Raw genomic sequence first — 144,179 nt, forward strand, 5'->3', positions numbered from 1 at the left:
CACAAATCCAATGGATTTATATAATAATCTGTCAAATATTATTAGATTGTTAAAATCTAAGATTTTGATTTGTGCAATGCATGGATGTAGCTTACAAAAAGTTTGATTCATTTAGATTTGAAAACTGATTCAATGAAAAGAGCTGGTTCAAAAGAAATTTTTGTTCAAGAAATATTTCTAAGGCCATCTTGCATTGTAATTCGCATAGTGCTTTTCTCTCCGACTAAGAATTGGTCATATCCAAGTGCCATTCGGCGTTGTATTGGACTTAGGTACACTCACAGATAAAAGGCTAAAAAAATTGGACCTTTGCTTGTCATTGGGCTATACCCTCATCCCCAAGGTGAAAGCAACATTAATGTACCAAGAATGGTACAGAAATGTTCCTCCGAGTCCATTTCTGTACCTTAAAAGGTACAGTTACCTACAGCAAAGGGTACAATTGGCAGATCCTTGAGGGTACAGCCCCAGTGACAAGCGAAGGTACAAAGTTTTACCTTATTTTCTGTGTGTTCAGTCACATTAGAACAGATTTGCGCTGTGATTCCAATGTTGTGGCAGGACTGACTGTATATACCTTATAGAGAATCCATCCCCTTACGCTTCCGCCTGGATGAAAACTTATAAAAGTAAAGACAGCTATTCATGTTCAACACATGTATTCATAATTAATTAATTAATTAGTTAGACAGTTAACTTGTTAACTTATTATTCATTATATGCATTAATGAATATCTTATTGCTTGCCTCTCTGTATTTCTGCATTGCGAAATTCGATGGATATCCGATATACTTTTCTCTATTATGCTGATGCAGGTGTTAAGTTTAACCTATGAGTTTTGCATCTTCCATGCTTATTCAACTGGTCCCAGTTCCTGTTGTGCAGTGGGAAAGCGAGGCACGAAAGTACAGAGGGGCTACTAAAGTTCCCGGTCGACACCGCCCAAGGAACTCCGAGCCACAAACGAGGTTCCTGTGGGGTGTCGCATAAACGGGATTTCTCAGTTAGCTGGGTTAACTTAGGCTAGAAACATGGTTCCAATTACGAGCGAGCTAATGGGAGCTCCGCTGCCCAGAAAAGGACATGCGCTTCCTTAAAATCTCAATAGGGGGAGCTCTAATAAAATCATCTGCTTTTGTGTTACAGGTTATATTTCACCTTCTGTATGTTACGGTTCAAGAAATTTAAAATATAGTATAAATGTCAATGTTATGTGTTTTTTAATTCAATTTCTTGCCTGATTCTTATGTTGTTGTTACTGTGCCTATATGAAATGGATTGTTACTGACGTTATTAACTGCAATAGTAATAGTAGAATCTTTTTGCAGTAACTCTTTTACTTATATGTATGCGCGTGCATGTGACTTGGGAATTCGTGGTACACTACAGGAAATAGCCCGCCCCCGAAAGGCATTGTGTAATTCGGACCCTGGGTAGAAATCATGATCGTCCAATAAGAGTTTAGGCAAGGAGCCTTCCCATTGGACAATCATGACTTCTAGCTTAAGTTAACCCATCTAACTGAGAAATCCTGCTTCGTGGAACACCCCCTGAACTTCGACGTCAAAGCGCCCTTTAATGGTTGTGCCATTCTTTCGTTCCCTCTCCAGGGACGGAGGCACGTCAAACAGCAGGAATCCACAATCTCCTCCTCCCTGGGTTTTCATTCTAGGGTGGGATTAGGTCATAGCACGTTTGTCTCCTGACGGTTAGTGCATCCAACTATGCAGAATTTTGGATAAAGGAACGTGGTAAAGAAAATAAGAGGCGGGCAGCGGAGTAAAAGCCTTGTTTTGCCCTCCGGGTGAGCGGTCCTATAAGGATGTGACGTCACGTGAAAACATGAATGAATTGCCCAGGCAAATCTTCCTAGCAAAACACAACCCCCTACTTTCATCATGCTTACCATGAATTCACAAGACTTCTTTCATTAGATTGTAGCCGAATAATTTAAATTTATTTAAACATAGCTTTGCATAAATAACCAAGTAGCCTACCTTTCCGCCTCTTGCCAATACTAATTAGATTAATTATGTTCATATCGGTGAGATATATAATAAAATATAAGGATGTCATGTGTATGTGTCTTGCTGTCATGTTTTGTGGCACGTATTTTGAAAACGAATCACAACTGACGATCCGCTGTGATTTTGATTCCGTACCAAATAAAGTCAGAAAAGGAAGCATTTTTAAATCTGAAACGTTCAGCATTGCATTTTGTTGAAGGAATCACTATTGCACGAAGACAGAAGGTGAAGGATTGGTTAATGCACGACTGTGCGTTGCGGCTTCTTAAACAGCCGGCTCTGGTTGCATCAGGAGCGCCGATCCGTCCCGATGCTTCAGTTATTTCTCCTAAAGACGGACGCCGCGGTGCGGGTCACTTGTCAGCATTCACATCTACAGCCGAATAAACGTGGGAAAAAGCTGCCACACGCTCAGGCGCCCAGGTCTTGTTTTTCTGACAGTTTTGCCTCCTTCAACATTCAATTAAGAGTCGAAGAGAGTCGAAACAGTACGAAAAGATGCGCTCCGCTACCTCACACTGTTTACCCTTGTTTGAAATTATATTTCCCATTTTAAACGGCAAAACGTTTTAAATATACCCCGTTAATACTGAATGTGTGACTAAAATTTAATTAATTTCACAGAGAAAAAGAACGAAAGACGGTACATTAAAAGGCTGTGTAATCCTCTCATGTACTACAGCAACGGGAAAGAATTAACCATACATTTGAGCATGGTAATTACCACAGCATAGCAATTCAGTGACCTAGATTCACTGTATTCTCTGACAGATTTCACTTTTCTCTCATTAGGCAGATAATCGTAAGCAGCTAGAAGTTATAAAATGAATGCTTGTTAAATTGCTTGGACACAAAATTAGCATCATCCTAGGATGCAAACATAAAAAAAACAACAACGCGGAAATTCATTCAAAAAATCACATTTGTGCGGAATTTTATACGCATTTCCCTTTAATTTTATATGGAGAAAAGAATTTTACAGCATCAGCTGTCCCACGGAGTCATATTCAGAGCCACCTGAGATGTAATGGGGGCGATTGCATAACATTTGAATGTTTCCTAAAGGATTCTGGGAAATTCAAATGAAGACAAGAACATATTTCCTCCGAAACCCTTTTATCCAAGCTGACAATGTCTACATATTGCTTGCCTACTAAAGGTTTAAGTCAACTACCATTTGGGGTACCATTGTCCTAAGAGATCAAATGCAGCAGTGGAATAAAGTTTAGAAACTATAGAATGAAACAAAGTGACTTGTGGCTCAGTGGGTTTGGACGCTGCACTTGTAAACAGAAGGTTCTGGTCCAAAATGGGCTGAATGACTTGACCACTGGGTCCTTAAGCAAGGCTCCTCCCAGGCTCCCCCGTACCAGTACTCATAGCACTGCTTAGTGACATTTCTGGGACTAGGGTTCGAGTCTCTGATCTAGCACCATGTGCGTGTTCTCCCTGTGCTGCCGTGGGTTTTTCTCTGGGTACTCCAGCAAGTCCAAAAACACACTGAGGTTAGCTGGAGTTGCCAAAATGCTTTTGTGGCTGAATGGTGTGTGACTGTGCCCTGCGATGGGTTGGCACGCCATCCTGGGTTGTTCCCTGCCTTGTGCCTATAGCCTCCAGGATAGGCTCTGGACCCCCCCCCCCCTGCAACCATGAATACGACAAGCGGGTACAGGAAATGGATGGATGGATGGATGGATGGATGGATGGATGGATATATGAACAATTACTACAGGCAGCAGCAAGTGGTGCTCATACCTACAGCAAATAAGTAAATTTAATCGGGCCCTTGTTTATTCCTACCCCTGTTACTTGCATAGTAACATAAGATTCGCTGGGTCACACATTAAAAGAAAACCGCGATGCCACACGTGCCGCCCAGTCCCTAGAAAGTTCGCACCTCCTTCGCAAGTCAAGAAGAAGTACGCATCTCTGACACAAAGCCATGTAACGGCGCTGCTAATTCCTCACAGCCACACACTCACTGCAAAACACATTTATGGGCATCTCTGAATGTGACTGTTCAGGATACGGTGGCAAGGGACCAAAGCGCATTCGCTTGGCAAGGCAAATGAAGAGAGTGTTTTTATTTTTTTGCATTCCTTATTACTTTAAATCTCTTTGCTGCATCTTCCTACCTGCTACCTTCAAGAAGAATCACACTAGACTCTACGCTGTACTTAAAAGTCTTTATGTCCTGATATGTTTTATTGAACTTTTCCTTTGCCAATGAAGAGTCATTAGCTTAGCATGGCTTATTTCAATGCAGACGTTTTTCCTTTCGAAAGCCAGTCCTATGGAACGTAGTTGTCCCACGAGTTCTCTATCACACACTCTTATTGCTTTGGTCTATAGACGCCAATTGATCTGATACACTCTGACAAAAGGAAGCATTGTTACTTGCTACAGCTCCCAGAGATTCGCCTTTGCCGGCGTCATAATACACCACGGTAAAAGATAGCCCTTATAAGTGGCCTGCCTTTCCATCTGACCTTAGGGGATTGAGTCCCAATTGGTTATTTTTTTCCACAGGAACCTAAAACCTGCATAAAAGTCAACTCCAAACTGAGGATTCAGCAGATGAGTCAAATTTAGCTCCTGCAAATTTTGTCATTGCCTGCGGTTCATTTATTACACGATGACCAATCTAAAAAAAAAAATTGGACAGGTATTAAATTATGACCAAAATGGGACTTACAGGACACGGACTGGCATTCCATCCACGGTGTCCCCTGCCGTGTCCCCTATGCATTCTGGGATAGCTGCCAGACACCCCATAACCCTGCACTGAATAAGCTGGTTGAAGATGGATGGATGGTGAGCTGGCATAGAAAAAAAAAAACAAGTATGATTTTTTTTTTTTATGGAATCTGCAGTGATTATATCCTTTAAAAAGATGAAGTCTAACATTTAAAGCTGGGCTTAGTTTGGAAAGGAGCTTGCAAAAATCATTTCTCACATTAATATGTATCTTAAGCCATAAACAAATTTTAAAATATCTTAAATATCTACAGGCTATCTCTAATCTACCTACCAGTTTTTATCTAACTGCAATGATGTTTACTTTGTTTAAATGATGTTGACTTATTTTAAATGTATAACATATGATGATGATTTAATTGCCGTTTGTTTTACTTAATAGCTTATAAACTGCTCATTTTCTGGAAGTACTTTTAGCTGTGAACTTTGATCAGCAACCTCGACCAAGCGATTATAAATGACAGCCTTCTGCCTTCTTCAGGGCGAAGTTCCTCAGGATAACATGGTTTTGTATGAAGGAACCATAGAGAATTCATAAGGGTCATGGATGAACCTATTATCGTGAAGCAGATCAAGAGTCAATGTAACATCTGACACAAGAATCGAACTGAATTGAATTTTCTGCAGCTACCATTCTAAATTACATTTTTCATGCAATGCAATACTAAATTTCAACTCAAGGGGACGCCATGTTTATTGCTGCAACAGTAGCATGACCCATGTGACCCGGAAAAGGTACTTTTCATTTCTCAATTGAAGCGCATTACTAGGGATTACAGAAGTAGTAGCATTGGTGGTACTTTAGATGATGTTCAGTTGTAGTACAGACAAAAAAACATGTAAAATCGGTCCGTAAAACTACAGGTATTTGAATTTTGTCGGTGTAGAGTTAACTTCACACATTCAGCAGTGACGGCTGTGTTATAGCTGGAGACCAATCCAGTGCGGGGAACGAGGTTTTGGTTAAATCGGGATTCAGATTCTGTATATATGTATATATGTACAAGGAAATAAATCTCGTTCACAGGATTTGCTGTGAAATTTCCATTACATTTATAAATTCTGTCACATAACAAATTTCAGCTACATATAAATCTAGTCGTTTAATGAATGTAAATGAAATAATAATTTGCAGTATGATAATCCTGACTGGAGTGTGCAGTAGGGCGCGAATCAATTTCTTTCGATGCGCTAAAACTAATAAAACGTGTAATTCCCAGACTGTCTTGAATTAAACTCGAGGATTATAGCCTCTTAGATGCATTTAATGTGTTGAAGCACTTTGCTAGTCAATGATCTTGAAAATGCCGTTAGATTTCCTGCGCTTTCGTTCTTCAGGCTAATATGAAAATGATAATGGGGAGAAATTAACTCATGTCTTTCATAGCGTTATACCGACGCTCTGTGTCTTGTAAATTTTGCGTGTCTTCTGCAGCCGCAGCGCAGAAACACCATTTAAGCGTATTTCATTTAGGCTATTTTCTTCCAGATATAGGAAAGTCCCGGGTGACTGAAGACAGAAAACTCAAGCACCACGTTGAAGCATATTTATTCAACCAAAAATAGTTGGTGTTGCTTGTTTACTTGAGCACCGATGCATTGAGCTGAATTGTCTGGATGTATTGGATTGTTTTTTGTATGTGTGTAAGCCATTTGGATTAAAAAAAAGCAAAGAAATAAAGTAATCCTGTTTGTTATAAATGAATACGAAAAGGTATAGCTCGATCCACATTCTTTTCTTGTATTGAAACCGAAGAAATCAAAAAGATATATGAAACTGCATTAGCACTATGAAAAAATGTTAAGTATTATAAGAATTTTACCTCTATTCTTGCATGTGTATATACGGAATGTTTGCATAATTTGTTTTTATTGTTTTTTTGTTTTTTTTTACCGTAACCGCAAGTGATAATTTTATTGCACTATACATATATCACAGTAAATCGTTAAAACTTGGTGTCTCAGTTACACGCCTTGGTGTCCTTCCATGACACTCCAGCAGCTACACAGTAAAGGTCATTCTGCCACCGCAATGCCCTTGCGGAGGGCGCCCCCTGCTGCCAGGTTAGGTTAGTCGCATGGGGGTCATCGCGCCACGTGCAGAGCAGAAACACGCGAGCTTTGCGAAATCCTAAACGAGTCGTTTTAATTTAATGACGTATACCGTATGGCTTTATGGAAATCTGGGCAGAGTCAGTTACCAGGTGCGGCATGCATTATTTAAAGTTATTATACGTAGCTATTAAAATTAAATGTTTTCTCCTTAAACTTATACGACCGCCATCATTTTGTGAAAACAAAACCGAATACCTTAAGCATTTTACCTTAAAACGAAAAAAGACATACGTGAATAAATGTGAATACTCGATTTGTCATTTTAATATTTCAGCCCCTTCAGTGCAGTCTGCCGTGATCAGTCATGAGTATTTCCTGAAAGGTCTGTCATAATTGTTCCTTGGCAGAGCCGGGACTGCACTTTGGTGGTAATGGGGGGGGGGGACGGTGCTGCACCCCACCGAGGCAGCAGATGGCAGCCTGACAAGCGAGACTGACCTGGCCGGAGCACTGGGTCCCCGCGTGACCTTCAGAGCCACCCCACTGATGGCCAGCGCTGTACTGATAACCGCACCTATTGAAAGCGATCCAAAGAGGAAGCAGATAGTCCGTTTGAATAAAATGGTGACGTTTGCGCAGGATGGTTTGTGGTTCTGTGGGTCCGGCTACACTTCCTGTGATCAGGAGGTTGTTGGTTCAAATCCCACGGTTGGCAGAGTGGTTTTGCAGTTGCTCTAGGGACCGTGTGACCCTGCTTTCTCAGATGTACATCACTTTGGATAAAAGCGTGTGCTAAATAAATGTATTTTGGCTGTTACTTTAGCTTAAATCAAAGGGTAGGAGATGTAAGAGATGGAATGGAACAAAGTGGCAGAGCTGCTCTTTGTTTCGCATTTTGCTTTGTCGTGCCTGTACTCCTTTTTATCTTAATGCGAGACTTCCTGCGTTCATCTCCCTGCGCTCCTCTTACTGTTACTGCCGGCTTCCCCCCGCTCTCTGCTTCCGCAGCATGCACCAGAGCCTCTCGCGGTTCCCTGATGGGTAGGGCGCCGCCCGGCTGCACGCCTCCCGCTGAAACCCGTGACCGTGACTGCGTGCGGCCACCACGCTGGCAGATCCCGCGCCTCGAACCACCCCACCCCCCCGATCCTCCCGTCTGCCTCTGCTGTGCGGCCATCCCCCCGTAACAAACGCCCGGGGCTGTGAATGTTGTCATTTAGCCGTAAGACAGCAGGCTGTCTAGTTAAACCGCACCTGTCACAGAAAAACAGACAGACAGGCGGGCTGGCTGCCTTTCAGAGAAAGCGGCTTTGATCTGAAATGTCACAGTTGCACTGATACAACACTGGTGGTACTAGCTTAGCAAAAATGGTTTTTAGACAGTTTTAATTACTGACCATTGGTTAGTTAACAAATCAGTCTGCGTCAATATAATACTAAAGTAAATAGACTGAAGTAGAGCAAATATAATACCGAAGGTATATCTTTCAAAAAACAATAATGTAAATGGAAGAAAACACAGTATGAATGAGCGTTTCCTGCTCCACAGAGACCTTGTATTTACTCATAATAAGGATGCCTTGTTTGCCATTTGCACGAGTACAGTGGAATGATTCTTTTTACGTATCCCATCATGCACCTCTTTGAGACCTCCAAGCATACACGATATATACAACTGAGATCAAAGCTTGTTGTCCAAGCACGGGATCAGGCAATTTATCTTGGATCCCTGGAGGGGGCACTTCAGGGCCTTATTCAAGCCAACTAAAATATGACTAAGGACAGGATTCAAACCAGCGACCTTTTGATCACAGGCCTTGTGAGCCACACCCTGCCCTCCTTATACAGGGAACACTTTCCTCTGTTTACCCTGATATGTTTTCTGACCAGAATGCCATTGGCGTGCAGGCAGCGAAAACAAAAAAAAAGATACTTAAATGATGCCTTTTTGGAGGCCTCATTTCCACCCCCCCACCCCAGTACCTCCCCACTATGGATTCTGAGCCCCCAGAGTCCTGGTGGGGCTTTTGATACCTCTCCTACGTTGTGCATAGGGCCGGCCTAGCTAACGTCGTAGGGTGCCGGTGGGACAGTTCCATTCCGCTTCCTGGTGTCTCATTCTGTCGGTACGGTGGGTTCAGCACGACTACGAGAAGAACCAAGCTTAGCACACTGTCTCTAGAATCTTGGTGCCCTCCACGGAAACCTTCCCATTCTCCACTTTCTGGGTCTCCACATCGTCCTGGATACTTTTTAGCTGTAATTATTCTTCATGATTTTTCTTCGTTGAAGATGAGTCAGTGTCGACTTTGGAAAACTTATCTGTAAGCGGAGCTACCTGGGAAAGTGGTGTATTTTTGACACAGACCCATAGGGAAGTAGGGGCTGATTCAGTAAACTGTTGATGTGGGAGGATGAGAGATACCTGTCTATCTGTTCAGTCTATTTTAAGCTCTGACTCATGCACAATGATATGAAATCATTTTGCTATCTGGAATCCAGGAACATTTTAACTCAATGTGCACCTTTATTCTGTCTCTTTTTGGTAGATGTTCTATTTTATTTGCTCCTTTACGAGCTCAGTGGTGATCTGCAGCCTGTGCTTATCAAGATGTAACCCATGCGGTGACGGTCATGTGACACAGTTGTTACGTCATCGCCGGTCCAAAGCATTTGTGTGCTGGTGACTCGTGTCAATAGGGCATTCATATTATTCTGATAAATTCTTTCGGGCTTTAAATGCTGTTTTTAATTTTTCTTGTTTCTAATTTCTTGATATTCTAAAGACGTTCTCCTGGTAACCTGACATCCTATGTTGCCTATATAATAATAATAATAATAATAATAATAATAATAATAACAATAATAAGAATAAGAAGACGAATAACGTTGACGATGATGATGACACTAACATTATAAGTTTAAAGTACATTAAGACAATGTTTTTTATAAAATATTTGACTATTGACTATTTTACAAAAGTAATACGAAGGTCTTTTTCTGTTATTAATATTTAGAGGCTTTCAGGGTCTTTGTGCCTTATAGCTTCCGCAGGGATTTGCAGCCACAAGACTGGCAGAGAGGACGCCGTTTTCATTTTGTCATTAACGTTTCCGTGTCATTGCTGGTGTCCATTTACTAGTGTGAATTCGAGCTCATTGAGACGTCTGAGTGCCGCGCGCTGGAAGCTGGCTGTGAAGACACCTTCAGGAAGAACCCGCTGGATCTTTTTCCTCTTCGATGGGAGATTTTTTTTTTTATCCCAAAGCATCACGGCAAAATCCTGTGCAAGCAGTTAGAGATAGAGAACAACAATAAGCATTTTAGTGGACCCACACAATTAATGTTCGCAGAGATCCGGTTTAATCCCTGTTATTCACGGTTACATCGCGATGCAGCAGTCATATTATAATGAATGTAATTACTTTTACGTAATATGTAATATGACCACTACCAGTAAACAACAATGTTTCATTTATATAGTTCAGTTTAACACAGTTTAGTTGTTCGATGATGACCAATTTGGTAATAAATTATCCGCCCTTTAGGGGGCAGTGTTGAGTCGAGTACGACCTGTCTACTCGAGCCGACAGATATTGGTAAACTTACTGTTTGATATCACCTTTAAATAATATAAAAATTTATCAGGAATGCGGCGCTATAATATCTATTAATTACTTTCTGGCACGGAAAACAGATTACCTCTATTTAAAACTCAACTGTTTTTTTCATTTGGTTAGGCGGTTACCTGTACAGTTTAAATAGCACTCATCATTTGGTATTCCCAGTAAACCCAGTGACTTGGTAAGAGACCACGGGAGAAATAATATTGTCTGTTCTTGACAGCTCGGGAGATCACAGACATCATAAAGATTTGCATCATTAGCTAATTTTCTACGTATACAGTAGGACATATCCAGTTGTGCCGTCACTGCCTTCTCTTATTTCGGACATTTATGTTTGAACTCTGACAAGCATTTTTAAGGGCACGCCAGGATGTAACAGTTTCTTGGTTAATTTGCAGATATAAATAGCATTACTTGAGTGTTTTTTCTGTGGTACTTCTTATTACACCGCTTTACAAGGCTGTCAGGTCCTGTATGGTGGTCTTTCGGTTGCATAAGACCGCAAGACGTGAGAACTGATTTTTCTGTCTGCTGCATGTTCTCCCCCCAAGGCCCTGGCTGTGGTACTCAGCCCCCCCGGAGCAGTCTTGGTGGGGGGTGTGCACACACACCCACGATCCTGCCTAGTTGCTGTGTCTCCCTTTTTTCGATGCTCTCATTGCATGGTAGCGCGATACCTTAGTGATTCCGCCTCTGCGGCCGCCCCGGTGTCCCGCCGGTCGGAAACCCAGAGTTTCACCGAGAATACAGGGTGGAGGTGGTGGGGGGGGGGGGGGGTTAGAGTTCAAAGCAAAAGAAAAAAAAAAAACACGATTTCTTGTTCAAAGCGCGAATGGCGCTCTATATAGAATGCCTTTCCTCTATTGGTGTGACCGACTTTCTTCCACTGTGGGATTTCCATTGTAGGGAGGTTATCAGGGAGCGACGCTCATTTGCATAACGCGTACTGTCTGCCGCTAACAGTGTATGGGGTATTTCACTGTTTGCATGGTGACTCACCGCAAATCAGCATCCCGGTCTGGGGCCGCCAGGTTTGGGTGCCGTCTCCATTTGCCTTTAAGACCTTTACTGTTGCTGTGTTGTTTGTGTGGGGAAGGTAAATTTGTAGACGGAAATGTGTGAACATACGGGGGATAAACAAAGCTGGCGGTACAGTCATATTTACAAACATGTATTCCTGCTGTAGTAGCTGGTGCTATTAGCACGTGCTAATGGCGCCTGGTGCTGGTTTTGCACGCTGACGTTCACGCTATGCCCCGATAATTGAGGGGAGAGCTGTCATTCTTGGGATATCTGCAAATTTTCTATCCCGTTGTTGTCATTGAGCTAAATTTCTATCCCGTTGTTGTCATTCATCACCGTGTTACACTACGTAAAATTCAACCAGTGGAGGGATGCAGAGGCGAGTCTTGTTGACAGTGGTGTTCAGGTGCCCGCGTTCTTAATGTTGACAGTGGTGTTCAGGTGCCCGCGTTCTTAATGTTGACAGTGGTGTTCAGGTGCCCGCGTTATTAATGTTGTCAGTGGTGTTCAGGTGCCCGCGTTATTAATGTTGACAGTGGTGTTCAAGTGCCCGCGTTCTTAATGTTGACAGTGGTGTTCAGGTGCCCGCGTTCTTAATGTTGACAGTGGTGTTCAGGTGCCCGCGTTATTAATGTTGACAGTGGTGTTCAGGTGCCCGCGTTCTTAATGTTGACAGTGGTGTTCAGGTGCCCGCGTTATTAATGTTGTCAGTGGTGTTCAGGTGCCCGCGTTCTTAATGTTGACAGTGGTGTTCAGGTGCCCGCGTTATTAATGTTGTCAGTGGTGTTCAGGTGCCCGCGTTCTTAATGTTGACAGTGGTGTTCAGGTGCCCGCGTTCTTAATGTTGACAGTGGTGTTCAGGTGCCCGCTTTCTTAATGTTGACAGTGGTGTTCAGGTGCCCGCGTTCTTAATGTTGACAGTGGTGTTCAGGTGCCCGCGTTCTTAATGTTGACAGTGGTGTTCAGGTGCCCGCGTTCTTAATGTTGTCCACCTGAGATGACAGTTGGTTTTCTTCATATTGTCTTCTGCTGTTCCTCTAGTGTTTCCTGTTCCTCAGCTTCAGTGCTCTGTGACTCGTTTCAGACCCCTGGGATGGGAAACACCTGCTTTTAGGGACAGCTGGGTCAATTTATGCTTGCTGTGACATGTGAAACTTTAGCTAAACTTTAGCTAGTTTTTGCCATTATAAGAGGTATTCCAGGTTTGAACCTGTTTCCAAGCAGACCAACCCCTGCTGTCACCTTGGTGGGAATGCAGCCATGTCCATCGATGACTGGTACAAGTGTGTGATATTTTTGACGATGCATCACAGCGACTTTCATCTCTAATATACCGTAATGAGTTCTGCGGGGGAGCTAATTGTGCAGTGGCTTTGCATGCCGTATCGGACAACTTGTACAGCCAACATTCTATTAGCATTTTGCTTATTTTGCTGATAATTGACTGCCAGGAGACTAATGAATCGGTAACGTCTGGGGCCCCTTGGGAAGCTTTCGGAGAATACAAACCCCGGACTATCAAAGCAAATGGGCTTCACTTTGGGAGGAGTGGCATTGCTTGGCAGTTTTATGCTAATTTATGGAGATCGTGAGCATCTTTCCAAACTGACTCCAAGGCAATGATTGAGAGGCATATGAAAAGATGGACAGGCGCAAGGTTTGCACATTGCCCTTCAGTGGCCCACTGCTATAACCTGGGAAGTGGGGATTTGACCTAATTTGCTGGGTTTGTCGCCCCCTGCTGGTTGCTGTAGTGCTGCTCAGCATGTCGTACTGTGGTTTTCTCCTGTGCTCATGTGTTGATATCACTGAGCATGACCTTGAAGGAGAGTCACACCTCCCCCAGACATCACACAGAAAGTAGCGCTTTATAAGATACAGCGGCAGAGCGATAAGAGAGAACAAAAAAAACTTTATAGGGGCCTTCACAGCTGGTTTAACAACATGCTCCAAGAATTAATCAACAGGAAAACAAGAGTAGCAGACTAACCCAAAAGGAGATATAGTCCGGGGGGGAATCCTAGTGTTTCTGGAATGCTTGTGGATGCCCATTGTAGTGTGCTGGACAGGTACCACCCCGCTTTATTATGTCTTTGGTTGAATCCAAAGTTGCCACTATAGTAAGACTCATTTCATGGCCCAACTGCGAGACCCGTCGCTCGAAGGCCTTGGGAAAGATGACCGGTTTTCCAGCTCCCCACTACTTCCCTAAAAAGGCACTACTCAGATGCAGAGATGGAACGTTCAGGTTCAGAGCATACAAATCCAGACCAAGATTTTGTTTCAACCAACCATTTCAGTTCTCTGTGACTGTGACTCTTTATACTCAACTGGTTGGTTGAACCAAAATCTTGGTCTGGATTTGTAACTTTCTGAACTTGACCTTTCCACACCTGCTCAGATGAGTAGACATACCTTCATTAAGGTCCAGAAGGCTTCTGGACATAAGGAAATTCTCGCAGTTGGAAACATCAGCACTCAGCTCCACACCTCCGCCGTTCTGTCCAATCACTAATCTTCTGTGTTACTGTGGTGCGATGGAGGGTTCTGGAATTCTTGCTCTACTTGGCTACTTCACCAAGCGAGGCATTGGCCACTTCCACACTCAAAAGGAAGTGACATCATCATTTTCTCCAGGGTGACCTGGCTTACTGTGGATGGAACATCACTATTAAGGTTTCCTTTTTGCTAATTAATAATAATTTAATGTAGATAATTTCTGGGGGGGGGGCATTGTATTTCTGCAGTTCCCAATGTGACCTCTAAGTGCAGACTCACACGGCTCGTTATCTATTCAAACAGCAACAAAAAGGTATGTTTTGAATGTTCCTGGGCTGAAAATCCCCGTTTGCTCTAATACTCAACTCTAATTTGAGCCTAAGGTAAAGAAGGTCAACTATGTAAGCGATGACGTTACCCTCCCCAGCTCGTCTGAAAGCCCCAACACTTTCTTCCTTGTAATCCGCACCGAGCCTTAATGTAATGTAATGAAAAGTCTGCCAGACAGGGAATTTTAATTAGGACAGCGCTCGAATCCTACATTATATTCCGGTGGCCAGTTCTGCCGTGCTGCTTTCCGTAATCCTCCCTTCATCTGGCCCATTAGCCTGCTGTAAGGGGACGGGATGATTTTCAAGAAGTCTTTGGCAACCCGCTCACAGCATTCCGTCAGTCTGAATATGACATTGTTTCGTTCTACTCTATTTTTTACATCAATATATGCCTGGAATGTTTAAGGCTGTCACATTGAATGCCATCTCCATGTATATTTGACAGTTTAGTGGTTTTTAGTTGCCAGTGCTTATAATTATGTTTCAAAGACATGTTGATTTTTGCATTTAGATATAGATCTGTTTTCGATACGTGCTTGGCAATGGGTGTGCCTTGTAATAAGTCTGGCAAGAACAAGGAAATTGCCTTTGAATGAATTCTTTCAGAACTTGTTTGAGCTGCCACATGACATATCCTCATAACCTTTCATTGTCTTTATAGATAACACCATCTACAGTCTTCAGTGACTGAGATGTGGGTTATTGTGTGCTACCAATAATGGGCTGAATTTACATTTAAGGATGTTTACATGCCCGCTACCCAGACCAGGTTAAGCAGTTGATGTATGGATGGATGGATGGATGTTTATGTATTGGGCTCTGCATGGCCTCCTCTTTCTCCGTCTCCCAGCACTGCATTTATTTGCACCACTTTGATCTCTCTCCCAGCCTTCTGCAGAAATCCGCCATTGGTTTACTTTGCACACTGCTTGCAGTTTAGGACATAATCAGTGTGACAGATTTTTTTTCTTCAGGAACCATCCACACCTGGGGACCTTTTTCAGCCTCGCCAGGTCTCCCAGGGTACAAACTCGAATCCTTGGCCAACTTTTACCTTTGGGCTCTAGCTTTGCCTGCATTCTTGTGCATGGGGAAGTGGTTGGACCATCATGTCAGGGAAGACGACGAATGTGAAATGAAACAACGCTTTATTCGCCATTTACCCAAGCATCATTGCAGGCACACTGCAGTCCTTTAGTTTTCACATCTTGCTCTTTGAGACATTCACATATATGTATGTAAGAACAAAGCTGGGGGTCAGGTCATGTATCCGGGGCCCCTGGAACTAAGGGCCAGGCTGGGGGTCAGGTCATGTATCCGGGGCCCCTGGAACTAAGGGCCAGGCTAGGGGGTCAGGTCATGTATCCGGGGCCCCTGGAACTAAGGGCCAGGCTAGGGGGTCAGGTCATGTATCCGGGGCCCCTGGAACTAAGGGCCAGGCTCCAGTGCCCATTGGACACGTGACCATTCTGCCAATGCCAGGGTTCGACCTGGCAAACTTCCAATCACAGTCACTAATCCACTGAGCTACACTGGCACTTAAAACTTGCCTCACAGACATTCAGGTTATTTGAAAAGTGATCCGTTATACAATCAGTGAAAGAAGAGCAGGAAGGTGCAGGGTATTAAATATTACCGCCGTGTGATAGTGTGATAGGATGTGTAGATGCCTGCACGGTTCTTTGAAACCAGAAAAGTACGTGATCCTCTTTCTTACACTGGTACAAAGCATGCGTGTATTTATAACATACTGATTAGCATTAAATTGTTGTGTTATGCATTTAAAGCACAATTAATTAAAAACTGTTTAAACCATTGAATGCAGCCATTTCTACAACTAGAGCTGAAGGTCATTTCTTTCACAGCATATGGTTAGTGCTGGGAAGCTGTGAATTAAAAAGAAAAAAGTCATTAAAGAGCTAAAAATGAAGAAACTGCGTTGAACATCCTAGTGAAATGCACTGATTGATGTTGCATTTGGTCATGATTACGTGACTTAAATACATATTTAACTGTTGAACGAGACTCACTTAGTGTCAGATTCACTAGATTCACTTAGTATCCTTTTGCTTTTCATGGGCGATGACTAAATAAAGAAGAACCAAAGGCCCTGGTGTAGTTAACTCTATCCATCCATTTTCTGTACCCGTTTGTCCTATTCGGGGTCATTGGGGGAACGGAGCCTATGGGCACAAAGCAGGGAACAACCCAGGATGGGGCACCAACCCATCACAGGGCACAAAGCAGGGAACAACCCAGGATGGGGCACCAACCCATCACAGGGCATAAAGCAGGGAACAACCCAGGATGGGGCACCAACCCATCACAGGGCACAAAGCAGGGAACAACCCAGGATGGGGCACCAACCCATCACAGGGCACAAAGCAGGGAACAACCCAGGATGGGGCACCAACCCATCACAGGGCACACTTACACATGCACACCTATGAGCAATTTGGTAACTCCAGTTAACCTCAGTATGTTTCTGAACTGTGGGGGGGGGGGCGAAGTACCTGGAGGGAGCCTCATGATGGGACAACTCCACACACATGGAACCAGAGCAGAGACTTGAACCCTCATCCCAGAGGTGCAAGGCAATAGTGCCAAGCACTGCACCACTCCATGCATCATACAGTAAAAATATGATACATTAAAAAAACAGTGTTGGAGATTGTATTTCAAATCAGTATAATCCTTTCATCAGCCTCCTCCTCTCCTTATCCAGTCACGATGAGCCAGAACACCCCCATCAGGAAGATTTCACTACATCCGGGATCACAGAACCTGAAAAGCGGGAATGCAATATGAAATGAAGAAGCACATAGCAACAAACTTAGAGGTTCAAAACAGCAACTATCAGGGCAAAACTTCATTAAGCGCAAGCAGTCAAATGAGTTCATGAACTGAGTGGCTCCATGGCTGTCATGGATGCTGGGATCGTGACCCCTCACTAATTTAAGAAGCACCCTGTATGGTTTTTATACAATATTTTTTAATACTTTTTAATACGTTTTTTTGCACGTTTTTTTTTTTTTTTTTTTTATACTTTTTTGCTATAATTGTACGTTTTTTGTTGTATGATTTTTTTTTTTTGTTGTGGACATTGGGGGTTGACGATTTGTTTCGTAATGGATCCCTTACAAACAGCCAGCGGTTTCCGCGCCTCGATTCCGGCTCACGTGGGTGAGAATACGATGACTGGTGGCGTAGATAAACAACCCCTGTGCTTCTTACCAACCCTTCAATGGAAATTACAGAGGGTGAAATGGAGGCTCGCCGTCTTGCCGAAATGCCACGTCGGTGTTGGGAGCCCGTGGGGTGCAGAGAGGGACGAGGAGAGATGGGGGTTCATGCCCAGCTATCAGGAGGATGTAGGTGGTGATACAGCATCATGTGCCCAACCCTTGTGTCCCAATTACACTCGAGAAGGTGGGCAGTCAGATTAGTCAGACTTACTGTTATGATTTTAATGTCAACAGTGCCCTTTTCTACCTCTGCATTACTGAATTGTGGAGTTACTGGGGGTTTTTTTTAGATGGCCTTGCCTGAGTTTAAGAATTTCGGTATTTATTGTGATTTTCTGATTTTCTTCATATCTCCTCGGCTCCGCGCAGGTGGTATCCACTTTGTGAGAGCTTGTCTGCCAACAAGCCCAGGGAGGACAACGTTTTCTTGCCAACCTTGACTCAACCTACCTCCTACAATATCTCCTACAAAATCTATGCATTGCAGTTGTGCTGTGAGATTAATATCATCTCTGTATCCTGACAAAAAAAACAACAGTGGCTGAAAGAGCTTTCTAAGCCATATGTACTGCAGGCATGGATGGAGAGCCTTTATGTGCCTTATACTATATATTGTAGGCATGGATAAATTTGCATCCTTTAGTTAGAAATCATCATTGGAAGACCTCGTGGTAACTGTCATGTCTGGACATGAAGGAATGATAATCCACTAGGCAGCTTTAGACAGCACGACAACAAGCGGGTTGTATTATAAAAAGAGACCAAAAAGATGAGGGACTACTAGGGGTCAAACAAAGGCAGGTAAATAACTGAGACTAATAAAGACTAGAACTGACAAGGGCCAGAATTTGACACAAGCGAGAACTGCCTTCCCAGTCACACACTCAACAGCTATCAAACACTGACACCTACAATGACCGATATACACACAAACACACACACACACACAAGTAATGAGGGGGCAGGGAACAGGTGCAAGTCAATGACAACCAAACAATTACAAGGAACAGGTGAGGGTCATTAATGATCACTAAAGACTGAAACACTAGGAACGGGATGGCCAGCAACACCTGCTGGCCAAACAAGGAAGCGACAGACAGGGCAGGACAGGGACCGATCCTGACGGTAACATTTATTCAAAAGATCTGAATGCTCTTCATATATAGAGCATTCTATCTAGAGATGGAGTGCTCTCCAGTGGAACGCAGGCTCTAACAACAGACAAAAAAGGCATAAAATCAACGATCTAAGTCCCATTTTCCTAACCAGTTAACGCAGTCTGACATACTGTATGTTCTATTACTCTTGAGCAGCTGCAGAAATTCACGCAGTACTTGTACCGCCGAGGATGTAACGAGAATAGACACGGACCGCTTTGTTTTGGTAGGTGCAACATATCCTGGACAATTAATGGCTTCTGTTGCAGTTGCTTCCTTCCTGGGGACTGATGCATGATTCACTCTTCAAACATCACATGGTAAACAAGGGACTGTTTACAGCTGGCATTGTTAGAGACTGGCCTGAGATCTGATCATTTCATATCCAACTCTTAATAATGTTACATCCTGACACACACTCTGCTGTTCTTTAACGCCAGCACCCCCTAATTCCACCAAATAATTAATCGCCTCTCAGAGGCCGTGTTTTAATGATGTGGATTCAATGCGCCGTCTAACCTCATTTGGCGCTCGCGTTAGTATTTGGGGAGACTGCGGCCGACTTCTCGTAGCGAGTAGTCGGCGAGTTCGCTCGTTAAATGAGGGAAAATTGTTGATTTGAATACCGTGCTGACCCAGCTGTGCCAATTGGAAGATTAATACAAACACGGTAGTCAATGCATCTTAATTTGTAATTAAACCGACTTCATTTAATATTCCCCGATATCCACATCAAATTGCTTCAACAAATAAACAAGTGCCCAGAAAGAGAGCCGGTTATGAGTTCTTTTGCAATAGTAAACTCTTACTTTTGGTCTCAGTGAAAACTAAATATAGAATTTGTTGTAATGGAGATCCCTAGGTCGTTCCTATTCACCTACGATGAATGTCAGAGACATAACCATCGAATCAATTCTTGTTCTTCTGGATCTGAAGATCAAGTCATACCTGCTGTGCTTCAAAGTCCTTTCCATTGACACTCATCCTGAGGTCTTTGCAAACCGAAATGATGGTTGCCGGCAGACACACCCTTGTCCCACACTGATGGGTAACTTTGTGATTCTTAGCCTAAGAATATAAAAAAAAAAAAAAACAGACTTACACGCTGATCGATAAAAGCCAAAACTCTGGAATGTTAAAGAGGTACGATCCGCCACTTGGCGCATAGCTGTCTGCCACGCCTGGATTACTGTTTCATGCTGCAGCTCATGGTGTCGACCCGGGGCATGTAAGGATACGTCCCTCACCGCTGAAGCCTGGCTGATAAAGCGGGCCTTTCAGGCCCAATTGCATATCTGGCCTCAATTGATGTGTCGGCTTCAACCTCCTTCCAACCTCATATTAATCATGAGCTGCTTATTAAATTATTAATATGACAGAAGACTGATTTGGTTGCATAGCAATTAGCTTGATTGTGGATGTGGTCAAAGCTAATGAGTTAGCTGGAAAAAGGTAGCGTAGCATCTCTGTGCAATATATAGTGAAGTGCCCCTCCTTGACAGATACAAGTTTAGCACTGCTGGGAAGAGGAATTGAAAGATATGAATAAATTCTTCCAGCCCTGCAGTGCTGTGTGATAATAGTGCGTGCAGTGCTGCAGTGGATTTTATCTTTACCTTTTAGCTTTACTACACAAACTATTAATACCAGTGACCGGAAGGTTGCCGGTTTGAATCCCATCCTCAGCAGAACAGTCACATTTCCCTTGGGCCCTTCAGCAAGGCCCTTAAACCCCCCCCCCCCCCCCCCGAAATGGTCCAGGGGTGCCAGGACGATGTGATTAGACCACAAGCATTGCAGTGACCTGTATGTTTGCATATGTATCGAAGGAGAGCATGATGGGATACGTGAAAGCAAACGTACTCAATGTCCTGATATTTGTGCAAATGGCAAATTAAGCATGACTCCGTTTAAGATTTCTCTGGCAGGGGCATAAAAAGGATGCATGAATCCTTAAAAGTTATAGCACACCGGCTACCTGAACTGGTTATTCTAGCAAGGTAAAGTAAGCTACTGTAATAATTAATTTTTAATGTTCCTGCACAATGTGCTTGGTTTTAAGAACAAGGTATTCTCCCTCCTGTGTCTGGGAGCGGTCGTTACTTCAGATCCCCGTCACCCACATGTGAACTCCGATGGTCCATGACAGCTGACGTGTGACATCGTATTGAAAGCCGCATTAACCATTTATCCAACCGAATACCCATCCATCCATCCATCCATCCATCTTCTTCAACCGCTCATCCAGGACACAGTCACAGTGAGCTGGGAGCCTGGAGCACGGGGCAGGGGACGCCCTGGATGGGATCCCAGTCCATCACGGGGGAACGCACTCGCGACGGGAGATTCAGAGCTTGCCAGTTTACCAAGCCGCAAACTGCTGGAGTACGGCAAGAGACGGGAGTGCCCTGAAGGAAAATAGATCACAGAGACAGATGGAGGTGCCGGTGGAAACGGAACCTCCCAACACTGAGGTGTGAGGCTACAGTGCTAAAGGGACCTTGTCATTTTCAATAACTCCCTTATTAGCCTCTTGCTAACGCTTCATGCTACAATGCTAACTGGCTACGAGTCATTCGTTGGAAGCTTAGCATAGCTGCACTTGTGCCTAGTTGACTCCTTGACAGCTGTGTGCTTGTAATGTACTATCTGCCTGGTACGTACGTCGCTTTGGACACAACATTCCATCAATTAATATATGTAAATGTCAATAAATAACTGACTGTGGAAATTAGCTTGCGACCCAAGGCACAAAGTATACACACGGGCTTTTTTGTTTTTTACATTCATCTTATCCTTATGTTCTGGGAAATGTGGAAATGCTCTGATGCCATAGTCCTTCAAGTCATGTCCTGTTTGTGTTTTGAGTTAACTGGGCCAGATGCAAATCTTTTGATTTTGCTAATTGTCTGCGCAGTCCTGGGCATTTCTGTTACGAATCTACAGCTTTGAGACCTTTTGAAAAACAGTAACATTGTGCGATGTTAATTTACATCGATGGGCCAAAGGGGGACCGTTTTACGGGACATGCCAAAATGGGAGTCAGTCCATAGTTATGGTAGATTTTAATAAAAAAAAAACTAAACTGAACTAATATAAAATGTTTGTCTCAAAGCCAAAGCCTTTACACCTCTGTAATACTGGTGACATTGTATGACATTGATTCATACTGATTGACCAAAGGGGAAATTTTTACAGGACACATCAAAATGGTAAAGTTTTAGGCCCATAGTTAATGTTAAGCTTTTAGTCATAGTTTTGTTTTTTTGTTTTTGACCTTTTAACTGTATTATCTCTCGGTTAGTGTAATCTTCATCTGTTCTCAGAAACCAGGCTAGCCTTCTCACTGGTGTACTCCATTGAACTCCACCACTATGTAATATATTTACCCATAATTCCTTGGTGCCATGAACTGGGAAAGTGAGCAGTGCCACGTTTACACCATACAAGAAATACTGGACGTTTCCATGGTAGAAACATACCGTGAAATAAACTTTAGAGAAGACCCCTGTTTAGCATAGTATGAGTGTGCAACAAATGTCTGGCTACTTGAATCCACATCTGCCTCTAAGTGATTTATAAGTAAGTAAGTAAGTAAGATTTATTTGATTTTCACCAGCCTGGTTGACTCTCTCACACATCTATTTCTGGTTATTGTTTTTCTGAAATAGCTCAAACTTCTGCCTTGTGCAGCCAGGCTCTTGGTGCCATGCTAGCAGACTATTCATAGCAACACGCTGCAAAAAAATTCACACTGGAAAGGTCATCCCAGTATTTATATCTGTCTGCCGGGGAGAGAAGCGGTTCAGATGCTGCTTGTTTTTTTCATATTTGAGCCCAATTGAAATCCTTTCCTGCTAATAAATTGGTCTTCCTCTAGAATATATAAATTAATGCAAGCATCACCTGATTTTGTCTTCTTTTCCACAAAGCCATTACTGGCAATTCTTTAATTGGGAAAATATGTCAGCAGTTCACCCTCTCAGTGGATAGCATCTAGTATTGTGGGCTCAGTTCCTGCCCTGGACTGCGTGTGTATGGAGTTTGCATGTTCAAACGTGATCAAACGTGCTCTACCAATGTTTACATGTTTTTCCCCCAACGATCCAATAGTATGTGGTTTAGATGAACCGGTCCCGTGAATGTTTGTGCCGTGCTCTTTGACAGGATAGGTATTCTACCTCATGCACTGTGCATCCTGGGATAGACTCCAGACTCTCTGTAACCCAACACTGGATAAACAGATACGGAAAACGGACGGATGAACAGATGGAGTGATATAAATTATTTGGTCGAATACTATCTGGCGCTGCAATATCTCAGAACTGTAATTGTCAGGCAGCACAGACAGAGACGTGCAGCGAGATGCAGGGAGAAGTTGCTTGCCAAAAGAAGCATAATTGCTTAATGGAGTCTTCCGTTCGCCACCGAGGGTAAACAAGGGCCATTGAACACTGAAGTAATACATCATTTCTCTGACAGCTGTGTGGCAGCCACGCAAATAACTCGTCCCCATCCGATGCCATCCGCGGTAACTCCGCTGCATCTCCTGCAGCAACATCTTCATCCGACACAGAATAATAAACAGACGATAAACAACAAAGGCAGAAATGCACTTGGATAGAGACTGGTTATGGGCCAAGGACCCCAGACTGCACTAAGGAGAGGCTCATGGGAGTTTTACTTACACAAAAACATTCTGAGGGCAGAACAAAAAAAATGATGGTTCATAGAGATAACCAATCAGATTGTAGAGTCGGGACCAACCAATGAGATGTCTTGGTCCCGCCTCCTTTACAATCTGATTGGTTATCTCTCTGAACCAATCTTTTTTTTTTTTTGTTCTGCCCGCAGAACATTTTTGAGCAAGTAAAACTCCCATGAGCTATTGAGAGTGCCAAGGAAAACACACTCTTTCAGTACACAGTTCTGTGAGACTAGTTTCTGAATTATTGAGCACTTACATACATCCTTTGTGACTATGCTCCCATTAGCAGGATGGGCAGCTGGAAGATGGCTGGATGGATGTTGCCATGCTGACAGAAATATATGGCTTGATCTATTGTCTTTGCAGTTTTGAGTCTCATGCTGAATAACAGACAATGCAGGATCTCACTGGCCCTAATCAGCTCAGTAAATCTTAAAAAACCTTGCTCAAGGGCCCGACAGTGACCACGGGATTCAAACCGATAGCCTTCCGGTCACGTGGCCATCCACTGAGCCACACAAACTAACTGTGACGGAGTTTGGCCTTTTTTGATGCTGCAGGAGGAATCCATCTGACCCTAACCTCAAGCATGGTAGAAGATTCATATAAAAATACATCTGGTCAAATTTGCTTAGTATCAGACGTGGGGCAGATGCCATATTACTAGTTGATGCAGATGCCAGATAATGACTAGTTTTCCAGAGGCTAAAGAGACACATTAAATATGTATGAGTGTAACAAATGTGATCTTTGAAGTGTCAGGCTAAAAAAACAGCAGTAACAGCGCTAACGGATCTAGGGATTGTTGCCGCGCCAACCCATTCTGAGATAAGCAATGCGCTGTGGTGCATGGTGGCCGGCTGCTGGAAAATCCCACCGAACAACAATTAGCTGTCCTTTGCCTGACGTCACATTCTACAGGAAATGCTACAAAGCAGATTTTTGACAAAATCTCCAAACACCGGTCGTTGATTTTTTTTAAAAGACTTCATTGGTTACCACACATGTACGCAGTGCCAGTCAACCCATTGAGTTAGGGGTTCCCAATCATTTTATGTCTGGGGACCAGTTCACGTCTTACAAAAATTTCACGGAAGGTTGGGGTGGTGGTGCGGGGGGGGGGGGGTTATGTAACTTTAATTGTCTCCATTTTTTTTCCAGATGCAAACAAAACATACGAGGGGGGCTCTTATCACTACCTAGGTGCTTCCATATATCTATCCAATAATGGGTACTCTATAGAAATGCCTATTTCACTTTTTACTGTATTACCATAGATATATAACCACCGTCACATGACTGAAGCCGTCGCGGTGGATCATGTGATACGAGAAACCCTGTAAAACTGGCTGCAGCATGACCGCCAAACCGAGAACGACATCAACTCAAGGTCAGCAACAGCCTCTTGGAGTGTTACTGATTTATTGCTGAAGTCACGCTTTTTCTCCACATGTTTTTGTCTCCATTTTGCCTGAATTAAATTACGAGATGGACATAAAATTACCAAGTGAGGCGTAAATTAACAGAAAGCATCAGGCTCCAAATCAATTTTCTACTGAAACAGCTAATACAATGGTGACTTTCAGGACTTAAGGAGACCCTATTCCAAAAGACTGGCTTGTATGTCATTTTAATTTTATCACTTCATATCAGTTTAGTCATGGTGGCTTGAAGGACATAACTGGCACAAGCACTGAAATGGAAAACAAAAGTGTATATTCCTTGTTCATGTCCTTAAACTAGTTTCATCTGTAGTGAAAAGTCTGGACAATCATACCTTTAAGCCGACAGATCTCTCCAAAGAAAATACAGAATAATACTCCTTTCTTTACTCCGCCCTCCGTGAAGGACATTCCTCTTACTACATTCCTTGGATTTTCCTAATTTTTCCATGACCCGTAGATGGCGCTCTCAGTGCGGCGTCCATTACCAGAACTCAAGGTTGGGGTCACTTAAGGTGACGAGGGGAAGTGCCAAGCCGCCCGATGCAAAGCAGGTTCTGCTGCCCTTTGGGATATCGGCGTAAATCTGGGTTCACGCCTTAGCTTCTTGGATTGACAGGAATGAGATGGCATCATCACCTGGGGCCAGGTCAGTCTCGAGCAGATGAAGATCCTCAGTCTCTCCCTGGAGCATTCTTCTGCTGTAGGCTACTTCAGAATTAGGCTACCTCCCTCCACCTCACATTCCAGGACTTTTTAACAGCAGTGAGAGATGCAGAACAGAGCCAATTTTACTTTAAAGATTTCCTGAATTAGATTCCATTAGTCGTTTCCAGGTCATGATTATTCATTGTAGTGAATTTATTTATTTGTCATTTATGCAACTTACGTCGTAACAAGATTATCGATATTACTGTTTTTGTTGGACATGTACTATTTTAAGTCCAAGTTATTTTTTTATTTTTTTTGCATGCATTTCCCTGTGTTTGTAAGCCACTGCATGAAATACACAGGAAACCCATTACAGCATAAATATACAGCGCAAATTACATAAACAGAAAAGTCCATTTATGCAAAACAGTAAATCATCTAACATATGATATACATTTATTGAACTGTTTGCACCAGTAGTAAACTTGGGACGGTCTGTATAATTTGTGCGCTCTCAAAATTGCAGTTTGATAATCACAGTTTATATATATAAACATATATATATAAATATAAATATAAATATAAATATATATATTTCTAAATTCCCTCCAAAATGTTATTCAAGTACAGTGTAATCAATAAATATCTACTCCATTAAAGTAGCAATGGAATCTCTGAATGAGGCAATGAGAGAGCAAAAAATAGGCATTAATTTTTGCGTGTTTTATCCTGCTGAGGTAACCTACCACAGCTCAAAACATCGCAAATGAAACAAATATATTAAAACAATCAGCTGGGAGTATTTTTTAGTACTAGGACCCTGGCACGGTCAGAGTGAGCCGCACTCATAAAGAATACTTTCTCCGTGAGTCACCATCGCTGGGGAGGGTTAGGGCTGTTGTCTCCCGCTTGTTGATTGCAGTTCAGAGTGGCTGGAGTTCAGTTAGGTCTCTCTACCTTTTTTCCCCTGATGTCTAATTACACCCAAACTGCCGGCCGCGTCTGAGATTGCAAACACTGCTTTCAAAGGCAGCTATAGATTCCTTTGTAAGAGAGTATCAACTTAAGTATTTTTTTCTACAATTCCGCCTGCAATAGTGAGATATCTCCTTGGGTTTGTTTTTTTTTTTCTGTACAGGGATTGTAGCTTCTCTCCCATAGCACGTATTTCGAAATTGTTCTCCTGTTGTACAGCCAACCGCCTCCCTAGTTCCAAGAGTAACTCCCCCATATCTGCATTCGTATCACCAGCGGACAGCAGGAACTATTCGATGCACTTTCCATGCCGTGTCCTGCATCTGTGTCCTGCTCTAGCCAGTGACCATATTACCCGCAGTTCAGACCAGGTAATCCATCCAAGGTCCTGACTCCCTCAGGTCATAAAAGATCCTTGGGCGTCCATCAAAAGAGTAGGGGTGGTACCCTGATGTCCTGGCTAAATTTGTCCACTGGGAGCCAATCAAATCTGGCCCCCTAATCATCCCCTGTATCTAACTGGTGAATTCTCTCCTGCCCCTTCACCACCTTAGCTACTGTGTGGTAAGTGTACTGGTGCAGAATGGCTGCCTCTTTCGCATCATCCAGGTGGGGGCTACAAAATTGGTTCTGTAGAGCACTATGGGTGTCTTGAAAAGTGCTATATACATGTAACATTAATCTATTCATCCTCTGAATGCATTTGTCCATCTGAGTGGGCATGATTAACCTGGGTGTCAACTGGGCAATCAAAAGCTAGCTTCTGTAGCCCAGGTATGCAGTAAAGGCAGCCTCAGTTCTAGAGGCCATGATGAAGGACCTCCAAAGATTCCGTAACCTAGGCGATGATGAGAAAGTCCTAATGAACAGGATGGTACCCTGAGAGCTGTTAGCCTGGATGCATTGGGGACACCATGATGTATTACGGCACTGCGGCAGTCAACTTGACCACACAGTAGATGCCCCCTGTGGGGACGGGAGGAGGGGGGGGGGGGGGGCACATGGCCAAAGGACACGAGTGAGCTGACTCGGCTCATTTCCAGTGCGGCTGCGAGGACTACGTCACCTCCAAAGCTTTGAACCTGACGCGTTAGTTTTGTGAGCCCATGAAGCCTTGGATGAGTAAGGAGACATATCAGCGTTTCGTACTTTATTCCACTCAAACCTGTTAAAGGAAGTGGATGAGGATGAGGGGTCTTAGTATGCACCTCATTCACTGCATCTTATAACGCAATATCAGCACGGAAGAGCAAATAGGATGAAGTCTCCGTGGGACAACAAAATTATTTGATAGCAGATGTGTGATCGAGGAGTAAAACACACAATGTTCTGTGTTCTGCTGGGCAGTGATTGCCACACCTTTAAAACATGTCATGTAGAAGTAATGGTCAGCTTATTAAAAACAGATGCTAAGCATTAAACACACAGAATCACAGACACAAACTGCCGATGCAAATTTTTGCCTGTGTGCCAAATGAAGTTGAATTTAGCCTCTGTTTCTACTTGGTGGGGGACTACGACGAGAAAAAAATTGGCACATTTTTTAATATCCATAGTAAGGTGTCTTTTTCACCCAAGATTATTTAATATAGTTTGGTGTGTATAGTGCATTTTCACGACGTTAAAGCCCCCTCAGAGTGAGCCAGAGGCGACGATGGCAAGGAAAAACTCCCATGGTCCGGGGGCTGGCAGAGGAAGTCCGATTAACAAAATGAACTACATCTTAATTTATACAGTCCCAACGTTTACATTTGAGTGTGAAGTCGAAGGGCTGGCAGGTGACGGTGCTGCTCCCAGTGACAGGATGATCGGCGGCGGAGCAGCAGGGCAGGCAGGAGAGACGTCACCTCCTTTGGTCATGACAGACCTGATTATTAAAGGAATAGCAATTACATAACACTGTGTAAAAATCAATAGGGTGCTAATCTTCAAGCTATAGCTCATAACATGGGCTTACAGGATTTATCATGAGAAATCTTACAATATATAAAGACACACATGATATATGTACACGTATATATATATATATGTGTGTGTATGTGCATCTGTGTATTGCAAGGTCGTACAATACAATACACATATATGAGCAGTACATAGTATATATATATATATATATATATATACGCATGCATGTGTATGATTATATACTGTAATACTTCTCACGATTACACACACACATATATATATGCCAGTTCATTTGAAATATTGAGCACCAATTACAGAAACATTTGCTCTTTAATGCATTAAAAAATATGCTGCAACTGATTTGACAATGAACTGAAAATAATTTCTCATATATATACAGTCTCTGTAGTATTTCCACTTGAATATTACAGTGTTAATCAGCATATTCTCTAACCAAAGACAGTGTTATTATGGTTATGGAGCATATTTTAATATATGCCGTACATTCACAACACTGTGTAAAATGCCAGCAGAAGTCCCACTCATTTGCCTGCTCAGACACTGCCATTGCGGCCCCCTCTTTCAGAAAAGAAAAGAAAAAAACACGGAAACCTTGGAATTTGGGGGCATGGCACTCCTACGATTTAATGTGGCAGAAATACTTCAGCTTGTGTCTTATTGCACTAAAAATGATACTTTTATAGTTCCTTTGACAGCATATATTCCCAAAGACCATTTCCACCTTTCTGTATGACCAGTCGGCATCCTTGTTACTGTTCCATGCAGCAAGCCAGAGCGAAAAGCAACGTATTGCGTTTTTTTTTTTTTTTTTTTTTACACAAAAAAAGGTTGAGCTTCTCGTCGAGCTGATCCGTCAGGTGTCGGCTTGTTCTGCGGCTATGAAAAAAAAAGCAGAAGTGTGGGCTGAGCTGACGACACAGCCCGTGTGTTGCCCCGGGCAACAAGGAAATGACACTATTAAGACTGAATGACTCTTTTTAGGGCTTATGAAAGGATGGAATGAGCTGAAACAAATGCATAGGACAGGAATGTCTTTTTTCCCCCCCCAAAAAAATAGAATGCATCCTTGATGACATATATTAGGTATCCAAGTTAGATGCTAACATTATGGCTCTAATTATATTTGTTTATAAGCAGCACACTATTCACAAATGGTGAGGGCATCTCTGTTGTAAAAGGTGTTATATAAAAATAAACTTAATTGAATACTGCTTACGTTTATTTATCAGAAATTACTGTCAGGTGATGTGTACCATGCAAGGTGAGCCCAGTGAAGCTTTCTGTCATGAATATATCAGTTAAGGTAGTGGCCATCCAATCATATTACCTTAATTTGCCTCACTAAAAGGAAAGATTGATGATGTTTTTCATTTAGCAAAGTAGCACCCCGTATCGAGGGCCCGAAAAGCTTGTCGCCCAAAGCAGAATGTTCTGTCTGGTATGCTTTTTTTTTTTCTTTTTAGCCCTCTGGGATGCAGTCACACTCCTGTTTCTCTCCAGTCGCTCTCGTTCTTAAGCAGACACCCACATGACCGCGGTAGAGCCGTTGTGGCCTAATGAGCACGTTTGCATGGAAGTCAACGTCCTCCTCGTCTCCGCTCCCCTTGAGATGTCGCTTCGCGCGCCGCCGCCGCCTCGACCCATTACCACTGTGGCACAATCCCTGCATACGACTTCCCTGCTTTCTCCGTTATTTAGTATTTGTATGTACAATTCATATTCCAACATGCAGCCATTATGGTATGGTTTAGCTAAGGTCATTTCCTTGGGTATTTACCAGTTTAATCTATCGATCGTTCCATAACTCCTTATCCAATAATGGGTTGACATGATCCAGAGGCCTTGCTGACAGCCTTGCATCAGGGACAATGATTGGTTCAGAGAGCTAGCCAATCAGATCATGGAGGAGGTGGGTCCGAGCAACTAGAGGAGGCATGACTAAGACATCTGATTGGTTGGTCACGCCTCCTCTAGATGCTTGGGCCCACTTTCTCTCCAATCTGATTGGCTATCTCCCTGAACCAATCATTTTTCCTTCCGCCCTCAGAACATTTTTGTGTAAATAAAACTCCCATGAGCTTCCTGCTCGTGGAGCGGAAGCTAAAACCGTGGGTCCTTTTAAATAAGAGCTAGATAAGATTTTAACAACTTTAAGCTATTGAGCCCAAATGAGCTTGATGGGCCAAAATGGTCATCTCTCGTAAATTTCTTATCTTCTAACACCAGCCCACCTCTTTCAGTTTTCCATAAATTGGATTATTCGGTCCACACCAGCTGTTCTGGTCGTGTCTTGCAAACAGTGGTTCGTTTCGCTTCAAATCCATAAGTCTGTGGTCTTCAGGCTACTCCCAATATAATCCCCTGAATTCTTGCCTGTTCAATTGGGATTCAACTACTCAATCAAATATAAAGCTCCCCGCTTACATCACCTGACAGGAGAATCTGGGCGTAAATCTCACTTACATCTTTAACATGATTAAATGACAGGGAGAGAGTGAAACTATGAATCATAAAGAAATTCTCACCGGCCTGTCATGGAAATACTGGTTGAGAATTTCACCCTTAACCACTGCATTTGTGTGTTTTGGAAAATTACTAATGGCATAGCCGACGGTGTTTAAGCAGTCAGTAACTTCCATAGCTTGCAGTGGTCCGGCTGTCCCTTCCCACAGGATATAGAACAGTTGCCTTTTACTTGTCAATCTCAGGCCTCCAAAGAGCAGGATTGACCAGCTTTACAAAGTATCTTCCTGTCAAAGGAGGATAGCTGGGACTTCAGTTGACCTGAGGAAGGGACAGCAAAGCAATCTCACTAGACCGGTGTGAACTAATAACAAACATCTTTGAGCCTTGGCAAACAAAATACGTAATCGATTTACTTGTTTACTAGATGCAAAGAAAAATTACTGTATAGCCTATTTTTTTTAGCAACGCGACACAAATAATGCAACGTCAGCGAGTTTGTCTTCGTGCATTTAGGATGAAAAAATATGCTCAGTAGCAATTAACATTATTATTATTATTATTATTAATAATAATAATAATAATAATGACTTCAGTGGCACACTGAATGATTGCATGCCTAACTTAACCTTCCCATACCAGCGCGCAGGAATTAGCGAAGCACCCTTTGGCAAGCAGGGCATCGCCGTTTGAAGGTGATTTTTGTTTTTTACTTTCATAATTGTAAATGTAAACCTTTGAAGAAACACGGCAGCAGGCAGACGGCGTGCTGTAAATGTGCAGAGGCGCGGGGACGCGGGGGGCTCTGTTTATTTACAGCGCTGTCGGCTGTAGTGCGTCACTCAGGTCCTCGCGCTCTCTCTCTCTCTCGCTCACCCACTCTCTCTCTCTTTTCCTTCTTCGCAGTCCGTGTAAAAACTTTTCTCCCCTTAATTTTCATAACGACCGCAGCAGTCCGCCGATTCATCTCCGCTGGGTGATTTCACCGCCCCCCCGTCTCGGTGGTCCGGCACGTTTGTTAAAGTTTATTTTTCCGTCTCTCCTGATGGTCGTTTATTACGTACATTAATTTATATCGAACTCCTCGTCGCGAGACCGGAGCCGCGTCTTCTGCAGCTTTCGTTTCGAAGCGGACCGACTTTGCCCCGCGCGACCGACGGCCAGGCTCGCGCAGGCAGAGGCGCCAAACCCGCTGCTCCTCTTCGGCTCGCCGTTACCGACAGCTCCGGTAACGCGGAAGATGATCGGTGTAACCGAGCTAACTAGCCAGTTAATACGCAGCTTAAGTGCCGCTCGCTGCGCCACAGACCTCCCGTGTGTTTTGTTGCTCCAAGTCGATAAGTTTTGTTTGTCGTAATGGGGCGTGTGCCGTGCGGTAAACAGCCGAAGCGGCTATGCTAGCAGGCTGCGCGGCTAACTCCTCTCTCGGATCCCCGCTTTAAGCCCGGTCTGCTCGCCGGGAACCCGGGCTATTCGTTGAGGTTGTTTTAGCCAGCAAACGGCGACTTCTCACGTATTTATTTTGGCGACTAATCAGCAAAGTTGGCGTGGTTGGTGCCACTGTTTTGCGTACATGACAGCTGCAGTCGCTGTCCTTTAGCCTGTGTTACTAGCGCGATCACTGGTGATACTTGCACTTTTATTTTTATTTTTTATGAAATAAACATCGGCGTCTGAAATTGCTGGTGAGCTGGACACTGACAGTTTTCTCCTTTTCTCCCGTCGATTTGACCTGCAGACCGACCGTATGCCGCTGACTCTGGGGTTGTGTTACGGGTGACGGTCACGGACTGACTCTGGAAATGACCCAGCTTTTCCCTCTTTAAATAGGTACGTCTCGCCGTCCACTTTATTTCATTTTAAATAAAACACATACACAATATTAGGCTATTTCCTGAGTATTGGTTTAGAACTTTACTCTTGACGTCGTGCCAGCTGGAATTTCCATATTTGTTTGAAACACCCACAACGTCTTTTAAAATATTAATATTTGGGGAAACAACACTTTAATAACTAGTTGAAGGGTACACCACAGGCCAAGAGATTTCTTTATATAAGAAAAATAAAACTGCCAATGAAGAAGTTAGTCGTCCGACCTGCCACGAAAGCGGACATTTGGGTAACCTAGTTTGCGAGGAGTTGGTCGGCTTAATCTCTGGCAAGTCGGCTTGTTTTTTTCGTCTATCAGTCCTGGAAAAAAAAGAGCGCAAGTCTGTGCTACGTTTCACGGAAAAAACACGCCGTGTCCAGTTCCTGGGGAGTTAATTTTAATGACCCCCATGTCCTTCCTTTAACTGCGACCCGAATGGCGTAATAAAGCGCCTGATGTGAAAATTACAAACGTGCCGAAGTTGCAGGCGTGCATGTCGGGTTTTGTAGTAGCTGATCGCAGCCAACAGGTTGCACCACCGGCGTCTAATACGTCGCTTTTTTGCCCAGAAGGCGGATGAGCTGGTTAAAAATCACTAATGTAACTTAATCCTTCATTTTGTGCAGGTGTGAGGAATTAACACGGGGGCTCTGTGAAGTAGATTACCCCCCTTCGTAATTTGATGTATATCTACTTGACGCTCTGTGGTGTGTAAGGTTGCAGAAGATTGTGTTAATGTAAGGTATTTTTTTACAATTAAAAAAGTTTAAAGTTGGAGTCACCGAGCTTATAAATGATGTAGGTAGATTCTCACCTTCACCGCACTGGCAACTCATCTAAAAAACTACGAGGACAGTAATGCCTATGGCTGTTGTTAATGTGTGGACATAAGTATGTAGATATTTAGCATTAAATTGGTAATAAAGATATTTTAGAGGAACACTCAGTGGTGTCAGTGTTGCTGCTTTTTTTAATTTCTTGTTGTCTTCTTATTTGTGATTCATCCATTCTTCATGAATTAATCACGGTTGATGCATAGGCGAAGGGCTTTATAGAGACGGTTCAGGTGCACAAACATGGATCCTGGTATTGGGTTTGCATAGTTTATCTTACCGATCAGAGTTTCTCTTGCGGGCTTTCCTTTCTGTTTGTGTTAAGTGCGCAAGTTATGTGGCGTGTTCAGAATTGCCTCTGGAGTTTTTCTGCATGAGAGGAGCTGTCTAATTCCTAACTTTTAGTACACAAAGAGTAGGAGGCGGTACCAACAAAATATGAGTGGCTGAAAAGGTTTTGTCTGCCACCGACGTTGAATTACATTATAAAACTTTAGAGCTGTTTTGAGTCCAGAAGCTCATGGCTGCATGTGTATTGTAATACACAGAAAGGGCAGGGAGTTTGAAATGCAGCCTGTGATTGACCTTGTAACATCAGAATTGGGAAATAACTTTCATTAATAAATAAATGTTCTTGGTAAACCCAGAATACAGCCTTATGGGTGCATGGGTGTTGTGAATGTCTTGTGTTATATTCTAGATTATTAAAGAATGAACAATCTAAGCAATTTATATGAAGTCATTTCCAACTGATATTTTTAGTCTACAAACTTATTTGTTGTATTGCAGCTTGGGGAATAATCAGCATACAGAAATGTCCTTTTAAAAACTAAAACCAACATTTTAAAAATAAATATTTTAAACACATTGTCTGCAGAATAGTTAAGTTGTTGAAGTAAAAAGTCTTGGTTTAAATGATAATGAAAATGGCCAACTTCAGGCCAAGAGTATTATTAAAGGTTCATTTTGATCCCTTACTCTAAAACCTGCTGCTGGCAAGTGTCATACTACTATGGCAGCTTCTGAATACAAAATATTTTCATTCTCTCTAGCTCAGGGGTCTCCAACTCCGGTCCTGGAGAGCTACTATCCAGTCGGTTTTCAATCCTACCTGGCTTCTGATGAGCCACACCTGTTCTCAGATAAATAACAGGAACAGCTGTGGCTCATCAGAAGCCAGGTAGGATAGAAAACCTACTGGATGGTAGCTCTCCAGGACCGGAGTTGGAGACCCCTGCTCTAGCTTATTCTTAGCACACATAATACTACCCTAAATATCAATTCTCAAAAATGAAGAAAGTTATTTTTCACAATTTTACATTGTTAAAATATATTGCTCGACTTTAAATTGATTATGCCAGGAACCAGCTTGTTAAAGGTGAGCTATCTTTTGATCTTTTTCTTGCTTGAAAACAATTCCGAATAAATGCCACATACTCTGTAATCTCCTCTCTTTGGTGTACATCAGGGACAGGAAATGGACAAAGGTGGACTCGAACACAGCAATAACTGGAATGAGAGTTTGAATTTGGATCAAGGGGAAACTGGAGCCCAAGCGTCCTTGCAGGATAAAGCACATGGCACTATGTCTGCTGCTTCAGCCCAGAGTCAAAACTACCTGCCCCTGAAGATGAACACAGACTTAACCTGCTCTTCTATGCCCATGGACTCGTCTGTCACTGGAATGGATCCCATCTCCTTCTCTCTGAAAACTGAGGATTACTTAATGCTGGATAAGCCCAGGTTGGATGTGCCGCAGAATTCATTCATTCAGGAGGGAAAGGACCCTGATGTGTGCCATGGGCTCTTTGGTGAGAACACGATGGACATCCTGCAAGATTTTGATTTACCAGGCTCTCTATCAGAGCTGAATGACTTCTACGTGGCAGACGACGCCGCTCTGCTGTCCTCCCTCGGTGTGGAAGACTCTCTTTTGGGGGATGTTGGCGCACAGAAGGAAGCCAAGACCAGCAGCCATGGGTGCGGCACAAGCATGAACGGGGAACCACACCCAGATCCAGGGGTTTCCACGCTCACCGTCAAAACAGAGAGTGACGGCTGCCTTATCCTGAGCACCCCCGGGGTGATCAAGCAGGAGGCCGACGCCGAGAGTTTCTGTCAGGTGGCCGGGTCAGAAGTTCTTGGCTCATTCGGCTCCCTCCTTTCCGCGAGCGTCGCCGGTGCCACGGCTGCACCGTCCCACGGCTTTGCCACTGGCATGCCAAGCACAGTTAGCTTGCAGCAGCCGGACCAGAAGCCTGTCTTTAACCTGTATCCCCCTCTGGCTGCCATTGGCAATGGCTGGAACCGGGACATCGTCGAGGGCCGGGGTGGCAGCGAGGCCGGTTCTGCAGCGACGGCTTTCCACATGGGCAGTGTCAGGTAAGGGAACAAGAAGGAGTTCGGTGTTCAGTATGTTCATCGGCACATGTATAATAGTGTTGTGTTATGCTGTATCTAATGTAGTGGTCATGGGTGTTTAAACTGTGCTGTAGTGTTGGGGCTGTAACTGTCATGCAGTGTGGGTTATTACAGTGTAGCTGATATAACAACCTTTGGCAAATTTTTACTTGTATATGTGTGTGTATGTGTGTGTGTATATATATATATATATATATATATATATATATATCTCAAAACAGAGAGTTTTCGAAAATTCGACCTCGTGAAATTTCTCATAAAAACCGGGATGTCAGTCTATATATATAGTCAAACCTCGGATTGCGAGTAACTTGGTTTGCAAGTGTTTTGCAAGATGAGCAAAATTTTAAAATAAATTTTAACTTGATAAACGAGCGAGGTCTTGCAATATGAGTATTACATATATGCTTTGTCTTCCTAGCGTCACGTAATCGCAACTTAGCAATAGTTCTTCTCTCTCTCTCTCGCTGTGGGATTGTGGGTAATCGTTTCCCATGCTTGGTCTCTGTTGGCATGTCTCACTCGTATAGTCAAAATTTAGTAGAAAAGCACCACCTGAATAAGGCCGTAGCAGTGCGAGCGATGAATCTGTTTAACGACAAATTGAACCGCAAAATCGAAAAGGAGGCAAAAGCGGCTGTCGTTGGATAGGTTCCTTGTTAAAGTCGCACAAAAAGAAAAAGATTCCAGTGAGCTAACAGATAGCAGTGATTCCGTTAGTTATAGTGAAAGTCGTCCTACAAAATAACCCTCCTCTTCTCCTCTCTCTCGTCTCCCTCACACCATCCATGATTCTTTTCAAAGATAAAGTGCAGGTTAATTCATCTTATGTATTTTTGCTTTATATTTTTTATTAATCATTTTTATATGAATTTTTTTGGGTTGTGGAACAAATCATTTCCATTATTTCTATTGGTTTCACGGTATACAACAGAACTTTTTTATTTTTAGAGTATGACTGGGCGTTTACCACCTTTTACAGGATTTTACTGGACAGATTTTTGTTTTACATTTTTGCATTGTTCCCACATTAACTATATTATTTTATTATTAGCCAGTGTGCCTATCTGCTACCTTAATGATAACATAAGGCTAACATGTTTGTTGGCTAACTGCTTATAGATAAACGGCTAATGTTAAGGTATGTGCTGGCCAAGTTAACATTTTTGATAAGTGTTTAATAGTTCAGTGTTGCTGGAACGCGACCTCGTGAAATTTCTCGTAAAGACCGGGATGTAAGTCTTTAAGATGCTTTGCCAAGTTTGATGTGCTACTTGACTTCGTCGTCACAACTTTGTTGCACTGTTTGCATAGAGGCTTATCGACATCCTTAGCCTTTCCATACTCATCTGCAAAATACTTCCAAAAGGCACTTTTGTGTGTTTTTTTTTTTTTTACTAAAGCAGCTTGCGAAGTGCCTTCAACTGCAGCATATGCCATACTCGGCCAACTCGGTATGTGTGTGTTAACCAGGGTGAATTCGTTCAGCGGTTATTGAGAGGAGGGGAGGGGCTGCGCGAGTGTGTGCGTGTGCATGTGTGCTGTGTGAAGTGTGGCAAATGAGGTGAAAACGCACTGGTGGTATCAATAATGGTGAAAATGAGTATCTAATCAGATACTAATTTTTAATATCGATTAGTATCTGAGAATCGATTTTGACAACCTCAGTGTCTCATTATTTTCATCTCCAGCGTCAGCTATATCTTCTGTTTCTGAATTTTCGCGGTACATTTTTAGCGGTGTAACAGTAAAAAAGGTCGCCCTTTAAACAGTTTAGAGCTGCGCCACTTTCCGAACATTGTGTAGGGTATTTAAACCGATATTGCGGTATAAGAAAAATTCAGATTAAAACAATATTGCCTCAAAAATGTAAAATGTATTGGTATGAACCGGTATACCGCCCAACACACACACACACATACACACACACACACACACACACACACACACACACACACACACACATATATATATATATATGAAACTTATAATGTTACTTTTCCCCTTGTAATTTTAGTGGTTATTCTAAACCTCGTGCTGAAGTGGATGGAGTATGCACTCAATAAATTATTTAATAATTTAATATGAAATATCAATATAGCTGCAGATATTTCAAGTCTAGGCTAAACTTTTAACATAAGCTTTGAATGGGAAATTAGCCTAATTATGTTGTATAGTATTTGACTGATTAAGTACATTTATTTATTGTAAATAATGTAAGTGTTCGGTGGCAGCTTGTACATGTATATCCTATCTGCCTGTTTTTCTTGGTCAGTTTCACACACGGCAGTTGTAATTTCCACTTAGAGTTAATGCTTAAAATTGTTTCCCAAGTCTTCTCAGCCTGGTTGCATTGGCTACATCAGGAAGAAATTGGGTCCTTGTAGCTAATCATCTCAGAATGGTTTCAGTTCACTGATTGAATTTTCCACTGATATTCAAAAACCTTGTAAATTATAGAGGGAATGTATGCTTTTTATAAAACTGTAGTGTTGCAAAATACTCTTTGGCTTTCGTACCATTTTCAAGAGAACTTAAAAGCAATGTTGTTTGTCATGAAGTAGGGCGAAGTGTCCTAATTGTATATTTCAAGATATTTCTTTGACATCTGTATGAATGGGTGCTCTTATTCAGCAGTACTACATTGCTCTCAGATCCTCGAAAACATCCACTAAATGAGCTTAGCAGAATTGTCGAGTTTGTCTCCTGGATGTAGGTGTAGTAGCTGCCAAAATCTGTATGCTCTGGTATATTGACTTGCAGTGTTACTTGTTTTATACCTGTAAAGATACACAGAATTGTGGTCTAACTTCATTACTCAATTTACTGCTTGTGGTTCTGCTACCAGAATCAAAGAGGCCTCTGAAGGTACCCTTCATGTAAAAGGATAATGGAATTACCCAGCTAAATACACTTTAATTTTCATAAATGTCATGTTTCACTAAGCAAACTAAACTAAACTAGTCAGTAAGAGAACTGATGCTGCAAATCTGGAATGCTCCGTTGCACTGGTGACCAGTTGTGCTATATGAGAGTGTCCCAGCACACAATAGAATATTTAATAACAATAATCTTGAAAGGAAAAGCGTAATGCTTGCGGCTTGCAGGTGTTAATGGTTTGCTAATCGGGCCAGTTAGCAGCTGATATTTACTTGCAAGATATAGGTAATGTTACCTTTCCTTTTCAAATAGTCACTTGAATTATTGAAAAACCTGCAGCTATAGGTCATGCAATATTCACTGTCACAGAAGCATGCACTGCTTTCCATGTCAGTGCTGCTTTCAAATGTAGACAGGGCAGAGAAATTATTTGAACTTTTTGTTTTGGTTGCCGTGTGGAGGCAGAACTAACTGTTCCATTATATTAATCATTCTAACGCACCATGACCTGGATGGTCAGACATCACTGTGGCCTGTAGATAAGATTCCACGTGTATGATTAGAGAGCATTTTTGATTTTATTCCCATATTCAAAATTAGAAATTTAAATAAGATGATATTTTTGACAAACCTCAAATTTGCACGTCTTAGTGAATGAACTAGTAAATGAATTGGTGCAATTTGGCATATTTGTGTATTTTAGAACTGCATGTCCAGTACAGGGTCGCACTGAACCTGCAGCCTCTCCTGGGACACCATGGATGGGTTACTGATTCGTCGCATTGTGCCTTTTTAATGTTTAATCTATTCCATTTTACCTCAGCTACCAATGAATGCATTGTTACTAATGAGACACACCTGAGCCTGTCTGGCTCAAAGGGCTGCAGCTACATACCAGTGAATGTAGCATGCCCGCCACAGTTAAATTTAGCCACAGAGCAGATGACTTAATCCAAAGTGACCTATCTTTTTTCATATTCATATTCATAGTATTATTATTATTCTTAATTACTATTTATTATTATTATTATTATTATGATAAAAATCATTATTATTATTATTATTATTATAACGTCATACATTTGGAGTTGTTTAAGCATCTTGCTTAGGTGTTTAATAGTATGGCTCCACCCAGGATCTTGGTGGACTAATCAGATTCCTGATGCCAATGGGGAAACACTGGTTTAAAGCACACTTCAGTAAAGCTGAGCTCTTTAGGTGAGTCAAAGGGGTAATTGCACTACTGATTTATTTCAGTTGACAGTGTTAGTAATAGAGATGGGCCGATCCACATTTTTTTCAGTTCAGATGCGATCCTGCCGCCGATACAGAACCAGATTCCGATTCAGGAGCTCTTTCTACTTTTATTTATAACCTTATCTGCTGTTTTCACACTTCCCCTGCTACGAAGGGTATGCACATGACATCACTGCAGGTGGAAGCCACTGCGCTCACACCCACTGAGTGGCAAAAAAACTGAGTGGCACCGTTTGCGTTCGGCTTGAATGCTGCAAACACACATCTAAAATAGGATCCTGTTTTTATTAGTCTGATTTACTAGCCAAATGCCAGATAAGGTTACTCACCGTCCAAATGACTTCAAAACAATTGAGAATGTGGAGTGAAGGCCAGCATGATGCATGGCCCTCGAAGGCTACTGTGCCATGGTACTGTTTTCAAGGTGTCAGGCTTTAACCGGACACTTTTTAAGACATACCTCAATTGTCAGGCAGAGTTTATAGAAAGAAACTGGGAACAGATGGGGAAACGCAAGATATTGTTCTTCTGCTGTCCACACATGGCTTCCATTGTGGTGCCTTTTGGATTTTGGCAGCGAGGCCGTGAATGTGCTTGTTTGTTTGTGTACAGCTTGTCTGGTGAAGATGACTTTAGATAAGAGTTTGAGGCCCATGCAAAGTATTATGCTGACAACTTTTCTGGCTTTTCAAATATCCTTCTGATCATGTTTAGCTATGATTTCTTTTCCCCCAATTTCACCTCATGTAGATTTATCTACCTGATTTAGAATTATTAAAAGGGTACTTGGCGTGTGGACTTTTTAACCTTGAACTCCCCTGGCCAATGAGTATAAATCCATATTTAATGAGTCAATATTGGACAAATCCTTCATGGTGATGTTTCAAAATTTTCTGCTAGCATCAGCACATCTGAATGCTGTAAAGCTATTTTATACATCTGGATTCAGTCTTGTTTTATATATCTGTAGTTACATTCTGTTCTCCAGAGCCAATACCTGTTGTTCTTGGGGAATAATTAAAATGTTTTGCTGCTTTTTTTTTCTCTCTCACTCATTGTTTAAGATTAAATTGAGGTGGAGAATATGCTGCCTTAACAAGCAAGAACACACATCTACAGGCTAAGAAATGGAGCTGAATTCAAACATGCTGTGTGTTTCACCTGCCTGATGTTTAATCTGTAAGATCATCACCAACCGGACGTCCACTGACAATTAGACTGTTAAATTGCTAAAAATAGATATTCTCAATGGCTTTACATACTGTTCCGCAGTAACTGTTTTAATTACATGATGAATGCATGAAAATGTGAGCTATAATGATTAAAAAAAAAAATCATTGCCTGGTTATTTTGGTTGTTCTTGACAACTTTAATTCTACCATTATGTAAAAAAAACTAACCTTTGTTGAAAACGCTGAAGTGAAATGCAGTAACCTTAGAAGATGGTGTAACTTGTGGCTGAGTGGCCATATTTGTTTTGTTCTGAGTTCCAGTTCTGCATAATTCTTCCAATTCTGCAACCTCATGAATCTTGTGAATCGCAGAGCTTTTTTAAAAATTTATTTTTAATAATTGTTTTGTTTTTGCCTATTAAGTTCATGCAGCATTTTTTTGGCTCACACTTCTGAGGAAGGAGAGCTGCCCAGCTGTGTGTGTGTGTGTGTGTGTGTTTGTGTTGTAAATATAGACAGACTGTCATATGTTTGTCCCATACTGTGAGATGCACTCTGTGGACTGGTGACTAGACCTAACAGACTTCTTGGCAGCGATAATGGTTTCCTTTGACAATATAAAGCTCCTCTAGAATCAGTAAATTTTATTTTGCTACGTAGCCTGTTTTTCAGGTTCTGTATTTTAAACTTAGAACGGCTAAATAATATTTTCTCCTCCAAAGATGAGTAGAACCACATTTAAATGGAGTTTATTTTTTTATTAAACTCCATGCTGGCTGTCTTCTCCCCGCTTTCTGTATGCCTTTCTGGCTCACAGCGCATTGTATTGGCACCTCAGGGAATAACCCCTCTATTGGTGCCAGCATTTCAGACCAGCTTTTAAGCGATTCATTAAATCGAGCCTAATTATGAACTTGGCTGGCCCCAAACTTAGCATGAGGACTGAAGTTTACCTGCTGTTCTGCTTAATGTAGTGTTAGTCTTACCACTAGCACTATTCGATAAACTCATTCATTCAGCACGATACAGTGTTTAGGACTGAGCGTGTAGCTGGGAAGATAATGTCAAAATTAGCATTAAAGGTGAAGGGTGTCATTGTATAAAGGCTATGTTGCAAGTTTAAAGCAGGTTAATGTGTGACCGATATGTTCCTCCACAAGTCCTTGTATAACTTGTTTCAGAGACTAGGCCATGATAGACCTTGAAACTGAAAAAACATACATTTATCATGAACCAATTTAATCACTGAACTGTATATTAAATTTTTGTCTCTCTGAGTTGACTGCAGAACCAGCTTCAGAAGTCTGATATATTACCAGCTTCTACAGCATTAATTATAATTCTATGTTTTTTTTCTGCAAACAGCAGAATTGATTCTGTCTTTTTCAGCCATGTCATTATTCTCCCCATAGTAGCTGTGTAGTTATTTAGGGAAATAAAGCAGTTTCTGTACTGGGGGACTTTATCTTTTATCCGAATTATCTGATTTATAGCACTAGTTTGTATATAAATTTGTAGTATTAATATTTCCATATGAATTGCAAAAGGCATGCTTGGAAGCTCCAGCATTAATCATTATAAAAATAAACGCTCAGAGATAATGCGTGGCCAGAATGCGCTCAGTGCTGCAGATTGGGTGACTCGTTTTCCTGGCAGCACAGCACTGCCTCCCTCCCCCCCCCCCCCCCCCTCACCCATCCCTCAATCGCCTTTTGACAAAGCTGGCGTGAGCACTTCACTGTAAGCGGGCCGGTAGCCAGCTGGAGCAGTGCACCAGCCCCCACCTCCAAGGTTACAGAATTCTTTCCCTTTGCTCTGCAGTTTGCATTTTGTATTGCTTTGCTCTTATTTGGGTTATGCTTAATCTCAAAGCTAAAGTGTTTGCATGCATATGTGTGATTGGCCGCACCTTAATACAACCCAAGATGACTTCCAAATGTCAAAAAAAATTTGAACTTCTTAATATTTGAACTCGTTGCTGCTTCTTACCTTGGCTTTGAGGCCGCTATTAGAGGTGAAGTTGGGTGGTGTGATGAAGAATTTTCAGATTTATTATACTCTGCAAAACTGACAGCATCTGAAAAAAATACTGCCAAGCTGTTTGTGAGGAAAGAGCTTGCGAAAGTGGAAACTGGTAACTGAATGAAAACTGACTCGACTAGCATTCTGACCCCAAGATTTGTTCTCAACTGTATATGTCTGAAATGAGAGTAAGATGGGAAAACTAAAGAATTCTAATGTACATGAAATGATACTTGTGCAAATGGCAAATAAACTGTCATTTCATCTGTGTTCTTTTTTACTTAACTGAAACTGTGAAGCTAGTGCTTGTACATCAATGATTGCTGTAATATGTTTTTATTTGTGATTCAAGGAATTTAGGGCTCCTTGTCCTTGCAGCGATCCTGCATTAGTCTTCATTCAACTAACTTCACATAAACCTAATTTCTTTTTGATGTGATGACTGCTAATACAATATGCTTCAACAATGTTTTCCTCCATATACATGTGTTTTCTACAAATCTTGTGTTTAACCAGGAAAGGTCAACAGCAGTTAATAGTCCTGGAGAGGACAAACAGGACAAACGTGTTATTTCTTGAATTCTCTTCCTGCTCCATCTGTACCTTCCTGTCTAGGACTGCTTGGTGTTGGTGGTGCCAATCAATGCCATAATACGCACCTCTTAAATTACGGCCCAGCTGTTTCTGTGGTGGTAGTGACGCTCGAGGATGGACCTTCTCCATTGACTTCCATGCTAGGGTTATTCTCGGAGTTACTCTGGAGTCTGTTGCTATGATGAGCCACCTCCATTTTTTTGATGTCATATGGCTTCCTTTCAGAATTACTACAAGTTAATTGCTAAAGCAGTTTATGAACTGATTTTGTCACAGGTATTTCATATCACTGATTCTTTTTCTGCATTTACCTTTGTTACTGGTTATTTTTTTCCTGTGGCAGTTGAGTAACCAACTATGGTAACTTTTTTTTCCAGTACTTTTTGTTAAGATAATATCTTACCTCAAATTTTTCTACAAGCTGTACACATTACAAGCTCAGTTATGATATCCTGTGTTCAGTGACTCCCTTTTTAACAGCCTTATCTTTGGACCTAACGTATCACTGAACTTTGATTCAGCTATCGTTGGACCTCAGCTATGCTAATGCAGCAGTGCTGGGAGGCTTTGTATAGTTGCCAGTACTTTCTAACCCTTGCTGTTCATAAACCTGAAAGAGAAATTTTTAATGAAAGCAAGCTTGTTCGGCCCTTAATGCAGAATTGCAGTGTTTGTGATGCTGTAGCAGGTATTTGGCTCGGCCTGCCGTTATCCGTTTCACTGGGCTGTGACCGTTGGTTTCTGCCTGCTCTTAGCACATGTGCTTCTGTGGCGGCTGGCTGGGTAGCACTTCTGATCTGTGTTCCACAAAAAAAAGAAAAGAAAAGTAAAACAAACCCGTGTCTCATCCAGCAACACATGGGGATTCATGTTATTAGGAGATAAAAAATAAAAAAAAATGTTTCCATTTATACTATGCAGCTTCAATATTAATTTGACCATAGAAATAGTAATAGTATAGAAATAGAATTAGTATATCTTTTAAATTGCTTGTTCTTTTGAGTCCTGGTCTTCAGTGACAATGGAATTGATGACGCACAGTGTAATTTGCAACAAACTAAAAGATGAATATTTCTTTATGGCAGCAAAGCATCTTCAGGCTTTCATTGGTTTTAAATAATTATCTTGATTGTAGATAAAATTAGGAGTGTTGTGTTTGAGTAGCTGTGTTAAAATATTTTTTAATAGTAGAAGCTTAGTAAGTTCTTGAAACATACTGTTTTTTAAATTTGTTCTTTGGTGTCTTATTTGGTGATTTTCTCTCAAGCAAAACTTAAACTGTCCTCCTTTTTGCATCGTTATGTCATGTCCTGAGAAGTGACAGCTCTTTCTAAACGTCTGGTGGGGGATGAGATAGAGTTGTGAAATGACGAATGCGAAGACTGTAGTTGGCTGCACTTCAGTTGAAAGGTTAGATATTTCACGCTCAGCAACTGAGTTTATTACCTCTCAGAACCAATGGAAATAATATTCCAGAAACGAAGAAGGCCATCTGAACAACAGATCTACAGTTTCACTTTGGAACTGAGTTTCTGTTTAAAAACGGCTGGATTGTGTACTCTTTAACTCCCCCAAAAAAGAACATCTTAATGATACTTGAGTTTGATTTTGGTGTCAGAATCATTTTGTAAGAGGTTTAGTGAAACAGACACAGCTGTTTGCAGCTGTATCACACTGTTGCATGAGCTGGGGGTGGTGTTTGGCTCTGTGGGTTAGGGTGCTATTCCTGTGATCAGAAGGTTGCTGGTTCAAATCCTAGGCTCAGCATAGTGATGTCACTATTGGGCCTTTGAGCAAGGCCCTTAACCCGCAGTTGCTCCAGGGACAGTCTGACCTTGTTTGGTCAATTGTACGTCACTTTGGATAAAAGCATCTGATGTTAAAAACAAAGAAAGAAAGAAATGTCGAATAAATTTTGCCATTTGTAGTTTTATATTATAGAGTGAGTTGGCTGTAGGACTATTTTGAGGCTGCTGTGTCCCTATCACACACACTGCCGAGGTGAGCAAAGGTGCTCGCTGCTCTCGTACAGAATGTTACACGGTCATCTCATCTGCTCAGATTGTGGTAGAAACAACCTGAGCCCTGAGGCACAGTGTGCAAGGAATCGTGGGATTGCGTGTCATAGAGAGGACAGACCAGAATGCCTGGTATCTACTACTTATTTAGAGGAGTTTTGCAGATTAAAGGGGCTTTTTAGGCTTTTATTGAATTGTGTGCTGCTAACTTCAAACGAAGCCTTTTGCTTGCATTCGTTGCATCGTGACCATGGGAGGCTTGAAGTGGTACAAGCACTGAATCCATTAGTCAAAATATGTGTAGGGGGTTGAAAATGGAGAGATGGCATTCAGACAACACTGACACACAGCCAGGAGACAAGATGTCATACAGACAAACATTTATTACAGGAACAATCTGAGCTGGTGTAGGATTGGATAAAACGCTCTGAATCAGTGAAATATGTTGATTTGGTTTTGTACAGTAGATGGAATCATTCACAGTGTCAAATTTAATTGCCCTTTATGGCTTTTAAAATGTGCAGTTGTGGTCCTGAATACTCTTTATCTGTTAGGTTATCCTGCAGGAATTTTATTTCCACTTGTTGCAAATCACTGGCTTTTATCTAAGGAAAACAAGGCATGTGCAGTATTCACTGTTTCTAGAAGAGGAGGGATTTCTTGTCTGATTAAAAGAACAAGACCACCTTCTGGAACTTGAACCGACAACCTTTTAAGTTATCCATCTACCTACACACTACACAGACTGGTACTTTACTCTCCACTGTTTTTATGCCTCAAGGAAAGGATGAAAGGACTTAAAATAAATATAAATTTAAGTAACAGGCGCTTTTGTCCAAAGTGACATACAAGTAAGGTTAAATAGAACATTACAAACAAGACTGTCAATGAGGCGACTGGGTATAAGTGCAGGTAAGCATTACTGGAGCAAGAACTACACAGAATCTTCAAAACAAACCAAGAACCTCATTTAAATTATCTTTAATTGTTTTTCTTTTTCTCACCATTTACGCCTGCAGGGGAAAAATTCAAAAGATCAGTTTTTTTTTTTGTACAATTCATTCTTCTGGGAAATCATCTTTGCAGGGCAGATATCTCCATCCTTAATGCTGCATTTCATCTGTTTACACCTGGCTGTTGTTACAGCTTTTAAGCAGTAGCCTCTCACTGTCATATCAGTCTTGACTAATTATATATCTGTTTGGTTTTGAAAACCCCACTGATTTTAATTCCTTGCTTCCAGTGACTTTGCACAAATCAAACTGCTAACCCAAATTTTATATCAGCCTGTATTAAATTACAGTAAATTAGTGGCTTTCCTACATTTTGGCAGTTTGGTCTGTAATGGTAATGACAACTGTATTATGTATCATCTCTTTGACTAATGTTGTTTTTTAATATATAAAGCCTGCTGGTATTAAACTTAAAGCTTCATTGAAATTTATATTTCTTTGTGGAACCTTTTCCTGCTTTGCACTCATGTCCTCAGATGCTCTCCGAATCTGACTGGATAAACCACCTTTCAAATAAATAATACTTTCAGGCTCAGCACTGTTTAGAGAGAGACTCTCATAAGCCAGTGGCTTGACAGTACTTTGTTACACTGTGCTTCTGAAGGGGTAGTTATGGTTTAAAAAGAACCATGTTATTTATTTTAGGTTAGCGTGGAGATAGTTGCTCTGCGTTGTTTCCATAACAGATGTGCAGACCTTTGTGTATGTCCCAGCCTTCATTGTGGTTAAGAACCTGTTTCACTTCACAGCTTGAATGTGGACATGATACTAAACACTACAGTGACTCTTGTTATGATAATAGATTCTGACTCAGGGCTTTTTTAGTGGGATTCTCCAGCTCCTCTTTGTGATCTGAACCTCATTACAACCCTTTTCTTTTACAGCCACAGGTGCGAGGCTTGGTCATATAGCAGAAGTTTCGCCAAAGTGCTTAGTGTGGTTCTATTGTGTGAAGTAGCTGAAGAGGTTGAAGGTTTTGAGACAATATTGGTGGGGCCTCTTATGTACAGTCAGACCCATTCAGAGCCACGTTGCGTGTTGCTGGTGGTGACTTCAGTGAATCTGTTTATCGTCAACTCCCAAATGCATAATTTACTTTGCGATGCCCTGGGTGTTAACTGCTACCATGAAAGTTCAACTTATTATTGTTTACTTATCTATTGTTAGTATTTATCTACTATATTTATTCTACCCTGCTGTGCTACTGCCGTCATGCACTTTGTACTATGTACATAAAACCCCTATGTCCAGCTCCCTTTTTTTGCACTGTCCTTTATTTTGTACTTTATTGTGAAAACCCTCCCCCATGATTGTTTCATGTCACACAGTCATCCTGGGGGAGGATGCTATTTTGTGCCACTGTATACCTGTATTTGGATGGTATGACAATAAAGCGCACTTTACTTGACAATGAAAACTGGCAGTTCGAGTGGTGACGTTACTGTAAGCCTGTAAGCTAACCAGTGACTGAATGTTGTCTAACTGGCTTTCCAAAGCCCATGGGATTAATGAACTGCAATGGGTGGCCAGTGACGGTAGCGTGTGGAGTATATCGCCTTTGTCATGGTTAAAATAGTCACACTGCCCTACATAGCAGAATGGGGCCTCGCATCGACAAATATAGAAATGCCGTTCGGTGTTTCTGCAATCAAAATCTTCCCTCTTATTCAAGGTTAAAATGAAAATGACCTATATTCACCTTGCATATTTGAATAATGCAATGGCCTGCTTAAGAGACGTGTGCTAGACCGCGTGTCTCTGGAATGGTTTTGCATATGATTTAGTCATTTCCTTCATTCTCTTTTGATCATTGTATTTGAATGCTTCATGAAAACGTTTTGTCCTTGGCCCTGTGGCAGTGTGCCAACCCTAAACTTGTCCAGTAATTTCTTAACAATCTCCCACCATTTTAGAAATCCGTCTGTAGCTGAGAGCCGTTGTACTACATCATGATCCAATGTTTTCAGCAAAGGAACTTTGGAAGTTTAGCAAAATCTGCATCTCAAAAAACATGAAATGAGGCCAAGTAGAATAACTGATATGGTTTTATAGAATTTGATCCCGTTGACCTTAGAAACAAATGGGTGGTTTGATGTCCGATTTAACTGCAGCTATAAATAACTGGCAAAGGTACCAACATGAATCACAGCTACCTTTGTACAACCATTTCCAAAAAGTTGGGACATTGTGTAAAATGTAAATAAAAACAGAATGCAATGATTTACAAATGATATACACCCATATTTAATTGAAAATGGAACAAAGACATGTCAGATGTTGAAAGTGACAAATGTTATTGTTTCATGACATGTATGTTCAATTTGAAGCTAGCCATATGTTTCAGAAAAGTTGGGATGGGGCATGTTTACCACTGTGTTGTCCCCTCTTCTTTTAACAGTACGCTGTAAGTGTTTGGGAATTGAGGGAACCAGTAACTCGAGTTCTGAAATTGAACTGTCCCATTCTTGCTTGATGTAGGATTTCAACTGCTCAACAGTTCGGGGTCTCTCTTGTATTTTTCAAACATTTTCAGTGGGTAATAGTTCTGGACTGCAGGCAGGCCAATCTAGCACCTGGACTCTTCTACTAGAGAGCCATGCTGTTGTAATACGTGCAGATTGTGAGAGAGTAGTTTGTCTTTGTCTTGCTGAAATACACAAGGTCTTCTTCTGAAAAAGGCGTTCTCTGAATGGTTGCATATGTTGCTCCAAAACCTGCATGTATTGATCAGCATTAATGGTTCCTTCCCAGATGTGCAAGGTACCCAAGCCATGGGTACTAGTGCACCATCATACCATCACAGATGCTGACTTTTGAACTGCTAAACTGGATGGTCCCTCTCCTCTAGCCTAGAGAACGTGGTGTCCATGTTTTCCAAAAATAATTTGAAATTTTCGTTTAGGGCTGCCTCGATTTAGTCAACATAATCGATGGTGTCAACGCTTAAAATGTGTTTACATCAATATTTTAAATCACCGCATATTTTGTAAAATTATTTTATTGAAGTGACCTTTTTGATTTCTTCAGTATCACTACGTAATTATAGGAGTAGTTCAAATTATCACAGAACAAAGTTTGTACACTTGTGCAAGGTTTCAGTGGCATAACACCACAGCACCAGCACTATGCATGAGCACCTGAAGAGAAAACTCACAGGTGCTATTCTAGACCACCAGAATAGGCAAAACCACCCTAAGTGTTGTCTATTCATGTTTATTAAATTACCATTAGTATGGAGAGCTTTTTCATTTCTTATGTCCTTCCAGCTGCTAAATGCCCTCATTATTAAAGCCATGATCTTGTCTGCCTGCTTCCTTTGAATTTCCATTGAATAAGTGTTTGAGAAAATGTTTAGGCTAGAATCTGGGCTTATTCTATGTTGATTAGCAGTGCCAGTGTTGGGCTTGTTTGGACCAGTGATCATGTAAACTGAAACAGAAAGGAAAATGGTCACTAAATAAAAAAATAATAATAATTCATGAACTGAAATGAAAATGAAAACTATATGTACAAAAAAAGTGTTGGACTTTAAACTGTAAAAAGTATCACCACACCACCAACGTCTTTTTACTGTGTTTAACCACAATATCTCGAGCTGTCCCTTTCTTCACTGTGACATCAGTGCTTATCTCTTCCATGATATAACATAACAGTTGCAAGAATATGCCAAATTTATACAGATGACTAACTTTTGTGCATTACAATACACCTCTCATTAATATGCTAAACTTACTACTATTCTGCTTATCGAATTGTGGGCATACTGTAAGTAACATCAGTATAGTACTGGAAAGCCAGTGTCCATTATCTAAAGCCCTGCAATGACAGGTTTTATTTATTTATTTATGCGTTTGTTTTTAAATCTAATACTGTTTACTGTTGTCACAATAAAAATGAAATTAATCTATAAAAAACAGCAGTCATTAGTGGCAGCCCTACTTTGATTCTTCAGACCACAGGACAGTTTTCCATTTTGCCACAGTCCATCTAAAATGAGCTCAGTCCCAGAGAAGTCGGCGGCGTTTCTGGTTCATGTTTAGATATGGTTTCTCTGCATTTGTGGATGCAGCGATGAACTGTTCACAAACGGTGGTTTTCGGAAGTTTTCCTGAGCCCATGCAGTATTTTTCCCACTGCAGAATCGTGCTGTTTTTAACGCAGTGCCACCTGAGAACCCAAAGAGCACAGGTATCGTAGATGATGAAATTCCCAAATTCTTTGCGATATTATGCTGAGGAACATTATTTTTAGATTGTTGCACTATTTGTCCACACAGCCTTTCACAGAGTGCTGAACCTCTCCCCATCTTCATTGCCTCTCTGGGAGGCTCTTTTTATACTCAATCATCTTACTGACCTGTCGCCAATTAATCTAATTAGTTGTGAGATATTCATCCAGGTGTTTTCTTTTAGCATTGCACAACTTTTCCAGTCTTTTGTTGCCGCAGTCTAAACTTTTTTTAAAATGTGTTGCTGGCATCAAATTCAAAATCAGCATATAATTGTCACAAAACATCTTCCTGGTTTCAGCATTTTGATATATTGTCAGTTAAATATGGTTTACATGATTTGCAAATCATTGTATTCTGTTTTTATTTGCATTTTACACGGCCTCCCAATTTTTTTGGAAACGGGGTTGTAAAACAGTTATTTCCTCATAATGTTTTCGCAGTTTCTCATGCAGACCGTAAAACGTGCTTGGATTCTTTCACAAAGTTTAATATTATTATTTATTGTCGTGTCTTTTTGTTAGTTACCTGCTACCTGAAGGCATTTCACTGGGTAGATATGCTTTGTATAACTGTGCATGTGATAAATCAAACTTGAAAGTAAAACATTAACATCTGTGTCCAGGACATACTGAGCTCTGTGGCTTCGGGGACTCCATAACACTTAAAATGGACTTCCCCAAGATTAAGCGTCATCTTCCCCATCTTTGCATTTTTCTGTGGCCATGTGGTTCTTAATATAACAATGTCGTAGCTGGTTAACTACATATTTTTTTATTTGTTTGTTTATTTGGTGTCTGTGTGTGCCCTCCCCAAATTGCGGCAAATATTGTAAATTTTTTGGATACACCAAATACCAGGACTAATGTACTTGTGCATTTTTTTTTTAATGGAAAATGCATTTCACCACATTGTGTAATGCTTGGCCGCTCGCCCTTCGCAACGTTTAGCGCTGATGTTTGTTTCCTATTCCTGCAAATAATTTTATTCCCTGCTTTTCAAATTCTACAAAACCATATCAGTCGTTCTACTTGGCCTCATTTCATGTTTTTGAGATTCAGATTTTGCTGAACTTCCAACTTTTACTTTTAAATGTTTAATTTGGAAAGAGAATAAAATGGTTATTAAATGCTTAGAAGTGTCACCTGTGTCACAATATTCTTGCATGTAAGTCTGTGTGTCATCTGCAGTTGGAAGATGTTTTGTTTTGTTTATTTTAAAGAAATATATATATTTTTAATAATAATAAACAAAAACAGAGACAGGAAGAAGTCCAAACTGTGCAGTGGGTGAGCTGTCCCTGCCATAGTCATCCTTAAATGTTAGCCTGCCTTTTTAGCCTCCCGCTGAGGCCGGCGACAGGGGCTGGGTCGTGCTGCTTTTGGGCCTTGCTCTACTCCCCATCGCATGTCCTTCAGTAAACCGTGGCGCTGATCCAAGAATTTGTAAATTACAGCCCTTTCCGTTCAGGCATGTAATTGTTGCTAAGGTTTTTCAATTCTCTGGTCTCCTAGACAGTCAGTGCGTAAGATATGTGGGGTCTGTGTCTATTGCTGTATTACTCTTACTCTTCTGCACTCCTGTTTCAATTCACCGTCTCACGCTTCACACTCCCAGTACTGGAGTGGAGAAATGCATGGTGAAACATTTAATTTTGAGAACAAGTCAAAGGAAAGCATTTGTTTATTTTTCGAAATGTTTTTAAGGTCATTGGCACACATTTAAGTATAGGCCTGTGTTAGGTTGCTAATAGTATGAAGTGAAATATTCCGTTTTTTATCATGCTGCTTCGTTCATAGTGCATTTGGTGTAAATCGTGCAGAGCTAGAGAATCTAGACCGTCACTTTTAGCGTGATACTTTGTCAATAGCTTCACGTTCTGTTGCAGTGAGGTGGCTATGATTATGTGTGGAAACAGCTTGAGTATAAAGTAGCTTTATTGCTCTGTGCAGTTACCAGCTTGGTTAGCTAATGTTGGGAGTTTACTTTTTGCATGAATAAAATAATCAGGCGTATAAATAATTTTTTATTTTTATTTTTAAAAGAATGTGATCAGTTCATTTTGTGGGTTTGCTTAGTTCGTACAGTGACCTCAGTTAAATTTATAACCCTAAATTTTTTAAAACTCTTTCCTCGGCTTGGTAACTAGTCAGAGATAATGTATCAATAATTATAACTTTTAATGTAGCACGTTTTAATGGCGGTATGTGAGAGCAGATATGCTACATTAATAGTAATCAGATAACAGAAATGGGGCAATTAACTAATGTCCTGATGTACCTGTTGTTTGTCTATTAACATTTAAGCGTCAGAAACACGCATACTTAATCTGGAAGTAAGTCACGTTAATGGCTCTCTTAAATCCATGAATGTGTGACCACAGGTCATGTTGCTATATCTGTCTCTGTTATGCTTCATCTTATGTTGTCTGATAATTACAGATATGTGTAATTATGTGTATGTACTAGGCAATTATCTGGGTTGAAATACAGGTTATTTCCCTGGGAATTTTGGCCAGATTTAATATTTACAGCAGAATAATCTTTCTGGAGGTCTTTTGAAGAACACTATTCCCCAGAACAGTTTGAGATGGCGTCATAAACTTTAACCTAAATATTTCTGAACGTAACACAGTTTAATTTCTCCTGTTACACGGCTGTACTAAGGTTTTGAAAAGAAGCGTGATTTGGCATAAGATAAATATCATTGAGCTTCACGGCATTTTCGTCAGTCGGTTTTCAGCAGTGTGAGTGTCAGATGAGATCCCAGTATGGAGTCCCCCTTGAGCTTGAAACCAGTTCATCAGAGGATCTGCACACACTTTCGGGATGGGTTAGAGTTGATTTGATGGCCTTTGGATTGCGGGAGGAAGTCAGAGTATTTGAAGATAACCCACACATACCCTGGGGAGACATTTATTCAGGCTGGGCTTGGACCCAACCCTATTCCTCTGAGGCCGTGACACCACAATGGTCAGCCCTTAACCACTGCGCTGCCACTCGCAGAACATATTGATAAAATGATCTGCTAGATAAGTGCGATGAACAGAGCTGAATGAATTGCAAAATATATATATGATTCAGTATCATGGGGGTACCAGTAATTTCATCCAATGAGATGGAAAGTTAATTCATTTTATTGATAGTTTGCTGCCAAACTGGATAACTGCTGAAATAAAGCCATTATGTAACATAGCTGAATACACTTTTGAGTAGTGTTCTTTATAAAATAGTTTTAGGCTGATACATTAAGAAAAAAAATATTGTTCTGGCTATCAAAATGACATCAGAATCAAGTTTTACGTATTGAACGTTAAGACATAAGCTGATTTACTGGCTGCAGAAATATTTCATATACCTCGTACTACAAAGTATTGTATTTTTAAAGCATTGTTTTATGCCAAGAGAGTGCATTGCTTTTACTGTGTTACAGTATATTATAGTGCGTTTTATAGAGGGCAGCTTTTTGGCTGCTTCCCATGCTGAAGTAATCATTACAATGCCCTTCGTTCTGCAGAGTCAATGTGGATCATATGAGGATTCATTTCATAGGATGAGAAAAATGGTCCTGATCAGCTAACCATTCTCCGTCGAAAAAGTGTTTGTAGTCAATTACATCTATATCTGGCTCCATGCTATCAGCCATTGGCTTTTCTCTTCTTTAGCTTATCAGTCGTTCATCGTGACAAGATCTCTTTGGTGACTGTTGTCTTCTTAACTTCCCACCTCTATGTCCCTTCCGTGGCCCCCTCTTCTTTTGGCATCCGCTGACCGGAAAGCTGCTTAGCATGACCAACAGTCCACACGTTCCTTTTCCGAGCTTTTGAAGTAGCATGGTTCTTGTAAGAACTATTTTTTTTTATTGTTAAAATTGTTTTTTTTTTGCTAGGCACCTGACCACCCTTTGTTGATATCAAATAACTACACAGAAATGAGCTTTACCCAAGAATCTGTCACACTGATAGTTCTCGTGGAATGGGTGTAGAGAGAAGAGCTGTCGTTCTGGCCTTGCTTCTGCAGTTTTTTCTTAATATACCAGTAGTGTGGGCATTTTGAAGCTTCACCAGCATGCACTGGCTTGACCGGCATGCCTTTACATGCCTAGACTGTAATCGCCCACCACTGGCTGTTAATCCAAGGGCAGTTTCCTAACTGAGTTTCCCCGCGTGACAGACAGGCCCTGACACAGATGTGTGCCACGCAAACCACGGCCGCGATTGCAGCTTTTTTGGCAAAGCGATTTCTCAGCTTTACGACTTCCTCCCCAGCTGCTCTGCAGAAACTCACTTTTTTTTTGTGTGTGTGTGTGTTGTCCTGAATAGTTGCTGTTTTCCCAGTGGAATGGAATAGAGTGCGTTCGCTCAGAGAAATGTTTTGTACATCTCGGGAAGCCTTAGGATCCAGACGAAAGACATGGCATCCTATAGGAATCCCAGGTACATGGTGGTCAAGAGTCAACACTGACTGAATAGCACCGAATAACAAAAATAAAGATAAAAGTTTTTAAAATGTGACCAGGGAATGTGGAAACTTTCCTAGATGTCAGAGATGTCAAGGATACTGACCGTGAGGAAGTGGCCTCCTTTGGTTATTACTATTACAACTTAGTTTTTAATGCCTGTGTAACATGCTGGTATAAATTTTGCAAATGAATATGAAAACAACTTTAAATTGATCTGTTCTTAGATGGTAGTAAAACAATATTTACAGTGCTTACTGTAACATGTATTAGATGTTAATTTGTTGCTTTGAGAAGTGACTGACTGTCACTGGGAATGTCGAATTAGGTCTTTCACAAATAGACGTCATAAAAACGTGGTGGTGAATAGATTCATGAAACGGGTGACAGGGAAAGGCACCTGAGAGCAGACGCACAGCCAGAGCCATTTAAGCCACTCCAGCGATAGCAATGCTGAGTCTCCTGAGGCTTCCCTGTCTTCATGTTGCTTCCTGAGGAAGATCATTAGTGTGGGTGCTGCACAGTTTGGATACAAAGCAGAGTGCTATTCAGCCGCTGTTATGTCATGTGACATTGTCATGTGACTATAGTAGCTGTTCATGCTGCTTCTAATTTAAAAAATTTGTTGTGGGAGTAATGTTGTCTGATATTTTCCCACCTGTAAGTGTTTCTCCTTTTTGCCTTCTCTCGTTTCTTTTATTCCCTCGCTGCTTTTCTTTCTTGGCCACCGACTGTGCTTGCGGTTCTGCCCCTATCGACGCTACAGCATGATTAACTTTCTCAGCGAAGAGGAGGTTACCTTGGCAGCTGGGGAAAAGGAAGTGGTTTGGGAATTAGCTAGACTGGCAAGCTGGATTTGCTTCAAGATCCGAGGTGTTCCATTCTGTTGTTAAAAAGAAAATGCACACGCAATGTAATAAAACGCTTTGTTTTGAACTGGGATGTAATTATTTGAAGGGAGACATAGATATACTTTAATTATGTCAGGTAAACTTTCTGAGAGAGCCAGACTCCCACTGAGGATTTGTCCACAGAGAGCAAATTTCTACAAAAACAATATCCTTCGCTGCACTATTGTGTAGGTGAGCCTGCGAGTCAGAGCTGTGAAAGTCACTTCTCACAACTCGGGTAACCAAGTCACTTCCTACTGAGACATTTCAAGCCACAGATTTGCAAGCCTCGTGACTAATGGTATTTTACATTCAATCTGTTGCATTAAACAGAAAAGGCTGCATAGTTTTGGTGGGTCGTTGACTGGAAGAGTTGTTGGGTTGGCAAATAATGCTGGCTGAGGGGTTTGTTTAAAAAAAATAAAATAAAAATTATGACCTATATGGGCCTATATTGAATTTTTACATTATATCGATATATTTTCAAAATGAGATATAGGCAGACAAAATGCCTTTTATATTGATATGATATTTTCTGTTAAAATTAGCGCTTTACTAGAATTCCAGAATTCACAGCCGGTTCATTTCATTTTGAAACATTGTATATAATATTGTAATTTGCAACATTTATTTAATTTTTTTTAAGATGTATGTTTATTTGAGTGCCTGCGACTTGAACTTGATCCGGCCTCAGCCTGATAGTTAGTCAAGGGAGACGAGGGGAGAATGAATGAGGAAATGTTTAGGCAGGTCCAGTACAAGCCTTTGGTTGCTCCAGTGACGTCTCCATGTGAGAACGAGCAAGTTCGTCCTGGGTATAAAGGGCATTGCAAAACAGCAAAATAATAATCGATGTATTTTATGTATGGATAGCTCTCTCCAGCGTGCTTGCTTGCATCACGAGTTTGAAAACAAGGGCTGCTTTCTCAATGCACCCCCCCCCCCCCATGTCCACCAAAGGACAGAAGGGGAGAGAGGAAGGGAAAAAAAAGGCAAGCTAAAGCCCCACATCTGTGTGTCTGGCGGATAGATGCATCAGAGAGTCCCGTGATTTGGTCGACACCCTTCGTGTTGTATGTTTTTGCAGTGACCTGAAGCAGTGGCGGGTTGTGGTAATATAAAGACCATTTATCAATTTCAAACTCCAACACAGCATTAATCTGTATGACATCTGTATATTCATCACTCAGTGTTTTTTGAATAATTTTTTAATATCTGTTACACTTCGGAGTATCTATGGTGGAATGCTAGCATTTTGTGTTTATGCTTGTCAGCATTAAATTCCCCCATAAGAAGTGTCCTTACGCAGTTCTGTCTTTGAAGCTAGCTTTACGGATAACTCAACCCACCACAAGTAACGACTTTTCAACCAGACCGTTATTTGCATCAGGGTCTGGTAATGAATGAATAAATAGATGAAGATGCTGTTTCCGTGGCTGGTGCCGACAGTGTGTAGGTGGTGTGATCGCCGTACCAGTTCCTAGCACATGGGCTGAAAGTGTGGGCTGCAGAAGGGAGAGTACAAGGCTTTGGAAGGCAAACACCGCCCAGTTGGTATTTCCCGTATTCCAGGAGCGCTTCTTTTAGCCTTCTGCTCTACAGATATTTGCTGAAGCTTCATACTGAGAATCTCCCTGCAGTCAGTTTTGTAGAAAAGCAAATAAACATTTAAATCTGCTGGTTTCACTCCATCACGTTAATTTTTTTCCTGTATTTAGTAGACTCTTTAACCATGTCTAAAGAAACATATAGGAGAGAAAGCAGGGGACAGTGGGCAGGGTTAGACGGTAATATCCCTAATCTAGGCTTGGGGTTTGAACCCACAACCCTCTGGACTGAGGCACAGACCTCTACCCCCACCTCGCTGGGTGCTTTCAGTGTAAAAGGGCAGACTTCACAAGGAAAGCTTATCAATATTATTGGTAAAACATTGCAAGAGGATAAAAAAGGATGATTTAGGATTTAAATATTATTTTTTTAATGTTCTTCCCAACCTACTAGATTCTTCATTATAATAATGTTTTTTTGGCAAAAGACTGATGAAGACAGTTTATCACTTCACAAAAATTTGATGATGTTGAACTTTCCAGAATTTGTATTGCTTGGTTTAAAGAAGGCTTTGACTTTTCAATCTGGATTTCTTTTGCTGTGGTTTGAATTGGTACCATCTGTGGTTAAAATGCTTGTGTTGTGTTGACTGCAGCATGATGGCTATCTGCTACCTTTTCTGATAAGTTTGATAAACTTGAGTTGATCTTTGTTACTCTGCTACAGTTCATATACCATGTGTATGTCTGTAAGGCTAATAAAAATGGGGGAGTCGCCGGACACATTTTTGATTGCTGTCTTAATCGTTTTCATGTAGTTCTTCAGGAAGACCTGAAGCCGGCAATTCAGCACCAGTCACCCCCGCAAAGGCCAGTGGTTCCACCCACAAAACCTGCTTGGTATGTTCTGATGAAGCCTCGGGATGCCACTATGGTGTCTTGACATGTGGCAGCTGCAAGGTTTTCTTCAAAAGAGCTGTTGAAGGTGAGTGTAATCTTGAAATGTTTGCTGATGATTTCCCACTGTGACCATATATAAGTAACACATCAACAGAGTAACAGTGTGTTCTTCCTCAATGCGAATCACAAGTAACCACTAATCTTGACATCGATTGACATTTAATTGCAGATTAACATTTGTTTCGTAATCATTTGCACCTGTTTAAAATTTAACTGTAATCAGAAATGGCGGGAACCAAGCTTTTTTCCATTCGCTTGCGAGGTTTTCAGTGGATCTGATTTATAAGCTAATTCAACAAACAATTGCCAAATAATTTATCATTGTGCTTTAATTAGAATGCCTGTATTCAAAATGTGAAAAGACGTTTTCTACAGTGTTTTGCTTTTAATTATCGATGACCGTAAAAGCTGGTATTTTAAATTTGCAAATACTTTGTTTTGCGGTATATAGACAAAATGTATTGTTGGATTTTTCTTTTCGCATTTTTGTATCAGTCCATCCATATGGTCCCACAAGCATAAATTTAGTGTGATGGATTTTGTCATATGTAATTTGTCATGGAAGATTGGTAATCATGATCGCTCTTTTGGTGGTGCGGTCAAGTGGTCTTTCTTGGTGCAGTGCCATCTACAGGCAGAAATGTTATAGTACTTTTGTTGTAAAGCTTTCAGGCAGTGAAACAGGGAATCATGGCATTAAAAAATGGAGACTTCACAGGCTGAATCCCCTTGACCTATAAGCCCTTAGATTTTTAATAGGATGTAGCTGAGTTATGGTTGATAGCAGGGATGCCCGCTGCTTTTGGGGGGCTTAGAGTCATGTCAGTGAGGTCAGCGTAGTGGGGAGGGTGGGGGCATATCCTCTGACTGTTGTTTGAAACTGAAGGCCCATTGAATGGGGGTCAGATGAAGTGTGACTGATCCATCAATTTCTCAGTCAGTTTAATTTTAAGAGCATTACATTCATTCATTTCACGAGCTACATTGTTTCAACTTATTTTGAACTGTAATGAAATTTACCATCAAATTTATTTTCTCAGTGTAAACAGTGATAATTTAAATGTGACTTTTTTTAAACCGTCACCTGCAAACGCCAAACTGTATATGTTGGGGGTAAACTAGCATGCACTGCAAACTAATCGTTTGGCTGAACCATCACACATAGCCAGTGCCACTAATGACCTGTATATTAGGCTGTTGTTCGTTTCTAAAAATAGCTAAGGATGCCGGCCTGATTTTAACGTGGCATGAAACTATGTTGAATTTACCGTATTGGTCGGCGATGGCTGATATCTGATGGGCTTCCGCCAAGCAGCCTTGGAGAGGAGGAAAAAAAAAAGACCTTGAGATTTGTCAGTTTTTCTGTTTGTGTTAAACCTATGCCTATTTAAATAATGCTATTCTGACAGTTTGCAAAGAAAGCAAATGATTGCAAATTACACGAGCTGATACCGAAGATATGTATTGAGTAATGTGTCGATAATTAAAAGGCTATTTTCATTTTAAAGCTCTATAAAAGCTGTTAAACTGAGCAATGTTAGCACTAAAATATTATATGTCATTCTTGTTTTTCTTCCTCATCCTCCGGGTGTTCTCGCTTTGATGAAGGATGGAGAGCACGACAAAACACTGATGGTAAATATTTTACTATAATATACCTTTATTAGATAATTCTACAGATTGATTTGTGCATCGCAGTTATTATTCACATGAACTAATGAAACTGATAACGCAGCCTTCGCTGTGGTTTATAACTCTTTGCACAAAAGTACATGCTAATGTTCTGTTTATTGACCGTGTATTTTGGTGTTCGTTTTTTGTGTGTTGGAGCTAGATCAAATGCTGGTGTATACAGAATTATGCTCTAACCAGGCAGTCAGATTAACATATGAACCAATGATTTGTGTGCAAAAGGACACCCTTCAAAGTTGGATCTAATCATTGAGTCAGTACAGAAAGTAGAAATCTTAGAGAATTGCTCCCTAAAAATCTGCAGGACTATTTTATCTGAAATCAGCTGCTGGGTTCTGCAAAGTGCTGGCTGTTCGATCACCAGAAATGATGGATTTTAATCATAAAAATACTTGGTTAGGTGTAGTTGAGCACACTGGTATCCATAGCGATATCTTTTCGGGTTCTGCTCTCGTTTGTTCGTTTGTTCGTAAGCACAGTTAGCGCATGATGTCCACGCACTCCAGCTCCCGAACAAAGGCAGATGTGGTCCGTCTTGAGCCGTACATTAAAAGCGCCGGGATAACATGCTGCTTCAGCTTGGGTGTTCAGCCTGATTTTGACCCTCCCTGACCGAAGACAGATGCACTTTCTGTAGCTAATCCTAATAAGCATCGCACAGATAGCTGCAGGCCTGCTTTGGTAAAAGCATTCGTTCGATTTTGGCATGAGTAAAACTGATAACCCTGGTAGTTATATAGGGTGGCCGCTGTTGCCTCTCATCACCATGGCCAGAGAAAGTGATTGGAAGAAGAATGGATGGATGGATGGGTGAATGATAACTGAGAAATGACTGGCTGAGGAATGATAGTTAGAGAAATGTCCTAAATCCTAAAACACTAAAAAGGTTCACATCTTGCCTTTCCTGTCTTTGAATCATTCACTGAAGTTTTCCTCACTTTTTGGGTGGTTCTGGGTCTCTGGCTGTTCGCTCCTTCCCTGGCTTGACTGAGCGATTGTGCATGTGCCCTCTGTAAGGTATATGGGGCTATCCTTCATCCTGGGATTGCTCAGGCTGGCTAGGCGTAAAATATCGAGCCTTCACGGTCTGTTCAAATTAGCCAGCTGTGCATAGTTCCAAGATCCTGGCTCTCAGGTAATCACAGTTGCATGCTGCAGTTGGTTTTTTTAAAACAATAATTTGTTTTTGTAATATGCGTTACAGCAGCTGAAGCGTTAATTATATGACAGATAACGTACTAGATGACGGCAGTATGTGATCTTGTCATTTCCTCCTGTTGAACTTTATGGCTGTGAAACAAATATGAGTCTAAAGGATAATTCATATTGTGGTGCTATAAAGGGAACTAGATATCTGTTGTAATATATTGGGGGGGGGCAGTTTTGTGCAGTTTTAAAGGCTTATTGCTTTTATGTATCATTCTGCATGAACATAAACCTGCTTTGAATACTCTGGTCCGTTTAACGTCTTTGATTGGATTATTTTTGTACACATGCAGTAACCAGGAACGCAGCGAAACGAAACATCACCGTGGTTAAACGTTAAGTGTGGCCAAAGCATGTTATAATGTTACAGAGATGTCAACCAGCCTGTTTTGTTACTCTGGAGCCACATCACTGGTTGTTTACTTAATTGCACCCTAAATGATCCTCTGGTCGGAAATAGAAAATGTGGCGGAAATGTGTGTCCCTCCCTGCTGGAGGACAGAGCGTGTGCCGCGCTCGTGACAATAAGGCGCTGAGAGGGAGCTCTTTGGGGAGCATTCGCAGGTATCGATCGCTGCCTGTCGAGGTTCTGTACCTGCAAGGAGCCGGCACTGTACCCCACGGTCACTGCAGAAAGACATGCAGTGGCGGAAGGATGCAGAAGTTGCTGGAGAATTAGTGTCCCCCGGGAGCCTTCGATTATCAGGCAGTGGCAGGTGCCAAGGGTATAATTGTGAGAGGGTCCTGGCTACTATTTTGACACACTCTCTGCCTGGAAGCTGTTTCTTTTATATGTTCTTTTTGTGTTCTGGGAATGGTGGGATTGTTAGTCACGGTGAAGGTATTCGCTCAGATTCGATTCCAGAAGCGGTGATGCGTAGGGTGGTTTTCGCCGCTCTGGGGGAGTGAGCTGGGACCAGTGGGAGAGTGGTTTGTCTGGAACTGGCAGTTACTTCATGGAGGGGTTTATGTACCAAATGGCGGCAGTGAGTGTATTTCTTAAAGTGTATTCCAGTGAGTGTTTTTCTTAAGGTGTATTACAGTGAGTGTTTTTCTTAAGGTGTATTCCAGTGATTCCTTTGTTTTCATGAACTGAACTTAAAAATCTGAATTTACAAATCTGAATTTACAAATCTGAATTTACAAATCTGAATTTACAAATCTGAATTAAGACTGAATTAATCTGAATTAGATTGGTGCTGGTGTATTGTTCGCAGCCGTTTTCACTCTGTTCACTTTTTTTTCACGTTTGTTATCGGCGGTCATCACTTCTCGCGTGAACATGAGCGTTGCATGACTCACATTCACCTGCCTCTGTGCCAGGAGAAATATGTTTACTTTGAATGAGCTCTCTGACCTTGGACTCGAGAGTTTTCCTTTTCACCCTTTACTGTGAAGATGAGAACAATGGTATGAGGTGTCAGGACCCCCCCCCCCCCCCCCTGCGGGAGAGCCCCCCTCCCTGAGCCATGATATCTCTGCCTGCTTCTTCCCAGGGCAACACAATTATCTGTGCGCGGGGAGGAACGACTGCATCATCGACAAGATCCGCAGGAAGAACTGTCCGGCGTGCCGCTTCCGGAAATGTCTGCAGGCCGGCATGAACCTAGAAGGTAAACCCATCATCCTCTCCCTGCAGGGCCTCCTCCTGTCCACGTTCATGCTCATGCTCTTCGTTTTTATCTATATTCTGTGTATTTTTATATAGCTCCTTTCACAAGACAGTCACCCCAAGGCATTTAACTGGAGTGTGTGGCAGTACATTATTAGGTCATAGATACGAGATGGTGAATGATGGGAGGGAATTCCAGAAGATGATGGAGAGGAACCAAAAATTTCATATGGAGATCAAAGGCTGACTGGCTGTGTCCCCCCCCCCCCCCCCCCCCCAGTTGTCCAGTTGGTCCGTGCAGCATTTGTCGTCATTGACCGTTTAAATCTGACCCCCATTTGGTCGTTAGCGAAACAACAGTAAAGGTATAATATATTATGTCATTACATCATCTGTCTAGCAGAGGTAACTACAGTCACTACAGGAAGCCATTCTGGATTGGCCATCGAGTCTTACGGTGGCTTGTACAGGCCCTTGAATAAATCTGTAAAATAATTAACAGACATGGTTGATGGTAAGCGGCAAGAATCTATGCCTTTGATCGGAACATCGAGCCCCAGCCTTGAAAAAACAGTAACATGTCATTGGCCCTACAGCAAGGCCCTTAACCCCGAGCTCCAGAGCCCCCACATGTGTTGGCTGATGCTTTGTTGTGACCCCCAAGAATTCCAAGGAACCTGTAGTCGCACTTGTGCAAATGGCAGATAGATAAACAATAAATCCTTTATCATTTATTGTTACACGTGATGTCTGTGGGTTCATCTTGTGCCTGGGAGGAGAGACGGAGAGATGGTATCTAGCATCCCACACCCATATCTCTCTCCCAGTAACTTCTGCACGCTCTGAGGTCTTCAGTCCTGGCTCCCCGTCCTCGCTGAGGAAAACGCCAGCTCAACAGAGCATGTCAGGCGAGCGGGGGAGCCGGCTGAAGGCCTGGGCGCTCAAGGCAGAGCGGGGAGGTGCAAGTTCCGCTTCGTCCATCACGTTAGCTCAGAGGCACCCCCGTGTTTCTGGGACAGTGGCGTTGAGTCCGGAATGACCTGCCTTCTATTACACCGGAGAGTGACAGGGAAGTGACAGGCTGCTGAAGAAGTGCGAATGTTTCTGTGAGTTGGCAGATCTGCTGTATGTTAGGCCCTCAGAGCAGCATGAGCTCCGGGAGGGAATCTGGTTTTATTCAGTTGTGTTGTAATGATTCTTGATGCGTTACAGTGATTATGTCTGAATTTTTCAGGGTTAGCGTTATGGTTATGGTTCAGATCCCATGGAAGGAGGAAGAGTCATATCTCTGCTGGTCCCTTGACCCAGCTCTCTGATCCCCACTTACATGGTGCTTTTGGATAAAAGCGTTTTGCTAAATAACGGAAATGTCTGCTGCTCCCTTCTCGTGTCCGTAGAAATGCACGGTGGCCGTTGATGGTGAAGAGGCTGAAAGACGGATGTCTTCCTGCTCGCCGATGCTCAGGGCAAAAAAAAACGTAGAGAACTGATTAGCGGATAATTTTCAAAATCAATCTCACCACCATTTTGGAATCGGGACCCAAGAGTGTTTTTAGGTTTATCCTGTCCAATCACTGGGACAATTTAATGTAGCTGCACATGTGAAGGTTAATAGGTTTAACTGACAGGTGTTCATAATTTGTGCCTGCTCAGTAAAATTGACCTAATGTGCTGCTGTGTGATTAGTACCAGCCAAAAGCTTTTCGAATTCTATTAGCACAGACTAGAGAGAACAGAAAAACACTCAATCAATAAAGACGAATCAACATTGAACTCAACCAGGAAGACTAAGTTGCCATAGAAACCTGTCTGGAAGAGGGGGAAAAAATGAAAGCAAGGAGACTGTGGTGTTTACATCTTGTCCTTGCTGTATTGCAGATAGAAAAACGTGATGCTTTTACGATTTTTTACGCTTTTGACTTGCAACCAGATGTATTTTATAGAATACATTTTAATGCTTAAAAGGATACCAAACTTTTAACAGTCAAAAGACGAGCCAATCAAGCAATATCACATTCAATCAGAATCATTTCTGTCACGCATGACATGGATTAGCATTGAATAGATGTACTATTGCATCTAAAATCAAATTTTCCCGCATGGTTTTGACAATGGAAACTGCTTTTATCACCCATTAAAGATCTTGTGACTCGAGTCTTGGCCCTTAAGATGGATTCGGCAGCGGGATAAACGCCTGGGCCTTAATTTTCCGTTTCCGGCTGGTGTCGTGCCTTTTCAGATTCTCCTGACAGCCAGGCCTCATAGTGAAAGTGGGAACCTGTTTAAGCCCCCACCCCCCGCGCTGAGGAGGGGAGCTCGAGCTGAATGAAAACTAGCAAATCTCTAGCGGCTGGCAGTCAGCATCTTGCAGCTGCCTGACACACCTGTAGGCGGTGAGATGCCTTGTTGGCCCATGTAATCACACCTGCGTGAGAATGCGGGAATAAACCAGAGCTGCCTCATTATGGACCAAAGAGCCCTGTGTGTTAGAGGGGTATGTTTATGGTCTAGGGTCGTAATAAGCACTAAAACCCACCACCTCTGCATGCATTTATGAGCTTGCAAAGTGTTTATGGGTCTTTGAGGCTGTGGAATGCAGTAAATGTCGTGAATTAGGTCTGAGCAGGATTTTTTTTAAGTGGGACTAGACGAGCATCGAGCACAGTCATGGTACTAGCGGTTGAGTCTTTCGCTGGCTTGTGGCAGCTGTGGAACGAGCCCGTTTTGGAAAATGTCTTGTTAAATCTGTGGATTCATTGTCTATGTAGATACAAGACACTTTTTGTGCATTTGTGCTGTTGTATGAATATGTTAAGTGCTTTGGGGCAACTGTGTTGGGAATTGTGCTTTTTAAAAACTGAACCGAACAAAGACACATCTGTAGAGCATTAATCTTTACGTCACTCTGAGCCGCGCCAAAAATGTAACTCTCCCATCTCAGCGAGGAAGACCAAGAAGCTGATCAGACTCAAAGGGCAGCGCCCCCCAGTGGAGGCCGCCCCGCCGGTGCCGGAAGAATGGACTCAGGCCCTGGTGCCCAAGTCCATGCCTCAGTTGGCTCCCACCATGCTGTCCCTGCTGCGGGCCATCGAACCCGAGACCATCTACTCCGGCTACGACAGCACCATCCCCGACACGTCCACACGGCTGATGACCACCCTCAACCGGCTGGGCGGCCGGCAGGTGGTCTCGGCCGTCAAGTGGGCCAAAGCCCTTCCAGGTGAGTGCGGCCTCCGCTGCCTCCGGGCCAGAGAGATCAGCCGTGAAGGTCCTGAGCAGAAAGGCAGAGACGGACATAGCTGAACGGAGCAGTTTGGGGGGGACCGAGGGCCCCACTTCTCGCAGCAGGACACCGATACAGTGGGAGCTTTTAAACAGTTGAAAGCCAACCGGTGATGATGATTCAAGGGCGTTTGGCGCTTCTTCACAGCTGTACGTCTACAACAAACCGAAATCATTAAAAGGGGCTGACAGAAAAATTGCTGTCACAGTTGGCTGCAACACCTGCTCACCAGTGGCGCCCCCCCATGCAGAGCCCTAGTGCATGTCTTTGGACTGCCGCTGCTTTTTGTCAGTTTTTGTGATGCTATTTGTTTTAGACAGGGATGCACATAACTGGTACGCAAGTGTGCATTCGCACGTATCACTTTTAAAGGTGAATGTGTGCTTGCATACCAGTTACGTGCATGCCTGGTTATAAACTTTGGATTTCATGCCGTATAAATGTATTCAGGCTGTTCCACTGCCGTCTGCTTTTATCAGTCCGCAAAATGAGCGTGTATTTTTTAAATGTAAACTCCGATGGACTTTTCTGGAAGAATCTGGATTTCCGTTTCTGCATCTTTGTGAATTAACTTGAAAAGGAAAAATCTTTCCAGTAAAAACTGTATCGACTGTATATGACAATTTAGACCCCACAACCAGGGGCGTAGATAGAAATTCTGGGCACCCTGACAAATTATCACCTTGGGACCCCCCCCCAGTTATTTTAAAATTTTATTCAAGGGCCCGTGTAAGTGTTGGGCCCCCTGAATCTGCCTGGGTATCCATGCCCCTCTGCAGCCCAACCCACAGCTTACTGCTGATACGGGCCTGCAGGTTATGGTGCTTAGTGTTCGCTTGCTGACGGCTGCACAGGATGTCAGTCTCCGTCTTCAGTCGGGTTTCACGCTCTCACTCATGCCCACTGCTCCCAGGCTTTCGGAACCTCCACCTGGACGACCAGATGACCCTGCTGCAGTACTCCTGGCTGTTCCTCATGTCCTTCGGCCTAGGATGGAGGTCCTATGAGCAGGCCAATGGCAGCATGCTCTGCTTTGCGCCCGACCTCGTCATCAGCCAGTGAGTCGCAGCGCCGTAGGCTTCCGACTCGTCCCAAGCCTGACATCCCTTCCTGGGCTGTTTTCAGTTAATGTAAAATGTTAAAATCTGTGCTCTACAATGGTAGCTGTAATGAATACAGTGTTACTGATTTATTGTGTGTGTTATGGAGGCTGGTCTGCAGCAGGCGGCAGGTTAATGAGTAAAATGTAAATGTCTTTACAGCTGATAGTTCGGCGCGCTGTATTTGTGTCGGCTCTTTCTCTTACCTCTCCTCAGGGAACGCATGAAGCTTCCTTACATGACGGACCAGTGTGAGCAGATGCTTAAGATCTCCAACGAGTTTGTGCGCCTTCAGGTGTCCTATGACGAGTACCTGTGCATGAAGGTTCTTCTCCTGCTCAGCACAGGTGAGCCCACACGCGGCGATACGAGCATGTCGTGTTCAGCAGGAACGAATCCTGGGCAGATAATGGGAAGAGATGGGCAGAAGGGCCTGGAGCCTATACTAGGCGGCATGGGGCATACCCTGGGCAGAAGGGCCTGGATCCTATCCTAGGCGGCATGGGGCATACCCTGGGCAGAAGGGCCTGGAACCTATCCTAGGCGCGTTGGGGCATACCCTGGGCAGAAGGGCCTGGAACCTATCCTAGGCGGCATGGGGCACACCTGGCCAGAAGGGCCTGGAACCTATCCTAGGCGGCATGGGGCACACCTGGGCAGAAGGGCCTGGATCCTATCCTAGGCGACATGGGGCACACCTGGGCAGAAGGGCCTGGAACCTATCCTAGGCGGCATGGGGCACACCTGGCCAGAAGGGCCTTGAACCTATCCTAGGTGACATGGGGCACACCTGGGCAGAAGGGCCTGGAGCCTATCCTAAGCGGCATGGGGCACACCCTGGCCAGGATGCCAGTCTAACTGCATATCTGTAGACCAGGGGAGGAAGCACTGGTGACATGTGAAGAGCTTCAGAGCGGGCGTGGGATTCGAACCCACAACCCTGAAGGTGTGAGGTGACTGTTACCCACTGAGCCATGCAGTGCCACTCATATTCAGGATTAATTCAGATGGATGGTATGACTCACAGGGGAGCGTTCAAGGGCGACGCTCTCTACATCCCTCCACATTCTGCTTTTGCTGGTATAAAACTTTATTTATCTGCTACTGAAACGGGAAGAGAAACCACAGGAAAGTGTAGTGTAGCGAAAAGTGGTATCTGCTCATTCTGCTGCGGATGGCAGCCTCATGCCTTTATTAGTGGTGTGGAGGCGTAACGCTTAGGGAAGCGTGCGTGTGATCAAAAGGTTGCTGATTCAAATCCCAAACCACTGAGGTACCCTGAGCAATGGGTTAAATGAAGAAGAATTGTAGAAGGCACTGTATGCTGTGGTGTGTCGACAGTCACTTTTTTTAATGCTTAAGTAATAGTATTCGGTTCTACATATAGTGGTTAGGGTGCTTTTACTGGAAGTTAAGTAGGAGTGTTTAGTAAATCTTTTACTATTTGATGTTAAGACTATAGGAATATATAGATGAGCCTGGCTTCAGTTTTCAGCCACTGTGTCTTGTTGTCTGACACTTAACGCTGAACTAATCCTGGCATCTGGGGGGGGGGGCTGCCATTTAACGCATAGGAGTACAGCGCCGTTATTCAGCTTGCTTCACTACAATCATTTTTAGTTTGAGCGCCAGAGTGCCAGAGCTGGTATCCAAGTGCAACACACTTCAAACAAAGCTGAAGGGATAAAAATTCTTCCTGGAATGTATTAACATAACCTGTGGTTTTTGCTTTGGTTGCTGCGGTAAATCTTTTCAGAAAGGAAGGTGTGTCTGTGTGCATTTGGGGATTTGGAGGCGTGGAGGTCGGAAGCACTACAGTACATTTACCACATAGCACAGCTTCGGCAAACCTGGCAACCGTCAAAGGATCATCAGGATGTGATTTTTTTTATAGGATTTCTAACTATTTATTGGAAAGCTTAGCAACTTAGTCATTTATCTGGTGAGGTAAACTGTCTGCTGCTCTCGCTCTGGTTTTGTAATTTTTAACCCACTCCCCAAAAACAAACCAACCAACCCAGTGTAATTATTACAAAAGTAATTAAAGCACAAGTAAAGCAACACTGCACTTTTGTTTTGTACGCGATTGAGTTCCTTTGGTATACTCTGACGTTTGTAAGTGCTGTGCTGCAGTGCCGTGGAGTATTTAAACAAGCATCTCCAGCTGTGTGTTAATGGTACGTGAGCTTGGAGTATTTGTAATGCATAGCTTACCGACGTTTCCCTCTCTTTTTAATGCACAGTACCGAAGGATGGACTGAAAAGCCAGGCCGTGTTCGACGAGATCCGAATGTCCTACATCAAGGAGCTCGGTAAGGCCATCGTTAAACGCGAGGAGAGCTCCACCCAGAACTGGCAGAGGTTCTACCAGCTCACCAAGCTTTTGGACTCCATGCAGGAGGTGAGCTTCAGCGATCCATGATTCGCTGTTACCGTCTTCCCATTCAGTACACCCAGCATCCATTATTACACAAGCACTATCGATCCAATGTTGTACTGGATAGCCTTTGGTGACCAGGTGCTCGTCGGCTCCGTGATACATAAGTAACTCTAGGAGTCTGAATGGCAGCTCTGTGCCTTCTTGCAGATGGTGGGAGGGCTGCTCAACTTCTGCTTCTACACCTTTGTGAACAAGTCCCTCAGCGTGGAGTTCCCCGAGATGCTGGCCGAGATTATCAGCAATCAACTGCCCAAGTTCAAAGCCGGCAGCGTGAAGCCGCTACTCTTCCACAAGCAGTGAGGGGCCCGGGGGGGGTGGAGCTGTGGCAAAGGCGCTCACGCGAGTTCAGGACGGGGAAAACGTGTCCGTAAACAACACACACAACTTCATTTTATTATTTTATTTTTTTTGCTTGCCAGTTTCTTGCACATAAACATAGAGGTTAATTAAAAATCCAATTTTACTTTAATCAAAGAGAGGAATGTTGTATATTGTTCAAAAGCTGATGTGCATGCAGACCACCGAGATGTTTACAGACCTATATGAGAAAAGGGGAATGTGCCTTTTTTTTTTCTAAAATGTAGACAACAAAGCTTTTTTTTCCACTGTCTCTCCTCTGGAAGTATTTTTCCTACATGGTTGAACTTCATACCTTCTGTGGTTTTTTATATTGCACTGGCAGTTTCTTACTACTTAAATTTACCATCTTTGTTTCCCCACAGTGGGAAGCTCAGTGAATTTTATGAATGGTGCACAAGAGACTTCTGGGTAAATGCTGTACAGGGCCTGTAGGAAGGATCCCCCCCCCCACCCTGACAATTTGATGGGTTTAAATGTTTTTGCGCTTTTGGATTGAAGCAGATTTTTCAGTGGTGGATGGTGTGTGTGGAAAACGAGAGAGAAAGTACTTAATTGGAAGAGTGAATTGATGTAGCTTGGTTAGATAAGATAGTTTCTTTTTCACAGGCTTGGTAGAGATACCTGTGGCTGTGCAGGGCCAGCTGTGAGTCGTGCCGATGGTCTACACGAGCTGCTGCTTTTCCAGATTGTGCGGTACTTGCCTGTTTTCCCTGCCTGCTGGTTGAATGGGTGTGGATGGTGACATTGCGGTTTCTTGGTCGCCGTACGCCGTTCTTGTGTTTTTTAAGCTGCTTCAGTGTCACATTTGGCTTCTGGTATGTTTCCATTGCAGATCATCGGATCATTTTTAACTAAAACGGGCCTTTTGATCTCCTGGTAACAATAATAGTTCCAAATCAGCCATAATCACCACCGTGATTCCCAGTAAGGGATGGTGTTGACTGGTTTATGGGCTCCATGATACTGGCCTTCCGAAAATCACAAAATTTGTGATTTTTTAATTCACTGACAGAAAAAACATACTCCCATTTTCTTTAAAGTAGTTTTTGTTATGAAACGACTTTGAGGTTGACTATGTAACAGGAGGGGGGAAAAAAAAACATTTAAATGCACCAAATGCACCCAGTTGTAAAACTATAAAATGTGAAAGAGGGCTGTGAATATTTTCTAAAGGCACTAAACGTATAAATGTTATTAAAATGCACCCCCGTCCATGTCTGATCCTGTCTGTTTCATTTTACGAGTCGAGGTACGGAAGTGGTGGGTCAGGTTGTATGTAATCTAATTATCCCAGTTAGCCACACGTTCTGATCATTTCCCAGTCTTGCTGCCTCTGATTTTCTGGCTGTGATACATTATGTGTTATTGGTGAAGTGCAGTGCTGGTTTAGCACAGGAATTAAAGCGTTGAGTATAACTTGGGAGGAGAGGTGGACTTGCAGATTAACGTAACAGACAGTGAAGAGGGCGACGTGGGAGGTCTGGAATGCCCTGACCTTGTCAGATCTGCTAATAATGTACATATCCATGATTCTGAGTGTGTGCACGTTTGTGTCTGCGTGCTTTGGGGAGGGGGGGGGCGGATGACAATCAGTGTGGGGGTGCTGCAGCTCGACGTGCAGCTTTAAGCTAATGCACTTATTCGCAGAGTGTGAGTTGAGTGGATGTTTCTCTGCCCCTAGTGTGAGGTGAAGCCTTGTGCATTTGGACTTCACATCATAAGTAAGGAAATGTCTTTTTTGTAATGGAAAGTGATTTTTTTTTTTGGGGGGGGGGGGGTATTTTTTGTGCCATACTGTTTTGTTACTACTATATAAAATGTAGATAAATGGCTGAATATAAATTATTTTTTAAAAGAAGGTAAAATGGTGTATAATCGGAGCCCTTGAGTTTGCGACTGGAATAAATATTTAGTAAGGCGACCTTCATCAATGAACTGATCATTACCCCCGGTTAACTTGATAATAACTTGTAGTTAAATACTACATACATAGCCGGCCTTCAGCCACCCTGTGCTAATCAGGAAACGTGGGTGGCTCAGTGGCACTAACCAGGGTACCCAGCCGACAGTAGAGGCTCCCTCTCCCGCCCAGTTTTATCCCAGTGGGACCACATGGTTAAATACAGGGAAACTAACCATGTCTGGTGGAGATCACTGTGTAAAAGATATGCTTTTTTGGGAAATTGGGATTTTTTTTTCCGTGACGCTGGAATGTACCCAGCAAGCACGCAGAAAATGGAAGCAGTATTTCTGCCCCGGTCGCTCCGACGCTTTAACTAACTTCTGCTTCACTACGCAGTTCTTCTGTTCTTGCACCTGTGTGGTTACTTTCACATACAGTGTCAGGGTGTGTTTGTCCAGCAGGAAGATGCTTAGTGGGGCAAAGACCAACAATGAACTGATGATATGCTAATAGTAGGACTGGAATTTAAAAAAAAAAAAAAAAAAAACTACATAGGCATTTTTTCTCATTTTGGGAAAAAACACACTGTCAATTTTAACATATTGTGAAATGTTCTTAGTGGTGGGAGTGTTGGTTTTAGTCCAGTTTATTGAATCTTGGATGTTCTGCCATTCTGAAAAGATTATTCTTTGCAAAAAATGATTTTAAACAAACAAAACTGACTTGTAAATTATTGTAAATACTCAAGCCTAACGAAAACTTTTTGGGTGTTCAAGTTGTACAAACACAAATTGGGGGAGGGTATTTTTTTTTTCTTTTTGGTTTTTTTTCTTTTAAAGTACAATAGTGACCAAAGCGGAAAATGGAAGTATTCATGAGCAGCTGTTTATAGGAGAACCTACAAACAAAAGTACTTATTTTTTGAAGTATATTTTTGTAATGGGTTTAGGCTTTGGTCCCTTGTAAGGTACTGTGAAGATTAAGCAGTCTGTTCTAAAATGCATAAAACTGTTTGTGAAAGTAATCTACACGCTACAGCCTGGGCATTTGCACTATTAAAAAAGTATATTTTGTATATGATACATGCAAATATTATATATCTTTTAAAATTAAGGGCAGATCATATATGGCTTTCATTAAAGTCTATTTTGTTTGTATTTCAGTTATTTTAATGTAATGCAATGTAAAGGATATACAATTGTCTGTTTTAAAAATAGTTTTCTATTACGTATCTCACCCCTTCTGAAGTCTGTTGATCTTTCACTTATTTGATTCAATGTTGGGTTCATTGTGTCTGGTACTCTCTGGAAACTTCTGCAGTCCTCAGCTAGGTAGGGCAATCGTTGTTAGTGATAGCAAATGGTTAGCTTAATAATTGTCAGTTTAAGAATTTTAAGCAAAGATCATTCTTTTAATAAACTCACTTTTATATTTCACAGTGTACCTGGCTTTGATACAGTCCTGATGGTGAGGTCATTTTATGATCCAAGGTCTCTTAACTAGACATTGTGATATTGTGAGGCTCACAGTATCTCGGTACAGAAGTGACAGCCCTCCATTCTGATAGCCAACTACAGTGTGATGTCAGGTTGGTACTAGTGAGAAATAACTCTCTCCCAAAGGCTCCTTGGAGGTATGTAACACAAACAATGGAAAAGATTTTTTTAAACCTTTCTCAAATGTCCATCGCTTTGGAAAAAAGCACCTACTCCATAAATAAGTGTGAACAGAAAGCTAGATGAGTGGGGGGGGGGGGGGGGGGGGGGGGGGGGGGGGGGTGAATGAAACAGTCATTTACAAAAAAGCTGAACCTTCCAGCTTTGAGCCATTTATTACACAAACCTGTAAACTGTTCATTCTATGTTAAGACTTCATATCTTTCAAGGTGAGGAAGACGAAGGGGATGGATTTTAGATGGATACCATAAAAATATAATTTAAACTTAAAAATAGAATTTCAGCTGTCATTTTTCTTTTACATCAATACACACACAGCATACATCCATTTTGAGATTGCAACATAGAATATTAATTCAGTGCATTATAAATGAAGACCATCTATCAAATCAGTCCAGCTCCACATAAAAAAAAGATTTGCTTCATTTCTATAGATGTAATATACCTTCACTGAACGGGATTCTCTGGCTGGGCGAATCATTGCCCATCCTGGGCTGCCCAAGCCTCGATTTGTCAAGGTAAAAAATATTTAAAAACTTAACAAGCTAATAGAATATTCCAGAAACTCAAGTGCTGCCAGTAAGGTCTTGGTTTTCCATGAGGGATCAGCTTATTTTAGCATCACCTCCCTGCAAGGGCTGTAGAGCCCATATCCTTCTCTACCCTGGGGAGGGGAGCTGCTTCCTATGGTAAGTACCATCCTACAGATAAAGGGTTGGGGTGCATATAGAAACCTTGAGCTTCAAGCTGCCGAACTTTTGTTTAAAAAAAAAAAAAAAAAAAAAGACAGACCTTAACATCCTCCAGTTTCTCCCCAAGCAGACAAGTAATCCAGCTGATACATGGTGAAGAGTCTGAGCTGTACAACAGGGGTGAGGTTCTCCTCTCAAATAGTACAGCACTCACACCTGCACTCACAGAAATGCATAGCAGCCCTTCCTGGGGGCTATCAGAATCTTCTCACAAGTAGACCACAGGGACCCTCTAAAGCACGCACCCTGCTAGAAGAACTCCACATAGTTCTCCGGGATCAACCCGGTTCTCCCGTCGAAGGTGCCCTCGAGCCAGCCGGGTTCCCTGGAAGGATGGACTGTAGAAGATGGAGAGAGAAAGCAGTCAGACAGACCAGAGTCCTTCACCTCTCACCTTCCTCACCGCAGCTTTCGTTGTTCCAGCATCTACCAAAAACAGGAAACCGGCAAGTTGATGCGCATGATCAAAAGAACATGCAGTCGTCTAGCCCACAGAACCATCTAAGTTCCATTTCCGCACCTCCTAGAAGAGTTGTGACCCTCAATCTGGAAAATGAATGAATGAGGCTATAAACAAGTGAAGTGTGGTTTTGAAAGCTTAGCGGTACATACATACTGCTAGTTGCACTCACCTGCTTCAAAGACTCCCAGTTGAAAGGCTGCTTTTTTTTTTTTATTGAGCTAAATAAATAAAAAAAAATTAACTGAATGCTGGGCTACCTTGCAGCTGGGGCATTCGCTGAGCAGAGAATGGCAGGTCGGTAAAGTATTCGCTCTTACGTAACGTTTCCAGCCAGCCCCCACAATTGTCTGATTTAGCATCAGACTCAGAACTCCGGCGAATAAAACTGCTGTCACATTGAATGGTGAATTTTGGAAGAGCGATCATCTCAGGAAAACTATTAAAGGGGGGGGGGGATACATCCCAGGCTACATTTACTGTGCCCTTATGGAGTGCAGAAACCAGAACAGAAAAAATGAGCAAATGTATTTTTGGGTCCAGCTCGGTTCCCAATCCTAAAGTCCAAAAGAGCAGTGATTCCTTGCTTGGTTTTTTGCTTTGACCTTACCGTCTTCAAAGATGGCCCCGGCCGTGAAGGACAGCTCAGACTGGTGCTCGGCCTTGCAGGCGTACAGCGCCCGAGCTTTCTGGAGGCGGGGGCTGCACATGAACACAAGCAACAAAACCCAGCTTACAGTGCTGCAGCACCAATCGCCCCCCCCCCCCCTGCTGTGCGAGACAGCGGTACAGCCCTCCTTCACTTACAGGATGTCTATAAGCGGTGTTGTGCAGCTGCAGGGGGGGGAAAACGAGCAACTGGCGGTTTTTTCTTACGCTTCCCGTTAACATTACCTGTTTAAACTAGTTCACTGATCTGAGCCCTCAGCAAGGGCCACAACACTAGTTCAAGGCAGAATGCTCAGGCATGCAAATAAATCTCTCTATACACGTATGGAAGGAAATGGCGCAGTGATGAAACAGGAGCGAGCGCCCACAAGGCATGCTGGGTGAAAGGCTGAGTCGGCAGCGCCACAGACCTGACCGGGGAGGAGTCGTCGGGAATAGAGGGAGCCGGCTGGGGGCTAGAGGGGGCAGAGAACATCGGCCAGGAAGGGGAGCACTGCGGCGAGGGACTAGGGGAGGTGGGGCTGAGGGGCAGAAACAGAAACAGCAGGTGAGGACGGCGAGGGCTGGGGCTGCGTGCTGGCTGGATGACATCATCCTGATACTGCAGAAAGGGAAGGGCTTTTTCACCCCCCCCCCCGTTATGAAACACCTAGTTAATCCCAGCATAGGCCTCGCACTCAGCTGAACTGGGCACCCGGAACAAATCCGGAAGACCTATGCAACCCGGTGCAAAGGGTCAAGCCCAGCTAGCAAAGTCAGGCCTGTCTGTCTGTCTGCTCCTGCCAACTGTGTGGAGCTCACTCCCTCAAATTGGGGGAGGGGGCTCTGTCCTCCGCCCCAAAGGAGAACTGCAGCTTTCTCTCAAAGCATGTTTATGAGCTTATTTTTAAAAAATAAAAAAACACACTAATACTTGGGATTGATGCACAACGCAGATGAGATCCTCTGCCTATGGCTGAGTGCCAACTGCTCATCACAAAGATTAAACTACTTGGGTTGGGGGAGGCGGGGGGCGGGGGGAGATTAATGAATCCATACCTTGTTGGGATACTGGGACAGTCCTTGTGGGTCAGCCTATAATGGACAAAAGGGAAACAAGCCAGTTTATACCAGTTTTAATTTAGTGATTACGGGTGACTGCAACAAACCTGACAATCCACGGTATATATATGACGCAGAGATAAGCAAAGTGCTCACAGAGGTCACAAAGTCTCCGCTTTGCATAGATATTGGATAATATTGACACGTCAAGCCTCTGCTGGAGGTGAACGTTCCCTATCTGCTGAGTGAAGCGTGGACGTCGATGGCGTCTTCTCACTGTCCTCAGAGCCATGGAGGGTGGGGGGAGGCGTGGGGGGGCTGTGTGAGCCCCCCCCCTCCTGCACCGATGTAAATGAATTAGACCAGAGGGACGATATTCTAAATGTCATTAAAAGTCGCTCGGACGGTTTTTACGCAAAGATCGCTTAGAAGAGCGGCACGTCATTCTGAAAGCCCTCGTAGGGCCAGAGCAAGGATCAGGAGACGCCAGGACGGTCCCTTCACCGCAATTCCAGCTCCTACATCTAATAAAAGTCCAGTTTCTTTATTATACCAGTGACGCGAAGCCCTGACACACAGCCAGGACACGATGGAGATCCTGTGCCCTGCCACACCGATGCCAGCGGGACGGTTAGCCTGCTAGCGTGAGTCAGCCATGTCCGTCTATAAATACCAACGGACCCCAGCGCCTGTCAGCGAAGGCGACACTGAAAATGAGATTCACATCCAAAACACGTCCGCAAAATGCATGCCTCAAAACAAACAGATACAAAATATAATAAATAAAATGACATCAGGCTAGCATGGCTGAGAGTGTGTGTGGGAAAGTGCACTGACAGCTACTTAACAGGGCTCATTCATAGCAGTATGTCAAGAAATCCACTTCTCGCTTATGAAGAACAATTTTCTGATAATTAGACAGTGAGGCACTTAATATCCACTGTGCTGTTGCCACCTGAGGACAGAAGGACAGTCTCCGCAACAGCCTTCTGCTGATGATCCCTGTATAACCAAATTATTCAGGGAAGTTTCTTACAGATTCTCCTCAGGATAGAAGATCCGCCGGATGCCAAAAAGCCCCGTTTGAAGTGAGGACGGTCGTCTTCATTTGGACGTTGACAGCATCTGTACCTGTGGAGTCCTGTTAGACTCCCATGGGCCTTCTGAAACCCATCCTAAAAGAATCATGACTCCATTCACCTCCTTACATCCAAGCTGGGCTGCCCTTTCCAGCTCACCGAAGCAGAACAATCGGAGCGAGCTTTCATCGCCTGCTTAAGTTACTGCAGTACTGGACTCACCGCAGCGTCTGTCAGGTCTTAAATAACAGCTCCTACAGCAGTTTAGGGGTTAACACCAGCCTTCATCCGCCATACTTCCTGTCCCGTTATTTTTGTGTACGTTTCATGTTTAATTGCCCCACTCCATCTTGGAGTCCGTTTTAATAAAACCGCAGCAGCTCTGCAGATCTGCATTCTCAGCACTCGAAACTCCATTCTGTACTTTGGAAATATCAGATTCATAAATGCCAGTGTCAAAGACAAAACCGCAAGAGCTGTGAAATTCAATTCCAATTCAATTCAATTCCAATTCAACTGGATTCAATTTCCAATTTTCCAATCCCCACCCTCATATACTTAATGACTGCAATCATAAATTACTTAATTACGTTCAAAATTCTCATGTTTGGGTTCATGTTAGAATGCATCTGGAAAAACAGTTGAATATTTGGGTGGGGAATACAGCACTGACTATTTTTAGAATAAGTAAAACCAGCGTACAAGCGGCACCCTGGAAATGAGTCTAATATCATAAATCCTGAGTTTAAAAAACAAGTCTCTTCACCTTTTTCCAGTTTAAATACACTTTATGCTTCTATGTTGTACTTATTTTTGAAAATTACCACAGCCAAAATAGTCAAGGGTTTAAAAAAAAAAAAAAAAAAATCTTTTGAGAAGAAAAATCAATAGGCCGTCTACAGCAGTACCGTGCAGCTGCTGAATAGGCCTCGAGACTGTATAAATAATTCTGGACAGCAGCGTTAGAGCACAATGCTGCTGCATGAGATCAGAGAGCTCGGGAAGGTAGGCCTGCATCCCCGCTGCTGTGAGCAGACACCAGAACGACCTACGCCCCCTGCTTCTCGGCCCTCTGCCAGGCAAACACACGCCCCGCCTCACGGCCAATCAGCTGCGTCACGTAACCTGGGGGGAAATGGACCTGCTGGAGGTTAGCGGGGCTCTGTGGAGGATAGAGGAGGCCTACCCTCCATCTACTGTCAGGTCTCCCATCCGGGAGCTCACAGCAAAAGCATCCGGCTACGGTGGAGAGACACGTTTGTATCACACCTACAGATGGGGGCTCACAAACACACTGGGGGCGGCCTCAGGGATTCCCGTGAAAATACCACAGTAGCTAAACACGATACGCTAGCAGCTTCACTCTCTCCCATCCAAGCTCACTTATATGCTACCGTATGTACAACGCAATATTTTACTATACCAGTGTTTCTCAGTCCAGCCCTCAGGGAACACCCCCCCAGCGAAGAGAATCCATGTTTTTGCTCTCACTCAGCTCCCTTTCATACAGTCCACATTTTTACTCCCTACCAGGAGCTGGGAGGGAGCAAAAACATGGATTATCTGCGGGGCCCTGAGGAGCAGATTGAGAAATGCTGTATAAGACCGTACACATAATGGAGTATAACTGTTTACTGCTGCACATGCTGAAATGCCAAAAGGTGACGTCACTGTGACCCAGATGGTTCATTATTCAGATATTTATATCTCTTAAAAAAAATTCACAAAATATGTAAATATAGCTGCCCCAGGCATAAACCTCAGAGTCACACCCAGCTGAGAACTAAATAAAACAATATAAACGGGTGAGAGATAAATTAAAATAGAATCCAACAAGAATAGGGCCTGACCTCCAGACCTTAGCTATGCTGGGTCCTGACAAACATGCGCCGGATGCGTCAAGCTGCATTATTTACATGCATTACATGCATAACGTGAGCGGAGTGGCTCTGTGGGTAGCTCTCCACTGTCACGCAAGTTTCTACCCCGCATGCAGTCAGGGGAATCTGTGAGCTGAACTTCCTCAAAGTGTTTGACTGCCTGTGTCATGTGACAGACTGGTAACCCGGCCTGGTGACTCCCCTGCACCATACTGACAGACGCGCTCCTTGCCCTCCTGCAGCCTTGCTCAAGCATTTGCGAGATGGATGTATAATATACAAAGCTTAGCTTTCTACATGCTCCATAAGCACAAAGTTGTAAAGGAGGGATCATCTACACGTGTATACGCCCTATTAACAGGCCTTTACCTAGAGCCTGAGCCAACAGATCAGCTTGACACTAAATCCTTAACTGGCCTCCTCAGTGTACAGCTGTCTGTATAGCGATTATGCGATTGGTGGACATCAGGAAACACAGCCACCTGCTATGCCTCAACGGGGGGGACGGCCAATGAGGACCGGTCACTGGCAGGGGGTGTGCATCATCCTCTCCTTGCTCAATTTGCTCAATTCTCCCCCAGGGAGGTGTAGCTCTAACATATCCATCTAAAAAAAAAAGACTACGAAAAGTGTCATGCCTTCAATGTCACTGCGCGTCACTGTCTTCGGTTGTCGTCTCCTTCCCAAAATGCCTCTTGGCATAAACGCCTATGACTGAGGCAGAGCTGGGGACTCAAGACCTGATGCCGTCATTAAATTACAACCGGTAAGGGCCTGGCACCTCTACCAACCCAAGTATTAGTGTTTCGTGGCTAAATTAAAAACATCACTCCTGTTTCCTCAAAGTGCCGACGCAGTGAAAAGCCTCTTCCTGGAGACCAAACTACAGTTCAGTATACAGTATGAAGTAAAAGGCTTAGTTTATTTACCACACAAAGTCCACTCTTCGACTCTGTGAGACTGTGTTTCACGTGTTTTGCCAAGCAGAACTTGCGATCAGATACCTTCCCGATCCGTGGCTTAATCAGAGGAACCAAAACATGCGTCTGTCACTAAAACGCAGTTTTTCATTTGATGGTTTGCGAATAAATGCACAAATTGGGAATGGACGTACATCTCTTTTTTAGCCCTAAAAGCAGAGCTAAATCCTTTGGGTTAACATGCAAAAGGTCCAGCTTGATCACCATCAGTGATGCCATTTGTATTTGTAAGTCTGAAGCTGCAGCATGCTGGTATGGTGGCAGTAGGTACACGAGTTTGATAAGACAAATCACGATTACCTACAGTATGCGCCACAAGCGAAATCTCACACGACCACACTAGCACTCCTTGGGGTGAACTGACTAAGCTGGGCTCACCTCCGTGCTTCTCTCACAGCTCACAGGTGAAGGATCTTCTAAAGCGTCATCGTGCTACACCAGTGACTCTGTGTGGTTTCTCGTCTCACGTCAGCAGCAGGATTATTCTGGTTTAGGCTCCGTTCACACGGTACCAGCTCAGGCACCCATACTTTGTCCAGCTTAACCAGAGAACCCACAAGCTCAGCAGGTGCCCTACTTATATCTCACAGCCCTCATCTGTGTTTCCTTCCCTTCGTCAGTAGAGGTTACATCCGCCTTATTAAATGTCTACTGTATGAATTGTTTATGGCTAACAAAACTAGAGGCACTTAATCGGCCTTAAAGAGCTTTTGGGGTGACTTTGTGTAGCTCTTTACTCATCATGTACTCATCATGTACTTGTACAGTTTATTAGTGAGCATCACAATCTGAAGCAACGTGTAAATATTACAGACAAGGCTTAGCATGTCCCAAACGCTAGACCTCAACAGTCTTCCACAAAGACCACGGCCGTTTTGTTTTTCAAACTGGACAACTTTCACTACAGTTTCATCCTCTCAGTTGTTAAATCCCAAAACCCCAAAGTCTTCCATTCTCCCATCCCCATGGATCCATTTGCTGATTGGAAATATAACCAATTCCAACTGACAGACAATTCAAGAAAGGCGCTATGGCAACGAGTCCCCTTGGATATGACGTTTTGTTACATGCCACCTCCAGGTTAAAGGTCAATGGTCAAACCTCTTGGCTGCCCTGCTGCTAACAGAACAATGAATCTATGATCTCCAGCTGGTGGCAGGTTAGCACCAAGGAGGAAAACATCAAAAGCGACGATGGAGAATGACGATCCTCCCAAAGCGTGCTTTGACCTGCCGCCGAATTAACATTCTCCATCTGTTTATGAGTCAGGGGGAATGAAACATTTCAATTACAGCTCTCTGAACGCAGCATCTGGGGCCTGATTCACAAAGGGTGCTTCTCCGTAGCGTCTTCTCTGGGTTTTACTCAGAGGCTTTGCCGCTTGTTCATCGGTAAATGACAGGCGAGACCGTCCAACAGGAAGCATCGACTGAGAGTCAGCGACGCTTGATTGAAAAATGTGTAGGTTTCGGATGCCCGTTAGGGAGAGAACCAGCAAAAACATCAACATTAACACTAATCGTTAATCTGCTGGTAAAACTACAGAGATTTATTTACACCACACAGAGGAAGTCTGAGGAAACTGATGGACACCATCAATTCTGGTTAAAACATTTAAACACTGATATTAAACTTTTATATTCATTACACCAACAGAGTTATTGAGTCTAATAAAAATAAGAGATTAAAGAAGACTGGAATGAATGTGGGTGATTCATTTTGCTACAAGGCAACACAGTTCCCTATTGTATTTCTCTCCATTGTGCGTTAGACGGACTGGCATGAGGAAAGCCCTGCGTGAAAACCACCCAGTGATACTGGCCATTTCACGTCCATCCAACTCTAACTGAGACAAATGACACATTTTAAACAATGAACATCGGGGCTTAAAAATCCATTAGCAATCCTACCTTGTGTCACAGTAATAGGATGTCACTACTGTGATGAAGACCCTCTGATGTCTTTTAACAAAAGCAGAACTCTAAAAACAGTGCGGTTAGGGAACATAGAGCCATACTCACAGGGAGTTGGGTCGACGTATCTTCTCCACTGTCGCGCCCTCAGGGTGCTGATTTCCGGACTCAAGACTGTTGCTTTGGATCCGGCCACGGATGCTGTTGGAGTGCTCTGGGGGCTGGGTGACGCTGGAGTCATTGGGGACGTCCTGAGCGGAACTTTTCCTCACCACTAGGGTGGGGATGCACAAAGGCCGAAAAGCAACTTAATATGGCAGCTTACAACAGTATACTATACTATACAATATACAACACACAGAGTAAGACATTACTAAAATTAAATACAATAAAAGTATATTGCACATTATCATAGAGTACCGTACTCTCAATGTTTTAGCCTTCTAATTCTCAAGAAACAATAGAGCTATGAAAAATATGTATCAAGGGAAGACAAAGAAATAAAAATCACGCTTATTTTACATTTTTTACAATGTATACACTGAATAGGTGGCAGTAAATGCAATCATGGGTATGAAACAAGGCGAGATGAATCATGTACTGGATGCAACTGGTCTGGTGGATTTCACCATTTAACAGCTTGTACTCGCTTGGCATGCAGTTTGAAACTTATGAACTGTTTATTCCTGGAATTTCCAAATGTTTTTCAACCACGGTAAACCATGGGTAAGTGTACCTATGTTTAAATAACCAGATCCTACTGTAACCTCATCCCAAAGTACAGCTGAAGAGCTCCTCTGTGGATTCAAACTGGCTTTGATCACTAGCAGCTATGAAACGCTTTTTTGAATATTCTTGGTGCTGTGAGACCCACATAAAGCAGAGCTTGCTTCTCGTCAGTCTATTGAAGCTTTTACTCCAACCGTGAGTCGGTAAACGGCAGCAGCGGATGAGACCCCCCCCCCTTACTTTTTTCGGGGGGCTGAGACGTGTGGAAGAATGTGAGCGGCCTCTCGCTGCAGGACGGGGCCTTGCTCTCGGAGCTTTTCCTGCGCGCGGTGTTGGCTTGAAGCTGGCCCGGTCCTTGTACGGGCGGCTCGCTGAAGATCTACAGATGCGGAAAAGTCAGACAGCAGGCTGAATTTTCGACCGCAAGGGTGCAATTCTCCTTTGGCGGCCGTGACTGGTCGAGTCGTCGGAAACTAAAAAAAAAACTCCCAGAATGCAACTTGAATGAATCTGTAGCTACAGGCGGTCTGTTCTTGTGCATGAATCAACAAGCAGCCACCTTGGAAAAAAATAAAAGTTAAGCTAATAATGTTATTAACGTAGGATTTTTTTCTTTAATATAAGTACGGAGGTAGTGCTCTTAGTCTCACCACAGGCTAACGCTCACAGACCAAGTGCACTAAAAGGGGCTAAATCAGAAAAGGCACAGAGGCTTTTATCCCAGAAACCCACCGGTCACTCCTGCAAGCCGCGGCACCTGAGGTTAGCGGCGCGCGCTAACGGCTTTATATCTCAACACTGGGCCACCCAGCTGATGTTCTTACGCTATATCTCCACATAGCTGGATATTTCCTTTTCACAACTGGTCCCAGATACCGTAGCCTGGGATCCGGTAACATCCCGGAGTCTTTAATCACTACTAGTAGCCCTTGTGAGATCTTTGGCGTGGCCAGTAGTGCAATTTGCATACTGTGAGGAGAGGGGGGGGTGGCACGCCTCCAAGTGGCAGGTGCTAGGAGTTACGATGAAATTTTGAAGGGTGCATCGTGGCGGGGGTGTGTGGGAGGGGCACACGGAGGGCTGGATTATCACCTCTCCATCATGGGGGTCCTGAATTTGCACACTGGACTACGAGGACAGTAAAGCAGTCTGTCTGGAAAAGAACAAAAGAAACCGCCAGACTGCAGGAACCACTACAGCCACGTAACAAGGGACATTTATTTGATATGTTTGCATATAAAAAACATGCATTTTGTCAGAATTGCACAGTATAATGTGCAGTATAATTGCATCAGCGAGCAGCGTGAAGTAGCGTGAATTTTAGATGTATTTAGCTGTATTATTATTGTTTATTCAAATTCAATACTTCCATTCATATTGATAGTCTTCTATATATATACATAATCCATGTAATTCCATATAATGGAAAGGATGCCGCTTCTCCTGCCGAAATGCCATCATGTCCAATCACCAAAAGTGTTTTATCAATAATGACCAAATCAGCAGGTTACTTTTGAACTGTAATAGGCTGCAGATTACTAATTACCCTGTAGAAGTGTAATAAGTAATGTAGCTATTCTGACTACTTGATAAAATAATTTAACTGATTACATTTGACTACTTTTCTAACAAATGTTTTAAACTGCATAATGAAGCTGAAAAGTCCCAGTGGCTTTGCTGGAAATACGGCAAAAGGTGGCAGCTCTGCATGGCGAACGAATAGTAACAAATGTTATATTTTACATTCTATTTTTTCTCAGTAACTGTATCGGGTTACAATTACATTTATTTTGTAATTTAATTACATAATGCTGATGTAACTTGTTACAGCCCGATACTGGTCACCAGGCATATAACACTTCCTCCAGACACCCCCCCCCCCCCACCCCCTGCCATTATATATCAGGAAGAGACACATCTATTGCCGCCACATTCTATCCATTTGCACTTTTAACTGCATTCATACGTTGCATCAATTTTTTTTCCATTTATAACGATTTCCTTAAAATCAGGATGTTATGGTTCTGGGTACTTTTTAAATTTGTTTACTTGTCTGCACTGTTTGTACGGTACTTGCACTTTGTTTTCTTCTGCACTGTACGTTTGTCTGTCTGCACTACACGTACCTCGCTGCTGCATGAACCAGAATATCAATAAAGTCCATCTCATTTTACTGCGTCCAGTGTATCGCAGTTAGACTTGCACGGCCTAATTTGTATGTTTTTACCATGAATCCTGAAATAAATGCAACCGTCGAGTGCAGCCTGCATACTGGCACGTACGTTACTTAAAGAGCAGCGTTCGGGAATGTTGTTTACTTGAGAGTGCATGCTGTTCCATCTAAAAAGGGGAATCCCACACTGCACGCTTGCAGTGCGATGGACTGATACACGGACTGCGAGAGCAGAATCTGCAAAACAGAGTCGGCTGGCAGTAAAACTGCTGCACCCTTAACCACAACACCTAGTACACTTCTGCCGTTATTCTAATCATCTAGCAAAAAAAAATAATAATAATCATAAACTAAAGCCAGGTAGCAACATCAAGCAAGGAAAAAATCGATTACAGCACTGAAATAAATACAACTTGCTACAGTCAAATAATGCACATCCGGCAATTTTATTAAACACCCAGTAGAATGAGGGTTAAATACCCAGTAGAATAAGGGCATCAGTGTTTCCTGAGACTCCAAAAAATTGCAGGAGCGATAGATGTATAGTTTGATTATTCTAGGCAAGTAAATGCAGGACAGTTCCACAGTTCCCCGCTCCGATGGTAAAGTACCACGTCTCCAGGCTGCAGTGATTAAGTGTTTATTCTTAGGCTGACGCCGAGTTTCCCCCATCGCTGCCTGTGTGGGTTTTCATGCTTCCATGCTGGGAAGCGGGTCGGTGCGGCACTGCAGGGCCCCTTATATAAGCCTCACACGTGAGCCGCAGCATGCTAATGCCTCTGGAAGCACACGGACAGGCCGGCCGCAGCTACACCTGCCTGGGCCGCACGCCAGGCTGCAGCCGGCCCCGCTAATTAAGCGCTGGGCCCAGAGCCCGGTCGCCGTGGCAACCGGCCTAAGCTGCGCGGTCTTTAAGTCTCGAGAGGGGCGGGGGGCCACCAGCGACACAGCTACAGACGAGGGGGTGTGACAGGTGCTCATCCAGTCTCCCCCTTCCCCCCCCCCCCGCACTGCACCTGGGTGACCCCGCTGCCTAATGCCCGACAGCCATTACATGCCTCGGACAGAATCCCCATAATGCCCTGCTGCTGCAATGCCCTGGTACCGAATCCGTGAGGTAAACAGAGGAGGAGTCAGAGCAAGCAGACGCCCGTCACAGGCCTCTCTCCAAACTGGCTTTCCCAGAATGCCAGTGGCATCTGAATCCCTCATGCTTTTCACACCGTGCGCCGTGATCCATGACGAATGATCCTTTATTTACCGGTTTGAAACAGAGAACTGCTTCAGAGAGTCTGGACCTGAAATGGAACTGTACTGCCTCTGGATGGGGGCCATCGTCGGCCGGCCAGCTCCACCCACCCTGTCGTGGTTCTCGATGAGGATCTCCACGACGATGTTCTGGAACTTCAGGTCCATGATGGCCGCCACCGTCTCCTCTTGAGGCCGCAGCAGCGTGGGCCCAAACACCACGCCCAGGTTGGCCACGGTCATGAGGTTGTGCTCATGGTGGAGGGCTACGCTGCGGGGCAGAGAGCATTAGCCGTTAGTGCTTTTCCTGCGGGGGGGGGGCCTGCTCTCCTGCTCGCTGGCAACACACGGGATCAGCGAAGCAGCTTCAAAACAGAAACACCCTTGGCCAAATTCCAACGCCAACGCTGACCGCGCAACGGAAAACGGGCCTTTATGCCCGCGGGGAGAGAAGGGAGTCATGAATCATGCATTCTGTCTTCCGCCACCGACCAGGACGCGGCGGGTCTCCCGAGGCTTTTGGCAAAGCTTACTGGCATGTCCACAAACACTTGGGAAAGCAGGACCCAGAGATCGCCCTAGACTGCACACACAAAAAAAAAAAAAAAAACACGCTGAAAATGAAACCCCGTCCTCCAAAATGCCACATCCTGGCCTCTAATTAAACTGGTAATTGGGATGTGGTTTGCAGTCTGACTTCCGTGTTTCACATTACACGCCCGTTACATGCGTGCTGCACAACACACATCAGCACCACACACACGGGGACACATTAAAACTGGAAGGTTATGGAAAAAAACAGAATCAGACCGGCCTGCATGTGCTGTAAATGCGATGCCAACGATAAGGGAGTTTAACGGGCTTTGCACATGCGACATAAGCAGCCCTATTTTGATATTGCGATGACAGGAAGGGGCTAGAAAAATTAATGATAAAATCTGTTTACTTTTGGTTGCGTGGGTAAAGCACACGTCGCCGCCCCCTGTTGACGGTGCTGTTAATTACAGCCCCGATCCTCCGACATCATGGTCGGCGGAGCCGTGCACTGGGACGAACGGGAAACCGCCACGGGCCGACCTACTTAGCCAAGTGCTTCATGAGCAGCTCCAGCATCTGCCTGTTCTTCTCCGGCAGGTGATGCACCATGCTCTGGATCTCCAAGATGCGCGACTCAGGATTGTCCAGCTCTGCCAGGGGAAAATAACCAGCAGTCAGCTCCGTTTCTAACTTTAGGAAGGGAGTTGGTCCAGTTCGGCTCCCCAGCCTGTCCAAATTCATCACGAAGTATAAATTATTGAGGAAACTACGCCAGGGAGTCAATAACCTCCCTGTTTAACCCTGGCTTGAGGCTCCATTTTGCTCTACTCAGATTTACTGGTGCAATAGTTCAGTGAGACGTCTTGCAGATTCATTTCCCGATAAAGCTTATGTGCATCGCGGGTCATTTAATAAATCGCTTAGCTTTCTGGACAAATGGCTGCCGGCTCACAAACGAAAAGCGAACATGGCGAACAGTAGAGATTCAGTGGGGGAAACACCCCCCCCCCCCATCTGTTTACCCAGCAACGGCGGCTATATTAACATCCTCGCCAGTGCAGCGAGTGGACTGGGCCGGGGTTGGGACACGTTTGCCCTCGCTCACCAAGAAACTTGGATTAGGGGCGAATCTCGGCCACAGTCGAGCACAGAGACGCGTGAGGGACACGCTACCATTTCATGGGACCCGCTTGCGTGTGAGATAATGACACAGGTTGTCCGGCAGCCTTTGCACGGACGCAGGGTTCCACGGAGCCCAGGCACCTGCAGCGGACGTCGGCCATTTCCCATCCTCATACCTGCTACCAAGGATCAGTGTGCAGCGCCGTGAACTCACACCTCTAGGATTCTGGGATTGCAATTGCAACTGTAATCCAAGTTGCAACTGACTCTTGCCCCCAGTTTGTTTGACCCCCCCCCCCCCCCCCCCCATCCCCGCCAATGTTCATCTGGGTTTCCTTCCCCAGCCCAAAAGCACATGGTAGTATGTTCTGTCCCCCACATGTGGAAACTCAGTTTTATAGAAATGTGGCTGCAATCAAAAAAAATGCCAAAAGTCTTGTATTTTGTTTGGTTACTTATGGTTAAGGTTAGGGCTGGGTTAGGGTTCTCATTGTTGGGATTAGGGTTATGCCCATAGAAATGAATGGAGGGTGACAAACGTACGTGTGTGTGTGTGTGTCTGTCCTTCAATGGATCGACATCCCATAATTCCTGGGACAGGATGCAGGTTCACCGCAACCCTGTACCTAGAAAATAATTATCAAAGATGGATGGACATCCTCCACAGAAACTGTTAATTCTGGTAAAGTCGACTGCTGTACTGCACACGTTTCAGTCTGTGCTGCCCGGACGGCCCACGTGATCATCTCACACGCAAGCGAGTCCCATCAAGTGGTTTGGGGATCCGTCACAAGGCCGGTTCTGGGCTGAGGCACTGGGGTGGAATGTCAGCGCTCATTTGGATGGAATGAAAGAGAGCGGGATGAATGCAATTAAAGGAGAACATTTCAAAGAGAAACACTCACTGGCAGCTTTGATGAAGTTCCTCTGGAACTGGTAAGTCATGAGAGGAGCAGGCAGCATTCTGAAAAGGCGCAGAGCGTCAGCGCAGTCAAATCGAGGTACTTTCTTCTGCATAACACTCTACGGGCCGCTGCTGTGACCCCTGTGACCTCGCTCGGCCCAAGAGCCCCGCCGCAGCATGACGATTCAGCCTTTGGTGAGGACGGGGTTCAATTGATTCAATCGAATTAGCAAATTCATTGAAGGGTGCTTGAATGGGCTTAATTCCCGGCAAAACGTGTCCCTCAGTGAACCAGCAGGTGGCGCCCTCGTCTCTTGTGGGTTGCGTGCAATGCGGCCGCTGAAGATCCTACCTGAGATAATGCTTCAGAGAACTGGTGATGGTCTTTATCTCCCACTCTGGGGTGTCCAGTTCCACATCCGCACAGGTCTTAGGGTCTGCGGGGCACAGAGGTGGGCAGAGGAAGTGAATCAAACGCAAATGATCGATGCCTGGCAGGGCGGGTCGCCTGCAAAGGTACGTGACGATAGCTAATAGGGTTCGGGTGCTACGCCTGTGATCAGCAGGTCGCCGGTTCAAATCCTAGGTTTGGCAGAGTAATTTTATCTGTGGGTCCTTGATCAAAGCCTTTAACTCCCAAACTGCTTCAGGGACTGTCTGCCCCAGCTTTCTCAGTTGTACATTGCTTTGGATAAGAGCGTCTGTTAAATAAATACTGCAATAGTAATTTAAGTTGAGGTGTGTTTTAAAAGCCCCTCAAGTTTAACCTCTGAGGATGAGAACATGGGTGGGGGGAGGGGTCTAGTGTAGCTGGAGCTTCAGCCAAGAAATATCTGTCCCTGTCCCTCAGAATTCGGTTCCTATTAAACGGAAGCGGATGCGATCGGATTCGCCTCGTCTGCCTTTTCTTTTCCTGACGCGTCCTGGCATCCGCTGGGTCACGGATTCAGATTCCAGTCACACATGAGACTTATGATTAACCGAAGGGGGGGGCAGGTTGCTGTCACCGAGCCCAAGGTGCAGTCCTGACGTATGCTGTGGGACACAATTGTAAGGATGAAACAGCAGGACGAGACAGGTAGGGGCTCACATCCTCATGGGCCTGCAGCGGCGGGGGAAATTTACGGCGGGGGAAATTTATGCCCCCCACCCCCGCCCCCGGTGGTTTGGTTTCAGCACTATCGCTGGCCGTAATCTGCCAGTTCATTCGCTACAGTGCAATGTGCCATTTATCAGGAACAAAGTGATCAGTGTTTGTGCCAGGAGATTCGGGGGGGGGGGGGGGAGGCTGAACCTGCAGGGAATTATGGACCTTCTGGAGCCTCATCTAATCTACCCGCCGAGGACCAGGACAGGATAGCAGGACGGTATTGACATGCAGTTCCTATGGCTGCCCTACTGTCCAGGCACGGACGTGAATAACGAAAGGATCACGCGACGAATGAAGGAACCTGCAATCTTGCTAGAGACACCGACCTGCCTGAGATTAAGCTGCTGCACGAACAGCGACAGGACCCCCCCTGTAGAGGGCGCCACACACATGAGCAAGCTCTGAGAATAAGAGTTTGAGAGGTGGACCATGCACCCAGACTGCCAGGAAGCGCCTGATGCCGAAACAGGATTGGGGTTACTGCGGCGCGCCTCTCATCACATCCTGGAAGGTGGGCATAAATCCTCAGGCTCCACAGACGGGGATGAGGGGTATTTACTACCTGTGCCAGCCTGGAAGCTATTTCTGTGTGGCTGTTACAGGAGGATGTGATGCTGATTACACCGGGACAGAAGGCTCGTTCTGGACGGAGGAGAAGCTAAGGGAATGAGGACAATAGTAAACAGAAATACGGGCACAAAGTGTGCAACTCGCTTTTGTCTTCTAACTTTGTTGGCCCCAAAAGTAGCCCTGTTACGTAGGGTCACCCGAGACACGTTGACCTTAACTCTCCTGCTCAACATGGTTCGGTGGTCATGCTTGCTCTTACCCATGGCTAGGCTCAGCAGCTTCTGCACTCTGGAGTTGACCCCCACGATCCTGTACAGGCCCTGCTCATCAATTCCTGTAGAGCGGCAAGGAGAAGGGCTTCATCTCGAAGGTGTCTGTGCCACAGTAGGAGGTTCGACGCATGTATAAAAGAAGGAGGCAAGCAGACACTGGTCCTATTTACCTCTGGTCTCCACAGCATGGATGAACTTCTTGATGACACTGAATCCTGTGTGGTCCAGCTGGGGCACTAGAAGAGAATCGAAATCAAGCCAACGCTCATGAAGATACGACCAGGAGCTCCACACGCAGTCAGAGCGTCCCCTATGCAGCCAATAAAAGCTACAAACTTCCGGACGCCATTTTAAACTAAGGGTTCTTACCAGATTTTGAAGTGCTTATCTGCTTCATAAATCTGCCGGTGCTGAATCAGCGAATGCTCTTACTAACGCACACAGCGACTAATAGTGTCCTACATACTCACTTAAGGTCAATGCAGTCAAAAAAAACCCAGTTCAAGGTCAGGTCAAGAGGGTTTTCATCTCAACTACTCTAAGAATGACACCGTACTAAGGAAAAATAAATAAATTAAACACAGTGCAGATTAAATCAACACTCATAAAAATAATTCATAATCTTAAACTTAACAAAAAAAAATAAGGCTGTATCTTAATTTTAAAAATAGGTTCTACCTGGTCCTGCCCCCAGGCAAAACAAAATCCCCAACATCAAACCACAAGCACAACATGAATTATGAACACACACAAAACGAACACACACGAAACGAACACACACAAAACGAACACACACAAAACGAACACACACAAAACAAACACACACAAAACGAACACACACAAAACAAACAAACACACACAAAACGAACACACACAAAACAAACAGAAACACACACAAAACAAACAAACACAAAACGAACACACTGATAATGATAAAACTCACCAAGCTCACCCAGCTTCACATCATCACTTACGGCACTTTTAAACGTCTAATAACACGCAAGGCATAAAATAAGGTACTTCAAAAAGTGACTTACTGCTATCACTCTGGTTGTCCTTGTTCGAATTATAAACCTATTAAAGACAGGGGCGGGGGGGGGGGGGCGACAATATGAGTTTCGTTTCCCAGCTGGTTTACATCTCGTTGATTCATGGTGCACATGAATATCATGACATCTTGAGTAAATCATTCGTTTCGTCAGTGTCGAACAACCCACAGATATTAAGGAAATATGTCCACTTATTTGGAAAGCATGTATGCTCAGTATGTGGGGTCTTTTAAGTCCCAGTTGTGTACATGTGCATGGATTTCACACAATTTCGCTGCCCCCCAGGCCCGAGGTACGAGATTCACATACACTGGTAACCCCTACCTCACAGAGCGATCTGTATTTCCCAGTAAAAACCTCCTGATCTACATAAGCCTGGGGGGGTGGTCCAATTTTATACCCCCTACACGTATGCGCTGAGGGCTACTCCTTAAGAACCGTCACACTTCGAGATTAACATACACCCAAAGCAATTCCTGTTTCAGAATTAATCACTCTGCCAAGAACGCCAACATTTCGGGTAGAGCTGCGGAGTCATAATTACAGTTACGTTTCTATGTCTTTTAAATTATTCCTGCTGGAAGCAAAAGAGCAAATTTCACTTTGAAGCCAAAAATTAAACAATTTCTTTCAATCAAGCTGCAGTCAAACAGGAGCAGCGCTCAGGCTCTAGCTACACGGTATTACATGACTGGAGACTGAACACATGTCCGGTACACAGAAACATACCAGCCGAGAATCATCACACAGTTAAATGCCTGTAAATGCTAAAAACTCCACATGTCTTTAATTAGAACTTTCATTTCTGAAAACATTTTTGGGACGAATTACAAGGGGGCCACTGAGCTTCGAGAGCAGGAAGGTCTCTTCTCCAGGTAGAGGGAGTGTGGACAGTCCACTGGGGGGGGGGGGGGGGGGGGTGCAGTGTTTCTCCTTAAGGCCACCTACCGGCTCCAGTCCATCCATGGCCTCCATCCACAGCTTCCGGTCATCCTCAGACAAAGCCTGCATGGTGATCACTCCCGGCCTGTAGGACAGCACGTGTTAACAGATGTGTAATAATCCGTATTGGATCGGAATTGGCACCAGTCCAGACCTATTAGACAGATCGGGTATCGACCTTATGTGCCCAATCCATGTCCGATACTTATTTAGTTTTTGCCAGACTGTAAAAAGATAATACCTATTTCTTGTTAAATCGATTTGAACAATTAGTTGCACAACAGCTTTTTCCCATTTTCGATGTTTTTTAGAAGCATTCAAGCTGAACGCTATGCTGCCACTCAGTTTTTAATTTTGCTACTCAGTGGCTGAGTGCAGCGATTTCTGCCTGCTGTGACGTCATGTGCAAACCCTTTGCAGAAGAAGGAGCGTAAGAACATCAGATAAGAGGGCGATGATCTGGAAATATTTTACGCTTTTAACGACAAACAGTAGCACAGCGATATGCAATCTTTGTAAAAGTTACATTTTGAGAGGTGGGAGTAGCGTTTAGTGGAAAATCTTACAAAACAAAGCGCACGCGATTGTGCGAGACAACGCAAGTGTCATGAAAAAAAGCAATGGATGATTTGGGAGTTACCAGCTTGGGCTGTCTTGCACACTCGCTACATCTTGTGATATATGAGGGGCTGCTATTATGATGAAGTCTAAGTGACGATGTTGCCAGTGGGAGAAACACTGTGGGGCATTTTAAGCATTCGCCTCTTGCGAATCCTCGCTTGGAAGATAATTAAATTGAAGTGCAAATGCCTCAAAGACACTTAAAAAAACATTATGTATGTTTCTAGTAGCCTAATTAAACATTTTTTGGCATACATTTTTGTTTTCCATTTGTATTTACTAGTTTAAAAATATCACATATAAAGTATAAATATTCTCTCAAATATTCTCTCATATATATATATATACACACACATATATACATACATACACACACACACACACATATACATCAACGGTACTGACATCTAACTTGCTCTCACTAAAGGCAATCTGGCACTGAATTCAGCATAGCTCTGCCCCTCCTTGCAAGGCATTATGGGAACACAAAGTCCACTTTTTTTCCCCCAAATATCCCAATGGGCAGCAGCATTCATCATTCATACATCATTCATACATTCATTTGTAACATCTGCCAAATATTTTTTGTGTTATTGCTGATTTTTTAGCTTTGTCGCTTTTGTTCCGCGTGGATTAGAAATCACTAACAGCATTAAAAAGATGTTGGAAAACTCCAGAACCAATACAGAAATGGCAACCTACGTGTGAGTGGGTGCACAGGTACCCAGAGCTGTGTGCCAGCCAACCAGAAAGAGGAGGAGCACAGATTCGTGCTGAGAGTCCTACAAACGGACATTATAAAACCCCGCCGATATTTCAGTGACTCTCAATTGCTATTGTACAGGGCAGCTATCGGCAAATATACATGCGTTACTCACACAAGCACACAACGTGATGAATTCCGAGAGGAGCGGTTCCACATTGTTATAAATTAGTGTTTCTTTTGATTATCTCCTATGTAAAATAATTCATCTTTCATCCACGCAGGTTATGTGTTAGAGCCCAGCACCTCCCAGAGCTCTGGTGCGATTTGCCAGGCCTGTTTAACCACGTGACACCAGTCAGCCACGCCTTTCTAGCCCTTGGGCCTGTGGGAGTTCCCCACATGCCAGAGTGGCGCCCGGCTCGTGATGTTTCTGCGCCGGGACTAGGCGGTGCTTGTTGCCAGGTTCCATTCTAGCGGAGAGATTATTAATTATACAGGCCTGTGTACTCTGCTTCGGGCTCGCGGCGCATTACGACAGACGTCGATGACTCCTCATACAGTTACCACATCAAATAAGCCATATTACTGAGTCACTATGGGCAAAAAAGGGATATTCATCCGACAAACACATTGATGCGTCTATGGCCCGCTGGCAGATGCCACGCGTCACGTCAATGTGTGAAAGCCGGTTCTTCTGGATGCTGAACAGAGCCACAGGACACAGGGATTGGGGGGTGGATCTTCACTCGGTGACCTCAAGATGAGACAGACAGGCGACCAGAGTCATACTTAAAATGACCAGATGCTTTATGACCTGAATGAGCGTAGCGTGAGTCTGCCTGAGCTAAACCACCACCCCCTCCCTGCTAACATGCAGAAGACCTACTTTATACAGTGCGTTACGGGGATGTAGAAGGTCAAGCAGCTTGCCCCCCCCCCCCCCCACTGGAAACATCCACATCCTGGCTGTGTTTCCATCTCTATCTCAGATCAGCCTATTCAAGCCTGATTTGTAGGAATAATACCAGTATTAATGATGATGGTGCTTTAGCGCGCACATGCAAAGTGCTGCTGGAAGGACACCCTCGGCTCAAGGGCCTCCTTCCGGGGATGTGGAAGCACAGACCCCATGAATTAATGAGGAGGGCTGAGAGAGGCGGTCTTCTCGGTGACAGCGAGACTGGGCACGAGCAGCCAGGCTGAGAGGGGCTCCCGGGGCGAGAGAGGAGGCGGCCTTGGCGGAGGGACGGCCAATCAGGCAACCCATCTGGGATTTCTCACTCGATTCCCACTCCCCCGCAAAACCTCTCCATTATATGCAACTTCCAGGCAGCCAATGCCAACCAGCAGAAGGGGGCTGACTCATCTCTCACTTCACCTGTCTACTGCAGACTTGACATTGAAAAGGACTGTCCAGTGCTGTTCAGGGTATCCTTGCCCAGTGCTGTTCAGGGTATCCTTGCCCAGTGCTGTTCAGGGTATCCTTGCCCAGTGCTGTTCAGGGTATCCTTGCCCAGTGCTGTTCAGGGTATCCTTGCCCAGTGCTGTTCAGGGTATCCTTGCCCAGTGCTGTTCAGGGTATCCTTGCCCAGCATCTGCATTACATACAGTTGCTCCTTCTCGACAGGCAGCCAGGCTACCTGGCTGCCTCAAGATCGCCATCTTGTGGCCACTGCTTAAAAATGTTCCCCCCACTCACCGGTCGGCGGCCTCCAGGTCAAAGCAGAACCTCTTCTCGATGGATTCCGTCTTCCTCCGTGTGCAGCACTTCAGAATGAAACTGTCCTCCTCTCCCTGGATTAAAAATAAAATAAGCAAGTCTTCCACTGACTTTCATCTGTAAGACTATACAGCATGGATCTGCTGGCATGACTGCAGTAAATTTCCACAGAAGATTAATGCACATATAATAGAGGCCGGGCAGTAGTACTACAGCCTAGAGGAGCGCTTCCAAATTCAGTGGTTCTGAAACGCTGTACAAAACTTCACCACCAGGGTGCGTCACTGAGTCCTGGGGGACGGCAGAAAGAGCTCCCTCACACCTAATGATGTAATCTGATTTTACAGCATCTCCGTCACCACTAGCGACAAGATCCTGGTATTCTGGGGACTCAGGCTGAGGCAGAGAAGCTCATAAAAGTCACACGATGGGGCAGCAGGAGGACCCGGGGGTGGGGGAAGGAGGTGTGTGGGGAATGCACCTCCCGCATACTGGGAGGCCCGGCGGACCAATGAACATAGAGAGGGACACAGGGTAGGGAGCAGTCGTGGGAGTAGTGATGGAGAGTTAGCTCTACCACTAAACCATGCAAGGTGACGCCACGACAAGTCAGAGGCTGAATTAAGGCTGAATTAGAGGATCACAGCGAGGCCAGAAAAGTCCACCAGCTTACCACTCTGCCCCCGGTCTTCTGGTCATACAGCACCATGCTGACTCGCTTCGGCTCCCGGTGGTAAGTGCAATAGTATTTGACCCACGTGGACACGAAGGAACCTGCGGGAGAAATGGGTAGATAGGTCATGCCATCCACCACGCCGCACACCATGCCCCACCTCTGATGTGGACAGCAGGGATGGAATGGCACGAGAATTTAATACCACGGTAATCGTGACCAAAATGATCACGGTAACCAGTATTATCGTGGAGTGTTAAAATGTGCTGAAAATGTACTGATACACAAACTGAAATTATTTCATCAAGTTTTATATTGACAACCACAAATAAATTTGGCAGCACCGTATACTTTTTGTTTGCATAAACAAAACAAAAACACAGGCAATATCTTATGTAAACATATGAAAACATTAAAAATCTCCAATCAAACCCATGTTGGATGCTCTGCCTGCACACCTTCGTCTGAAAGTCAGTCGCTAACTTCGGTTGATGCTGGACAGTATTTAATGCGAGTTTTTCAAAGTGTAATAATTCACAGTTTTACAATTAAAATTTGAAACGGTAATACTAACTGCTGGGAATTTTCCCGTGGTTTAGAGCGATACCAGTAACCATTTCACCCCTAGTGGACAGCAAACAAAACTCAAATCAAGCATCTCAACATATGATCCTCATAATGATGCTACAACCTACTCCTCACGAGCTAAAAAAAAAAGAGACATGTTTGAAAACGGACCTTGAAGCTGGGTTAGCACCAGTCACAGGGACTGATGAGCAGGCTGTGTGACCCCCGAAGTCCACAAGCTGTCACTTACGCTTCTCTAGCATGAACAGGTAGCCCTCCATAGTTTGGGGTCGCACGCTCTTGTGCTCATGTGGGCTTTCCTTCATCTTCTTCATTAGGCTCTCCACCTCCGCCCGTGTGCTTTCAAAGCGATCCCTCGTCTGAACGTGAACACACAGACATCATCATCATCATCACCTGATGAACTGAGGTAGGTACTCATCCCATTATAAGACGACGGCGTACATGATGAACTCCGCAAGAGAACAATCTCACCCTGACTTCCATCACAGTAAATCATCTTCCCGCCTCGACAGAAAAGTACGCGCCGAAGAGCATCAAAGCAAAATGTTTCAAAGTTTTCCAGGAAGCGCTTACATTTTGAATGCTAATGGTCAGGTTTGTCTTGAAGTGGCTGAAATCTTTGGCCAAGTCGTACCCATGATGGTAGTAGGTGAACAGCCCTTGAAGGAAAGCCAGCAACTGCAAGGAGAGAGCGAAAAAAACAAAGGCACAATAACACGACAGACACTCCGATCGATTTAAATCGGCCAATTTTTTGTCTTAATTACTTGATCAGCAACCTTTAATTCGACTGGTCTCAAATACCGATGTTGTGGATGACGTACAATTAGGGACGCTCCAATTCATTGGCCACCGATTATCATCTGCTGATATTCATTCTAAATAGTTTGATTGGAGCTCTCTATAAAGGCCAATCAGATGACATTGCATATAGCAATTATGTCTTTTTCAGACAAAATGTAGAACTGCCAGACCAGCGAAGTCATTTGAGAGAGCTGCTTTTGTTTGTCTCACACAAAGCGATTCTTATATCCAGATAAAACCCACCTGACACAAACTACATTCATTAACATTTATATATGAACAGATAAACAGTATTTCTGGAGTAAGAAAATGATGCAAGAGAAATGTAACAAATCCACACAAAATTATCTATTCAGAGCATCTAACTGGTGATGAGTGAATTCATATTCAAAATAATCAAAGTGCATAACCGTGACAAAATATACATTGTTTTTATTCATGTTTTTCTGATATTTGACATTGATTTAATCAACTTAATTACAGGACAGGATCATGAGATCTACAAAAAGAGTCTGTCTCAGGAAAGGTGTTGCTGGTGTAAATTTAAAGTATTTCACATAAACGCATGCATAAAATCTGTACATTAACTCAGGAAAGTCATTACTGAACATGCAAAAATGAAGGACTGCATCTAACAGGCATTAATGGGTCGATCAGCGCCTACCGGTTCGACAAACTCGAACATCTTGCGCTCCTGCACCTCCTGCACCTTGAAGACGTACTCCAGGGAGACCTCGTAGAAATGCTGCCGTACCTGGTCCACCTGCGTGTCGGCCTGCGGGGCAAAGGACAGTGCCTTCAGTCCCGGGGACCTCACGGCAGGAGAGCTGGCCACGTTAAAGGCCGCTGTTGTCCTGACGCAAAGCTGAGACAGGGGAAGAAAATGGCCTGAACACAGGAAAGCTTTTATTAAATTAATCCAGGGGTCTCCAACTCCGGTCCTGGAGAGCTACCATCCAGTAGGTTTTCTATCCTACCTGGCTTCTGATGAGCCACACTAGTTCTCAGGTAAATACCAGGAGCAGGTGTGGTTCATCAGAAGCCAGGTAGGATAGAAAACCTACTGGATAGTAGCTCTCCAGGACCGGAATTGGAGACCCCCCCGAATTAATCAATTGTAAGTTATATCAAGATTCATACCTGTACAATTTACTTGCATTCTGTGGTCTCCATTTGCACTGAAATATCATCTCAGCACGATATTTAGCCCATTGACAAGATTCACCTGATTGTAAGGGCCACGGAAAAACCTGTCGCCTTTGAAGCATAGCCCTGACATGCTCAACATTCATAGCCATCGGGGATTCCCCACCAGAATCACAGCAATAAACCAGCCTGCTGCACAGTATGTGGTTACAGTCGCAATTAATAACCAAGGTGAGAAGGAACACGATTTACAATCAAGACTGTTAACTAAATTCAAATTAATGCATTTTTCCTTAAGGTGTGACGGAGCCCCCCCATGATAAAAACACACACCTGTGCAGTAGACCTTGCTACTGTGAAAGCCATATGGCATCAAAACCTGCCAGGTCTATGCCCTAGACAGGAGTGAAGCGGGTATTTTTAAAGTTAGATCTCAAAATCTCTGCATTGCTGCTCAAGATCACAGACTTGAATCCTTGTTATGTGGTACTGGCCAAGGATACTTAAAGGGTACACAGGAAGACACTGGTTCACCTCAAGTAACTGGGTCTCCTTCTTCTTTGAAGACAAGCTCAGGTGCTTCTCTAAGGTCCCACAGTACTTCTCAGTCTCCTTGTCATATTTCTTCTTGGCCTCCTGTGACAGGTGTGAGAGAGAGAGATGTCTTCTGGTCAACGGTCAGCACCCAAACACTGCAGCTCCCAACTTGGGGCGCTGCACACAGGTCAGCCCAAGAGTCTCTGAAGGCATCTCCTGCTATAGCTGGATGTCAGTGTGACTCTGCGCGAGAATCGAGCTTTGGGGATCAGTCCAGATCCACCAACCCACCCCAAAATATAAAAGGCACAGCACAGCCAGATCTCAGTCAGCTGCTAAAATTTCCATCCATCCGTTTTCTGTAACCGCTTGTCCTATTCAGGGGGGTAGAGGGGTCTAGAGCCTATGAGCACAAGGCAGGGAACAACCCATGATGGGGCACCAACCCATCGCAGGGCACATTCACACACCATTTACTCACATATGTACACCTATGGGCAATTCGGTAACTCCAATTAACCTCAGCATGTTTTATTTTTTTGGGGGGGAAACTGGAGTACCCGGAGGAAACCCCATGATGACACAGGGAGAACATCCATACACAACACATACAACCCTAGTAGAGACTTGAACCCAGATCCCAGAGGTGTGAGGCAACAATGCTAACCACTGCACCACCTCCTGGTAAAATTTTGAAACTCATATTCAGAGGTGGACATTTCAGGTCCAGAAAGTAAAAATGCAGACCACATTTTTGTTTCAAGCAACCAGTTGAGTACTCTGTGTCAGTGACTCCTTATACTTAACTGGTGGGTTGAAACAAAAACTTGGTCTGGATTTGTACTTTCTGGTCCTGAAATGTCCGCCTCTGCACATATTACTAAGATTTAAAAATATACTGTACTACTCAAAGCCTCACATACTAATTTTATTATCATTACATCATGTTCTTTCTAAATACTAAGTGTCACAGTTTCAGAGCTATGGAACGAGCTGATTATCCAAAAGGGATTAGCACAATATCTATTCAATGCCAGCTTGTCAAAGGCAGAAGTTAGTGAAATTCTGCCGTGAATTTTCCCACTGAACAGAGTGACAGTAGTCAAAGGTTTATATAAGAAACTTTGTCAAATCAAAGCTTTCCAAAAAACGCCACCATGAACACGCTGATTCTGGGAAAGACCACTCATATTTAGCTAGTCCAGCATGGCAAATACCAATCAAACTGATTAGACACTGCTAGAGCAATTAATACACCACTGTGTTTCAGTTCGTGACACCACTTCCGCTTTCAAAAAGCAACAAAGCTCGACTGCTCTCAAAGATCTTAAACTTTGACTAAATTAAGGTGCAATACACTTGCCAGCCAGAGGGTGGCACCACAACATCATAGAGCACAGGCGTTATAAACTGCAGGGTCTTGAACTGTAGCATCATGCTTTAATAAAAAAAAAAAGATGTTTGTACTTTTAAAAAATAAACTGGAAGACAAATATTAAGCAAAATAATACTAGATGTCCTTTAAAGTTCTCTGGTAATCAGATGAGTACATAGGTACCAGTATTAGATGATATACTTCATGTTTTCTGGACAAAATTGCCATGCCACTGAATGATAGATGGGAGGGGGGTTACCTTGGCAGCCCCAATCTGCTCTTTCCGGAACTTCTCCAGTGGAGTGATCAGAACCTCGCTGGCATTTTCGACCTGAAGAAGACAGAAGCCGTCACACAGACTCCTCCACCCCCGCGTGCAGATCTACAGTGACACAAAGTTCTAAAGCACTGACTCGTGCACGTCTGTGTGCACTTTCACTCTGTCTGCATGATGCACTGATTATCTGTGCTGACCTGAAAGCCGCTTTGGTGAAATGAACCCAGTGACAAGTGACTGAAAACATTCCTCCTTCCGCATCCACCATCAGCCAGGAGCACGTGGAACTACTCACCATCCTTGACCTCTCGTCCTCCATGTTCTTGAGGACAGCTGCGAATTCCTGGAGCGACTTTGCTGAGTGTCACAGAGGGAACAATTACGCCACTTGGCAAGCCTGTGAATACCACGTCTCAAAGCGTCGACTCTGGGCAGCCATAAAACCTCCCACACAAATTATTATTCAACTTATTTTTCCATTTGCCAAAGGGCTGCTGTACCAGAAATGGGAGATAACAGGCTTATCATTGTGGGTTTATAACTACAATAAAATGAAGAGCCTTTTGCACTTCAAATGCCAGCTCGATGTCTTCCCATCACAAACCAACAAGCAACAAATATAAGAAGGAAATCATAACTGGATGAAGCAGGAACCTCAAAGCGATTTAAGAACAAAATAGATTTCAAAATCAAGGTGTCCTCCTGACTATAATATCTAGCACAGCACTAACAGGATGTGGCTTTCACCAAAGGTCCATATTTCAGGTTCCATGTGATGTTCATCACGTGGTCCCTATGGTTTAGTTACTATTAATCTGACAAGCATCTTGCAGGTCAACTTGGAGCCAATGCACCAGGGCTGAAGCGCTACCAACTCTTTATGCAAGGAAGACCGCCATTTTTGTCGGGTTTCTTGTGGAAGAATGTGGCTCAAAACGCTGCAAAATGGCATAGCATGGCGGGGCTCTGGGGGACACTATGCCACTCGGACCAAACAGGGCACTGCCAGTGACCCAGTTGCTCACCGATGCACATCTCGTCGTCCGTCTCGGCATCCCCAATGCACTGGAACTTGTACTCATTCAGGGACTGTGCAAACTTTCTCTTCGCAGCGGACAGATCTGTGCAATACATAAAAAAAACAAGAACCATGAGCATTTAGGCCCAAACGGTGGACGCTTGTATGGCTATTATTCACTCCCCAGATGTCTCTCTGGGTTTTGAGTCTGAGGGAAAAGAAGTCCAGTGCTTAAGTTTTAAAATGCTCAAAATGTGCAAAGGTTTCAAAAAAACAACTCGATTATCCACCCGAACATTTGTCACAGTAACACACCTTGAATTTCACACCCAGAACGTACGGGTCATGCGGATTATAAGCAGCACACTGCTAAAATGCGTCATGAAATAAATACAGAAAATACAAAAAAAGAAAAAACAGAAAAATATCAGTCAATGGATGGTAGTCCACTACACAGTCTGGTCTGTATGTGAAACATGCTGGAATTAATGTAGCTTAACACCGCAATAAACCAGCAACTCCAGCAAGTCACGGTCAATTAATCTCTCCGCTCCATATACACAGTGAAATAAGTCCTTTAGAGCTTGTTAAAAATATAATGCTATAAAGCATCAATAACACTTGTGCAGCTTGTTATGCATTTACAGAGAAACTGCGTCTTATTTCTCTTGCCTTGGGGACTCTTTCAGTGGGGGTTAACCTCAGGGGGAGAGTTCGACACCGACATCAGGAACCGAATGTGCAGCCCAGTACACGACAGACACTGGCGCTAAGGAACACGCTAGGTAACGCTGGCTCAGGCTGTGCAAATGCATGACAAGATTATAATGGAACCTGCGGTTAACAGTGAAACCCAGAACCAAGGTCAGTATCTGCCTTGATCATAATATCAGCCACTTAGTGGCTCATGAGACAAGGAACTGCTACCCAGACTGTCCACTGAACATGCAAACTGGGCAAAAAAGAAGAGCTGGACAAGGTGGCTATCCTGCTACCCTCAAACAAAGCAATTTGATCTGAGCTGTTCCAGTGACAAACATCCATTTAAAGGAGAATGTGAATGGTTTAGAACAGGTCTGGATAAAACTGCACGACCAGCAAATAAAATCACAACTTTTGGGTAGATCTGACTGCATGGTTCAACTTCAGCACAACTGAGAAGGGAAGGTTGGTCACATCCAGTTCTCTTTTCCCGGAGATGCTTTCCTAATCCTTTCTCCGGTCCTGCTTATCACACACGGGGAACCTCCTGGAGCAGGAGGCCCTGTCAGCTCCCCTCACCTGGGTGATCACTGAATGTGGAAGACGGCCTACAAAACATCCGGATCGCGCAGCTCCTTCCGAACGGCCGGCCTACGGAATCCTCAAAAACAGGACGTACCATTGCTGTATTCCTGTCCCAGTACAGGAAAACAGCCCCGGCTGCCAGCACACAGATTGCAAAGGTGCTATAAATCACTTCTTTAACTACACTACAGTCACAAAGGACATGAGGCTTTACCCACTTCCTCTCATACTCCTGTTGGGCAAGAAAACACGATTTTGGACTGAGAGGACACCCATGCGCAGGCACCTGCAGGAGTTTCTGGGAAAATAATGCACAGATGACCGCTATAGGCTCCTTCAGTGTGTATGTGCGCGGACGTTTTGCATGCAAGATTTCCAGCATGGGGACCAACACAATCGGCTTAGTGTCGGCTGGCCTCCCCCTCGATCCAAGCGGGCCATCCCCGCCCCTGGTCTTTCCTGCTCGGTCCGCTGCACTTCCCGGGCTGGAAGGCTCCCAGCGCCACATAGGCACACAAAGGGGATCTTTAATGACGGGGGGGGCGGAATACGTCCGTGTCGCACAAAGCACCTCGCTTTACATCGGAGCCGCAAGACGTCCGCGGACATAAAGCGTCATTTACAGCACTGTGTGCTTAAAAGGCCTTTTCAAAACCGGAGTATTACGACACGGTCCCTCACCGACACGCAATGCGGCGGACAGAAGAACGCAATATGAACCAAGCTCCTGGGAAGGAGATCACAATAAAAAAACAATGTTACAAAAATTTTACCAAACACGTACTTTACTGTCAGAGCCGAACGCTTTCTCTTAAAATAAAAACAGCTTCGTTTTACATAGCCAGTCTTTTGTATTCCAAGTGACAGCAAATACGGCTTTAAATACGCAACAAAAGTGTATAAATAGTTAATCAATACAGTGGTACCTCGGTTCTCGAACTCATTAGAACTCGGATTTCTTTAAAGTCAAACGAACCAGTTTGACCTAGAACTCGATCTGAATATCAGAAGTCGAACCGTGAACGCTGACCTAATATAAATTGTACGCGCCAGGAAATGAGTCATGCTACAATGCAATTCTTACTTGAATGCCTTTTTCACAGAGTGGACGATTAACCAAATAAAGCAGCGCAACATTACAGTAACTAACAATAAATAAACCACTAACTTATGTGTACTATTAGAGCATTTATGTCATTTATTTAAACTTTATTTTACCAGGTAAATTAACTGAAAACCAGTTCTCACTGCTTCACGTGATATTCGAAAGAAATAGCAGATTACGCATTGGAACTGCCTGGGATACAAACGTCATGCATGTAACTAAACTCTTCAGCCAATAAGGGCAAAGGTGTGTCGTCACGGAGGCGGTTCCAGTTTATGCAGCCGGGTGAGAGGTCGCAATGCATCTAACCGTAATGCATTGCATCAGGATCAGAATGCGTTGCTTTAAGCCAGCGCTGTAAGCCAGCGCTGTAAGCAAGTGGAACGCACCCAATGACCGGACTGGGGAAACAAACTGAAACGCGGACTTAATACAGAGGACTAATGACAACAACCAGAAACAGCTGATCACATGGGGATCCCACACGAGGTTAATGAGGGGGCGTGGCACACGGAAGGAGCGGACGATCGGGGCAAGACAGGGGTAATGTTGGGATAAGATCTTTATCGTTTTGGAAGCCATTAAGAAAAAAAATGCTCTTCTTGTTTTATCCTGTTAATTTTGTGTTTAAATGCTAAAAAAAAAACATATTTAGGTGTAATTTTAGGGGGCCGGGGACCAATTAATTGGTTTTCCATTATTTCTTATGGGAAAAATTCGATCAGAACTCGAACTTTTTAGGATTCGATCCGGAGTCCAGAACGGATTAAGTTCGAAAACCGAGGTACCACTGTATTGTGGTTAAAGGCACCCCCGCATATTTAAAATACATGTGGACACAATAGGGACCACAAAAAGGTTACCATGAATTACACCACGCTCGCCAGTCGACCCAGGACCGAAGATACAGTTTTCCGTAACCTCGTTCGGGCCAAATAAAAAGAACCACGGTCCCGGTAAACGAACAAAGGTTAAGTGAGGGGCGATTGTTTAAGTTTTTTTTACTTCTGAACCAGAAGAGGCAAGATAGTGACGCAGCTAAACGGGACATTAGAGGCTCGGCGATGCGGCCCAGCGCGCAAGGCAGAGCCGCCAGACAGCCGTCCGCAAAAAACGGCGCGCTTCCTGCCACCGCGCGCAAACAGGACGTCGGCCCAGCAGCGGACCAGAGCTAAACAAACCAAAACTGAAAGAGAACGACCAAGAAGTTGCGAGAAAGGTCATTATTCACCTCATTTAATTAAAGTGACACGGGGAACCTGCAGGTTAAAATAACAGCAGCAATATTATATATATATATTCATGCATAATTTCACATTATGCGCTGATAGCAGGCAGGCTGATTAAACTTGTGCTGCACTTTTTAAAATTATTATGAGTACCATGCAAGAGCTATATTTACCTCAGCTCATGAGCACTTCTCACCACAACCAGGAAATCCCCAAACTTCGAACTGTGTTGCAGTCTCTACCCACACTTCTTATAAAGTAGATGTTTGCTGTGCAGGATTGCCATCTCTCACGCACCTGGGGTGACACTCATGGTTTCAGACTCATGCAAGAAACCAAATCTATATTGCTCTATTATAAGCCTAAAATGACCTACATCAAAACCTTACAGGATATTTACAAAGTAATAAAACTGTTACATACATGCAAAAGTGTCTTGAACTTGTCTTGTCTTGAATCGAAAATCTCATGTCAGCCATCTGACCAGAATTGACAATCCTGGATGTGTTTGATCAAAATCTAGATTTAGGCGCTACTGAAGCTGAACACTTCCTCAAGAGATTTTGAGTGTCCACAGCTCGTGATCTTTGAAAGATAAGTCCGGCATGAACCACAGAACAGGTGCCCGGTGAAAGGAGCAAGATAAATGTCCTTAACACAGGTGCATGAATGTGGCATTAATAAACATTCGGCTTGTCAGGTGACATCTTTGGTATTAACAAATTTAGCGGGTAACTGATACATTATGGCATATATGAAAACAAGCTTTTTAAATAGATGTAACAGGTCAAAAATATGTGTATACATCTAATAATGGTAAATATAGGGTCCCAGGGCTAAAAGTTTCTTGTAGACAGGAATGGGGAAAACAGACCACAGATGACCTGCAGTAACCCCACCATTCTTCGAGTTGCCAGAAAGCCAGTAACGAGGCTCAGCTGTCCCCAATGGTGGGACAACACAAAGCACCCCTCATGCTCCTCAAGCATGGCCTGTGATTACCTCTACGGGTAAGCGTCGCTGCTTTCTGCTCTACGGCGGGGCCCTTGGCCCCGGCACCGCTGCGGAAAGTGGAGGTCAGAGGAGGAGGATGTGAACAGTGATGTGAACAGTGATGTGAGCTGAGCCATAAGAGGTGGAGGTCAGAGGAGGAGGATGTGAACAGTGATGTGAGCTGAGCCATAAGAGGTGGAGGTCAGAGGAGGAGGATGTGAACAGTGATGTGAACAGTGATGTGAGCTGAGCCATAAGAGGTGGAGGTCAGAGGAGGAGGATGTGAACAGTGATGTGAGCTGAGCCATAAGAGGTGGAGGTCAGAGGAGGAGGATGTGAACAGTGATGTGAGCTGAGCCATAAGAGTGGAAGACCACAGACAAGAAGCAGAAGGGGAGTGAGCGATACGATGGATTCAGAGCAGGGCCTGTCAACTGGGGAGGACAGACGACTGGGTTTAGGAGTACAGATGGAACAACTATGTTCCAAGAAGGGTAACAAGTACCCAGCTGCACATCAGAAGGGAAGCACTGTCAGCACCCTCAGGTCTCCACATTTACGTTGCACTGCGTGGATTCCAGTTCTCCCGAGGCACGTAATTCACAATCGTTGCCTCGTCTGTCTGCATGTTCAACACAGAGACAAGGCCGTCGCAGACAATACTCGGGGAATGGGAGAGAGCGCAAGGCGCAACGTGCACCAGAAACTGCTCCCTTTGTTGCCGCGGACAGCTGCCTTTCATCACATCTGCATGTGTCAGCGTGGAGCCTGGGAGCAGGGTGGGGCCGGGGGGGGGGGTTTGGTTCAAGCTCTGAATAAGGGGCAAGGGGTCCCGGCCACGCCTGTAAACGCTGCAAGCCCGGCCTGCTACTTCCAGCTCCCACCTCAGTGCCTGGACACTAGGGGAAACGCCCCCCCGCCCCCACTCCCCAGTCCAAAATGCAGAGAGAGCGTAGAAAAGCAACACGCCGCAACTACGGGCCATTTTTAACTCCCCCCCCCCCTCGGAACTGGAGCCCCGTCAAAGGCGGAAAGTTCTGGAAGCCGAGAGCACAGATTTTAACAATGACGGGCTGAGACCACAAAAAACAAAGGGTGCGTCCCACAAAGGCCCTTGTTAAAGTGTGCGCATTAACACACACACACAGCACAGCATTTGGAAACACTCGGTGGGGCGGGGGCGGGGGGAGGGGTGAAGCGCAGGATGTTTCATCCTACAGTGACAAAATAAAGTAAAACCAGCTGACTGGCTGGGAGGAAAACAAAGAACAGCCAGGCTGAACGCAAGGACCCTCCCTCGCTCCCTCACCTCTTCTCCATCTCCCTTGGTTCTCCTCTTTGCATCTCATCACATGACACCTGGCTACACTGATCATGTGACCCCACTCTGTAAGGTGCAGGTAGGCGTTGGAGGCCCAAGACTCAACACTGCAGACTTAAAGCTCAAACAGTCTCCTTGCATAGATATTTCTGACATCCATGTAGCATTCATGAGGCATCGACCAACCCCTAACTAGACGAGCGGTAGCTTGAATGTCTATATAAACAGGCCACAGAACTAACTGCCTAAGAATGTCAAACCACACTAGCTTTCTCAAGCCTAATTGCTTCTTACTTGATTTGTTGGAGTGACAAGTAATTAGTACTGTACCTGTTTGTTTTTTCATTAAGTCAGAGTGCATGTGTCTCTGGGTGAAAGGTTGATTTTGCTCAGTACTATTGCGCAGTCTTTTGCGCGCAACATTCCCCCCCCCCAGTTTACACTGGTTAAATTTTGTAATCGTGTGTCATCAGAGGAAGTGGGGGGGGGCAGCTTCCTGACAGTGCTGAGGAAGAGAGTGATGTGCTGCAACACTGTCATGAACAAAAAAAGAACAATCGCTTGCAAAAGGGTGGCATCGAAGAACATGTACTCCAAGAAGGTGAACAGGCCGCAGGGCAGAATCCACACGGATCGTTCCACCCTCCCTGTCGCTGCTCCCGGCCAGAGAACAGGAAGTCTTGCGTCCGTAAATATCTTCTACAATCCAGATCCTGCGCGCCCGTAGACCTTGACTTGACCTCTGTTCCATCTCCCACTTCTCAGCTATAAGCACTAATTATTCCTGAAAGGCATAAAACGGCCTCGCAGCAGGAGTTCGCAAAGTGTTTTCCGCATACAGAGGAGTCGGTGATCCAGGGAGATCTTGGTACCGAAGCACAGGAACATTCTGGAGCGTGGAGGCGATGACCTTGGAGAAAAGCCCATTTATAGGGACTTTAGCCCAAGCTAATATTGCAAGATCGTAAATCGTTATTTCAACTGGTAAAACCAGAGTATACAGGTCCCGGTTATGCACAATTAATAAGCTCGTGTGTATTAATTAGTAGTGACATAACCGAATAACCTTGAGCTAAATGCTTGGTATGCACTAGATACTTCCTGGTCTGACTGGCTAATCAACGTTCTTGCTTTCCAGTATGATCTCAAACTCTCTCATATGCACACAGGCAGGAGAAGGCATGACTGCAACACCCTGACAGCTATTAAGCCATGAAACCTCTTCTTTATAGAGAGCATGGAATGACATCGTTGACAGCCCACGCAGGGGCACGGGATCCCCGAAGGGGGCGCCATTTTGATAAGCCTCACATGGTCCTTTTCATTTCACTGGAAATGCAGTGGGGCCTAAAAGTGGCAGCGACGTGAATCTGTCAGGATGACGCATCGCAGAATCAGCTCACACCGCCAATCCAGATGTTCGCCGGGACCAGAAACAGCTTCTCCGAAAAGCTGTCCTCAATTAAAAAAAAAAAAAATATAAAGAAAACAGCTTTGTTCTCTAGAGCTTCTCCCACCGGCTGCTCAGTGCGTAACTGGGAGAGAGCTACCCAACGCTCAGGAATGAGGAGCATCAGAGTGCCTTTGGCTTTCTGTGCGGCGTGGAATTAAGCCGAGGTGAAAACCAAAGGGGCTGCGACATGTTAGACGCCATTAATCGCGGCGGATCACGATGCGGTGAGGTGCGAGAAAGTGGTAATTAATGGTGAGCAGAGATACTTGGGCAACGTGCTGCAAAAAGCCATCCTGCTAAAACCGGCCTAAAAGCTACCTTACAGCCATGGCTGCTGTAGGGCCGTGGAGACCCTGGCAGATTCAGGGGGCACAGGACTTTACTGGGGTTGGCGCCCCATCCTGGGTTGTGCCTTGCCTTTGTGCCCGTAGCCTCCGGGATACGTTCCGGATGTCCCGCGGTTCTGAATGGGACAAGCAGTTGGATGGATGGATGGATGATGCCTCACAGTGACCCAGTATTGGGAAAATGGTTATGAATAGTAGATGCATGATGTAAGGAGGCAGTTTGAGCTTTTAGTCTGGAGTGTTGAGGCTTGGGCCCCAAATGCCTCCGCTGGAGGTCACATGATCAGTGTAGCCAGTTTCCCTACCTTCCACCCATAGGCCCCCGGCAGCCCTTAACAGGATAACTGGTTACAGAAAGTGGATGGATGGATGAATTTTATTGCCCGATGCCAATAAATGTATTTTGTTAGGAGGCCCAGAATTGTTCTACGCCCTGTTCCCTCAGCAGTCAGAATTTAAGGAACGTCACATTGGGGAAGACGGCCAACATTCGCTCAGGGGGAAACTCCACATCACTCCACATCACCTTTTTCCTTGTGACATGTGGAGGGAGATGGATAAATTGGCGAGGAAAAGCAGGATGGAGGGAGAAGTGAGGAGCAGTGAGGAGCGAGACAGAGATACCGCAAACGTAACCGTACACATGGCAATCATAGTATGTAAAAGCAATGGATGTCGAACAAATTGCCTCAATTTTGGGGTTTAGTTTAGTGATAACAATCCACTGTTAGGGGTCAGACCGACACAATGCACCAAACTAGATTCCTGCTCCGATCAGCCAGGTACAGCCCTCAGCAGCGCCTCTCTGAGGACGGTGATCACACTGCAGACTATTCTGAACTCCACTCCAACCCCCCCAACCCCCCACCAGCAAAGTAACATATGACATGACAGTTACAAGTTAACATCAAGGTAGCGTGCATCTGTGTTTGGGTCATGTATAGATTACACTGCGGAGACCAAATGTCCCCACATTGTGATAAAAACCTGTTCTTATCTTGACATTGTGGGTACATTTTTTTTTTTTTTCTAAATCTGTGACTGCAATGAAAAGAAACTAAAAATGCATTTTGTTTGGTTTGGTTAAGGTTAGGGCTGGGTAGGTGTTACAGTCGTCATTATTATGATTAGGGTTTTGCCCATAGAAATGAATGGAGAGTCCCCATAAAGATATAGAAACCTATATCTGTGTGTGTGTGTGTGTGTGTGCTGTTCTTATTATTCTGAGGGCTGATGTAAGCGTGAAAACACCTCATTACACACACGGTGGAGTATTCTCGTGTGTGATCCATGGCACGTTTCGGCGTGCAGTGAGCATGTGCGCATGTTTGTGACACTGCCCGAAAGCCACCAGGTCACCCATCTTATCTGGGGCTGACAGAGCAGACGGTGATGGGCGGCCGCAGGGGCTCCGAGCCTCTGATAACGGGTCCTGGAGTATTCCAGCGGTTAGGAGAAACCCCCACCCCCCCGGAGAGAGGCCGCCTGCGCAGGTTAGGCACTGTACATCATATTTACATAACAAAAGAGGAGCAAAGCAGCATGCATCTCCCTCCAAAATGACATATGCCCTGGACAGCCATAGCAAGACCCTGCAAAAGCTGAGCCAGGCTATTAAAAGCCAGACCAAGAAAGCACGACAGGAACAGCCTCCATGCTCTCACACGGCTCACTCAGCTCTGCTCTGTGGTCACCGGGGGGGGGGGGGGGGGGGGGCTCGCCACCTCCTCCCCCCTCTTCTTCCTCCTTCCCACCAACCCCCTAAATTCGGCCCCTCCAGCCAGCCACACGCTGCAGCTTTGGCAGGGGCCTTGTCAGTGACACGCCGTGGCCTGATCGCTGGCATCAGACAGACGCATCGGGAGGGGGGGGGGGGCGGACAGGAGCTGGGAGAGGAGGGGCGTTTACTGCAGAGGGCGGCGAAAGACGAAAAGGCCACCATGCTCGTAAAGGGAAAACAGACACAGAAAAACAGAAAAAACAAACCAAACTAGGCCTGAGGGTCTGGGCACACTTACTGGTGGGAGAGGGGGGGGGCAGGTGGACAGTGTGACTCACTCTCCTGACTCCGCTCATTTTTTCTCCTGCTATTCACATTCACACACGGTCACTTAAAAATATTAAGAATACAAGTTATTTTAGTAGACACTTTTATCCAAAGTGACAAACGACTGAGAAGGCGGGGTCAGACAGTAATTAGGGGCAGAGGGCATTGCACAAGGGCCAAATGGGGAAATCATTCTGCGGATGCTGGGAATTGAACCAGCGACCTTCCGAGCACAGGCTTACAGGTCTGACCCGCTGAGCCATACACCGCCACTCAAGTTAGCCCAAAACCCGTGAACACAGAGGATGACGGAATGGTTAAACTATGCGCCGAAAACCACGTGTGATGAGATCTTTTTTTAAACGTGCCGTGTGGTCATCCTAGAATAAGGTGCAAGAAGTAGAAAAAACATTCAGCGTCGCCACTTCTGCAGACCTAATGGACGTGCAAGAGAAGGCGAGACCCTGAAAACATCTAAGCTGGCTTCTGCTAACCGCCAGCCGTTCGTCGCGTTGCTAAAATGCAACGCCAGGGTGTGATGCCGGGGGGTACATGCCGCTTGCAGGGTACATAATCTCGAACCGCCCGCCCCAAGCGCCTTCAATGTCACACAAAGCCATAACCCCTGTCACCTGCCAAATCAAGTTATTTTGTCAGACATAACGGTCACATGCACAGACTGAACGGCATCCTCTAAAAGACATTGTTGTCAAAAGGGAGGCTACATGACACTTTTCAGCTAATGGAGATGCTCTAAAAAGCAAAATCAGAAATCGCACAACAAAGGCTGTTATTTAAAACGACGGAGGGGCCCCAAGGTTCCTGGGCCGACACAACGAGGGGTTGCGGGGGCCGGATGAGGCAGACCGGGATTCTTTTCGGAACATGGTCACGGAAAACCGTTGCAGAAGAGCAAAACGAGACGGTAGGGAGAGCGGCCTGGCCAAGCAAGCGGCAGGAAAGATACCACCCCCCCACGCTGATGACCGAGCGTCCGGAACCGGCCCGATTTCTCGGGGGCTGGGGGGGACCCCCATCTGTCGCATCCGGTTTATGGCGGGGCTGATCCGGTGACAGCTGGGACCACCGCCGTCCCAGAGGGTGGGGGGGGGGGGGCTGACCAGAGCAGGGCGGCCATCCAGACGAAAATGGGGGGGGGGAGGGCAGAAAATAAATAAATAAATACAACAAAGCGGTGCATGGACACCCTGCTGCAAGCCGATGAAATTAAAGGGACAGCGCAGAATCCAGAAAACTCACAGGCAGGACTGAAACATCACAGGAGCCTGTAAATGGTATGAAATATGTTTATGACACAGCCTCAGGCCGCTTGTGTGTCAGTCTAGACCAGGCTGACAAGGCCGTGAACGTCCCTCTCCACTAGGGCGGGCATGCGCCCCCCCCCCCCCATCAGGTGAGATGGGATCAGGTGAGGCGTGCAGGGTGGATGAGATCCAGACTCAGGCATGAGATGCGAGGTTCCAGGGGCAGAAAAGGAGAAACATCCCTTCACCGAGACAGCGCCCCCTAGTTTCCACTCGGCGAAATCATGCAAAACGGCTGCAGACCCTAGGATTTGGCGGTATTACATTAATACAGTTTACCACAGGTTTTTGGTTATACCGTGGTATTCTGAAATATTTGGACCACCTCATGCTCGGAGGATTTCAAAAAACCTGAATAGTGTTGCTTTTGAAAATACCGCCAAAACACTATTCACTACGACATAATGTCCACGCAGTATATAACGGTATGACAAATCCGATACCACCCAAGTCTAGCGGAGCCGCTGACGACTGCAAAGTAATGTTTAAGCTCCCGATCCATTCTGTGTAGCAGTCCCAGAAGCATACTGGACACCAGCAGGACCCTGGCAATTAAGGCATTTGACTGGTTTCCAGTACGCCCTGTTTCTGTGGAAAAAAACAAATGGCAACAAGGTGTAAAAACATGGATTTGGGTCGACTGTGACATTACCTAGCAGGACAGATGGGTGCGGCTGAGAGGCCTATGACAGCCGTCAGTGGAAAATGTAACTATTAATTTTCTATGTGATACATAGTTTCATTCATCCACCCATCTATTCATCCATCTGTCCAACTTCACGACAGTTTATTTATGACTTTGGACTGTGGAATAAAAGCCACGCGACGCAGGGAAAACATGCAAACTGCACACACAGGGAGCGGAAGTCAGGTTTGTGAGAAGTGCCTCGTTTGTTTGGGCTGTCTTTAGCTGCCGCTAAAGCCTCCACACGACAAGAACACGCCGTTTTAATCTCCCAGATCTCGAAAGATAACACATGACGAGCAGCAGGAGAGCCTGGGACGAATGCCATGGTGTATGTTATTCCAGCATTCAGCCTGGGGAGCTTTCAGGAACCGAATAGCCTTGTACTCGAGCACAAATAAAAGGAGGAGATATTCACACAATCGTGGACACCGTGCTTGCATTCTGATTCGTCAAAGAAGCCCCACCCCCTTCCTTAATTGGAGGAACAAGCAGAAAAATGGGAGATTACATGTGAAAAAAATGTTTTTTTTGTTTCCCGTGGTAGATTTAGGTGTTTTTGTTCCTTCAAAGGGGCAATTCCCAAACCAAACCACACAACACACCTGCTCTTGTTCGAAGAACAAAAGAAAGTACAAAATGCAGAAAACAAGCATTTGGCCACCAACTGCCAGTAACACAAAAAATATATGAATTTAGATGCATTCACCTCTAAGCCCCATATTTGGTAACTGTGGAGCCTTGTCATCCCTTAAAAATCAACCATTGACTGGCATCCTGTGCAGAACATGCACCTGCCTCATGCAGTCTCTGATAGGTTCCTTGGTTCCCCCACAACACCATACTAGATGGATGTCTTAGGCACAGAGAAACCCTCAATTTTACAAGAAATCAGTCAAAAGAAACCCCCTTAAGGTCTATGCCTGTCTATGATGGCATTCTCTGTGTGACTATTACTGAGAGGCAGGGTCTATTTTTAAAATGAAGGGAGGTTTTTCTCCATGGGTGGGGCTGAGACTGAAGGAATAAATAAGACAAAGAATGGGAACGGAGCCACAAGCCGCCTCCTACAAGAGTCCCAAGGCAGATGTGAAGTCATGCAGCCAGTCGGGCAGCCTCTCCTCCCTCTGCATTGCCTCTATACATGCACCTTTATTTATGCAGCACATGCTCTTATCCAAAGCGAGGGACGGATGAGAAAGCAGAGGCAGCCGCTCCCTGGAGCGATTCAGGTTATGGGTGTCATTCAAGAGCCCAATGGTGAGTTCACTTTGTCGTCCACGGGATTTGAACCAGCAACCTCATGGGGCTTTGGGAAGGGATAATGTGAAGCGGTTTGAGACAATGAAATGCTGTGAAAATGCACTATACTAACAGAATAGAATAGAATTGAGCCGAACCAAACCAGCAACCTTCCAATCACAGGCACAGACTCATACACCGCACCAACAGATGACTATATTTTAGGAGATACTCAGGTTAAGTACATCACTCAAGGGTACAACAGCACGATCTCTCATGCGATTTGAATATTGCTCACTTGACTGGTTTTGCTGCAGAGACATTTCCCCCCCTGACCATCACTGTGAGACTCCTCTACTGGCCTGTATGCATCCTCTTAAGAAGCAGAAATTCATTTCTGGCCACAGCAGAGGGCATCGTATTTTTGCTCATATCTGACACAAGCCGCCCTATTAAGTCCTGCTGTTCCTTAAAGAGGACACTTCAGGCTTTGAGGAGACGCCAGATGTGCGACGGTGTGCACTGGCTCACCAGGCAAAAGCTGAAGGAGAGATAAAGGTAGAGAAACAATTAGCAATGCTATTGCTAAAAACCAATGAGAAGAAAAGGCTCAGAACATATTAAATGCTCAATAAACACATAACCATAGATAAAAATAGAATTATAAAATTGGCTTTACATAGAATGCAGATACAGAAGTGAAAGACCCATCTTTCAAAAGATCTGCGTCCTGCCTGAGTCACAGGTTCCTCTTTTTGGAGTCATTGGACCAGAGTCCAGGGACGATGAAGTGAATACGGCCCCAGTCCTGCAGCTGAACTGGCACGGATTAAACTTTGAATAATTCCATATTTCACACCACCTCGTAGCCTGCATCTTCCTAGCCTTGACCTTTGTCACTGCTGGAGCCACGCCCACTCCGTAGATTCAGGATCCAAGAGTTTCTTATCAGGCGCGCAGTAAGTCAGTCACATGCACAATTTTAATCTTCCCAACGAAACCTCACTGTAACTGCAACTTATCATGCGGGAGAATTGCGGATAGATTTAGGGTTACACAAGGATCAAACGACAGCCTTTAATCAAAAGGCAGCAAAACTGCGCGCGTGTGTGTGTGTGTGTGTGGGGGGGGGGGTAATTTACACCTCACTAAAGTTAAAGAGGAACAAGCGTCAAAAATTAAAAAAAAAAAAAACCGAAATCCCACAAAGTGCACAAAGACATATTGATAAAAGGGGAACGTGAAGGTAGTTATTAAGTAGCGACACGGTAACAGTTCAAAATGTATATATATATATATATATATATATATATATATATATATATATATATATATATATATATATATCATTTGTCGTGCATTTGGAGAGAAAAAAAACAGGTAATGCTGTCCCGAGACATTGCAATTAAACTCATGTACAGGGGTACTTTCAGGGCTACTTTCTGATACTCATTGTACAAATGGCAATAGTGTCCTGGATGCTCCATCATCGAGTGAAGTTGGTTTTGCTGCCATTTGTCAGCTTGCCGCGAAGGCAGGGATGGGGACTCTACTGCCTCAGGTTCCCTCGGTCCTCATTCCAGTGCTTCACACCGTCCTTTATAATGCTTTGCTCCCGCTGCAAACAAACTCTGCATTTGTCTTTATAAAGGGAACGTGTTTCACGCAAAGGGGCGGGTCTATCGTTGCTATGTCGCCGATTCTCGGCACTTCTTATTCTGGAGGATCAGATGGTCAGACACTTGTGACAACAGAATGATAAAGGCTTTTCTTTTATGCTATAAGGAATGTCCGCAAGACCGTGCACAGTTAATCATTCTGTCTACTTCTTGATCAGCACATTTTCTGTCAGTCAGCATTGATCATAGTTCATCCCCGGTTGGTCATAAAGACCGCAGGGACTAGCAGAATCTGTCACGAACGGTCCACCATTCTGGTTTATCAACATCGAGTGACAAGTGGACAGAAACGCGATAACGCCGATCGGGAAGCACCTTAAAGTCATCGATGAGTCAAAGATGCATGGGAAATACCAAGGCATACGATTATGAGTCACCAGTGACAACAGGAGACATACACTGATTTACTAGCGGATTGATGGCTTCTGTGTGTTTAGACGATTTGCCGACTAAGATGTGTCATCTTACACATGAGCACTGCTGTATAACAATCAACATAACCGGACAATTACAAGAATCTAACGCCGCTGGCGTGTCACTAAAAAGAATAGGAGCATAAACGTCTTACTTTTAAGTGCCTGGATGAGCGCCTTGCCATCTTTGATCAGCTCCTTGATGAACTTGTTCGTCTTCTCCAGCTCCAGTTCATGCGATTTCAACCTCTCCCTGAACTGCGGACTGTCCAGATAGCAGTCACTGAACTCCAGTGCGGGTAAACCCATGTTTCTCCCCCCGGCAGCAATCAGCACGGCAAGTGTGCCAATAAATATCTAATTTCCAAAAAAGCCACGCGCGATCCTTAAAAAATAAAGCAAATGGAAAATATGCACATGCACCTAACCCTTGACTTACTATCAGGCAAATATCGCGGGGCGACGATATGCAGCAAATCGGAGACAATTAATCTCGTTTCCAATTAACTGCATGCCATTTTAAGTGCTGCCAATTTCCGTTTATCACGAAAGATGCACGTTGAAACCACGCAGTACGGGTGACACTGGCATGATGAAAGGAGCAGCGGAATGTGAAAAACAGCGAAGCCTCGATGAGTATTGATTCCACCCACAGTCCATATAGCGCCTGTGCCAACCTACCGTGACACAGACAGCGCGGTGACTGACAGGACGGTTGACCAATGGCGTTGCGGGATCCTGCAACTGACTTGGGGAACCTGTCGCGTCGTGTCGTCGCTTCGCCCCGCCCTCTATTGTTGCAGGAAGAGAGCAGAGCACGAATAGTTCGGTTGGTCAATAATGGTGACATAAGTGCAGGGCGGGCAATGTGAATTCTCATTGCTCTTTTGTGCATCTCACTTTGCATTGGTGTTGCATCTGCTCTAGCTTTCCCTTTCACACACAGCGACTCCATGCGGATCAGCTCTAATATTATGCAGTAGTGCTCATTTTCCATTCTTTAAAAACGGATGCAATAAATATGGCTATTATACAATTTAGTCTACAATGCAGCTTATTTGCACTGCAGATTAGCATGCGCGTGCACCTGGTTGACGAACTGGAACTCGAATTGCACACTGCAGGTAAATAAAACGTAATCCAGTACAGACAAACGATAAAGGTATGTAATTATATATAGATCCCGTGTATCTTCCTGCTTACTTGATTTCTGTGCTGTCACGTTAGTATACGTGGTACATATGTCCCCAGGCGACCTCAGCGAAGACATCTACACTACGATCTACAAACAATGCGGATATTACACATATCTAAGGAGCAAGTATCACATCCATCACATTTATCCTGTAAATAAAACCAGCTCTGCCAAGGTAACTTGATATGAAAAGCTAGATCTTGCGATCTCACGCACACAAGACAGCATCAAACATAGGTTTCATGTTTATTTCCAGACCTACTTCATCACATCGCGTCGTATTCATCATGGAGTTTACTTATTAAAAATAAACACTGTTTCATAGTATTATGCGTGGTTATTTTAAACCGCTAATTACAACAACCTTTCAATTCCTATCGCACCTACTGCGTTTGATGGCAAAACAAGGCAGTTTCTCGCCTTCGTGTGGCGCACGCCGCCATCTGCTGACAAATACGGCCCTTTGTACACGGCGCTGATCCAGGTGTTGCGGAGCCTGTGGCCGCTGATACAGTAAGTATGGTGTATTTGTTATGTGACTAGTCATCACAAATACACCAGCGTGAACTAAATAACACTTAATTGTTCTTACGTACTGGAGTCTTAGAAATTTTGATCTCGAAAGCAGCCTGCCGCTCACTGTAGCATTATGCCAGCAGGACCAGGATCAAGCCAGGATTTAACAATGCAGATAAGACATGTCAGCACCATTATAAGACTGATTATAAGATCATTAAATTGTGATATATGTAAAATACACGTGTCTTTCTAAAAGATCAAGAATAATAAAGCGTTTACTTCGGTTGTTGAAACTGAATGGTTTGTGGTGCGTTTTATGGATGTTTTTAATCGTAAACACTACCGGAATTCACTTTAATGGACAGGTACGTCTGCATGCACGTACTAGGAATGTGCTTTAGCACTATTGGTCACACATCAACAGACAACATAAGTACATAAGTTAATAATAATAATAAAATAAAAAACACACACACACACACACACACATCCCTCCCCCCTTTGCAGCTATAACAGCTGCCACTCTTCTGGAATTGTCCAAAATGTCTTTGCTTATCCCTCCTCCATCAGATTTTAGAGTTACCACAGTGCAGTCAGGCAGGTAACGTTCTCCTGGTATCCGCCAAACCCAGACTCATCCATCAGACTGCCAGACAGAGAACCATGATTCATCACTCCACAGAACACATTCCCACTGCCGCAGAGTCCAGTCATGGTGTGCTTTACACCACTCCATCCAACACTTGGCATTGAGCTCGGTGATGTGAGGTTTGCAAGCAAGCTGCTTGACCATGAAACTCCTGATGCACACAGTGTTTGTTCTGGCGTTAATGCCAGAGGAAGTTTGAAACTCTGCAGTTACCGAGTCAACAGCGCCTTGGTGACCTTTACACACTATGCGCCTCAGCACTGAGAGACTCCCATCTGTTACTTTACCTGGTCTGTCACTTCATGGCTGAGTTTCTGTTGTTCCTAAACGCTTCCACTTTGCAATCATACCACTTACAGTTGACAATGGAATATCTAGCAGGGACGAAAGTTCACAAACTGACTTATCGCAAGGCTAGCCTCCTATGACAGTATCATGTTTGAATTAACTGACCTCTTCAGAATGACCCGTTCTTTCACAAATGTTTGTAAACCTGAGTGCATGACTAAGTGCTTGATTTTATACATCTGTGACACTGGGTTTGAATGAAACACATGAATTTAACGAGTGCTTATTTCTGAAAAAAACAATGCCAGAAATCAACTTTAGGGGGAGACATTCAAACAAATCACGGAACTGCCGAATGGAAACATCCCACGCAAAATTGAGACGAACTTAAATTAAAATAGCAGCTAAACACACATAAGCTTGTAAATAAAGTAAAACGTAGTGTGAGCTGGGATAAGGAATTAATTTAAATGGACCTTTGATAGAGGCGTAGCTGTTTACAGAAAGACCGATAACGCGTCGCAGTGCGTTCCCAGCGTAATTCTGATTTTGACGTCGCCTGGTCTCTGCATCACCTCTGCTAGAAGATTTGTCGCGTGATTTATTGTTTTATTATTTTCAGAGCTATGGCGCCACGTTTCTGACAGACACCGACTACAATAACATGCAATTCCTTTGTGCCACATAACGATCTCTTTATTGCACGGATTGATGAGCAAATATTTATGTGCACACAAGTGCATAAAAACAGGTAAAACAAATCATTGCTGCAAATCGGGGAAAACGGGGCTACAATGTGAGTAAAAGGCACAAGTTAAAAAGAATTTACAAGTAACCGACTTACAAATAACTTATAAATTAATTATTCCAGTCACCCATCATCCAACTGGCTATCCTGGCAGGGGGTAAATGTATTATTGATTATTAATCTTAAAACATCACAGCATAATCTTAATGTCCCCTTTCATGAAAACCATGTACACACATATTTTGAAATTGCATTTGCCAAAAAAAACCAAAACAATTATTTTAAATCCTGTTACTTCTATGATAAGGCCTTAGCCCTTCAATCATTTAGGAGAGGAATATTTTTTTTTTCGGAAACAAAAAAAAACCTTTTGTACGGTAATATAGCTTAGTTAAATCATGTAGATTACATGTTACCAAAATATTTTCGTTAGTGTTGGGTACGTTTGAGTAGTGGAATATAGGATTGTATGAGTAGGATTTGGAGCCTGGAGAGGTTTACTGTAAAAGCAAATAGATATGAGGTTGATGACGTCTGTTTTTATACTGTTCGAATATACGTGTGAATGACTGAATGCACTTATTATATGAACTATAGATACACAAAGCCCATCAGGAAGATTTTGTGGGAAATATTAGAAACTTACATAAAAGAGTGCAGTATGGTTTTAATAACTGACCACTTCCATGGCGTCTGTCGTAATGTTTTATGGACGTTGCATCCCATTCCCAGATTGTAAGAAATGGCACTGAAAATCCAATGAGGAATGTAAGGGTGTCCCCATTGTTCTGTAACAGTGTGCAAACACTTTTATTAGTTTCAAACATTCTGCGCCGCCAGCTTCAATCCGTCATGTCATTGCATTTCACACCACATCGCAGATGTTTTGTAAGCTTTTCCACCCGATGATCCGTTCCTGAGAATGATGGAAGCCTCACGTAAGTTCCCTGGGTATCTAGATTTCATAAGGAGTCTGAATTTGGTGACCCTCGGGTTTTTAATCAGTAGTTTACATCTTGTGATTTCATTCTCACGGGTTGGTGTTAAAGGCAAGATTTAATAAAGGCGTTACGGTTTAGACAATATGACTTAGATAAAACGGTCCATGTTAGGTGAGCTGTTCAAACCCAGGTGTGAGGACTCTTCAGCCAATCAGTCCTCTAATTGGTCATCTAATTAGGGAGTTGCTGCAAAAACCCGCAAAAACCCGCATAAACAGCGGCCCTTTCTGGATAAGATTGCCTCTACAGCAGTGTTTGCCAATCCGGTCCTTGGGGACCCACAGCCAGTCCACGTTTTTGCTGCCTCCCAGGAGGCAGCAAAAACGTGGACCGTCTTTGGGTCCCCAAGGACCTTGTTATTTTGCCTGGTCACCCTGAAAGACAATGTGATTTTCTGTCTTTGATCGGCCAGTGCCAACCAAAACTCTTCAGGCACTGCAACTTCCAGTTGATTTCCAGCAAAACAACGTGGAGTCTGGCTTTGTGTGAGGAGCTGCCTCTGTTCCTTGGGTTGGGTTTTCAGAACCGAGGAAGCCTTCCCAAGGCCTTCCGGACGTGGCGGCAGGCCTGCTCTCATACTTTCTAATGCTAATGGCTGTTGTCCCGTCTTTTGTTAAAAAGACACACAGCAGAGGCCAGAGCCCGTCGTAGCTTAAGTCCTTGGCTCTGTTTCAAGATAGGCCTGCACGCACAGCTATCACGTGCTGTGCTTTTTGACTTTGAGATTTTATTCGTTTTTCTATCTATCTATTCGTTTTTTTTTGTCTATGTACAGATTGATAACTTCTGACAATTCTGATTCATTAAATAAAGTTGGCATGTTGATTAAACATTGCATTACCGCCTAATTCATGTCATCCTGGACACTTTAAGGTACTTCAGGTTTGACAAACTACCTTAGAACTGAAATTTATAGTTCCATTCTTATTATGCTTTGACTGGTTTGTTTCCTTGAATGAAAGACTCATCCAGCTGTTTCACATTAACATTAGTGACACATGCATGATTATAGGAGACTGACCAATCAGCACGCAGCAAGAACTCAGTGCTTCAGTAAAATCCAGGTATTTTTGATTGAAATGGTAGTTTACAAATCCTGTCCTGGCTCAAAATATCTTTCCTGACATGAATTAGGTGGTAATCCTAATTAAACAGCAGAATTTTTGATCACACATAGCATACAACTGTTTTTTCTTTGACATTAAGTACTTTGTTTAAGCTACGGTCTGTAGTGTCAGGACAGACTGAGCACTCCACATTATGTTTATATGTACGACCATATATTAACAACTTGTAATTCATCCATCTCCTAGCTACCTATCTTCTTTCCTTCGCCAGTTCAGCGGACCACAAGGCTTTGCACTGCGGGTCGAATGACGGGGAGAACATGCAGACTCCACATAGACAACGTGGCCACTGGATTCAAACACTGCATTGCAGCAATGAATTGATTTCTGTTCATAAGTATTTTCAGTAAAGTCATGCGTGGCTTAACGACGTTTCTATCAACAATGGACCGCATATAAGACAGTGTTCCCCTAAGATTATAATGGAGTTGAAAAACTCCTATAGCTTAATGACGTCGTAGCGGCTGTGACGTCATAGGGCAAATTACTCACGTGTTTCTGGTGATATTGGTGTAAACAAATCTACTGCCATGCCAGTTGTATAAAAGTATAGCACATACAATTATGTAAAGCACATAATACTTGATAACGATAATAAACAACTATGTTACTGCTTTATGTATTTATTGTTTATCAGGTGAATCCGCTTGTAAGAAAACATAAAGGCTTTTGGCCACGAGGTGGCAGCATTACCCCGCAAACGAAATTCCAGCATCGAAGTTACTCCACATGCTGAAACGAATTTAATAGTTTGCAGACAGCTATCGTGGAGGAGATAAACATTATTTATTAAAATTGCATCAAAAATCTGTCTCTTGTAATAATCGAGTCACAACCTATGTGCAACTCGAACTGAATCTTTCGAGAGTCGTTAAAGAATTTTGCTGTTCTAAGCTCATTAAGCAGTGCGCACTAATTTGAAGCGATTCACTGGAAAGTCCTACAGCATTTACGTGCCATGTGATCAAACCTGCCTACCAATCAAGTAGGCCATTCCTTGGCCCATCAAGAGTAGTTTAGTCACTAGGTTGTGCTTAGAATCAGCTTTCTTTGTCAGGTACTTTGTAATGAGATACCAGCACCCAGAGTAAATACATTTGAATTTATGGATTTGAATATAGGGTGGCCTGGTGGCTTTTATGTCCAGGGTTGTGGGTTCCAATCCCACAGTCCAATGATATGCAGATAGAGTCACTAGCATGTCTAGTTTGTGTTTTATGTGGCCTACAATCAACTGACAACCTCCCCAGGGTGCCCCCAGTCTGATGCTCTGTGCTGCCTCGGATGGGCTCCAAAGCCCTCTGCAGCCCTATTCAGGCTGAGTGGTTAGAAAATGGGTTTTAATACCGAGAATAAAAATATGTCAACCATGTCCAATACCTGCAAAAAGGAGACGGAGGAGAAACTCGGAACATCAAACTACATTCGGCGACACTTTCAAGTTCAGCATGAAGAGTAACAGCTAGCTATCTGTGCAGTGCTTTGGCAATATTCGCTGCATGTTGTTAGCGCAAAATGGTTGAATGTGTGATTACAGCAAGCAGGAATGAGGAATCCATGTTAGAGCTTATGTAAATTACACAGCCGTTCGGTTCCTTTATAGCGAACCACTAATTGGATTTTCAACCGAAGGCTCAGATTTATTTTTCTCATTTGGACGACGTGCGTAAAGTTTCATCTGGTTTTCAGTTTCCCAGCGCTGCTGCGTCCAGGGGCGCGCTGGTTCCTGCCAAACTGAGCGTTTTCGCACTTCCACCACAACAGGAAAAACACGCCTGAAAGCCCAGTCACATTTCTGGCTCCTGATTGGCTCCCGTCTGCCTGGTTTTTGCAAGCCTCCGCTGTCGCAAGCGCCAGCACACGCGTTTCAAACTCTGGATCCTGAAGTCTAGACTATAAAAAAACGTTTCCCGTAAGACGATAAATTAAACAATGAAGCATCAAACGTTAACACAGATGGAATCATTTCACCCGGGAGAACTCCTCGCGCTCTGGGATTTATGAGTGTCTCAAAAGGTGCTTGTGCCTCTGTCACCTGATAAGAACCATCTCCACTCACTAAGCAAGCCGGAATGGCTGTAATTTTTCAGCGAATGGCATATAAATTCCATGTCTCCCTACAAATCTTCTCAGGTCGTGCACATGGTCACAGTCCTAATGCGGAGGACCTTGTACAATGTGGTACAGTACCGGCGTGACCCATTGGACGGACATTAAACCGGATCATCGACAGGCCCGAAAATGATTTCTGCTTACAGCCCCTGGAATTTCGCTCCTAACCAAGATCCACAGGGGGCACAGCAGAAGCCGGAAGGGAGCCATTTGCTTATAAACTGCAACGAGAAAACAGCATCCTTTGGGCCCCCAGTGAAATAACAGCTGACCCCCCCCCCCACACACACACACACACACACACAGCCATAAAACACTCTGACAGACCTCTGTCAGGGTGGAAGACAAATCTGCTGTAAATTGAACAAACACCTACCCCCCCCCCCCCCCCTTGCTCATCTTCCTTCCTGTCCACCCGATTCCCCACCCTGCCGAGAAGATCTTTACCCTCTTCCCAGGGCCCCCCACTGATTTCCCCCCCCCCAGCCTTATTACCAAAACAAAAGGGGCAGTTTGGGGGTTGACAGCATTTTGAGTGATTTACCTTCTCCCGCCACTCAAGACGGAGGGAGAGACGTGGCTGGATTTTTTTGGAGGTTCCTCGTTAAAGAAGCTGAGGATAAAAACGTTAGCTATTAATGTCGCTATTCTCAGCATTAAAACCGACGAGGGTGTTTTGGCTTTTTTTAAATTTTTTTTAAAATTATTTGCAGAGCTGGTGGTTTTGCAGTGCTCTGACACGCATCGAGGGTGTGTGCATTGACCCCCCCGCATCCCGCTGGCCGCGCCGGTCACCTTGTCATCGCTGTCGTGGAATTCGGACCTGTAACATTTCGGGCGCGACGCTGATCCTTAACCGACAGACCAGCTGCTTATCCTAAGCTCCCCTCGCCTTAAAAAGTGAGAGGTGAGCAGTGGGCGAGGCGCATATGCTGCTCGGGCTGCAGACAGACAGGATCACCCGGAATACGGCCGCAGTACAAACCTCAACTGGTTTTTTAGGACGGAATGTACATCTGCTTTCAATACATCCAAATGTTACACCGATGACCAAGAACAATGCAGTTTTATATTATAATTAGAGTGTCTTAGTGGCTTGCGCTATAGCCTCACACCTCCAGGGTGGGGCGGGGGGGGGGGGGGGGGGGTCAATCCCACTCCCACTGCATTTGTGTGGGACTCGCATGAGCTGCCTGCATTTGTGAGAAATTCCTCCGGCTACTTTGTTTTCCTGCCACAGTCCAAAAAACACAGAACTAGGTGAACCGGTGCCTCTAAATAGTGAGCGATTGTGAGTGTGTGCGTGTGCCGTGCGAGGCACTGACATCCTGTGTGGGGTGGTTCCCCTGCTCTATACTTCCTGGGAAAGGCTCCAGACTCACCACAGCCCTGTAATGCATAAGTGGTTATGGAACATGGATGAATAGATGTTATAATTACATGCACGAGATGCGACATTCATTATTTATATTACAATATCCTCAGTCAACGGGCTGTTGTTTAAACTTGAGTGCAGTTTCGGGAAGTCGATCAGGGCACGTTCTGAACAGTGGACTGGAAGGTTCCGGTCTTGGTGTCCCAGCACCGTGCGGTTCTAAGTTCTGGAACTTCCGTAGGGTTCAGTTGGCCCAGCTAAAAACAGAAAAAAACAAAAACAAAAATGGCTGCAGCTAACCCCAAAAGCAGAGGTTTTATGGCGTGGGGAGCTCAGTCCTTAACAGACAAACACTGGGGTGGGGGGGGGGGGGGTTAAGAATAGTCCGTGAGCCCAAAAAGGAACACTCGACTGACGCTGAAAAGCGAGTTGGGAATTAAACTGGGTCAGTTTATCCTCGGTCTGAGCATGCTCCCTAGGACAGGCTTGGGATTCCGACATCAGAGGTCAAAGTTCACGTGTACTACCGCACCAATCAGGACAAGGACGTCGACAGTGGGGTATGGGGCCCTCCGTAACGCAATAATAAGAATTTATCCGGCAAGATGGGGGGGGGGATGGGTAGTGAAACTGATCTTGCTGCTTTATTCTGTGATTTTAAGATTATTTAAAAAAGGTGGAGAAAATATACAAAAAATGTGATGTTAGGTAACAGAGCAACATAGAGCTATACAGTGTCAGCTTGTGCTGGGATTCTACAGCTGGAAAATGATTCTGAGGAAGGTAGAGGGAGCCCAAGAGAATATGGGGGAGAGTGTGAGCTGTCACCGTTATCCCGGGCGCCTCCATGCCGCCTCACATCTTCTGACAGGTCTATCCGTCTCCTCATCTTCTAACCATTGACTCTTGTCAGGCTTGTTGGGGGTCTGGAGCCTGTCCAGGCAGTGCATGGCTCAAGGCTGGGGTGCATCCTGGATGGGATTCCAGTCCATCTGCTGTTAGGATGCACTGTGTGGCTGAAAAAAAGTTGCACACTTCAGTATTTCGTTGGAGCGCCTTTAGCTACACATAGGGGTCAACGTTCATCAATGCATGGTTTCCACGTGCTTATGCAACATCTCAACATTTTTTTTTTCCATCCAGATTTGCATTCATTTCTGTATCGATGTATCAGCCTGTGAAGTCTTCTTCAGCGCACCTCAAAGACCTTCAATGGGGGTTAAGGTCAAGGCTCTGTGGAGGCCAACTCATGTGTGAAAATGACTCCTCATGCTCCCTGAAGCACTCTCTGACAATTCGAGCCCGATGAGTCTTGGCATCATCGTGCTGGAATATGCCCGTGCCGTTAGGGAAGGAAAAATCCATTGATGGGATAACCTGGCCATTCAGGAGATTCAGGTGCTCAGCTGACTTCACTTTATTGCTGCATAACATTGCTGAGCTGTAATAATGAACCAATCATTGGCTTCTAAGTACTTTCTGATTTAAATTCAAACAGTGACTTTTTTTTTTTTTGGCCAGGCAGCGTAAATTGAATAACAGGTGGACATGACAAGGGTTACATCATTCACATAGTTTCACTGGCATGTAATGAGCAGAAAAGCAATTCTTTTTAAAGGGAGAATTTTAAATGATCCTTCTGGCATTTGTTATTCATTGTTATCGTTACCTAGTCGCTATTTGACACCTATTTCTGGGCTTTTATGCCACTTCCCCTGTTTGTAATGGAAACAGCAGGACATGCACGCGCTCCTTATCCGCCACGCCACCTGCTGGCTTACAGGTGCACTGCACATATAGACTTGCATAGATCCTGCTCAGGACCTGAGAGATATCTCTGCTTCGTGGGACCCTGTTTTCAGACATCCTGGTTACATATATCACCGACGGCGACGGTAATGTCAGCGGGGGGGGGGGGGGGTCAAAGCAGAGGGCTTGGGAAACAGCAGACACACAAAGTCCCCGGTGATGTCATGCGATGTCATAGCGCCTGTTGATGGGCAAACCACAACAGCAGCATTACAAGGGGACAATCGTGCTCATTTTAGCGAGAGTCCCCACCATGCCTCTTTCCATACATAAAGACAGACTTCAGATCACAAGTTACTATTTTCTAAATCTTGGTTTTCAGATAAATCAGTATCATTGATATCAATCTGTGAAATCAAAGAGCTGCGTCCGTACCCTCAGGAATCAGCTTCAGACCCCCCATCACCCCGAATAAGACAAGAAAATCGATGGATGGATGGAATCAAACAGATTTGGAAACATTTTGAATATATTTTTAGCTTCTAAATATTTTACTGCTTTGAGATGAAAAAGTTTTGAACAGTAATAATAGAGAGAACCAAACTGGATATGCAAAAAGACTATTTTCCTATGGAGGTGTATAAAGTATCTCTATTCTATTCTATTCTATTCTATTGTAATAAATAATAGTAATAATCAATTGAAAATACTTTTAAAAAAGGTCTATTTCAGGATTTGCTAGCTGGAGGTGAAGGGCCTGGACTTTTGGTCAAACTACAGTTCCAGATGGGAAACTCCTGTTTTACCGTTAATGCAGTAACCAACCAAAGCGATGGAGTGGAAAATCCAGGTGGCTTGTGTGGAAAATGGTCAACAGCGAGAGTCGCTTTAGGCCGAGAACTCCATCACGTACCTTAATTAAAAAAAAGAAAAAGAAAAAAAGAACGTTACGTCACGTAACGCAAACGAACGAGGAAATGACCAAAACGCGGCGGGCATTTGCCAATTCTGGGAAGCGGGGCGGCCTTCCGCCGCTCACTCACGGTCTTTTCCCCTTCCCCTCATTCCCACTGTATGCATTCCTGGCCAAAATAGACCCGGATCAGGACACGCTGCAGAGCAAACAAACAGTCCTATTTAGGGCTGGTGTCTCGCATTCCGAACAGAGGCATCTCCCTTTGAAATATCATCCCCGCCTTTTCGCAGCACATCCTCTCTCCCATGACTGAGCGGCTGAGTTCCTACCATTATTTCCTCCCGCCCCCTCGCCAAGAATGTCCAAAGGACCCTGTCCTTTGACGTCGCCCATTGTCCTGGCCAGAGGGGGTGCGGCTGTTTTGTGAAAAGCTTCCTGTGCGCTGAATGTTCAATGAGCCTTTCCTGTTTGACGAGTTCGGCTCACCCCCAGATCCTGCTGGCCGAATTATTGCTTCCAGATTCAGTGTCCTGCCGTAATGGGTTTATTACTCGTACACCTGACAGTTCAGAGCGCAGTTCCCAGGAGGCGGGAACGCCAGCAAGTCCCCACATCTGACTTATGGGACTGTGCACATTCTATTTCTGAGCATCTATTAGAATGGACTGTGATTGGCAGTGAGAAAGCAAATGGCCACAAATACATATGCTGAGGAATCACACACATTGCGATTCATTGTAACTTGTTACAATGATAATAAAGCATTCTATTCTATTCTATTCTATTCTATTATATTATATTATATTATATTATATTATATTATATTATATTATATTATATTATATTATATTATATTATATTATATTATACAGTGATGTACTGCTGTAGTTAATGAAATACCTGCGTTGTCAATGGATCCAAAGCACGCAGACAGGCTGCCCCAGAACGTCACAGTTTGGGGAGCAAAGAGAATCAGACGACCTCAGTACTAATTTCATGACGCCATTCATCTGGTGGAAGCTTTTACTCTGAGTGTTCAGCGAATCTTAATTGTGCTTCATTGTAAAGTAAGTGTTTTAGAGTGCAAAGAAAGGCATTGGACATTGACTAGATGATCAAGAATTTATATATAATCAGTCTCCAGTTTAATGTCAGCGTCTTCGTTAATGGAACCCGACTGGCCCGAGTGGATTTATTGCATTATTAATGTAAAATAGGTCAGCTGGGCAGATTTTGCGGTAAAGGGACAAATCAGGAATTTGATTTGATTCGCTTTCGAGCGCGTCTGTTTTATGTCATTTACTTTTAGTAACCCCATCTTTAAGGAATATAGATCCAGTTTTGTGTCTTGTATGTTTTAACAGAAATGTTGATATTCTTCAACTGTGGTGCGCATATATAGTAGAAATATACCTCACAATCTGTACAATATCAGGGCTATTCCACTTAAGGTTAACTTTGGTGAGTATAAGCTAGGAATTTTGTGGATTCGGTTATAGAAGCTATTTAAGAAATATTTTTGATCTCTAATATATATGATCATTTAAATGTCTTTGTGAAGAATTGTGGGGGATTCGGGGATTTGCTTTTCCACCCTCCTTTCAAAGCCTCTCCAAAATCAATAAAGAATCAACCAGTTCAAAATTCAAGAGGATTGTCCTCCTTGAAGATATACTTGGAATGCGGAGCAGTGCATTCTGGGAATGGGATGTAGATCTGTATCTCGGTGAACCCGTGTTGGGAAAAACTCGCATCTGTGGCAGGATGTTTAAGTAATGTATTTAGTCCTTCTTGTCTGAGGTTATTTCCAGATTGGGACTTTTTTCCGAGTGGGAACAATGGCTCTAGTGCATGGGAAGTTAGCTAGTTCTTGAGAAATACCATAAATAGCCCAGTCTAAACACAAGAGGAGAATCTGAAGATCTTGAGATGGGCGGGCCTTTGTCTTTCCCTGTATGGAAAGATCACCTCATATCATCTGTCACTTTCCCCGTAAAAACAATGGCAGATGTCTCCTCGATGGACATTATCTGGACTGAATTTAGTAGTGAGTTGACCTGGGCTGGGTCGCTCTCTCAGGATGAAGTGCACAGGGACAAGTGACAGGGAAGCTTGTGTTTCTGTGTGACATAATATGTATGATGTATATACTGGGAGTGTCTTTTAGGGCATCGTCGCTCAACCCAGTGCTCAGAGACCCCCAAAGAGTCCACGTTTTTGCTCCATTCCAGCTCCCAGTTAATCAAGACTGAATTCCTGGTACAAGTGCATTGGGAGCTGGGAAGGAGCAAAAATGTGGACTGTCTGCAAAAATGTGGACTGTTTGGGGTCCCCGGGGACTGGGTTGAGACAGGGACGGATAAATTAACAGGCTTGCCTAGGCTGCAGCCTAGGGGCCAGAGTGATCAGCGAGCTCTATTGGTCATTTATATCTATTTCTTAAAATAATTTTTGATGATAATTTTTTTTATTGGTTGCCTGCTTGTTTGCAAGTTGCTGATTGGTTAAAACTGAATGTGGAGACCAATTCTAAATGTATCTATTTTTTGGCGCGCTTTGTACGCTTATGCCGTTGTGTATTTTCTGGTATGCATGTGCGTGGTCTGTTTCCTACATAAAATGGATTTTATGAGCCTGATCAATGAGTTTTATGCCAGGAAAACATTCTAATGGTAAGAACATGTTTTACATTCTTTTGGAATTTGCCCCTCTGTTATCTATGGTCTGTGCTATCTATGATGCACATTGTGGATGCAGGAGACACACACTGGATCAGAGTGTAATGATTTAAGGCTACAACTATTGAGATGATTTTATTCAATCAGGCCTCTCTTTCCCTCTTTCTGGTTGCTGAATATGACTGATGCGAATGTGTAAAGATGCCAGTTTGTCGTTCTTCCGGTGTTACTGTTCTCGTTTGAAACAGAGTCACATCCTTTTTGACTTTGTAGAAATGATTTTATAGTTACCAATGTTTAATAGTTTTGTAGTTAGTTCTTGTATTGTTCTGAGGGCGGGGGGGGGGGGAGAATAGCAGCCTATGGTGCCCCAGAATGTCATAATCCGCTAATGGGTCGAGAAACACTGTGTAAGGTAGTAATGTTGTGCTCACAATGCTTTGCGGACTGCACGCGCTTGGCTGTGCAGAGATATGCCTTGGTCTGTGTGGCCCACAGGCCGGAACGTGGAGAACAAGTTGTATTCTGGAGATTCAGGTGGAGAAGTTATGCTCTGCAGAGTTCTTTTCCCCTCCCCCAGCATCGATGTTGCCGGTCTGGCCGCGTGCTGAACATCCTGGATGGGACAGCTGGCTCCAGGAGAGAACTTTCCAGAGCGTGCTCAGTGCCACTGTCAGCCTTAGAGCGGCCATGAGGTCTGGGCTGTGTTACGGGTTTATATAACACCGGCGGGGTCTGTCCGCACGGCACAGACCGGCTGTTATGTAACGCACCGGTTCCGCGTCGGGGAGGGGGCTTGTCAGAGGACAGTCAGCGGCATGCGACACCCAGACGGTGAGTGGACCTTCTCCATAACTTGGTGTTTTGTATCTTGGCTGATGGTTTGGAGGGCTTTTTCAGTAGAACGTCGCGGCATGTTCTGAGGAAGAACCTTCTCAACGTGGGTCACGGAAACTATCCGGTGAAAAGACGGATGGAGGCGTCAGGCGTGAGCGTCAACTAGAGCTGGGAGAAGGTTCATGTTGGGCCAAGACGTCTAGGGCAAAGTGAGAGGGTTCAGTAGTGAATATGAGGTACAAATGGTGGTCTGACTACACCAATGTTCTGGTAGTTTATAGAGACCCACGCCTGGTACCATCAACCATGCAGCGGCACCGGTTCCCACTACTCAGACCACGTATGTGCATTGGGCCCCTGAGGTCCCCCTGCTGGTCACAAACAGTTACTACACCGGCAAGGACAGGAGGCCCCAAAGTCATTTTTGAGAGTTGCCCCAGAAACAACAAACCCCCACTTTAATACCTCTGCACTCTTCTGCTTCCAGATTCTGGTCTTCCCTTCAACGCAGGAAGTGCCGTCTAGTTAAACACGAGTGCGTCAGTTATTAATATCCTTTCTGACCACTTCCCCGGACTGATCTTATCAGCCTCAAAGTGCTGTCACACGCACTTAAAGTCCACCTGAAATATCAGTGCGGTGGCTGACTAACAGCTATTCATAGCGAGGCAGCAGTGGCGTGCACAGACATTTTGGGGGGCAAGTGCTCCAGGGGGAAAAAAGGGCACTTTTTGCATATGTGGAAAACCTTTTCTTTTTATAATAAAAAAAACGCACAGGTTAAATGCAATTTGACTTTTATTTCAAAACATTCTCTAAAAATAGACCAAAATGTATGAGAACGAATAAGACTGACTGTGGTCATTACAAGAACAGGGCAGAATGGTCGTTTTCACAGGCAATTGGGAACTGCCTATTTTTCCTTTAGCAAATTAATGTGTTAATGTTGCCAATATGTTACACCAAAAAAAATTAACATGTCTAACCAGTGCTTCTCAAAACTTTTAACATGCACCCCCAACACCGTACCCTTCAAACTACCAATAACAACGTCACTGTTCTGTCACAATCAGGTCACAACACAGTGCGTAAATGTCTGCGAGCATCGCTGAGTCAGTAACAACCAGTTAGGCTAAAGACTGCATCTTTAGACAGTTGGACGGTGTTCTAACTTTCTCACAGGAGACACCTACTAAAGACAGTCAAAGACATTAATTTCAATCTTACCAAAGTAGGACAGTAGTTGACGTTAGTTATGGAAAGGCTAATCCACAAAAACGGAGAAACGTCCATAATTCTATTATTCATAATCATGTCAAGGTTTTAGGTTTTTCTGCAGTTCCATCTCTAAAAAGTGTGATGTCTTCCCGTCACTGACTTCAGTTTGAAAACTTTGTATTTATTCACAGGTTTCCGTGAGATCATCCTAAAATTTGTAACGAAAAATGGGCTCAAAAGAGCCCTCTGCCTAACGGCATGTAGCCTATAGCATAACGTGATATTTTCAATAGTGTATGCAAAAAGGTCGGAATTGATGGAGAGTGGGGTTGCCTAAATGGTTTAGGTTTTTTAAATGTGTCGTTTTTTTGTTTATCCATATGGATGGATGGAGGGGGCAAGCTGGCAAAGTTTGTCATGTGCAGTTTCTGACAGGCTACTTCACAACAAAACAATTGCAGGTTGGTCTTAGAGGGCAAACAGAATAATTTCACTCGATTCATGGGTTACCTGACTGGTTGGGAAGGGAAAGAGCTGCCGTGTTGTCCGCCGTGGCTCCCAGTCGCTATAGTTAGCCTACTATGCCTACTCCAAGTAGTCCTATGTCATGCCGCTGCTACACGCCTCACAACAAATGAACTGCAAGCGTGTTCACGTGACACGGTGACAGTGAAAAAGCGACAGGGTTCGGGTGTCTTTGAAGAAGGGGCACAAATCAAGCCATTATTTTCACACCTTTTTAAATCGCGCAGCTTTAAAAAAAAAAAAAATCACGTCTTTCAAAAGGGCACTTTTTTGGACTGAGGGCAAAAGGGCAAGTGCTTCAGCACCACCTCGTCTCTATCTGTGCACGCCAGTGCGAGGCAGAGTGACTGTGGAGGCGCCGTTTGGTGATGTTTTGTTTCCGGTGGTTGCGATGAATCAAACCGACACCGAGAATTGTTTACCATCTTGCGTTTCTGTCCCTCCAAAGCATCTGACACACTATCATGTGTGGTCACATGACATTTAAAGGCCACCCACGAATGTTCTCTCAGACTATTTGCTAATATACATCAGACATTATCGTCGTATGACTGATTGATCGACCTAGTATATAAATCATACCGTGCAGTATAGATGTTGCTTTTTGGAGCACAGCAGAACAGTCTTTTTTCAAAGAAAAATTAAGAAATGATTCTCTGTTTACCATTTGCATACATACAGGGACGTTGGATTGTTTTATTTACACGTATCCCATCATGCACTCCTTTGAAACGCACACATACAATTGAGAGCGAAGCTTGGGGCCCATGCATAGATTAGACCATTTACCTAGCATTCCTGGAGCTAAAGGGTAAGCGAAGCTTAGGGCCCAGTGGAGATGTGACTATCCAGCCAAGGCTGGGATTCAAACTGGCAACCTTCTGATATCAGGTACAGAGACTTAACCCATTGACCCGTCCATTGCATTAAAGGTGCATGTTTTTTTGTGTTTGTGTCTGTGGGTTTTCATCTGGACGTTGGGGGATATGATATGTGGTCCCGTCTGGATGATGCACCGGCCGACGTGACAGCTGCCGACAGACCGGGACAGAGAATGAAACGACACGGGCGAACGCCCTGGAAAGGGAGACGAGACGGTAAGACTGCAGGTCGTTTCAGCATCGCGAGCGGCGATCCCCGTCCGTACCGGTGCTGCTCAGCGGCGAGCTACGAACCTCCCAGAGACTGTTTTTTTTTTGGCACCTTCTCGTATGACACAGGGCTGTGAGACCAGCTGAACCAGACGTCTGCCGTCCTCAAACCCCTCATGAGTCGGCGTCCTCTTTACAGACACTGCGGATGTTACCGGAGGACACTTCATGCCACCCAACCTTAGCCTCAGCTGACACTTATTTCTCAAAAAGAGCAACAGGCGCAGTGGTTTGTCTTACGATATATATATATATTGCTTTAGAAATAACCAGTAGTTTTAAGAAAATCATTCATTTCAATTAGGATCAAATTGAAACCAAAATTATAGTTCTAAAAAGTTCATTGAGTTAAAAAGTTCATAAACAGTCTCATTAGGTGCTTTTTAATTAGTAACACCTTTGCAACGACATAAAACACCAAACATTTATGTTTAGTATCCCTTCGGGGGCCAGTGACTACAACTGCAATTAATAATAAAATGGCAAGAGAAGAACTGAATGAGTCAAAAATTCATGACATTTAATAAAAAGGAAATGTCTGTGCGGAAGTAATGCGTAGGTATGCTAAACGCTGCTTGTCAATGGACTTTTGTTAAGAAACCAATAAATCCGCAACATTTTTACAACATTTATCAAGCATTCCAAGACTTTCTGTGAGCACTGTATTTACAGTAACTATTGTAAGGCGCTTTGGATTAAAGTATCAGATAAAGTCATCTTCTATTCAAGCAGCACAGAGTCAAAGACATCATGATGCATTGGCCACAACAGTCATTAGTTTCCAATTACATCGGGTAGTGTGTGGCTCAGCATATTAAGATGCTGTACTCATGACCAGAACATTACTAGTTCAAATCCCAGGGTCAGCAGAGTAATTTCACTATTGGGCCCTTGAGCAAAGACTCTGACCCCTGATTGGTCCACGGAGTGTCTGACCTTGCTTTCTCAAAAAATAAATATAAATTACACATCAGAGGATGGTGCTTCAAATGTGCTGATGTCACAGTCAACTGGCCTCATTTGTTAGGGGGGAATAGGGTGGGATTTATTTTCTGAACACTTTGGGGTGGGGGGGTAAGCCACCCGGGCGTGCAACAATGCAGGAGGAGCGAGATGGCTTCAGCCTCCCCATACATGTGTGAAGAATTACCCCTTGCATCCACCCGAAGACCAGAATTATATGCCCCCTCCTCCCACTAGGGTTTGGAAGCTAAGCCAGAGCAAAGCCCCCCCCCCACCCCCCCACCAGCTGGACCAGACCCTGTCCAAATGGGCACCAGCTTTGTCCATGCACCCTGATCTGCTTTTTACCCTGTGCAGTGTGTACTGTGTGCATTTTCACAACAGCTCGTGCAAGGATGTGGTTACCATTGAAACAGGTTTAAAACATTTAGGCTTAAAAACTGGGTCCTCAAAATCAGTGAGACAAAGTCGTCCCTCTTTCTGTTTGCACTGCAAGCAAAATGTCAATGTTTCTCCATTCAACCGAGAAACCAATTAGAGTCTTCTGGGTCATCCTTTGGAGAAGGGCAGCCGGGCCTAGCTGTGCAGAACCAGGCCGTGCAGAACCAGTCATGTAGAACCCGGCCATGCAGACTCCAGCCATACAGAACTGGACCATGCAGAACCCAGCCGTGCAGAACCAGGCCAAGCAGAACCAGGCTGTGCAGAACTGGGCCATGCAGAACAGTTTCATGCATAACTGGGCCATGCAGAAACCAACCGTGCAGAACCCAGTCATGCAGAACCCGGCTGCGGGATTCATTCTGCAGCTGACTGCGGCGATGCCAGCTGTTCCTCGAGTGGGTCCCGCGTCAGCGTGGGGGGGGATCCAGGAGGGCGAACACACGGGCTGTAAATGCACCTCACGACTGCACTTGAATGGAAGCGCCCATCCAACCGTAGCAGCACTTCACAACAGCTTCCTGCCCTGTGCACAAGTCCAGAGGGTGGGGGGGGGGGGGGAGGACTGAAAGGCAGGTCCGACCAAACCAGCATCAGCCCGTCAAGCTCTTCCACACGCTGGGAACGGATCCCGCTTCCGGCTAGGTCTCCTTTGGGACCCTCCCCTTGGGGACATGATCAGGGTACTGAACTCCGGGTTTTCATTATGGTGCAGAATTCCCAGCAATCCTTTTTTCCGGATAAGAACAACAAGCTCACTGGAGGCGGATTTCCCCGCCCATATGGGCCTGGAGCTGCTCTCCACGCCTGGGTCTCTACCAGGGAAGGGGGCCTCAGTGTTTCCTAAAGGCTTTAAGTGTCTATTGCACTCATATATTTTCTCTTAATGCCTCCCGTTAGCCCAGATTTTCCGGCAGAAATGGGGAAAGAAGTAGCTGTGAGCAATTTACAAGCTTCTGGAGGCGGAAAGTTCAGGTGCCGAAAGTACAAATCCAGACCAAGATTTTGTTTCAACCAACCAGTTGAGTTACTCTGTGACTGTGACTCTTTATACTGAACTGGTTGGTTGAAACAAAATCTTGGTCTGGATTTCTACTTTCGGCACCTGAACTTTCCGCCTCTGCTCAGGAAAAGGGAAGAAAAGGCGACGACCCACATGACTAGATAGCAGAGCAAAAGAGCTGATCGGGCAGGACAGGATATCTGATTCGCCCCATCAGTAAAAGTCAAAAAGTGAAGAAGAACTGGGATAGGAGGTAAATATTTTAAAAGCAGGATAAAAGGTAAAAACACAAGCATCATGTCACTTTCCCAGCCTCAGTCGTGTTTGGGATCAGTACCATTGACATATAGATAGGAGATAAAAACAGATTCGTCGGTCCATTCTAATTATTCAAACAGAGGAGTGTGTGTGAGCCCTGATGCATGGTATCTGCATAAGGGTCCGTCAATCTTCGACATCTTGAAGTCTGACCTCGGGGCAGCAGTCTTCCGCATGTTTGCGAGCTTCAGTTTTTTTCAGCCTAATTGATTTTTTCCGGATCTTGGGACAACGCAGCAAATCATTGGGCCGTAACGTTTTCTGTTTATTTTTTTTATTCCCCCCCCCCCCCCCACCACTCACTTAAAGAAAATCGGTTCAGTCTGGCTTTCGCAGGAGGAAGATCCCGGCCCCTTGAAAAGCGGTTATGACTTAATGAGAATTCCACTCTCCGCAGGAAGGAAGGACTCAGGACTCGTATCCCCGGGGCGATTCGGACGAACGTTAACCGCGATCTCTTTCGCACACGTGCGTGCGGACGGGACGGGAGCCGGGCCCGGACCCCACGGCGCGCACCGGGTCCCGGCTGCAGTCCCGGACGCCCTTGGGAGAGGAGCGAGAATCATCTAGAAGCTGGACAAGAGCTGATGCCGGCCGAGTTTCAGTTCTGTTTGGTATCGGACGTCACGGCACAAACGGGCAGGCAAACAGGTCCCGTAAAAAAGCCCGATCCAGTACTCCATCGCCATTTGGGCTTCTCCCTTTTATTGTTCCTGTCATTTCCTGATAGCCGCAATCCACTGTCCCGGCTCCAAGCAGACAGCTGGGATTGATTTCTGTTGTGTTGTTCTACTAGAGCTATACTGAACCTGCTGACTCCCTTGTGACTGCCTGCCCTTCCATACTCCAAGCCCCCCCCCCCCCCCCCCCCACGGCCTGGCCCCCACCGTGCCGATGAGCAGTCGAGCTCTTTGCTCTCCGACGTGAAGGAGATCGGGCCCCCAGAGGTCTAGCCTCTGAGGAAGGAAGGAATTCTCCCCCCCCCCCCCAAAATATTATTTATGTCTGGATGACCTTCTTGAGACAAATGGTTGCCATATGGGGATGGGGGGGAGGACGTGTGTCTTTTGATTCCTTTGCATATCGATTTTTTCATTCGGGTCATCTCTAAGCATGCCCTCCAAGCACATTAACCTCATCTTTTCAAAACTGCTTCCCATTAAGAAGACAGGTGACCCGCTTGCAATCGGGGGTGGTGTGGGGGGGGGGGGTTGATTTATGCATGGTGTCCTTGTTTGAAGGCCGTCTGTATAGCTTCAGCTGGTCCCGTAAGCCATTTGGACCTTTCGTATTTGGGGCACTGCAGCTGTTTCTCTACAGCAGCCCCCCCCCCCCCCCACATCGTGCTCGTGGACATCGCAAGAAATGCGTGCAGAGACCTGGGTTGGGCCGGGGAGAGAACTGCAGGTGCAGCCGTGCGTCACTGACCCGCGGTGGCCGGAATTCCCCTCCCCCCCCACTTCCAGGCCTGACCCAACCCTGACCTGACGTCCCCTGTCTCATCCCACCAGCGCATGCAGGTTTTTAAATTGCATCCTGTCCTAGCCCATGAGGAACTGATTTATGCTGCGTGTGTGTGTGTATGTGTGTATGTGTGTGTGCTCGGGCTGCCAGATGCTAATGAGCTTACAAAGGGTCGGGGCTCCTCTGCAAGTGCACACGGGCCTTGGACGGAAACGCCGTTGCATGACTGGCTGTTGGATGCTTAGCAGAAGTTGTGATGACTGCGGATATTTGCGATGCAAGAGCAGTACAGTAATGGAAAGCTGCAAACTAGTTACGAATTACTGTCAGATGCTTGGAACTATTGTGAAATGGATAGGAACTACTGTGAGATGCTAGGAACTAGTGTGAGATGTTAGGAACTACTGCAAGATAGCTAGGAACTATTGTGAGATATCTAGGAACTGCTTTGAGATATCTAGGAACTACTATGAGATAGCTAGGAACAACTGCAAGATAGCTAGGAACTACTGTGAGATATCTACAAACTATGGTGAGATAGCTAGGAACTATTGTGAGATATCTAGGAACTGCTATGAGATATCTAGGAACTACTGTGAGGTAGCTAGGAACTACTGCAAGATAGATAGGAACTACTGTGAGATATCTTCAAACTATCGTGAGATAGCTAGGAACTACTGTGAGCTATCTAGGATCTACTGTAACATAGCTAGGAGCTACTGTGAGGTAGCTAGAAACTGGGAACTAGCCACAATGAGTTAGCTTGGGACTGAGAAATAGCTGGAAATAGGCTACTTAGTCTGGAAGGAGTACATTAGCGTTTGCTCACAGACGAGACCACCTCATCAAGCGAAGACGCACAACCATGTGACCATGTGATACCGTCGGTCTGTAGCAGGCCGGGTCATAAGCAATAACCGATCTGAATTATGGGCTCCGAGGTTGAAGGGGGAGCATGAGGGATGCCGACAGAGGGAGCGGTGATACAACGTGCTGGAGAAGGAGCGACAAAAAAAGCAGTTCATTCTACATGCCCTTCAAAGCCATTCCTCTCTGTAGAGAAACGCCTCTTAAGTCCCATCCCCGAGGGAACAGATGGGGCAAGTAATTCTCCACCACCACCCCCACTCCCATCCCCCGGGCTGCCCCCCCCCCCCGAAATCTCCCTTCCTTCCTTCCTCCGTCTCTCCCCTAATAGCTCCCTTGTTCCTGCTGGACAAAACTAGCCCTTTGTGGCCGCTCTCGGAGCACCATTAAAAACAGGAATAGGGAAATTGTAAACAGGAGGCATTTGGTTTACAGGCCAAGGCATACACCCGGCCTCAGTGGTCTGCTTCATGGTAAGCAGAGAAGCAGACCCTTGTTGCTAAAGGGATTAAGAGCTGAGGGATTTTCTGAGGCTCTGCAGGGGCACCCAGCCAGCCCGGAGTGGGGGGCTTTGTAAAGAGATACCTGCATTACATACCTACAGGCGGAAATGGCCTCGTAGCATTTATGCAATCGGGGTAACGGGATACCGTGTCACTGCGGCATGAAGAAACCCAGCGACACAGAGAGCCAGGACTCGGCCACGGCTCGTTTGGCTGTTTTAAACGGCCAATCGGGGAGCCGACAAGGGGCGCGTGCATTTTCCCCAAGGTGATTTGGTTACTGCGGCTGTAATTCCTGGCGCTGAGGGTAATCGGAATAATCTGCTGTGTCGTACGATGTGTGGGGGGGGGGAGCAGATTTGTAATCATGGTAATATTTAATATTAGTAATTATGGAAAGGGATGTTTTTAACAGAAAAGCTTAGCAGATTCAAAAAAATTACTGAGCAAACAATCTCAGAATTACGGTAATTATATTATCACATAAAGGGCATGAATGTAAAACACACATAGCAATGAAAAAATCAACATCACCTTCACAACGGAATGAAAATGTATTCCTTGGACGATGTGGCCCTTTTCAAGTATGGGATCTCGATATATCCGAATCATCACCAGGAATTGTCCGCGGAATGACATAAACATCGAGGTGTCACGGCTTCTCCATCTGGCCAGGGAACGTGGAAATCTGGGGGAAGATCACGAAATGGTGAAGATGGTGAAGACGTATCAAGAGGAACCACCTATCCGTGAAAACAGGAAGAGCGGCGATTTGGTCGCCAAGATTCCTCTTCATTCTGAGGATTATACAGGTGCCTCACTAGACTTATGGAAAATGGACTACGCTTGTACTGGGTGGGGGGGTTGATTTTAATGAAAATGAATGAGAGCTAATTAATGTATATTTATTTTGAGGGGCTAAAGGACATTTTAGGTAGCAACCGCCCCTCCAAAGCCAATCCAGCAACACTTCTGGGTTTATGGTTCTGGGGTGTATTTTAGGAATAGAATTGAACAGGACCTTTATACCATACATAAAACACATGTTTCCCAAGACAAGTCATTTAATTGCTGTACTGGCCTCATAGCACCATACCAGCTTCTGAGTGAGAGCCGAACTCCTTGATTTCAAAAACACCATCGTCTGTATGCAGTCGGCCCAGAGCGACTTTTGCGCTGTTGCCGTGTTACAGTACGTGAGAAACGTTAACGGGAGTTTCCGCAGGCAGGCGACGTGCTCGTCTGGGAGCTCCACAGCAGAGGCGCGCGGACGCGGCTTTTCATGAGCGCTATCAAATCGCTCTTTGACTGCTTTTTCCTCCCGTTTCATCTCGCCTTTTCTCCCCCCCCCCTCTGTAGGACTGAACTTTCCATCCTCTCGACGGCTTTGAACTCCGCAATGGCTCTTTGAAGGGAAGTCGTAAAGAGCCCTTTTATTCATCCCCCACGTCTCGAACGGGCCGTCGCTCGGCGCGTGCCAGCCCAGACTGGCGCGACGTCCCTCATGCGTCCCCAAAAGCAGGCCACTCCTTGTGACAGCATCGTTACGGAGACCTTCTTCTCAGACGATTAACAATCTCCCCCCACTCAGAATCACCATCAGCATCATCTTACCAGTAGTCCTTCTATCCTCTATGGTGCGACAAATAAATCACTTGATTTCTACAGGAGGGGAGGGAGAAAGAAAAAAAATCAGCCATTGGAATTCCAAGAATGCTAGACACGCTGCAGATAGCTGCAGAAGCCCAGCTATGCAACTGGAAACCTGAAGTGGTATTTATCGGCCATCTACATCTCTGTCGCGGCGCTCGGTTCCCCCACCAAATGCCTCCTTCCCATAATACTGAGCGGCGCACCCAGAAAAGCTGTCCTCACGGGTGCCTGAACAGGGCTGCATTTCTAGCATGTTTCTCTTCTGACCTGTTTCCTGGACTTTAAACATCCATGATGTACGACTTTCATCCAGCATGGGCTCCTGCCGTAGGCATTTCCAGGTCCTATTTATGGGGGCTTCAGCACTGTATTTTCACTGTATTTTTTGCCCCCCCCCCCGAAAAAAATTATTGTTCTAATTTCATTTTGTGATTTACAGAAAGGAGCATGAAAATCACCAAATCGGCACATTTACTGAGGGCCACTGGGGGTT

General features: G+C 44.3%; 2 protein-coding genes and 3 long non-coding RNA genes across 12 annotated transcripts in view; 2 read left to right on the plus strand and 3 right to left on the minus strand.

Annotated features, from left to right (window-relative positions):
• Nucleotides 1–17,028: 17,028 nt before the first annotated feature.
• On the minus strand, nt 17,029–25,351 carry LOC140582204 (uncharacterized). Its single transcript, XR_011985150.1, has 3 exons — nt 25,208–25,351; nt 19,671–19,790; nt 17,029–17,104 (listed from the first exon to the last, which is right to left on the minus strand). It is a non-coding gene; the product is annotated as an uncharacterized lncRNA (long non-coding RNA).
• A 6,368-nt stretch (nt 25,352–31,719) lies between these two features.
• LOC111857444 (glucocorticoid receptor-like) lies at nt 31,720–74,080 on the plus strand. 4 transcript variants are annotated; one of them, XM_023838328.2, is made up of 11 exons: nt 31,720–31,863; nt 32,626–32,717; nt 35,059–35,972; nt 58,909–59,075; nt 60,659–60,685; nt 63,445–63,561; nt 66,502–66,780; nt 67,757–67,901; nt 68,160–68,290; nt 70,187–70,344; nt 70,531–74,080. In XM_023838328.2, exons 3-11 carry the CDS (start codon nt 35,068–35,070, stop codon nt 70,681–70,683), a joined length of 2,082 nt encoding a protein of 693 aa, XP_023694096.1. In that variant the 5' UTR covers nt 31,720–31,863; nt 32,626–32,717; nt 35,059–35,067; the 3' UTR covers nt 70,684–74,080. The 4 variants fall into 4 exon arrangements, with proteins under 4 accessions (XP_023694096.1, XP_023694097.1, XP_023694095.1 ...); XM_023838327.2 differs by having other exon boundaries at nt 31,743–32,115; XM_072706319.1 differs by having other exon boundaries at nt 31,743–31,896.
• A 372-nt stretch (nt 74,081–74,452) lies between these two features.
• On the minus strand, nt 74,453–119,025 carry LOC111857455 (rho GTPase-activating protein 26). 3 transcript variants are annotated; one of them, XM_023838353.2, is made up of 24 exons: nt 118,542–119,024; nt 103,268–103,363; nt 102,538–102,599; nt 102,225–102,296; nt 100,588–100,689; nt 99,572–99,682; nt 98,677–98,781; nt 98,330–98,459; nt 97,513–97,613; nt 96,819–96,913; nt 93,799–93,877; nt 92,839–92,875; nt 91,972–92,037; nt 91,789–91,863; nt 90,162–90,246; nt 89,811–89,869; nt 88,328–88,433; nt 87,358–87,517; nt 84,066–84,204; nt 83,205–83,370; nt 77,242–77,277; nt 76,614–76,724; nt 76,145–76,236; nt 74,453–75,412 (listed from the first exon to the last, which is right to left on the minus strand). In XM_023838353.2, the coding sequence occupies exons 1-24, from the start codon at nt 118,693–118,695 to the stop codon at nt 75,324–75,326; spliced, it is 2,328 nt and encodes a 775-aa protein (XP_023694121.2). In that variant the 5' UTR covers nt 118,696–119,024; the 3' UTR covers nt 74,453–75,323. The 3 variants fall into 3 exon arrangements, with proteins under 3 accessions (XP_023694121.2, XP_023694123.2, XP_023694122.2); XM_023838355.2 differs by lacking the exon at nt 118,542–119,024 and adding an exon at nt 107,055–107,153; XM_023838354.2 differs by lacking the exon at nt 76,614–76,724 and having other exon boundaries at nt 118,542–119,025.
• A 14,467-nt stretch (nt 119,026–133,492) lies between these two features.
• Nucleotides 133,493–137,072, plus strand: LOC140582413 (uncharacterized). Its single transcript, XR_011985381.1, has 3 exons — nt 133,493–133,577; nt 136,355–136,420; nt 136,544–137,072. It is a non-coding gene; the product is annotated as an uncharacterized lncRNA (long non-coding RNA).
• A 4,767-nt stretch (nt 137,073–141,839) lies between these two features.
• LOC111857462 (uncharacterized) overlaps nt 141,840–144,179 on the minus strand; it is a 6,468-nt gene continuing 4,128 nt past the window's right edge. For all 3 annotated transcript variants that reach the window (XR_011985383.1, XR_011985382.1, XR_002841363.2), the window contains 2 exons: nt 143,648–143,695; nt 141,840–142,721 (listed from right to left, as the gene is read on the minus strand). This is a non-coding gene — a long non-coding RNA (uncharacterized lncRNA). The remainder of the gene's footprint in view (nt 142,722–143,647; nt 143,696–144,179) is intronic.

The sequence above is a fragment of the Paramormyrops kingsleyae genome, chromosome 24 (genome assembly GCF_048594095.1).
Source record: "Paramormyrops kingsleyae isolate MSU_618 chromosome 24, PKINGS_0.4, whole genome shotgun sequence".
Lineage (NCBI taxonomy): Eukaryota > Metazoa > Chordata > Actinopteri > Osteoglossiformes > Mormyridae > Paramormyrops > Paramormyrops kingsleyae.

Excerpts from the sequence above, each read along its gene's own strand:
- LOC111857455 (XM_023838353.2), bottom strand. The coding sequence starts at position 118,695 with ATGGGTTTACCCGCACTGGAGTTCAGTGACTGCTATCTGGACAGTCCG. Across the intron at positions 102,297-102,537 it reads AGGACGAGAGGTCAAGGATG|GTCGAAAATGCCAGCGAGGT; the intron begins GTGAGTAGTTCC and ends TGTCTTCTTCAG. Across the intron at positions 91,864-91,971 it reads CCATGCTGTGGAGACCAGAG|GAATTGATGAGCAGGGCCTG; the intron begins GTAAATAGGACC and ends GCCGCTCTACAG.
- LOC111857444 (XM_023838328.2), top strand. The coding sequence starts at position 35,068 with ATGGACAAAGGTGGACTCGAACACAGCAATAACTGGAATGAGAGTTTG. Across the intron at positions 35,973-58,908 it reads TTCCACATGGGCAGTGTCAG|TTCTTCAGGAAGACCTGAAG; the intron begins GTAAGGGAACAA and ends GTTTTCATGTAG. Across the intron at positions 60,686-63,444 it reads AGCACGACAAAACACTGATG|GGCAACACAATTATCTGTGC; the intron begins GTAAATATTTTA and ends GCTTCTTCCCAG.